The sequence below is a fragment of the Schistocerca nitens genome, chromosome 1, assembly GCF_023898315.1.
Source record: "Schistocerca nitens isolate TAMUIC-IGC-003100 chromosome 1, iqSchNite1.1, whole genome shotgun sequence".
In the NCBI taxonomy this organism is placed as follows: domain Eukaryota; kingdom Metazoa; phylum Arthropoda; class Insecta; order Orthoptera; family Acrididae; genus Schistocerca; species Schistocerca nitens.
Genome location: NC_064614.1, coordinates 1,153,023,810 through 1,153,167,988, shown reverse-complemented (window position 1 = coordinate 1,153,167,988; position 144,179 = coordinate 1,153,023,810).

Here is a 144,179-nt window from a genome sequence, read left to right as displayed (position 1 = left end):
AGAAAAGTCACCTTGTAAGTTAAGGATTTTTATGCAATCTGATGGAAAATTATAAAGTCATAACATAAAAGAAACTTAAGTCAATCTTCACGGCAATTTTACTGCAAAAAGTACGATATTTCACACAATAATGCAAAAAATACTTAGGAAGCATATGACCTCAGCCACCAACGCCATGGTTCACATGTTGGATAATGTGTGAGGAAATAATATTGTTCAATCTCAATACTTTAAATATGATTGGTTATCTGATTTATATTATTATCCTCACATGCAGAAGCAAGTTATTAATATCGTTATTTATATTGGCGACTGCATGTTAGGACCCTGTTATTATGTATTATACCAACTGTTCTCTTTTCCACGACAATGAACACCAACTGGAGCGACAATTACTAAGCATTATTTGGAAAACTATCAAGACCTGGGCAAAACTGTAATCTATGGAACCAAATTCCAGATTACAGTAAGACACAGCATATTCGTATTTGCATTTAAGTTACAGTGTGCACAATCAGTCTTTAAATTCAGTGTATAACTCATTCAAAATTCAGCTTCGTTTCATTTTAATTCATTTGCTGACAATGCGTGAGTGCATCGAAAGTATGACAATAGTTATCAGCTTAAACAACAGGTTTTTTTCAATACATAAAATGGCTGTATTCCATTTCATTGCATATAACATGGCGAAAAGATTGAAATTTTGCTGCAAAGATTTGATTTCATTTATTCATATTAACAGGATCAGTGACTTTATTATAGAAATTACACACATGTTTTTCACACTTACGAATGTAGTTATTTTCTTTCACATTTTTCATTATGGTCAAAACCAGAAAACAATCCAACATGGATCAACAATAAGATAATGTGTGTATTGATAAACATACACCAACACTGACACGTGTGACAACACCATGAATAACCAAATACAAAATCAAATTCTGACAGGAAATAATTTCATTTCCTTGCTGTCAACTTCCGAGAGATCAAATTCCGAATCAAATTTGCGTTTGCACCAATCAGCTAATAACACAGTGGGGGCAGCGACATTGTCTAACACAAATTTTATTGCGATATTGAACACAATCATCAAAGGAATTTCTATCCTAAATGAAAAACAGAGAAAGAATGACGAACACATTTCTCTGTGAAAGAGAATGCAAACCATCTGACAAAGACCAAAGATTGACTGACGCGATTACTTGACAACATGAACACTCGTTTGACAAAGCAAGTTAACTACTTATTGCAGCATGATCAGACTGTATCACATGTCAGTGTAGTCAAACTTCACATAAGAGACCTAGTCACAGTCTGTGAAAATACAGTTGCTCAGATTAAGACTAATACTTGTACAAATGAAGAAATACTCACCAGAGTGCAGCATGTTGAATGTTAACTCAATGGGGTGCACTCACTTATACATGACACTGTACACAAAGAAACTGACACACAATTCACAAACTACAGTGAACAATTTCAGTCTTGGACAGCAAAGAAAAATAAAAATTTCGATACATGTTTGAATGAGAAATTGCCAGCCATAGTGCAAGACACAGTGATTGATTATATGTCGAAAACAGGTGATCGATCACACAATACAATATACCACATCTGAACAGATACACACATACAATCCTTCACCTACACAACAGTATGATACACGAAAACACAAGACTTAGTAGTGAACAATTTTATCGTCATGAATCACAGCACACAGGTGCACCAAATATGAACAGTGACACGAACTGACACATGACACCAGAATAAAATTACAATTACTGCTCAGAAGAGATATATTCACTACACCCACAAGAACACTACACATTCTCAGATCGCAGTAGAGCCAATGCCTATAAGGAAGAAGCAAGCCTGTTTAAACACACAAAGTTTCAAGCCTTTATTCCAGGAAAGAATACCATACACCCTGTGATAATCCTCAAAGCATTCAAAACCGCCCTTCCTCGTTCTTGGAGCGATAGGACGACAATCTCCCACATCGTTGATTACATTCAGAGCGAATCTGCCGTCTGGGTATACAAGGAGTGACAAATGTAACACATATGAGCAATTCGAAAATGCATTCCTGAATAGATGTTGGTCAGAGACTGTTCAGGAGAGCATTAGGAAACAAGTAATGGAACCTGAGCACTTCAACCCAAAAACCGGAAACCTGAGACGATACTTCGGGAAATATCTCAACTGATCCACATCCTCAACAAATCAGTCACACCTTGTGACATAACCTGTAAACTTAAATCCAAATTGCCATTTCACATAAAAGATAAATTAGTCCATCTCCCTGATGAGAAGCAGAATACTTTTTAGAAAGACTTGAAACTGTTTTTTACTCTACGAAGAGAACCAACAACGCCAGTCTCAGAACAGAAATCATAATATTTACATTGCGACTATGCCTAACTTGCATGATAGCCAACCCTACTCAGGCACGAAGTCAAACGTTTATTTTGTGCAGCCACAAAATACACAGAATAATTTCCAAAAGTCACCACCACAATACAATGCAAATAACTACAGTCACCAAAACAACTTTACACAAAGGGGCAATCCCTACAAAAGACGAAAATTTAATAGGTTCAATCCGAGAACAAATCATAGCCAATACAGACAAAATGCTAACGACTTCTGTAATGGACAATCTTCAAACAGGTGTCTGCCTCCTTAGCTGGGTGGTAACATGCTTACATCCTGTGCAAACGGGCACGGGTTCGATTTCTGGTCGGGTTGGAGATTCTCCACTTGTGGACTGGGTGTTGTGTGGTCCTCATCATCATTTCATCCTCAACACCGATGCACAAGTCGCCCAAAGTGGCGTCGACTGAAATAAGACATGCACTTGGCCGCCAAACTTCCCTGCCTCATGGCCAACGATGCCATATGCTCATTTCATTTTTCAAACAGGAAATTACGAACCACACAGCACCACAAAACCACATGCAAAACCAAAACTTTTATTCACAAGAGCAATTTCATTACACTCAACACTGGCAGTCACCGCCACAGCCAATACAACAGAACAGTTATGCAAACAAAACAACATGCAAACACCATCTCATATACAACAGCAACACCAAAATCAACCCAGAGAACAGCGACGCCAGTACTCACAGGTATATATAATTGAAATGCAAAGCGAAATGCCACCTCCAGCTAATATTGACAAAAAGAATTTAACACCCCGAGAGTTTAATTAGATGCAGTCATTACTGTGCCCCAGGGCATGACTGAGGAATATTTGGGGGGCAGCTTCGACACACAATTACTATTTGACACACCAAAGACTAACACACCACCCAGTAATACGATCAGATTCACACCACATAAATCACACATACTGTTCTTGAGGTACAACGAACAAGGAAACTTGGCTGATGACCTAATGAGTGATAACTCACAGTGTCGATCCAAGAAGAAACAAATTGTGCTATCATCCACTACAGGTAAAGTAGGAGGGCTGATTACCCACTACTGCTGTCATTGAAGCAGGTGCTGCAGTCAGCGTAGTACCACAGAACTTTTATGTAAAGATGGACGAAGTGAGCAAAGTTAGAAAAATTTCCTGTTCAGAACTGTCAGATACTCACTGCATTAGATAATAAGTCTAGGGTAAGTAAACAAGTGTTTGTGAAGTTGGCCATAGGTAATGGGACTACACAATGGCCATTCCTTGTCATTCCACACTTATCTACAAATTGTATTTTAGGTATACATTTTTTGTGTGAGAGGGACTTCACTATAGATTTCTCCAAAGATATATGTAATTTTTACGTGAAGACTGTGAGACCTGAGTGAAATTAGACACGAGAACAGCTGAACATGACAAACACTGCACTGGATACAAACTACAGATGATACACGAGACTGATCAACACAGCACACCTACACCTTCATCATGACAGAGTATAAATGTGGAGATGAATTAACACAAATTAATTCTAAGCTTTCAGAATGCAAAGCGATCGATGAAAAGTAACCGATAAAGGATATTCTAGTGATAAATATGAATGTATTCACAGAAAGACCCGGTGTGATCAAAACTTACACATACACCACCGAAGTGAAGCCTCACCAAATATGTTTCCATAAGTCTTATAACATACCTATATCTCTATGATCTGCAGTTTGGAACGAGTTAAAGCAAATGCTAACATGGAGAATTACAGAGCCATCCACTAGACCCCATTCTTGTCTGTTACACATAGTGAGAAAACCTAATGGAAACATACATCTTGTACTTGATGCCAGAGCTATTAACCAGACAACATTACGAGTCAGAACAGAACCTGATATTTTAGAGGAACACCTACAACGATTTTTGTGCAAAACTTGACAAATTCGTTTTGGCAGGTACCTCTCACACCTGACTCCAAGAAGTATACCACTTTTATGTTTGGTAGTAGTACTTTTGAGAAGAAATGCCAAGTGGCATCCTATGTTTGAAGGTCCATACACAATGACTGATATATCTCATCCAGGGGCTTATTTGTTAGACAATCCGAGAACCAACAGAACTTTAGCCTTACACCCTCATAAAGATCTCAAAGTATTTTATGCCAAACAGTAAAGCAGCTACCAGCAAGCAGGTAAGTGCTTGAAGACGATCAAAAGAAGAAGAGAAACCTTAGTTTTAAGGATTTTTAACATTTCAGCAGCAACTGAGAACATCTGCAGCAGAAATAGAAGAAAGAAGGGGATACATTTTCCAAAATGCTCTGTACATCATGCACCATGCTTAGCATAACCACGGATTATGAGACTGAGAGAAGAAGAGAGAGAAAACGTATTTAGACTTAGCGAGAGACTGATAGTCATCTGTATAATCTTACAAATATTCACAAATTACGTTAGACACAAACCACAGTACAAAAACAACACAGTCCAAGTAGGCACTCATTTTCACAACACTCTTCATAATAGAATCATTGAAGTTTGTGATATGCTACCGTTTTTCATTGAGATATTTCGTGTTTTCATTTTGTAAATGTGCACTTGGAACTGAATGTAGATGTTACATTTGATGTCGTGTCTAACCAGCCATTGAATTTTTCAGACCAGTGCATCTCCCTGATATAATCCATTTAAATATTACAAATCCTTTTATTTCCAGAAAGCAAAATATTACATGGAGTGAAGTAGGAGACAAAGGTATCAATATGTAACTATTTTGTTAATATAAACTATAGCCTCATGAAAGGAAACGTAAATAAAACACTGCTTGTGGCAGTAATGAAAATGTTTATATTTATGTAGTGTTCTTTACTTTTTTAACATTTTATAACATTGTGTGCTCTATTATTTCTTCTATTCTTTATCCATATATTTATGTAGTGTATGTATGTATTTATATATCTATGTTATTATCCTGTCATTGCTATGCAAATCCATGTCTATGACATGAAGAACGTACCTGAGCATAACTAGCTACCAGAATTTGACTAATGTGGATAATACAGCTGAACTAGTGGACAATATGAATATTTTGTGTTTATGAATGTTTTTCTATTTATGAAATTTTTCTCTGCTATTGCAAAAAAGACTTAATATTTATAATGAAAACACAGCAAGTGCTGTCTCTCTTGGAACATTTTGCACTATATTTATGTATCACTGCAAGTGAATCAAATCTATGAACTACTATGCATAAAATTATTGTAAAACGACGTTGTATACAGAAGGGTAACTTGGAGAATCGTACAACAGAGGAGGAAGCAGCTGGACTAAAGGTACACTATACCACACCAGCCCTTTACTTAGATACCACCTGAAGAAGGACATGGTCATCAGTAATGCTGCCATGGAGATTCCATTATATGTCCACACTTCCCACATCAGCAGATATATGGAAATTCCCATCCACTCGCTTCAGGGCCAATCTTGGTCCCAAAAGTATCTACAAAAAGTGCAAGTGGTATTAAGATATATGTGCTAACAGATATGTGAAAATACGCTCTAGTAGTGCAAATCCACGACAAAATAAGCAACGAATATATTAGTGATTAATTTTTTTAACAAAACTGACCTATTATTTCTTATGTTGAAAACTGTAATATTTGTGAACACGACTATGGGTCTTCACATTGAACTGTGCATATTTTGATGGAAACAATCATTCATAAGAAAGAGAAGCATGTAAAGAATTGCACAAATGAACTGTGATCTCTGATCCTTTCATTTTTCATATATTAGATTTCACATGTAATGGAACCTTGTAACACATATGCTTGTTCATGAAAGCCCATTTAATGTGAACCGAAATAGCTCAGTAGTTGCCTCATTGGTACACATGTGGATATCAGATTATCAACTGGAGATGGACCAGGCAGAAAAATGCTCAAATAACAAGAACTTCAGCAAACAATGTACCGAATAACATTTTCTTCAGACCAGAAGAAAGTTACTACCCTCAGGCAAAAAATAGCTCTGTGATTTGGTTAATGGGGAAATAAACAAGTTACATTTTTAACAAGACTGGGAGTGATGAACATATTGAACACAAGATGTATATGGAAAATGACTTCGAGAAAACACTTAAGTAACAGAATCAAAGTAATAAATATGGTAACATGCTCTGAATTGTCTTCAACAGAAGGGATATAGGTTAGCAACACATGGATTCCTCGTGAAGAGGGGATGGGTTGGGCCACAAAGTACTAGCTGTGTCGCAGAGAGGCCCCACTGCTTCTGCAGCAGTTTCCCAACCCTAGCCTCACCTGCAAGTAACAAATGAAAAATGAATCAGTACTACATCAGATACAGGAATATGACAGCAAAGGAAGATCTTGAACTCCATAAGGATGTGTTTAGTAGGCTAAAACTGACAAAAAATAACAAGCCAGTGAAGGACTTGCTGTTAGTGATTGCTCTTCTGTCAACGTAATTTACTCTGGAAGATACTTAGTGAGCCGTGGCGCGGCTCTCGGGCGCAAGATGCTATCGATTACTCCTCTGGTTGTGGTTGGCACTATGTGCGATCGCGAGCGCCCCCTGTTGGAGCGGGTCCTAACGAGGGAGTGAGTGCGAGTACGGGAGTCTGGGGCGGACAGCGGTGGAGAACGGACATTGCGGCCGCACTCTTAGGCGACAAGAGAAGAGTAGTTGTGCACGGCCGAGAAGAGAGCATTGAGCAAGGTGGCAGTCAGCATCGCTTTCCGGGGGACAGAGAGTTGCGGCAGTCCAGCGAGCAGACACCAGCTCCGGGAGCAGTGCTCCGGTTTGTGGACCTGACGTGGGTCGTATTTTGGCGCAGTATAGTGTGCTTGGTACGCATTTGCTGCTCCCTTTATGCCCACGTGTGTTGTTCTGTCCATATGTGCATTGGAAAGGTTACGCTCCGGCTGGAACAGTGGCTTGTGCTTCACGTTCATGCACCCTGACTCATTTGTTTTGCTGCAGGCAGCTGTAATTTCAGTGTTTTTTCTTTCGTCGCGATTGTCTTAGGCCGGTTGTGCCTAGTATCAGAGAACAAGACAGCTGACGTGTGAAATGCTCAAATGTGTGTGAAATCTTATGAGACTTAACTGCTAAGGTCATCAGTCCCTAAGCTTACACACTACTTAACCTAAATTATCTTAAGGACAAACACACACACCCATGCCCAAGGGAGGACTCGAACCTCCACCGGGACCAGCCGTACAGTCCATGACTGCAGCGCCTTAGACCGCTCGGCTAATACCGTGCGGCAGCTGACGTGTGACCTGTTGTTTTGTGTTTTGGAGTCCTGTTTGGGCAACCTAGTTATCACGCACACAAATGTATTGCTGCCGAGTGAGGTTAGTCCTAATCTTGTGGAACTGAGCTTTCAGTAACTGGCTCGTCTGCAAATTAATTAATTTAACCTTTGTGGTGTGTTGTTTTTTTGCTTTCAATGGTGAATTTCTTGTCATTCATTTGTGTATGTTTCGCTGTTAATGATAACTGTGAGTAAGATAGCAAGGTCTTGAAGGGCTTGCGTATCGTGACTGTATTTTTGGCGACTGTTTAATTTGATTTCTTGTTTATCGGTCTGGTGAAAACTTATGCCAAATTTACTAATTTCCGCCTGTGATCTGGAAGTTGGTTTGAAGGTAAATCCGTTGCTAAATCTTTACCGGACCTAACTGTTAACTGATCTTGCGTTGAACTAATGCCATTATTAAATCGTTTCTTGTGTGGTATAAATTGTATTACCATAGACAAGGAGACAGGGCACATTCTGTGGTCGAGGGGTAGGCACGGTTGCTGCATTGCGCGTGGCGTCTCGACGCTCGCTATCATTTCCCGCGTTAGTACGGGCGGCGTGAGATTTGTTTGCTCGCGGTTGTAGGGCCGCTAGTCAGCTGTGCCTGCTCCCGCTTCAGGGTGTGCCGTGTTTCGTAAGGCATACGCCGACTTTCACGTCACTGTTACTCCTGTGTTGCTGTCGGTCGCTTACCGAAACGTTAGTCTGTTTTAGCACGGTGGCCACTGGGCCGTGACGATGTCGGTTGATGACCAGCGTTGGGGCGGTCGTCCGCTCTGAGTGGCTTCAGTCGCTTGGACGTGGCAGTTACCTTCTGGTTAAACAGATCAAACTTGTTTATTTGCTGTAAATTCCTAAGTAGTTTGTGAGAAAAGTTATAACTCAGCTTTTCATGATTTTACACAATTCAAGCATTTTGGTAAGGGATTTTCCTATCTATGTTTTATTTAAATGTGAATTCTTTATTGGGGTTATTCACCTGTTGATGCTTAACATAAAATTTGTAACTTAGCTTTCATGATTTTACTTAATTTAAGCATTCTTGTAAAGCAATCCTTTATCTACGTTTTATTGATTGGTAATTCTTTATTGGGGTTATTCACTGGTTGAAGATTAACATATGTTTGTAACCAAGTTTATGTCCTTGCTTAATTGAGATTTGTTAAGAGCCTTTATTGCTGGAAGATCATTAAAGCTTGGGTGCTTGTAATTGTGAATACTGTTGTCTATGTTGTGTGATACCCTTCCACTTCCACAGCCAAGCTGCCCTATCTACCAGTACACTTAGGAACACACATCAAGGATTTACTGAATGATTAATTGGGGTCTGGGAAATGATGATGAGGATCCTCAGGCTGCAGAAAAAGAAAATGAGCATGCTGAACTGCCACCAGTTCAAGGTGAAAATAAAGACATTAAATGTGTGCTGCTGCTAAAGACTGGATGTCATTCCCCATTTAGTGAATGCTGTAATTTATGACTGCAATTACCTGTCACCTTATTTATGTCATTTCATTTTAAGCTAGCTATTTTTGTTACTGTTTTTGTGGAATAATAATTTTAAAGACAGTAGAGTGATTGACTGTCATGCCAAACGACTTAGGCTCTATACCAAGTGAAGGCAAATATTTTTATTTCTTATTGATATCAAATGATCACAATGACTTAGACACAAGACAATTTAATAGATTTTCTCATTTTTTTGTAATATTTATTTATATTTTTCTATGTTTTCCATGTGATGTTTCACATTTAAACAAACCTCATTTTGTACATTTTACCATGTCTATTTCACAGGAATGACGATTGACAGTAAATTTCATTCAGTAAATTGCTCGCCTGCAGATTGAGTACCTCAGCCTCACAATTTAGGTGGCAATTTAAAGGGTGATCTGCACGCGAAAGCGATAATACAATTTTTTTGTGCTGTCAAAGACAGGATATGAAGCGTTAACGATAAACAACATGTAGCTGCGATGGAGAAACAGTAAATGCTTTAATATCGTACTTCAGCTCTTTCTCTTCTCGCCCTACTAAGAGTGGTGAGATAATCTGTTTCTGTACCAACACATTTTGTCATTGCTCCGTATGTCCAGACATTTTGTTACGTACTGAACACAGGCAAATTTAAAGAGGTGCATCAACATACTCATTTATATTAATATACTGCGAAGCAACAATTATTGTTTGTATGTAAGTATCTATTCATAATTTATGTATTTATGTGATTTTTTGAATATATATTTTATTGATCTCTATGACTTCTTTTCATTTTAGTTATGTAGCAATGATGTAAGTGGCTGCGACATGGCAGAGGTTTGTGTGCAACCTGATGGGAACTTATAAAGTCGTAACATAAAAGAACCATAAGTCAATCTTCACAGCAATTTTACTGCAAGAAATCCGATATTTCACACAGTAATGCAGAAAATACTTAGCAAATGCGTGACCTCAGCCACCAATTTCATTTTTCACATACCAAACAATGTGTGAGGAAATAATATCGTTTAATCTTAATACTTTGAAATATTATTGATTATCTGATCTGTATTCTCATCCTCACATGCAGAAGCAAATTATTAATATTATTATTAATAATGTTTATCGAGTAATGAAGGATGAAAAAATATTGTTTGTGGCTGTGCTACTGTTCCCTTGTACCTTGGTTGAAAAAAAGCACTGTTTGCATCAGATTGTATGAAATCGGGAGGACTTCCAACATCCATTTTCTTGCACAATCATACACGAAATTAATATTGAAGTCACCACAATAACTAATTTTTGGTATTTTTTATAAACTGAACAAAGAGTGGTCTCTAGCTTGAGCAGAAATGCTCTGAAGCTGGTGTTAGGGGACCTATAAAAAACAACAGTTAGAAGTTTAGTTTCATTAAATTCGACTGCCTCTGCACAGCATTCAAATACCTGTTCAGTGTTGTTATGTGATAGGTCCATGGACTCAAATGAAATACTGTTTTCTATACAAGTGGCTACTCTCCCTCTCAACAAGGAACTCCTTGAAAAACAGCCAGCTAATCTGTATCCTGATAAAGGACGCCCCTGAACTGTCTAATTATTAAGTGGTGCTCCAGTATACCAATAACGTCAGAGTCAACATCTATAAGCAGTTCACTAACTGTATCTCCAATACCTCATTCAAATATGTAACCATGTCAATATGGAGATAATTAATTTTTGAAATTTACTAGGAGCTGTTTTTAATCCAACTGGTGTTCGTTTGTATTTATAGTGCCCATATGACATACTGAAGGCTGTTTTTTCTCTCTCGTTTTCACCTAGGGGCACCTGATTGTATCTCTTTGTTAAGTTAAGTGTTGAAAAGTACTTCGCTTTACCTAATCCATGTAAGATTTCGTCTATGCATGGTAAATTATACACAAAATTGCGCGAAACAGGGTATTGGGCTAGTGTTCCCACTATTGAATGCAGCTGAATGCTCAGATACGCCTGAAACGCGATCTGCATCTGCAAAGTAATTAGTCCTTGGAATGTAAATATCTTCTGTATGTCTACTGTTTCCTAATTCCTTTTCCAACTCAGACGCATTTGGTGACATCTGTCTGCCAACACGGTAACTCAGTCTCCAATTTACCTCCGATCTGATATCTTTCACTGATCATAGAATCAGTATTTTTATTATTCCTGAAGATTGTTTCACTGTAGGCTTTCTGTACCAGACTGTCAACATATTCAGCTATTTCAGTATCTTCATTTTTAACTGTTGATCCACTTCTTCCTCCACCTTTTTTACCTGATCAGCAAGTCTCTCTGAGCCACTAGATATGCACTGCACTTCGTCTTTCATCACATCACGTGAAGACTGCAATGTCTGAATTCGATTGGCTATTTTATGAACCACATCTAGTATACCCTCACATGCTTTCTTCATCTTCTGTATTTTTCTCAATTCTCCTTTTATTTTCAAAAGCTTTGTCACATTCAGCTAATTTTTACTCTAATTGACGATTGTTGTATTCTCTTAGCCGCTTTTATGTCGTCTCGATGTCTTAGTGGAACTGTACCATGGGTAACAAGGAGGGGATGTTGATTGGTGGGCGGTATCATGGTTCTATAACACAAACTGCACGCAGTTAATAACTGGGATCTAAATTCATAAACAAAGAGCCCCTTAACTTAAAGTTTCCATTTACTGTGGTACAACCTCTCTTCTTCATGTAGCCTCAATGCTGTTTAAGTATATGTCCGCTATGATCAGTATAATTTACTATGTGTTGTCTGTCTCTGTGCCAGAGGCTAAGTCTGTAGCTCCATCTTAGTGACATGCTGGAACTCCAAGGCTTACAGACTCGAACTAACTGGCTAAACGGACTCTCCAGCCTGCGGCGACGATCGTAAATACTGGTGGCTGAGACGGCGTTGGTGGCGTGTTTGTAGCGAGTCGTGTCACTGGCCTCGATCGATCTCTCATAACCTCTATGCTGCATGGTGTGCTGGCGCCAGCGTACGCCAGCACATTTTTACCCGCCGAAATGCCGCACCGTTGTTTTGTAATGAGGCTGCAAAAGACAGTGGGGAGGGAGGCAGGACGCTGGATGTCGTGATAGGCTGGCAGCTGTGACTGGACAACCGTGGACTCCCGACAGTACTCCGCCATCAGGCTTGTGAAGCAACAGAAACGTCCTCTGGAAACATGCTGCCATGGCACACGTCCATGCCAGAGGGTGTGTGCTGGGGTGATGTCAGCCGACGGTGACGGTGATGGTGGGTCCAGGTCCATAAGGTTGGCGAGGGGACGAGGGTGGCGAGTGTGCGTTGTCCATCTGCTCCTTCTGGGGTGCCTTGGAGGAACCAGCAGCCAGCTGCGAAGGCCTCGTGGTCTTGTGAAGCCATGAATCTGGGGGAAGAAAAGCAGTAGAATCACGGGGCAAATGACATGAGCGATTTGGTCCTGATGGCGGCACTGAAAATCGTCAGCTACAATTAAGTACATATAAGAGACAATGAGCTCCTGGATTTCGACTCTTTCCCAGCGCCCACAGTTGCCATAAACCCTGATAAGAACAAGATTGCGCGGCACAAAGCAATACTTGCAGACCATTGGTGGTGCCGGATGCTGCGATAGGTATAGCAGCGTCTGATGGCGCTGGCCATGCACATGTTTCGCCAACGATGGTCCGTCTTGTGGGTGGGAGCGTTAGCAGGCGAGAAAGAGTTGCAGCGTCTGTTCCCGTGACTGGGTGGTGCGAAGCTTGGCCATCTGTTACTTGGAAGTGTGTACGAAGCATTCTGCTTGTCTGTTGGACTGTGGGTGAAACGGAGCACATGTTAGATGACAAATGCCGTTGCGCTCACAAAACTAAAACTGCCCCCCCCCACAATGTACATCTTGTGAATTACTTCCTTCAGGATAACGACATCGCTAGACTAGAGGGGTCAGCATGTTGTCCAGACATGAACACTATCGAACAAGCCTGGGATAGATTGAGAACGGCTGTTTATGGACAATGCTACCCCCAACCACTCTGAGAGATCTACGGCGAATAGCCGTTGAGGAGTTGGACAATCAGGACCAACTGTACCTTGATGAACTTGTGGATAGTATTCCACGACGAATACAGGCATGCGTCAGTGCAAGAGGACGTGCTACTGGGTATTAGAGGTACCGTTGTGTACAGCAATCTGGACCACCATCTCTGAAGGTCTCGCTGTATGGTGGTACAACATGCCATGTGTGGTTTTCATGAGCAAAAAAGAAAGGGCGGAAATGATGTTTATGTCAATCTCTATTCCAGTTTTCTGCACAGGTTCCGGAACTCTCGGAATCGTGGTGATGCAAAACTTTTATTTTTATGTGTGTAGAACTTGCAACCGTTCAAATGGTGATGGAATTTTGTCACACCGTACACAATAGCAAGAGCTTTTACAATTGGAGAATAATTGCACTGTATTTGAGGTAACAACATTGAGGAAAAACCAGTAGGTCCGTCTTGTGCACCAATTCTGTATGATAGCACAGCGCTATTTCTGTAGGAAGAAGCGTCAACTTGCAAAAGTATTGACTTGGCAGGGTCACAATGCACTAAACATCTGTCACTAAGCGAGACCATGCAAATGGCACATTTTTGCGTCGCAAGCGATGCAATGGAGCCGCAATCTGAGCTGTATTCGGTATGAATCGAATGTAGTGCGTCATCTTGCCTAGTACTGACTGCATTTCAGACACAATGCGAGGAATAGTCAACTGACGGACTGAGAGTAAATGGGATTGGAGGGGGTGCACATCCTGACTGTTTATCACAAGACCTAAATACAGTAGTTCAGTTTGAGAAAAGTCATACTTTTCGAGACGACGCTTGAGTCCAGATTCTGACAACACTCTAAAAAGGGCAGGAAAATTGGCAATGAGTTCCTCTGGAGTACGACCTGATACGGCAATATCGTCAAGGTAGTTTGAACAAAACTGCACTTTTGCAACGTTGAAAAAATGGCGGGTGCGAAAGCACTGCCGAAAGGCAAACGCAGATTCTTGAACAGTCTTAAGTGTGTATTTACAACAAACACTTTTTGAGATCCTTCGTCCAATGGAATTTGGACATAGGCATCGCGCAGATCTATCTTAGAGAAGCAATGCCTATCCACGAGTTCCTCCGGACGAGGTAACGGATGTCAGCTACTATCTGTGAGTTGACTGTAGACTTTAAGTCAAAACAAAAGCGAATGCGACCAGAAGGTTTAGGCAACAAAACTAGTGGACTGGCCATCTTACTAGCTTAAATGGGAGTAATTACATCATTATCTTGCAATTCTTTCAGTTCACTGGCTACTTTGTCTCTTAATGCAATTGGAACGGGGCGAGCCCGTAAAAAGTTAGGCTGTGCATTGTGTCTCGATGTAACATGCACTACAAAGTTATTAGCTTTTCCCATGTCTTCCGAAAATAGTTCAGGAAATTCTTTGAGTAAGCTAGCGACACTGTATATTAGATCACAAGTCGATATGGAAAGTATGTTGTCTTGGATGCTAAGGCCAAACAAATCAAAGGCATCTAAATCGAAAATGGTCTCACTGTCCCTTAATCTCAACACCCTTAAATTCACTCTCCTAGTGTGAAATTTGTACCCTACTGACCATTAAAATTGCTACACCACGAAGATGTGCTACAGACGCGAAATTTAACATACAGGAAGAAGATGCTATGATATGCAAATGATTAGCTTGTCACAGCATTCACACAAGGTTGGCGCCGGTGGCGACGCCTACAACGTGCTGACATGAGGAAAGTTTCCAAACGATTTCTCATACACAAACAGCAGTTGACTGGCGTTGCCTGGTGAAACGTTGCTGAGATGCCTCGTGTAAGGAGAAGAAATGCGTACCATCACGTTTCCGACTTTGATAAAGGTCGGATTGTAGCCTATTGCGATTGCGGTTTATCGTATCACGACATTGCTGCTCGCATTGGTCGAGATCCAATGACTGTTAGCAGAATATGGAATCGGTGTGTTCAGGAGGGTAATACGGAACGCCGTGCTGGTTCCCAACGGCGTCGTATGACTAGCAGTCGAGATGACAGGCATCTTATCCGCATGGCTGTAACGGATCGTGCAGCCACGTCTCGATCCCTGAGTCAACAGATGGGGACGCTTGCAAGACAACAACCATCTGCACGAACAGTTCGACGACGTTTGCAGCAGCATGGACTATCAGCTCGGAGACCATGGCTGCGGTTACCCTTGACGCTGCATCACAGACAGGAGCGCCTGCGATTGTGTACTCAACGACGAACCTGGGTGCACGAATGGCAAAACGTCATTTTTTCGAATGAATCCAGGTTCTGTTTACAGCGTCATGATGGTCGCATCGGTGTTTGGCGACATCGTGGGGAACGCACATTGGAAGCGTGTATTCGTCACCGCCATACTGGCGTATCACCTGGCATGATGGTATGGGGTGCCACTGGTTACACATCTCGGTCACCTCTCGCTCGCATTGACGGCACTTTGAACAGTGGACGTTACATTTCAGATGTATTACGACCTGTGGCTCTACCCTTCATTCAATCCCTGCGAAACCCTACATTTCAGCAGGATAATGCACGGCCGTATGTTGCAGGTCCTGTACGGGCCTTTCTGGATACAGAAAATGTTCGACTGCTGCCCTGGCCAGCACGTTCTCCAGATCTCTCACCAATTGAAAACGTCTGGTCAATGGAGGCCGAGCAACTGGCTCGTCACAATATGCCAGTCACTACTCTTGATGAGCTGTGGTATCGTGTTGAAGCTGCATGGGCAGTTGCACCTGTACATGCCATCCAATGGCAATGCCCAGGCGTATCAAGGCCGTTGTTACGGCCAGAGGTGGTTGTTCTGGGTACTGATTTCTCAGGATCTATGCTCCCAAATGGCGTGAAAATGTAATCACATGTCAGTTGTGGTATAATATATTTGTCCAATGAATACCCGTTTATCATCTGCATTTCTTCTTGGTGCAGCAGTTTTAATGGCCAGTAGTGTATAAAGGCGTGGTGAGCCTAAATGTTCATACGTGACACGATTATCCAAGGTTATTGAAGCACCTCTGTCTGACTTAAAGTTCACACGATAGCCAGCAATGCGTAATGAGATAAACACTTTAATAGAACGTCGTTGCACAGCACTAGGGCGGGAAGGAGGCACAACCTTAATCTTACTTTTGTCAGAACCTGTTGTAGCTTTGGAAAACAACGTTCACTGCCCAGTGCACTAGCCGGTTTTTTCTGGGAGCGGGTAACATTGGCGTTTTTGTTCCATTGCAAACAAACTGCTTGGACATGGCCCTTTTGTCCACACGTGTAGCGCTTTCCGTTACGTGACGGGCATTCCTGTCTTTTATGGCAGGGGCAAGACTTCACTATATTCACAGGTTTGTTTATGTGATTACGTGCGGTCCGTGCGGCTGTGCGCGCACGCTGTTGTGGCTGCTTGGGGCGGCCGCGAGCAAGGGGCGACTCGACCAGACAAATCGGGGTCTGGTCAAACTTATCAGCCACTGTGACACCCGAATGATATTGATCTAAGATTTGCAAAATTTGAGGAAGTGAAGGATCGGAGTACTTTAGGATCTGTTCCCGTATTCTACCATTGGGGACATCCAACGTTATAGCGTCTCGAATCATGAGGTCTCCGTAAAAGTTGCTACAGCTACATTTAAATTTGCACTTCCTAGTAATGCCCGTCAATTCTGTATAACACTGACGGTACGTCTCTCCCGGCTTTTCCTGCAAACGAAAAAGCTAATATCTGGCTGCAGCTACTTGAACTTGCTAATCGTAGTACTTGGTTAATGCAGGCATTATTTCGTGATAACGGAGTTTGTTGGGAGACGCATTTGGAAATAGTTTTTGTATTAACTTGAACACTGGGGACGGCGCAATCGAAAGGAAGTATTGTAGCTTCACAGTACCTCGAAGGCAATGAACTGCACAATGAGCTTGGAACTGTGTCAGGTATTCGTGTCATTTCTCTTCCGTGTCCTTAAATTGCCGGAAAGTACGAGGGTAATCCCAAAAGTAAGGTCTGCTATATTTTTATAAGTACATAGACCTGTTTGTTTCTACAATGTTTTGTATCAGTTTACAGCTTGAACATTTAGCTATTTTTGGACGTAACCACCATTTCTGTCGATGCATTTTTGTAGAAACTGCGGCGGTTTTTGTATGCCCATGTGATACCAGCACGCCGCCATGCTGTTTAAAAGTTATGAACCTCTTCTTTCACCTCGTCGTCGGAGCTGAATCTCTAGGATCACAATTAACGCTGACAGATACTGCGAGACTCTGAAAAAACTCAAACGGGCAATTCAGATCCGGAGAAGAGGGATGCTGAGCAATTGCGTACACATTTTCAATGACAGCGCTCGTCCACAAATCGTTCGGCAAACCGTTGCTCTCCTGCAACAGTTTCAGTGGAACATAATCACCCACCCACGCTGCAGTCCTGACTTGGCGCCCAGTGACTATCACCTGTTCCCCAAGTTAAAAGAACATATGGCCGGAAAGCGATTCAGCTCCGACGACGAGGTGAAAGAAGAGGTTCATAACTTTCTGAACAGCATGGCGGCGGGCTGGTATGACATGGGCATACAAAAACTGCCACAGCGTCTACAAAAACGCATCGACAGAAGTGGTGATTATGTCGAAAAATAGCTAAATGTTCAAGCTGTAAACTGATGTAAACCATTCTAGAAATAAACAGGTATATGTACTTATAAAAAAAAAATTGGAGACCTTACTTTTGGACCGGCCAGAGTGGCCGAGCGGTTCTAGGCGCTACAGTCTGGAACCGCGCCCGCTACGGTCGCAGGTTCGAATCCTGTCTGGGGCATGGATGTGTGTGATGTCCTTAGGTTAGTTAGGCTTAAGTAGTTCTAAGTTCTAGGAGACTGATGACCTCAGAAGTTAAGTCCCATAGTGCTCAGAGCCATTTGAGCCATTTGAACCTTACTTTTGGCGTTACCCTCGTAGGTATGCTGGACTGGGGCACTTGGGCATGTCGGTCGGTCTGTTGTGCGGTTTCCGTTGCTTGTGCAGCCGGAAGTTGTTGTACCGTCACCAGCAACCCAGCAGTTTGTTTTTTCTGAAACTGAAAAGCTTGTGTTAGTCATGGCTTATACAAACACGTTCTCTGAAAAGAGAAATTTGATTGGTTCTGCGTCTCCCCTCATGGAATACATGCAAGTACACAACAACAAATTTTCAATCAGAAACCCCTGCAATCTGAAACACAAGACAAACAAGCAAATTCCTTCTTCATTGTCTTCATTGATGGATTATCGTCGCCACTGTTGTATTCTCTTAGCCGCTTTTATGTCGCCTCGCTGTCTCTGTAGATCTGTACCGTGGGAATCAAAGAGGTGATGTTGGTTGGTGGCTGGTATTCTCATTCTTTAACACAAATTGCGTGCAATTAATAACTGCATTATATATTCATGAACAAAGAGCTACTTCACTGTAAGTATCTATTTGCTGTTGTACAAGCTCTCTTCTGTATAGTACATGTAGCCTCAATGCTGTTGAAGCAGAAGTCCGCTACTTTCACTATAAGGTTACTATGTGCTGTATGTTTCTGTGTTAGAGGCTAAGTGTGGAACTCCATGGCTCGAATGAACTGGCTAAACTGGCCCTCCAGTCCTTGGCGGAGAACCTAAATACTGGCGGCTGAGAGGGAATTGACGGTACTTTTGTAGCGAGACTTGTCATTGGCCTCGACCGATCTCTCATAACCTCTATGCTATATGGTGTCCTGGCACTAGCATATGCCAGCACAACTATCTCGTTCTTTATCACATGTAATCAACTATTGTCCTAATTGACGATCTCGTTCTTTATCGTGTGCTTCTAGTTTATGGAAAAACTCCTCAAAAGGATCAGGAATAGGTAAACAGATAGGTACCTTCTCTACACCGTCAACATGTGAATCTACTTCCACTGTAGTGGGTGCTATCTGAGCTGCACTTCCCATTTTCTGGCTGTCAGGTACATGTCTTTCTACTATACTCATGGCTCCTGCATCCAGTTGTACATATTCCAAAGCAGTGGCTAGTGCATTTTTGTCGCTATCTACATTGTGAATATTCCCTTGCAGTAATATACCTGAGCTAGCTGCAGATTGTACCTTTCTACTAAGTTTCACCATATCGATTTATAGACTATTACACTCCTATCCAGTCATTGCACTCGACGTAAAATTGAACATGAAACACACTGTGACAATACACAAAATACAGGAAGGCCCTTGAATTCACATAATAAAATATTTTACAAAGTTATTGTGCATCATAAGTTCCAAAATTCCATGTGAAAACATGAGTTGTGCACTGTGGTCCTTCCTTTTTTTGTTACAATTTGTTTTCTTATGTTCACTTATTATTTATTTCACAAAATATTTATGCCAGTCTTCTCAGAGTTCTTATTTAAGAAACTTTTCCTTACTACACTAACCCTCATAGGATACATGTAAAAGAAAAATTAAGTCACAGTTAATACATGAAATACACATATATACACACAAACATAAATTTATAAATTACATTATTTTCATGAAAAACAATTACTCCTACTCCATGTAATTTTGTGACAGTTTATATTGTCTCTCCTGTTTCTGGATATATTTAATTTTTGGTTTATTTGAAAAATAATTTTTAAACTTAATTAAAATGAATATTAGTATTATCTCTTCTGTATGGGATTAATTCTTGAAATGAAAAGAAAGTCTTTCCTTTGTAGAGGGAGATTATTTTTTATGTGCTGCACAAATTATACACATTGGAGAAGAATATAAAGCTTCTACTATAACTGTAAATGAATAATTGTTGTTACTCTGGTTAAATAAGATCAAAATAATAAAGTCTGATGTTACTAATCTAGTTTCCTTATGTAAATGCTTTTAACTGAGAAACACCTTCAAATTCTCCAGGCAAGATTCCTTGCTCCTATATAAGTTCAGGACAAGGCCTATCTGTACTATCTTAATCAGTCAACTGAAAAAAATAGAAAAGATAATATTCTCGTCTGCTACAGTACTGGAAGATAAAAACATTTAAATTACTCCAAGTTGTGTCTCTTTCATGTAGCTGAAATAATTCCAAATGTACTGCGAAATGGTGGAAACTGCAGTTAGCCAACAGTGTTTCTTCTGTTGCTGAAAACAGAGATAAATTCTGAAAATGGGTGGATTATTTGACGTGGAATGTTATCAATATACATTAAGTAATTTCAACACATATTTTTAATTCATACATTAAAGTACTGGCAACTCTTACACACCTTTTATTCTACAACAACCTTTACTAATTATACATTTGACTGATCATAGAGGCAGCTACTAACAGCAGAGTGGTGTTTTTTAATGTTGCTATTAACAATATGAATAGTATGGAGATATCAGATAATAATAACTAATTGTTTTTCTGCAATTAACATAACAGCTGTACATGCTTTATTCTCTGGTACATCATATAGCAATGATAATCATTTTCGCGCAAAAGCATCTCTCATATTACAAATATCACATAATTTTAATCATACATAACACACTGTACACATATACATATCATAAATATTCTTGTTATGGTTTTTTACACAGTTTCACTTCCCTTTTGTATGAGGGCTCTTCACTTGTCTTCATCAACAAATGGCTAACCTGGTAAAATGCACAATATTCTTATGAGTACCTCACACACACACACACACACACACACACACACACACACACACAGGCATGTGACTTGCGTTTGCATAAGTGTGTTTGTGAGTGAGTGTGTGTGAGTGTGTGTGTGTGTGTGTGTGTGTGTGTGTGTGTGTGTATGCGTGTGTGTATCTATTGTTGAGGAAGGCCTATCGCCAAAAGCTTTAATTGTGAGTCTTTTTGTTGTGCTATCTGTGACAGCATCTCTTCTATATGCTGAGTAGCAACTTTCCTTCTCATAACACTGTTATATTAAATCCTGGATTTCCATTGTTTGAAAAACAACTTCTGAATATGCAACATAATTAGTAAATTATTAATACTAGCATTGCTGTGGTAGAAATTCGACAAATTATGTTTATAAAGCAATGAAACTCAACTTTTTTATATGATTAATTGGATCTATGCAAAAATATTCCATGCACTTTAAAGTGATACATTCCACATGAGACATAAGTCTCTATCTGAAATTTGAGCCTCAGAGCTGAACATAGCAAATGTTACCTTGTAGCTAGAAATATTACTAAAGTAATTATCTGATTTCTCTTGGACTGTCCCATCATTTGAAGTAAATTCTTAATAAAGTGTGTAGAAATATAAATCTTGTGTTAAATGTAACTGTTGTATCACATAAAGTAACATCAAATGCAAAATGTTTGCACTATAGAATCTGCACTGTCAATTCATTAAACCACAACTATAGCTCTCAAAATGATTTGGAATTACGTTCATTGCTGATTTCGATATGTCTTTCAAAACAACAATATAATTATCATTATCAATGTCCACATTATTTCTACTGATTTGACTATGCAAAAGTTGTGTCTCCATAGTTCTTCGTCTTTCAATCCAATCCATTAGTATTATTCAAGGCATAACTTAAAACGAATAGTTTCTGTATAACAGAAACATAGCTATTCAAAATGAAGAAACTGAAAATTACTAACTTAGTTCAAATCGTATGGTAAAGTGGGCAAATGAACATGAAGTTAGTTCCAGTTAACCTTACACAAATGAAAACAAAAAAGACGCCAATAAACAATTTTATTTACTGCCTTTTGCTCCCAAGAGCTTCATTACAATTATGTTTAGTTTTCCACTGCTGCCAACATAAACGATCTAGAAGTTGTTGCATTGTAGCTGCCCAATACATGTGTGTCACTTCAAACAAGCCACCTGTCATTCTCAAAATCGTTGTTACTTTTGTGTATCATTTCTAGTATAGTACTCGATCAGTTTGCCAGGTCACAGTGTGAGAGACAGAGGAAAACTTTTCTAATGTGTGTATGACCACTTCTTTTTACCTCTTTTAATAGCTATGTACATATGTGAATTTTTTGTGCACATCTATGACATAGTACCTTTAGATTATGTAAGTTTCATTGGCTCCTTGAATAATCGCTATAAAAACTGGACATTCAATTTTAGATATTCACTTATTAATACTATGATGTGGTTTCTGAAAATGAGCTATATTTTTAATACTATTCCACAAAATTTAAGAAACGCAAAACCAACTACTCCTTTAAACTTGCCATGACTAACAACTGGAGACGATCATGGTTTGAGCAGATACCACACTTGGTTTCAGACACAACAGAGAATCTAATTGTTTTCCAAACCTATGACGCTTTCAAGTGTCACAATGTTATTTTCAGGTCTAATATGTCTGCATAAATATGTCAGCAATGCAGAAAATACAATGTCTGTCTCAAGTATTGGTATGTTGTTTTCCACATACAGACATATCTGTCTAACTACAGCTTTAAACTTAATTGTCAACTTTAAATTGAGTGCTAAAATTCTGTTTCAATGACTAAAAAGTTACAGATAAGATGGTAAACTAATAGTTAACATTATAAGTTAGTCCCAAAGGATCAGTGTTTTAAACTGATCTGACCAGGCTTATAACTGTAGAAAATACATGTCAGCTAAAATACTATACAAAGCAGGCAAGCACACAAACAGATGGTCTGATTTATAGGAAGGATGTAAATAATTAGGCCTACTCTTGATGTAAATCACAATACACCCTCAAATTAAATATTTCCAATTAGCAGTTGTTTTCAGACACCATTTTAGGAGTAAAAAGACAATGAATTATGTTATACGCTAGAGAAATATAATCGATGACACTGATTGGCAGTTATTGTTTTTATTGCAAATGACTCAGGCATGTAGTAAGTTATGAAGATAACAAAGGGGCGACAAAAGTGCAATATTTACCAAAGAAAACTATCATGTCAAGGTTCTTTAATAGTTTACAGACTGTAGTTACTACAACCATTTATTAAGTAAGACCAAATCTAATAAAAACACATCATGTGAAAACACACACGTACAAATGCACATACAAAGCACACCTTACATGCTTATTATAATATGCAAGTGTAGTAACATATCTCTACAGTATTGTTTGTATTACTTAATAAAATACACAAGCTTGATTATTGACACTACTTAAATGTTAAGCTCCATAACCCATGACCTATAACCTGAAACCCAAAAGTCAGCACTCATAACCCATAACTCATACCCAATAACTATTTCATTATGAGTGGTCAATGATGATCACTGGATTGGCCAGTGGCAGTCCGTGGTCAATGATAGTCAGCTGCTAATGATTGACAGTGGTCAATGATGATCACTAGACTGGTCTGTGTGTTCACTGGTCAATGATGGTAGTTAGTGGTCAAAGATGATCACTATATTGGACAATGATGGTCAGTGATCAACAATAATGATGATCAGTGGCCAGTCATGATTGGCAGATTGGTCAGTGATGGTTACTGATAAATGATCATTGGATTGGTCAATGACATGGGTGGTTGATGATTTGTGGACAATGATCAATGATGATCAGTCATCATTGCCGTCTGCAGTCCATTTAGCTTGTCTGTCTTCCTTTTATATTTTATACCCATCTGAAAGATAAAGAAAATGAATAGTATTACGGCAGTGATGCGATGAAGGTCATCACTCCAAATGAATTGTCTGATTCAGCAATTATGTAATACAAAGTAGCATTCAGCTTGATCTTGTCTAAGGCAATGAACTTTGAAATCTGTTGGTGATGGCAACATCTGAGCAGTTGTTGATTTTATTCCCCTTTTTTGAAGTTTTGCAGAATAATATTTAAAATAAAACTCATCCTCGAGATTCACATAATATTACTAATTTGTTAATTATATTACATAAGCAAACATTGGTTTTTAAATATTTATGGACAGTAGTTTTATACATGTTCTCATATTATACTAATATTGAAACACTGATTTTTAACTATTTACTAAGAACATGTTTCATACATGTTCTCCTATTCCATATGGAGTTTGCTTGCCTGTTCACCCTGTCACAGCAGGAAAACAGCAATGGGGTACTTTAGAGTTCACAATCATGGTTTCTACACAATTCGACATAAAACTTACACTTTTTTTTAAGTCAGTGATGCATTTTTGCAGATTAGGAAAGAAGAACTCAAGCATCATAGATGTGAAATATAATTAATTTTAGGTTCTGTTGTATGTTACACTACAGTACTCATATCAAACATAGAACATTTTACCAGATCAGCTATTTGTTGATGGGGACAAGGAACTTTATCAACAATAGCTTAAACCAGTAATTGGTTTTATTATGTGTTTTTGAAGCCTTGTGGCATAGTATTTAAATGAAAATCCTGTTTAACAGCCAAATGTTACTAACTTGTTAATTAAGTTGAACATACTAATGATTTTTAAATATTTATGGTTTTCCATGAAGAATGACATATGGATTCCAATGAATTTCTTAATCACCGGTTAATTTATCTTGCTGATTTGTTGTTACTTCAGGTCACTATGCTGTTGAAATTAACAGGCCTGAGTCATTTGCAATAAAAATGGTAACTGGCAATCAATATTACTGATTATATTTTTCTAGTGTCTAACATAACACATTGTCTTTGTTCCCCTAAAATGGTGTCTGACAACAACTGATATGTGGAAATATTTAATATGAGGGTGTATTGTGACTTATATCAAGAGTAGGTCTAATTAATTGCATCTTTGCAATAAATCAGACCATCTGTTTGTGTGCTTGCATGCTTACCACCCACATTCAGACAGTTACTACACTTTCCCAAATCAGAGATCAGCTGTTCGCTAGACATATTTTAGGGCACACTTCAGTTGCTTTGTTTCATTATTACACTGCAATATGCTCATGTTTGTTTATGCACTTATAAATGTAGATACTGCGCAATCCACCTGCTTCATTAGAAGCTGTCTATCATCAGACCTTCTTGTCATTTCTTTCATAAAATTTCTATACATACACACAGATACATTTTTTAAAGACTACTGCCCCCAAACCATCCACAGAATCAGCTCAGTGTGGTGAAAACAGGAACGTTTACTTCTCATTAATTCTTCTACTTGATTAGTTTCGTGTACCTTTCCTTGCAACCATACACCAAACTGCTCATCATAAACCTAAAAAATGAGTAGGAAAGTGGAGAGAAACAAAAGTGCTGAATCCAATATAACAACATTCTCAGCTAACTGTACCAAGCTTATTTTTCTCTGACTACATGACGGATTATCTTAATGGTTAAACTGTCAATTTAAAATTCCAGTACCCTTTATCAGAGTAAATACGTCTTTCATATGCAAAGTGGGAGCACTGTATCTAGTTAATGTTACGCTAATATCAAAAAATGTTTCGTTCTTGACTGAAGTTGTACTTATAGTAAACCAGGGTTACTTTGGATCACTCTTTACTTTTCGATGGGTAGGTGAACCTCCTCCATCCTCATTATTATCGCTTTCTGTAAGGACCGCACCGTGGCCTCATTTGTTAGGATCATGAATTGTATGTTGACACCATTTTGTCAAAAAGTTTTATGTCCCATCTGAGTCTGAGGCGAGCTACCTGCTCCCCGATAGGTTTCAGTCGACGCAGATCAAGCGTGATGTTTACTAAACAGGCCACGAGCTCGGACAGATCTTACAAAATGTAGCAGTATCATTAAACCTAGGTTATGTAAAAGTGGAAAATCGTTACTGAACTAACTTTAGCGTATAACCAACACTAGAGGCTGCATCGCCTACGCAGGTGATCTGCAAATTATAATACCTGCTAACACAAGGGTAAACTTAGAGGAAAAAAGTAGGGTAACTCTTTGAAAGACTAAGCAACTGGAATATAGAAAATAAACTAACGAGAGATTGGCACAAAACAGTTGATATGTTACTCAAAGAGACGTTTTAAAGAATGAGAAATCCCACAATCAGAATAAATGACCAACCCCTGAAAAGAAAAGAGGTACACAGGTATCTTGGAATTGAAATCAATGAAAAGAAAAATTTTGATACACGTGTAGAAATAATCTCCAGAGAGGCTTTAAATATTAAATAAAATAGCAACAATTGGCCAAAGAAGTTTTCAGCTGCCACTGCGTGCAGTAAGAACGTACCACAACGTAATCTTACTCATTATTGTGCGCTATGGGTCGAGTGTTTGGGCTCACACAGTCAGAAAGGTAAGGACAGTACAGGCTCCAAGGCATACGCAGGGGAGAGTGCTCCTGCACTCGACAGGTGCGTAGAGCGACAATGGCTGCTAGTGATAGTACGTTTGCAGTAAGTAATAGAGGTGCACAATATTGGCTAAAACGTGCGAATATGACAAGGTGAAGCAGATATTGCACACAAGAGACGTCATAAGCGAGTGACTGCGTGTGAGATCGCTCACCAACTTTCTATATATTTTTTCGGTTTCAGATACTTTTTCAACGGTTTTTGTGATAATATTTACTATATAAGTGACTTATTAGTGGTTTCTTGATTCACCTCTGCCTTCCTTGTGTTGTGACCTGATATTTGTGAGTGTTTCGTATCGAGCAACGTAACCTCTTACCTGTGTTTACATTCTGCGCTGACCAGTTGCAGCTGTAGCGGCGCATCGAAAGCTAAGTACTAATTAATTGTTTGTGTATAGTTGTTTATTTAGGTACTTTAGTAGTCTTGAACCGGAGTTTTTTGTGTTTTCTGGTGAAATAATTTTAGAAGAACCTTTCGGGAACTGTTTTCAGCTCCGTTACTGTGTCATTAGACGTTTGATTCTCTTTCTGTATTAGTCTTTTGTTATATTCACATTTGTTGTTTATTAATACTGTTAATAATAGTAGTTACTTCCCTTGTAGAGTAAGTTTGTGATTATTGTAGTCAGGTTTTCAACATCTTCTTATTGTAGTAGCGGAACTTAGAAAAAGTAAAATTTTACCATGAGTGAGAAGTGTGGGCTTTGCCGTAGGTTCGTGAGTAGTGGATTGCGGTGTGAGACTTGTTCGAAGTATTTTCACTGTGGGGAATGCAGTGGGGAAGCCAGTGGGCATTCTATTGAGATCCTCTCCTGGAACTGTAGCAAGAGTAAGTTGATAGAGGAGCAGGAGCGTAAGATCTGTGTCCTTCAGGTGCAGTTGAAAAACGCACAGGAGGAGCTAGATAGGATGAGGAGGGGGAAGGGGGTTGGGGAATGGGAGCTGGCCGTTGGCAAGAGATCTGCTAGGAGAAGAAGATTTTCAGATAGTTTTACTATTGGTGTTTACAATAGATATGACCAACTGTCAGAGTCTAGTGGAGAGGAATCTCTAGTAGCTGTAGATGTAGGAAGTATGCAGCAGACCTCAGTAGTTACGGTGGCTAGAACAGTTGCAAAGTCGAAGAGGAAGAAGAAAGTTATGCTGTTAGGTAGTTCTCATGGCAGAGGTGAAGACCAGCAGTTGCAGGAAGTTCTGGGGAGTGAGTACCAGGTCACCAGCATTGTGAAGCCTAATGCAGGATTGGCTCAGGTGACTGTTAACATAGGGGGGTTGTGTAGGGATTTTACTAAAGAGGATCAGGTAGTGATTGTGGGTGGGACTGGTAATAGTATTGATAGGGATGGGGAGTATGACATAGAGGGTGACCTGGAAAAGATAGCCACTCAGACTGGCAACACGAATGTTCATTTCGTGGAACTGTTTCAGCGTCACGATCGGCCTCATCTTAATACAGCCGTCAGGCGTAATAACATGAGACTTGGGGGTGCGCTGATGACAGAAAGCATGGGTCACATTTCAGTGGTGTCGGTGGAGTCTATCAGCAGGACGGGTTTCACTAGACATGGTCTACTCCTCAACAGGTATGGGAAGGGGAGGTTGGCAAAGCTTATAGGTGACAGTATAGGTGGGGTTGGTGGAATCACTCATGGGAAAATTCCTGCACTAGTGGGTGTTAGAGCTGCACCTTTTTAAGACTGAAGTCAACTGATAGGTATTCCTGCTTAAGGGAAGTCTCTCTAACAGAGGAAACACTTTTGACAAAGCTTAGGTATTCGAGTAATGAGGGAATTAGTATATTTCATCAAAATATACAAGGTATTAGAGATAAAGTTAGTGAGCTGCTTATAGATGTTGACTCTAAAATTATTGGTATATCTGAACACTTCTTAAATAAGGAGATAATTCAGAGGCTTCCTTTACCAGGATACAGGTTGGCGGGCAGCTTTTCGACGAGCTCTTTGCGGTGTGGGGGAGTGGCCATGTATTTGAAAAACGGCATCCCATTTGAGTCAATTGATGTTTCAAAGTACTGCACTGAAAAGGTGTTTGAATGTTGTGCAGGTGTGGTTAAATTTAACGGAGCTAAACTTCTAACTGTTGTTATTTATAGATCCCCAGACTCCGATTTCACAACATTTTTGCTAAAGCTAGAGGAGGTTCTTGGTTCACTTTATAGGAAATACAAAAAGTTAGTTATATGTGGTGACTTCAATATTAATTGTATAAGTGATTGTGCAAGGAAGAGGATGCTGGTAGACCTCCTTAATTCATATAATCTTATGCAAACAGTATTCTTTCCAACGAGAGTGCAAGGGAACAGTAGAACAACCATAGACAACATTTTTGTTCATTCCTCATTACTAGAAGGGCATTCTGTTAGTAAAAAGGTGAATGGCCTTTCAGATCATGATGCACAAATTTTAACTCTAAAAGATTTTTGTGCTGCAACACGTGTTAAATATAGTCATCAGCTATTTAGGAAAGCTGATCCACTTGCTGTAGAGACCTTTGTAAACCTTATCAAGGAACAAGAGTGGCAAGATGTTTATAGCGCTGATACAGTAGACGATAAATATAATGCTTTTCTCAAGACTTTTCTCGTGCTCTTTGAAAGTTGCTTTCCGTTAGAACGTTCAAAACAGGGTACTAGCACAAACAGGCAGCCTGGGTGGCTGACTAGAGGGGTAAGAATATCTTGTAGAACAAAGTGGCAATTATATCAAAACGTTAGAAGCAGTCAAAATCTAAATGCAGCTGCCCATTACAAACAGTATTGTAAAGTGCTTAAAAATGTTATTAGGAAGGCAAAAAGTATGTGGTATGCAGATAGAATAACTAAGTCTCAGGATAAAATTAAAACCATATGGTCAGTCGTAAAGGAAGTGGCTGGTCTGCAGAGACAGGTCGAGGATATAGAATCAGTGCGTAGTGGGAATGTCCGTGTTACTGATAAGTTGCATATATGTACAGTATTTAATAATCACTTTCTGAATATAGCAGGTGAACTAAATAGAAACCTAGTCCCAACAGGGAATCATATAGCGCACTTAGAAAAAAGTGTTCCGAGACTGTTACCTGAAATGCTCCTCCATGATACTGACAAGAGGGAGATTGAGTTAATAATTAAATCGCTAAAGACCAAGAACTCTCATGGATATGACGGGGTATCTAGCAGAATACTGAAGTATTGTTCTATATATGTTAGCCCAGTACTTAGCCATATATGTAACTTTTCCTTTAGGAGTGGTCGGTTTCCTGACCGATTAAAGTACTCAGTAGTGAAGCCACTTTATAAAAAGGGAGATATTGATAATGTTGACAATTTTAGACCTATTTCTATGCCATCGGTGTTTGCTAATGTTATCGAGAAGGTTGTATATACAAGGTTACTGGAGCATTTAAATTCACATAATTTGCTGTCAAATGTTCAGTTTGGTTTTAGAAATGGTTTAAAAACTGAAAATGCTATATTCTCTTTTCTCTGTGAGGTTTTGGACGGATTAAATAAAAGGTTGCGAACGCTAGGTGTTTTCTTTGATTTAACGGAGGCTTTTGACTGTGCTGACCACAAAATATTACTGCAGAAGTTGGACCATTATGGAGTAAGGGGAGTAGCTTACAATTGGTTCGCCTCTTGCTTTAAGAACAGAAAGCAGAAGGTAATTCTCCGCAATATTGAGAGTGGTAGTGATGTTCAGTCCCAATGGGGCACTGTTAAGTGGGGCATTCCCCAAGAGTCGGTGCTGGGGTCACTGCTGTTTCTTATTTATATAAATGATATGCCTTCTAGTATTACAGGTGATTCAAAAATATTTCTGTTTGCTGATGACACCAGCTTGATAGTGAAGGATCTTGTGTAATATTGAAACAGTATCAAATAATGTAGTTCATGAAATAAGTTCGTGGCTTGTGGAAAATAATTTGATGCTAAATCACAGTAAGACTCAGTTTTTACAGTTTCTAACTCACAATTCAACAAGAACCGATATTCTGATCAGACAAAATGGGCACATTATAAGCGAGACGAAACAGTTCAAGTTCCTAGGCGTTCGGATAGATAGTAAGCTGTTGTGGAAAGCCCATGTCCGGGATCTTGTTCTGAAACTAAATGCTGCTTTATTTACCATTAGAACAGTATCTTAAATAAGTGACACTTCAGCACGAAAAGTAGTCTACTTCGCATATTTTCATACGCTTATGTCGTATGGTATTATTTTTTGGGGTAATTCTTCTGATTCAAAAAGGGTATTTTTGGCTCAAAAACGGGCTGTTCGAGCTATATGTGGTGTAAGTTCGAGAACCTCTTGTCGATCCCTATTCAATAGTCTGGGAATTCTGACATTGCCCTCACAGTACATATTTTCTTTAATGTCGTTTGTTGTTAGCAATATTAGCCTATTCCCAAGAGTTAGCAGCTTTCACTCAGTTAATACTAGGGAGAAATCCAATCTGTATGTGGAATGCACTTCCTTGACTCTTGTGCAGAAAGGAGTGCAGTATTCTGCTACACCCATTTTCAATAAGCTACCACAAAAACTCAAAAATCTTAGCAGTAGCCCAAACTCTTTTAAGTCTAAACCGAAGAGTTTCCTCATGGCTCACTCCTTCTATTCTGTCGAGGAGCTCCTGGAAGAACGAAAAAATTAAGCAAATTCCAGTGTTACACTGTTGATTTTCTTTGTTTAATCTTATGACTTGTCACCTGAATATGTTTTTTTTATATATCATTTTATCTGTTTCTAATATCGTGTTATAATTTCATGTATTGACTCGTTCCATGACCATGGAGACTTCTCCTTAATTTGGTCCCACGGAACAATAAATAAATAAATAAATAAAAAGAGCCGTATCGGATAAGCAAAAAAAGGCAATGGCAAGAAATCTGGAACAGGGCAGAAAAGGGGAGGGGAACCTGCTAGTTCCTTCCTAACGTAAAAGTAAAAACAAGAATGACATAATTCCTTCCGACCAAGGGGGCTATACACTGCCAATCGGGAAATGGTCCGTATCCCAGCTACTTGTCAGAAATATGACATCGCATGAGAGACACCTGTGAATTTAGAGCAATCGGCACCCTGGATAACATCGCCTAGGAATGTGCCATTCGACAAGATGTTACAGAGTAGGTCAGGAATACATTTGGAAATGCAACAGTCTATAATACTCGTATAATAAAGAATGAGGAACTGTGGAATGAGTTGAACTCGACGACAGCTAAGATATCAGCTTATGAAATGCAAGCCTACATAGCTAAGAGACAACCAAGAAGAGGTCATAACGTAATGATAACGAGACGCGCCACGGAAGAACATCCACCTTCAACAACTTTCTGGAAGCAATGAGGAGATGAACTTCGAAAAGGACTAGGAAAGATTTCTGGGACCCTAACAGTCATCTCCCAATCTCTACTGCTAGGAAGTTCATGACTACAACATTAGGGCTAAGTCGAAGTTAGACATACCTAGGCATAGGTAAGCAATGACTGGAAATTCTCACAAAGTAAACCCACTCAGAATTTTCAATAAGTTACCAGTCTTTGCTCGGACCATGGATATAATTAGTTTTAAACATAAGTGGCACAACTGGTTAACAGATCACCCTTTTTATAATATTAAAGAATACTTTGATTTACCAGATTATTATATTAACTTTTAAAAACTGTTACTTTTAATTGTGTAATTATGTACTGCATAAACTTTGTAGAACTAATATTTAATGTTACATATTGTACTACTGTGCATTGTATACAGGGTGAGTCGCGTAAGACGTAACACCCCCATTATTCCGGGGGCGATTCCACGTATCGACAAGCGTTGTTCGGCGAATCATAGCCGACTATGGGCCACATACTTTGGTACATGCACAATAATCACAATGTTTATATTGACCGAGATAATGAGGCAAGTACATGTTTTTTAAATGGGACGCTATACTTTTTTTACCATCATTCGAACACTCTGGAAAAGACGCGTATAGTGATGTAACGCATGTTGCTAATGTGATTCAAGTTTCGCTTAAAACACGCTGGGAAATATTGTACGATGGAAGGTCGACGCGGTCGGAAGCGGCTGCAGACTGTAAACACGTCTCGCGCGACCCGCAGGCCGAGTTGCCGTGCTCGGCCGAGTTGCCGTGCTCTATGCAGCATGCACGGCCTACGTTACGTAGGTAAATCCTCGTCCGCCCTCTTTTAAGCAAAGTTTGGATAACAATAGCAACATGCGTTACACCACTATACGCGTCTTTTCCAGAGCGTTCGAATGATGGTAAAAAAAGTATAGCGTCCCATTTAAAAAACATATACTTGCCTCATTATCTCTGTCAAAATAGCCCGTATCTCGTGGTCGTGCGGTAGCGTTCTCGCTTCCCACGCCCGGGTTCCCGGGTTCGATTCCCGGCGGGGTCAGGGATTTTCTCTGCCTCGTGATGGCTGGGTGTTGTGTGCTGTCCTTAGGTTAGTTAGGTTTAAGTAGTTCTAAGTTCTAGGGGACTGATGACCATAGATGTTAAGTCCCATAGTGCTCAGAGCCATTTTTTTTCTGTCAAAATAAACGTTGTGATTATTGTGCATGTAGCAACGTATGTGCCCCATAGTCCGCTATGATTCGCCGAAAACCGCATGCTGATACGTGCAATCGCCCCCGGAATAAAGGGTGTGTTACGTCTTACGCGACTCACCCTGTATACTTTATCTTCTATCAAATTGACGAAACCCATATCGTTGTGAAATGATTTATGGTGAATAAATATTCTTGATTAGCATGATTCATGGCTTTCTGGATGTCATTTGAGAAAAGCTCGAGTTACTTTTCACGTTATGTTTAAGTTCAGAACATGTTACAAGATTCTGCACTAGATGGATGTCAAAATAGTGGACGGTAGTTTTGAGGATCACGTCCGCTATGCTTCTTGTAGGAGAGTGTAATCTGTGCTATCTACGGACAACTGGGCAAAGTTTTTCATGGTTCTTTTTTCTTTTTGTGGCATCTGCGGTATGTTATGAGTAGAAAAGTGGACCACTCAACCACACAGTCTATGTGGAATCTTATGGGGATTCAATCGTCTTCTGGCAAAAATTTTTGCAAAAAGAAAAGAAATATCCATCCGGGTTCTGGAGTTTCACTAAATTTTTACCGAGTTTATCTGTTCTTCAACGCAACTGACACTATTTATGACTCATATTTGCCGTAGAGGGACATTTAAACTGGGTCATTGCTTATGGATATTGCACTATGAAGGAATATTTGGAAATAATCTCAGCATTTTTGCCTTTGCTTTGCTTGTATCAGTTTCAGTTCCTGCGCTGTCCATGAGTGTCTGGACACTAACTTCCGTACCACTGACAGCCCTTAGTATCGATAGTACAGAGAAGGCCTACGTTCGAGCGACAGAAGCAGCTTTGATCGTATCGGCTGTGGTGCTGGATCCCCCGAGTTTTTTGCCCAGCCTCGCGGGTGCCTGGCTACCTAGCATCTGCGCTAATTACTGCCGCTGACAATGCAGTGTCGATGCCGCTCGTTTGGACTCCATTGAATGCTCCCCGACAGGCGCGCGCCTCCGCCACTGAATTGAATAAAACGATAATGTATGGTCGACTGGCTGACAGTGAAGAAGTGAGTGTTATCCCTAATTACCTGCGTACCATCAGATCGGACTGCATGTTGTCACAGTATTGTGAAAGTTCCAGTGACAGATACCACTTATTATACTTCACGCTGTACCAGATTCCTATGACACATGTCTGCCGTTTGCTGTTGCCTGTTTTCAGAAATTACGTTTTTCCTCTGTTGTAGTGCCATATCTCGATGCGGAATTTGAAACGTTCTACTCAGAACAAGAGTATCTATAGGAACTGTGGCTCAACTAAAAAGAATACTTCATCAAGCAATGGCTAGATATGTGGCCACGGTACAGATCATGTGCAGGCGGGCTGTGAGCTGTGACGTAACAGTGAACCCTCTCTCCACGTCGCACTGCACTGGATGTTATAGGCACACGTCGCACACATGTATAACTCATATGCAGCTATGTATGTAATCGGGATTCCCAGGTTTTAGTGTATACTTATTATTGTTATTGCTCTTGGTATTAAGCTTTATATTAGTTACACTATTTTTTTCTCTGGTCGGTAAAATGCTAGTGTAAGGCCTTGTTATTTTATTTGTTGTGGTGTTTTATGTTGTGTTGGAATACTGTAGGGACGAGGTTTTGGTTTGTACTGTTGACTTTCAAGCGATGTACTCTTAACTAAACTCGTTGTTTACGTAATATGTTGAGAACGCGATCTTCGTAAAGTGCTGATAATGGTATTGTATTGTATTTAGGGTTGCCATAAGTCGCGGATTTCGCGGACAGTCCTCGATTTTATGCTCGAAGACGGGTGTCCTGGACGAAGAGGAAAATGTCCGCGAAAAAAGCGGCTAGTAAGAAAAAAAAATTTTAACGCAAGTTTTGTCACTGGCCACCGTTCGAGTGTTTCATAACTCCTGCAAACTTGACGATAGCCGTTGAAACCTCTGCTGATATTCCGTGTCACTTCAGAATCGCTCGGCTATTTTCAGAACAGACTGTGGAAGCAGTGCAATAATCGATTCTTTGCGATTGTTTCAGTTTTCCGCTGTTGGTTTACGTCTCTGCTGTCGGTATCTGATATTCTTTGGTCGTGTAAAGGTAACATTCAGCTGTGCGAAGTGTACTTCTGATGTTGTTATTGCACAGAATTTGAAATTTAAAATGTCGAAACGAAAAGTGCATTTCCGAGAAGAATATATTGATGCGTTTCCAACTATTAAACGTGGAAGAAACGAACATGACGCAATTTGCAAAATGTGTGGATAAGTACAATGCATTATAGGTACGTAACAGTAAACAATGCCTATCATTTGTAGAAAGTATACAAATGAGTACCGAAGATAAAGATTCATCTGAAATGTAAACCAATGGTGACTTGCACAACAAATCAGTCGGTGTGTCAACCACATCTTTATAATCACCGAATTTTGTCCTTGATTTTAGTCCTTGGATTATGGCAACCCTAATTGTATTGTAATTTCACCGGAGGCTTAGAAACGACGGAGAGGTTCCGTCCCCGCCGCAACCGCAGTGATCCACAACCCCACGACGTCTACCGCAGTCGACTTCATCCGTCCGCCGCCCCACACCGAAGTACTCTTTCAGGATTAAAAACGGTATTTAATTGCGAGTTCTTGGGTCTATAAAGAATCGCCGTGTGACTGCAGCTTCGTTCGCCACGTCTCCAGCGTCTCTCCCAATGCATGCCAATGTAAATATCTGGAACTCTAGACATTTATGTGAATTCGATGGTAGAGGAGTAATTAGTTTCGAGTCTCACTCGTTAATCAGTTGAGATGAGCGCTTTTATTTATTCTGATGCAGTTCAATATATCTATAGATCTGTAGTAGTTTCAAGATAATCTTAACGGGAATAATACTCAGAAGAACAATAGCTATACTACGAACAATAGTTCGTATTTCTCAGCAAGATTACAGCGTCTTTGATTCCTGCATACTTCGCACAGTGTCAAACAGCCATTTCAGTAATAAAATTGTTCATATTAAATTGTGACATTACAGTCTCCGAACTGCGTCTTTTACTAATTTCGTTAATGATTTTGGGTGTTCAAAACACTAAAGCTGAGACTATAAAACTTGGTGGTCTTCTTTTTAAAAGCGACTTCACTAGCAATAGAATATTTCAACGCGTCTCTGAGAAAAGATAATACTTCATAAGATGGGCAATGTAAAGTCGCCGCCTTCGCTCTATCTTCAGATGGCCACTTAGTACAACACCCTTTCATAACCACTCATTGTTAATAACCAGAAAAAGAGATCTGAATCAGTTTTTGAACATGTTTTAGTTTAATGTAACTCAGCGCTTCATCGAGATCCTGTCAACCTGCATTCTTCTGCCGAAGGTCTTTTACTTCTACTTTCATGATTTTTAACTGTTGACGTAAGCGTGCATTGTCGCATGCAGTGTTTATTTTCATGGTTAATGTTTTGTCTAGTAGTTATTTCTTCGTCAGTTGGTAATATACTTACCCGTAAAATATCTTCGTCTTCTTCCTTCTTGCTTCGTTTTTATGCCCTTATATTTCTCTCATAATTAGGCTCATTGCTAAGCTTAAATAAGCACCAGAGGCAGATTTAGAGTTGGAACTGCGTCTGTTTTCAACTTGCGTTTCGTAGGAATACCGGTACTCAACAGTTCACTTTTAAAATCTCTTTCGTAATCCAAATCAGTAAAACGTGCTGAGCAGACGCGAGTATTTTCAACCGAAAACGAATATGCACGTATACAAGATTTAATATTAGCGTTTCGTCTCATTGTCTTTGGAAAATACATGGAACTTAATTCCTAGGTCTCTTAAAACAGAAACTCCCTATCACACTCTTCAGATTTAGTGGTAAGAGTCCCCGTGGATAGCTCGTCAAAAACTGAACATAGATCAAGCATGAAAGAAGGAAGAAGGGGTACTGAACTGTGAAAAAAGGAGGAAAATTGGCCGGCCGCGGTGGCCATGCGGTTCTAGGCACTTCAGTCCGGAACTGCGTGACTGCTACGGTCGCAGGTTCGAATCCTGCCTCGGGCATGGATGTGTGTGTTGTCATTAGGTTAGTTCGGTTTAAGTAGTTCTAAGTTCTAGGAGACTGATGACCTCAGATGTTGAGTCCCATAGTGCTCTGAGCCATTTGAACCATTTTTGAGGAAAATTGAAACAGTGAACGGTTCAAGGCTAAGATGTGCAACATCGAGCGAATATCAAGCATCATGGCGTTGTGGCTATGTGGTCACGGTATGGCAGATCTGTGTTCGAGTCACCCTGGTAGTACGTATTCTTTTCACAATATTATAAACCATCCGTCCGGTTATTGACGTGCCCGTTCGCTGTATTTAAATTTTTTTCTGTGTAATGCTGCAACGTCCATTTGCAACAGCGAAGTGTAAGGAAGGGACCTCCGGACGTACGTACCTGCTCTTTGTTCTATATAAGTACCACATTTTTATGTACTCTTGCATTCCGTTTTGGAAGTTTTGACTCTTGAATTCCTTTGTTGTAACATATTTCACACCTGTTTATTTGCCTTTTTCATTTCTGTGAGAGGTCTATGCGGCCTCTCACTTCATTTCATTAATTATAACATTTAATAGCGACTGTAATATATTCATTGCACATCACTCATATTCTATAACCAATGTACAGTATGACAACTGCCAGACTACATAAGAACAGACATGTCAAAGGCCATACGGAAAGTTCATAATTTTGTGGAAAAAAAGAGGCATGAGAGAAATTTGAACAGAGGTCTCCTGCTTTGTAGTTCAACACCGTGACCACATAACCAAGAGGTCGTGATGCCGAACACTCGCTCGATGTTGCACATCTTGACCTTAAGACCGTTCAGTGTTTTTATTTGACTTCTTTTTAGACAATTCAGTACACCTTCTTCCTGTTTTCAAGCCTGAATGGGTTCAGTTTTTGACGGACTGGGCCATTTCACCACTAAATCTGAGGGGGATGGGATGCGGAGTTTCCCATGTTAGTTGTATTCTGTGGTTGGTGCAACCGTCGATCGCACAGTAAACCATAACTTTTCATTTGAAAACTTTAACAAAATATGACGCTGCTGTTAACAACTTTGATTTCAGTCGTAAACGAAATTACAACACAATAAGTTATAGTAATTGTGGGCTGCAATCTGACGTCAGGGGTGCGTCTTGTTATCTCGCATACGCCTCGTGATCCCTACCGTATATTCTTGTATTCGTTTATGTGCCTAGTAGAACTATGCACATCATGTCATTATAAAGAAGCTTCTAAAAATCAGAGAGTATCACATGAAAGATGTATAACAAAGCATACGAGGGGCGTTTGAAAAGTCCGTGCAAAGTCCGAGAGATGGCACCACCGGTGCATATCGAGGTCATGTTTAGATAGTAGCATCTTTGGAAAGAACGCACACCAAGTTTCAGTCATATTGGTCTATTTGTTTGTGTTTGGCATTCGTGTGAATCAAGGAAGTAGAGTGATTGTCAAAAAATGGACGAAAAAGAATTTCGTGTGATGATTAAACATTATTTTATGAAAGGCAAAACGCCTCAGGAGACTAAAGAGAAGCTTGATAAACATTACGGTGACTCTGAACCTTCGATTAGAACAGTTTATAAGTGGTTACAAAATTTTCGGAGTGGCCACATGGGCCCAAGTGATGCTGAATGTTCTGGCGTCCTATGGACGTTATGATTCCAAAATCATTGATAAAATCCATGATGGTGATGGATGACAGAAGAGTTAAGGTGTGTGAGATTGCTAGTGCTGTGGGCATCTCGAATGAACGGGTACAATATATTTTGCATAAACATTTGGACATGAGAAAGCTATCCGCAATATGGGTTCCGCGATTGCTCACGCTTGACCAAAAACGGAATCGTGTGAAGTGTTGTAACGATGTTTTGCAGCTGTTCAGAAAGAATCCGCAGGTCTTTAAGCGTCGTTTCGTCACTGTGGATGAAACATGGATACATTACTATACTCCAGAGACCAAACAACAATCTAAACAACGGGTTACCAAGGGAGAATCTGCACCAAAAAAGGCGAAGACCATTCCTTCGGCCGGAAAGGTTATGGCGACTGTCTGTTGGGATTCGCAAGGGATAATCCTCATCGACTATCTGGAAAAGGGTAAAACTACTACCGGTCAATATTATTCATCGTTATTAGACAGTTTGAAAACCGAGCTGCAAGAAAAACGCGATTGGGCCGCAAAAATTTCCTTTTCCATCACGACAATGCACCAGCACACACCTCAGCAGTTGTGGTCGCAAAATTAATGGAAATAGGATTCCAACTCGTTTCACGTCCCCCCTGTTCTCCAGACTTGGCTCCCTTGGACTACTATTTGTTCCCCAATTTGAAGAAATGGCTGGAGAGACAACGATTTTATTCAGAGGAGGAGGTGATTGCACCAACTAAAAGCTATTTTTCAGACTTGGACGATTCCTATTATTCGGAAGGGATCAACAAATTAGAACAGCAGTGCATGAAGTATATAAGTCTAAAAGGAGACTATGTCGAAAAATAAAAAAGGTTTACCCCAGACACGTAAGTAATATTTATATTCGCACGGACTTTTCTAACTCCCCTCATAGAGCTACAAATAGAGAAACTCTGAATGAAAAGTGTTACTTAAATCCCATAGAGCAAGTGTGGGATGCGTTAGGGAGACGCATTGTAGCACGTCCACATGCACCAACGACCATCCATCATGTGTCAACTGTATTGGTGAAGGAATGGAACGCCGTACCTCAAGAAGTGCTTACCAACCTTGTGGGCAGCCTGGGAGCACGTTGCAGAGCTTGCATTGCCGTCCGTGGTGATCACAACCGCCGTTAAAAATCAAATCGTGCCTTTTGTGATTTTCAGGATATAATTATGGAAATGGAAGAGCACGTAGGTAAATATGAAACGGGAGATATGATACTGTATGAAGACCTAAGTCGAAACTAGGCCCCGGGAATAGACAACATTCCATCAGAACTACTGGTAGCCTTGGGAGAGCCAGCCCTGACAAGCCTCTGCCATCTGGTGAGCAAGATGTATGAGACAGGCAAAATACCCTCAGACTTCAAGAAGAATGTAATGATTCCAATCCCAAAGAAAGCAGGTGTTGACAGTTGTGAAAATTACCAACTATCGGTTTAATAAGTCACAGGTGCAAAATACTAACACGAATTTTTTACAGACTAATGGAAAAACTGGTAGAAGCCGACCTTAGGGAATATCAGTTTGGATTTCGTAGAAATGTTAGAACACGTGGGACAATACTGACCTTATTACTTATCTTACAAGATAGATTAAGGAAATGCAAACCTACGTTTCTAGCATTTGTAGACTTAGAGAAAAATTTGGCAATGTTGATTGGGATACCCTGTTTCAAATTATGAATGTGGCAGGGGTAAAATACAGGGAGAGAAAGCTATTTACAATTTGTACAGAAACCAGATGGCAGTTAGAAGAGTCGAGGGACATGAAAGGGAAGCAGTGGTTGGGAAGTGAGTGAGACAGGGTAGTAGGCTATCCCCGATGTCATTCAATCTACATCTTGAGCAAGCAGTAAAGGAAACAAAAGAAAAATTTGGGGTAGTCATTAAAATCCATGTAGAAGAAATAAAAACTTTGAGGTTTGCCCATGACATTGTAATTCTGTCAGACACAGCAAAGGACCTGGAAGACCAGTTGAATGGAATGGACAGTGTCTTGAAAGGATAATGGAATGCAGTATAATTAAATAAGGTGATGCTGAGGGAATTAGATTAGGAAATCAGACACTTCAAGTAGTAGATGAGTTTTGCTATTTAGGGAGCAAAATAACTGATGATGGTCGAAGTAGAAAGGATGTAAAATGTAGTCTGACCATGGCAAGAAAAGCGTTTCTGAAGAAGAGATATTGGTTAACATCGAGTATAGATTTAAGTGTCAGGAAGTCTTTTCTGAAAGTATTTGTATGGGGTGTAGTCATGTATGGATGTGAAACATGGACGATAAATAGTTTAGACAAGAAGAGAATAGGAGCTTTCGAAATGTGGTGCTACAGAAGAAAGCTGAAGATTAGATGGGTAGATCACATAACTAATGAGGAGGTATTGAATAGGATTGGGGAGAAGAGAAGTTTGTGGCACAACTTGAATAGAAGAAGGGGTCGATTGGTAGGACATGTTCTGAGGCATCAAGGGATCACCAAGTTAGTACTGGAGGGCAGCGTGGAGGGTAAAAAATTGTAGAGGAAGACCAAGAGATGAATATAATGGAATGCAGTATAATTAAATAAGGTGATGCTGAGGGAATTAGATTAGGAAATCAGACACTTCAAGTAGTAGATGAGTTTTGCTATTTAGGGAGCAAAATAACTGATGATGGTCGAAGTAGAAAGGATGTAAAATGTAGACTGACCATGGCAAGAAAAGCGTTTCTGAAGAAGAGATATTGGTTAACATCGAGTATAGATTTAAGTGTCAGGAAGTCTTTTCTGAAAGTATTTGTATGGGGTGTAGTCATGTATGGATGTGAAACATGGACGATAAATAGTTTAGACAAGAAGAGAATAGGAGCTTTCGAAATGTGGTGCTACAGAAGAAAGCTGAAGATTAGATGGGTAGATCACATAACTAATGAGGAGGTATTGAATAGGATTGGGGAGAAGAGAAGTTTGTGGCACAACTTGAATAGAAGAAGGGGTCGATTGGTAGGACATGTTCTGAGGCATCAAGGGATCACCAAGTTAGTACTGGAGGGCAGCGTGGAGGGTAAAAAATTGTAGAGGAAGACCAAGAGATGAATATATTTAGCAGATTCAGAAGATGTAGACTGAAGTAGTTACTTCGAGATGAAGAAGCTTGCACTGGATAGAGGAGCATGGAGAGCTGCATCAAACCAGTCTCTGGACTGAAGACCACAATAACAACAACTATGAATTGCGGTGGCTTTAGTTTAATTATGTTTGAATGAAAGTGTCATTTCTGTTCGTCTCATTGCATATTTCTTTCAGTTGCCTTCTGCATTTAGCTGTAGCAGTTCTTCTTGTCCATGATGCAAGGTTCATCGAGCAAGTTACATCGCAGTGACGCATTATGCGAAATTTACTTTCGGCCTTAAGTTTTGCAGACGAATGTATGTTAGTGTTAGTGACGTTGAGAAACAGAGCAGCTTAATTGGTAGCATACTACGAGAATTCAATCAGTTTACAAACGAAATTGCTTACAAAACATGTCATCCAGCCTAGAATATTGCTCAAATTTGTAATACCTGTACCAAACAGGGCTAGCGATGGATATCGAACATATACAGACTAGGGCAACACGAACTGTTACACTTTTAAATATGTGTGATGTCTGTTCTTTCGGACATATTCGAAAGAACAGACACTATTCATGATCCAGCAGCTATGACAGGGGGCGCTACGTCAAGATGGGAATTTGGGTCGGAGTCGCGTCCCGATAGCAGAGGTGAAAGAAACTAATAGAAGAAAAAAACAGAAAAAAACCTTTCCTCCGAAAGGAGATTTAGCCAAAACTATTGGGATAGCCGTCTCTCTGGTTTCGGGCGGCTAGCGGAAATGGTGAAGACTGCGTCTTGCTTGCGAGATTAAGGCGGAGCTCACCATCTGCAGCATTGTCGGTAGGACCCACTGTGGTCCTTTGGTGCAGAGCCGAGTGGAAGGTCTGAATCAGGGGATCCAGCGGTTCTGTGGCAGTGTAGGCTGCAGATTCCTTGACTTGCGCCATCGGGTGATGGGTTTCCGGGTTCGGCTTAATAGGTCAAGAGTCCACACAGGAAGCGGTAAAGGGGTAGCGGGGGCTGTGTGAAAAGGAATGGGCGGTTTTTTAGGTTAGAGAGTCTCAGGGAACCACAGAAAGGGCGTCCGCCTAAAAGGGGGCAGGTAAAACACAGTAAGTTAGTTGTAGAAACGATCGGTATTGTAGTTGTAAATTGTCGTAGCTGTGTTAGGAAAGAACCAGAGCTCTAAGCAATAAAAGAAAGCACTGAAGCTCTAATAGTTACAGGTACAGAAAGCTGGCTAAAGCCCGAAATAAGTTCAGCCGAAATTTTTTCAAACGATCTTACAGTGTTCGGAAAGGATAGATTAAATACAGTTGGTGGTGGAATATTTATTTCTGTCAGAAGTAATTTGCCTTGTAGTGAAATTGAAGTAACAGTTCTTGCGAAATAGTATGGGTAGAGGTTATACTTGACAATCGAACTTAACTATTAACTGGATCGTTTTACCGACCCGCCGATTCAGAAGATAAAGTTGCTGAACAGTTCGAAGAAAACTTGAGTCTCATTTAAAATAGGTACTCCACTCATGCAGTTAAATATACCCTCGATATGCTGGAAAAATTATACGTTTACAGCCGGCGGCAGGCATAAAACGTCATACGTAATTGTACTGAATGATTTCTCAAAAAATTATTTTGAACAATTAGTCCATGAACCCACTCGTAGCGTAAATGGTTGCGAAAGCATACTTGAGCACTTAGCAACAAATAATCATGGACAAATAGTGAGTATCGTGACGAATACAGGAATTATCGACCACAAGGCAGTTGCTGTTAGGCTTAATTCTGTAACACCTACAACCTTCAAAAAGAAACGCAAAGTATATCTATGTAAAAAAGCTGATAAAATGCGTTTAACGCTATTTTAAGAGGCAGTCTTTACTCCTTCCGATCTCATCATGCAAGGGCAGAAAAGTTGTGGATTAATTTCAAAGAGATATTATCGACACCAATTGAGAGATTTATACCACATACATTAATAAGTGATGGTACTGATCTCCCATGGTTCACAAAACGGGACAGATCGCTGTTGCAGAAGCAGCGAAGAAAGCATGCCAAATTTAAGAGAACGCAAAATCCCCAAGACTTGAAAAGTTTTACAGAAGTTCAAAATATAGCACGAAGTTCAATGCGAGATGCTTTTAATAATTTACATAACGAAACTCCGTCTAGAAATCTGGCAGAAAACCCAAAAAGATTCTGGTCATACATAAAGCACACCTGTGGCAAGACGCTATCAATACCTTCACTGCGCGATACCAACGTCGAAGCCACTGATGACAGTGCCACTAAAGCAGAGTTATGAAACACGGTTTTCCGAAACACCTTCACCAAAGAAGACGAAGTAAATATTCGTGAATTCCAATCAAGAACAACTGCAAAGATGAGGAATATAGAAGTAGATATCCTCGGCGTCCCAAAGCAGCTTAAGTCACTTAATAAAGGCAAGGCTTCTGGTCCAGACTGTATACCAGTCAGGTTCCTCTCAGAGTATGCTGATACAATAGCTGCATATTTAGCAATTATATGCAACCGCTCGCTCACAGGAAGATCCGTACCTAAAGACTGGAAAATTGCTCATGTCACATCAATACCCAAAAAGGGAAGTGTCGATTTTCGGTAGGGTTTTGGAACATATACTGTATTCGAACATTATGAAGTAACCGTGCGACTGCTACGGTCGCAGGTTCGAATCCTGCCTCGGGCATGGATGTGTGTGATGTCCTTAGGTTAGTTAGGTTCAATTTCAATTGGCTCTGAGCACTATGGGACTCAACTGCTGAGGTCATTAGTCCCCTAGAACTTAGAACTAGTTAAACCGAACTAACCTAAGGACATCACAAACATCCATGCCCGAGGCAGGATTCGAACCTGCGACCGTAGCGGTCCTGCGGTTCCAGACTTCAGCGCCTTTAACCGCACGGCCACTTCGGCCGGCCGGTTAGTTAGGTTTAAGTAGTTCTAAGTTCTAGGGGACTGATGACCACAGCAGTTGAGTCCCATAGTGCTCAGAGCCATTATGAAGTACCTCGAAGAAACCGATTTATTGACACATAGTCAGCACGCATTCAGAAAATATCGTTCTTGCGAAACACAACTAACTCTTTATACTCATGAAGTAACGAGTGCTATTGACAGTGGATGTCAATTTGACTCCATATTTTTAGATTTCCAGAAGGCTTTCGACACCGTTCCTTACAAGTGTCTTCTAACCAAACTGCGTGACTATGGAATATCGCCTCAGTTGTGCGACTGGATTCGTGATTTCCTGTCAGAAAGGTTCGTAGTAACAGACGAAAAGTCATCGAGTAAAACAGAAGTAATATCCTGCGTTCCCCAAGGTAGTTTTATAGGCCCTCTATTGTTCCTGAACTATATTAACGACATAGGAAGCAATCTTAGTAGCCGTCTTAGATTGTTTGCAGATCATGCTCTCATTTACCGTTTTGTAAAGTTATCAGATGACCAAAATCAACCGCAAAATGATTTAGATAAGATATCTGTATGGAGCGAAAAACGGCATTGACCCTGAATAAAGAAAAGTGTGAAATTATTCACATGAGTACTAAAAGAAATCCACTAAATTTCGATTACGGGATAAGTCACACAAATCTAAAGGCTGTAAATTCAACTAATTACTTAGAGATTACAACTACAAATAACCTAAATTGGAACGGTCACATAGATAATGTTGTGGGTAGAGCAAACCAAAGACTGCGATTCATTGGCAGGGTCAACAGGTCTATTAAAGAGTGCTGACACCACGCTTGTCCGCCCTATCCTGGAGTATTGCTGTGCGGTGTGGGATCCGCATCAGGTGGGACTGACGGATGTCATGGAAAAAATACAAGGAAGGGCGGCTCGTTTTGTATTATCGCGAAATAGGGAAGATAGTGCCACAGATATGGTACGTGAATTGGAGTGTCAATCATGAAAACAAAGGTGTTTTTCGTTGCGACGGGATCTTTTCATGAAATATCAATCACCAGTTTCCTCCTCCGATTGCGAAAACATTCTGTTGGCACCCACCTACACAGGGAGAAATGATCACTTTATTGAGAATAGCAGAGTAATCACGTAGCTGTAGATGTAGTTAGGGGCCAACGCCTGAAGTGGTGCAGATATTATTTTTTTTAGCGTCAAAGTGGTGGTTCCTTCAAAGTCAGGAAGAAAGAAGAACGTATATAGAAAAGCGCTAAAAGTGTTGTAGAGAAAGGAGCAAATAGCTCATCTGTCTTGAGGGGAGAAGAGGCGGTGATAATAGCAGTGGAGAAGAATATATTACATGGAAGAGGGAAATACGGATTCGAGTCCCAATCCGGCATAAAATTTCGCTTGTCGCCATTGAAATTATTTCAGTGCCTCAGAGCGTAGTTGCAGCCGAGTCAGAATTTATTTCATTCATTTTATTATATGTCACAGATTTGTTTGGCCATGGAAGGGTGTGAAGGATTTGCTGGAATAATTGCACCGACAGACGCTCGAAAATAAACGCAAATTATCCAGTGAAAGCCTACTTACAAATTTTCATAAACTTATGGTAAGTGATGAACCTAGGAATACATATCGCTCCCGTTGTGGACGCGAAGATATAATGATATTAGTTACAGAGCGGATAGAAGCGCTTAAGCGATCATTCTGCCCGCGCTCCACACGTGAATTGAACTATAATGGAACCCAATAAATAGTACAATAGGAAATACCACCTGCAGTGCACTACACAATGCATTGTGGAATGTAGATGTACGGCCGCTCGGAGTGGCCGTGCGGTCAGAGGCACCATGTCATGAATTGCGCGGCATCTCCCACCGAAGGTTCGAGTCGTCCCTCGGTCATGGGTGTGTGTGTTGTCCTTAGTGTAAGTTAATTTAAACAGTGTGTATGTCTAGGGACCGATGACCTCTGCAATTTGGTCCCTTAGGAATCAACACACACATCTGAACATTTTGCAGATGTAGATTCAGATGTGGATGTACCCTTGTTCTGCTGGACAATACTTGGACGGCCTCTTTTTTATATTGTATGCTAGCTGACAAACCCAACATTGCTGTGGTATTCATTTTGCCAATTTTCTATTCGAAACGCAAACAAAAATGAACTGCTTTTAATACCGAAAAATTTCATTTCCATGCATTCGTGAAAACACCTTTGAAATTACCTAGTAGACTCGGTGGGAGATGATCCTGAACAGTTCTGTACGTTCGGCGCAAATGCTTCGCGAGTCTATAACGCGTTTTTGTAAATGTCTCTATGGAAACACCTCGTCACAGTTCTAATGCAGCTGTTTATTTATTTATTTAAACGTGTCTGAGCTACATATGTAATTCATTAATAGGCTATATATACTAGGTTACGAATACAACTAAATAATACTACCTTTCCTTGACGTCTTGGTCAAGAGAAGGCCTGACGGCACCCTAGGCCATGGGGTGTATCGGAAGACAACGCACACTGATCTGTATTTGCACGCAGACAGCTGCCACCACCCTTCACAGAGGAATGGGGTGCTTAAAACTCTAGTACATAGGGCGCAGAGAGTCTACCCCAGGAATTGGAACATCTGAGAACTGTATTTCGAAAAAATGGGTACTCAGAGTGGCAGATTCAACGTGCTCTCCGCCCACCCACTACAGCACAACCTGTGGAGATGGATGAAATCACGAGGGAGGAGGTAGGCACTGCGTTTATCCCATATACAGGCGCACTCTCGGGGAAAATCGCCCGCATTTTGAAGAAACACCGGGTCGGAACTGTGTTTTGTCCTCCGAATAAAACTCGTGCACTGGTGGGGAGCGCCAAAGATGACCTCGGTTTGAGGAAGGCCGGCGTGTACCAGATTCCGTGTCAATGTGGCAAGTCGTATATTGGTCAGACGATGCGTACCGTCGAGGATCGATGCCGTGAACACCAGAGGCACACTCGACTGATGTATCGGAGCAAGTCGGCGGTCGCTGAACATTGTTTGTCGGAAAATCACGCTATGGAGTATGAACGCACGAGGATTCTGGTACAGACGTCGAGATACTGGGACAGCGTTGTTAGAGAGGCCATCGAAATTCGCACCAATGACGACCACATAAACGGTGACTGTGGCTATAATCTTAGCAAGGCTTGGGAACCAGCGATTGGGTTAATCAAGAGTAAATAGAGCAAATGTATAGTTATGACGACCACGGCGGACAGAGCCATCACACCGACGTCATCTCAGACGCCGTCGCAATCTGTTCCACCGCGCGACCGTGGCGCGGGGCGCGGACGGCGGAGTGAGCGCGCCGCGGACGGAGGGTATTTAAATCGGCCGCCGCCGCGACCGAACCCAGTTCCCCCTGAGCAGCCATAGTGTACGGATCTCCGTGCCGGCACGTTCACAGGAGCTCAGTCCGTCAGTTCACCTGATGATGGCGACATGTATGATCGCCGAAATATTGTGCCCGTTGGACACTGTAGACCGACAGTACATCCGTGGATATTTTGATTAACTAAATAATAGTTATACATTCATATATACGAGTACATTCATGATCTTCAGATATCTTAAGTCGTAATTATTGTCTATAGCAAGGTTCATATCTCTCTCCAGTGTTAGGCACGCTTCACTGCAGTGTCGTTGGCCAACCACAGGTCTTGGAACGTGCATGGGGTCAGCAAGGTCAACATGCATGCGATTGCAGTCTTTCTCGGCGTATTCCAGTGATGAACTCTTCTCGGGTTATCAGCCCAGTGGTGGCGTCGCCTTGTCGCAACGTTTCGATGAGTTTAGAACCCATCATCTTCTGGCCAGAAGAACGTTGCGACAAGACGAAGCCACCACTCGGCTGATAACCCGAGAAGAATTCATCACAGGTCAACATGTGTGTCATCGTTTGTTTTCCTCTACATTGGCAGGGTTCTTCTTCGGTGTATCCCCACTTGAACAGGTTATCCTTTGATTTTCCCATTTGATACCTAAGTTTATTTAGGCTCTTCCAGACTCTCCATTCCAAATGTGATCCATCAGGAAGTTTTTCTTTAATGTTCCAACTTTTCAGGCTGCCTTTATCCAATTTCTGTTTCCACATTGATTTTCTGGTTGTAGACTGACTTTCATTTAGTGGACATTCTACTTTTATGAAATCTTTCTTACATTTAAGTCATGCCTCCGCTGACTGATGTGCGTACAGGGGATGTCTTCTATCTTCGCACTACCTGCTTTGTTCGGCCATCGCCAACGTTTGCCGTCTGATCTGTGGAAGGTAGGGGGTGGGGACTATTCCTCAACACATATAAAGGAGATCACGGTTTGTAGGCTTCAGGCATCCCGTAATCAATCGACATGAGTCACTCAGTGCTGCATCTAGCTTCTGGACATGTGTCTGTCTTCTCCATACGGAGCATGCATATTCAGCTGGAGCAAAGCGCAATGCCAGGGATAATGCACGTAGAATTTCAGAATTTGCTCCCCAGTGTGAGTTGGTAAGTTTTCGAATTATACCGTTCCCTGTGTTGACTTTCGCTCAAGTTTTTTCTGCGTATTTCTTTTAACACAATGTTCGATCTAACGTGACTCCAAGATAAGCTGGGTTTGGGCAATATTTAAGTTTAACTGAGTTCCATTCCAATTGCAAATTCCCTGTTTGCTTCCTTATTGTTTAGACGAAATAAACAAGTCTGCTTCTTTGCTGGATTCGGTCGGAGCTGGTTCCCGTTGTAATATTCAGTTAGTACTTCTAAGGCATCTGATAAGTTTCTCTCAATCTGTTTGGCTGATCTGGATTGGCAGGCAATGGCTACATCATTAGCATAGATAAAACTTCTTGTCGTTGTTCCAGCTGGTTGGTCATTTGTATACAGATTGAAAAGTAGAGGGGACAAAAAACTACATTGTGGGAGCTCAAACCTCTGGTTCCTCCAGCGACTTCTTTGCTCTTGAAATTCCACATAGTATCTTCTGTTGGGGATCACTGATCTCACAACTTCATTAAGATGGTAGATTCCCGTCATTTTGAAAATTATTCCCAGGAGGATTTTATGATTTATCGTGTCGTATGCTGCTCGTAAGTCGACAAACACCACACCAGTTTTTTCTCCCTTCTCAAAACCGTCCTTTTGTATTGTGTTAGGCAGAGGACCTGGCCAGTGCAAGACTTAGGGTCTGAATCCTGCTTGTTGTGGAATGATTTGGCTTTCTAGTTGTGGTCCTATTTTATTCAAGATAAGACGTTCATATAGTTTGAAAGGGCAACACTGCAACGATATTGGACAATTGTACTTGGCATCATCTCTTGATTTATTTGGCTGTGGGATACCCAGTAAGTTGCGCTTCAACCATAGCTTAGGTACTGTCTTGTTAGACCATCAGAAGTTATAGAGTCGTAAGAGTCATTCTTTAGCTATGGGCCATACGTTCTGTATAAATTCATTAATGACGTCATTGGGCCCCGCGGCGTTCTTGGGTTTCAAGAAACTGATAGCAGCTTCCAATTCTGTTGGAGTGAAGTATGGTTCAGGTGGTATTTAAACCACTTGTGGCCTCTTATATGAGATGGTAATCTTGCTGTTCCTGGTTGGTTTATCATTCAAAAGGAGCTGAAGTGCGATTTGATTAGATGTCACGGAAACCTGATCCTTGGGTTCTATAGGGCCGCTACACAGGACTATTGTCGGTCTTTGCTTATAGTTTCAATCAGTTGATTCCCAAGTTTTATGGTTTCTTCACTGAAAGGGTTCTGGCTATACTGCTCCAGGTATTCGTTATGTACTTGTTTCATGTCGTTGGAAACTCCAGGAATGTAGAGTGTTCTGCAGCCTCTGGGTATGCTGAGTCTTGCTGATCTTTTAACAACTGTAAGTAGGCTGTTTAGGTTTTTTTATTGGTAACGCCACCTCAGTATGAAAATCACCGGCTGTGCCGTGTGCAGTCTGTGGCTGCTTTGCATTGTTGTAATACTCAACCATTGTAGTGTTAGGCAGCTGGCTGTGAACAGCGCGTAACGTTGCGCAGTTGGAGGTGAGCCGCCAGCAGTGGTGGATGTGGGGAGAGAGATGGCGGAGTTTTGGAAGTTGTCATGAACTGCTCTATATATATATATATATATATATATATATATATATATATATGATATAAAGGTAAATACATTCTTTGTTCTCTATTTGCATTGATAATATGTTATTTACTTTGTAAAGGTGTTAGACATTAGTAATTCTGTTCTATTTTAATGCTCATGTGTAAAGTTGATGTTTCAAAAGCTATTCTGATCTTTTATGTATGCACTTATGTCATTATTTTTGTAACACTAATGTATATGTTTATTTCTATTCTTTTGTAAAGCCTGTTTTACTACAAATGTTATCTGTATTGTTATGTTCTTTACTAATGTATTTTGTACCTTTGTAATTGTATTCTCATGTTATAATATTGTAATTGACACCAGGTCTTCAAATTAAGTATATTTTGACTGCACTCGTTTCTGTTGGTCATAGCATATGCACAATATGTGAGAAGTAGGGAGTGGTAGTGTTTGCACATGTTTTAATGATTCAGCAAGGGACTGGATAACAGCATTGCTGGTTCTGAGGACTATTCCAAAAACTTTGTGAGTGCACAAGTGGTGGTTATGGACTTGCTAAATTATCCGCAAGACTCTTCAATGGTGATTGTGCACCTGCACAGTCACAACAGATGGCTGCTGGCCATCTCTACAAGGACTACAGTGGGTCTGCACCTCTGGTGGCCCACCAGTACCGTCATTTCTACCAGGACTACAGTGGGTCTGCTCTGTGATGACCTACCCACCAATACTCTTCAAAACTTCGATTGACTCCGCTGTGGGTTTGCTCTGTTGTGGCCCATTACCTGCCTGCATGTCAAGAGTCAGCACTGTCTTTCCGTTGGAAGGACAACGATACTTCTTCAAGACTGCATGGAAATCCACTACTTCCGTGTGCATTTTCTTTTACTGCTCAGACTTTGAGAAAAACACTGCAATGTGATGAATGATCAGGACTGTCTTTATGGACTGTGAGAAAATTTTAGCTTTTGACCAACATTGTATCAATAAGTGTGTGCATTTGATTTCTTTGTTATTGTAATTACGATTATGAAAAATTTTAACAAATATGTATTGGCCAGTGCCCAACAAAATTTGTAAAATTTTTTGTGGGGAGCATGGGGGCTATGTAAGTAGGCTGTTTAGGTTTTTTTATTGGTAACGCCACCTCAGTATGAAAATCACCGGCTGTGCCGTGTGCAGTCTGTGGCTGCTTTGCATTGTTGTAATACTCAACCATTGTAGTGTTAGGCAGCTGGCTGTGAACAGCGCGTAACGTTGCGCAGTTGGAGGTGAGCCGCCAGCAGTGGTGGATGTGGGGAGAGAGATGGCGGAGTTTTGGAAGTTGTCATGAACTGCTCTATATATATATATATATATATATATATATATATATATATATATATATATATATATATATATGATGATATAAAGGTAAATACATTCTTTGTTCTCTATTAATATCTTTCATTTGCTAACTATCCCTATCAGTAGTTAGTGCCTTCCATAGTTTGAATCTTTTATTTAGCTGGCAGTAGTGGCGCTCGCTGTATTGCAGTAGCTTGAGCAGCGAAGATTTTTGTGAGGTGAGTGATTTGCGAAAGGTATAGTTTAATGTTAGTCAGGGCCATTCTCTTGTAGAGATTATTGAAAGTCAGATTGCGTGGCGCTAACAAAATATTGTGTGTTGAAAGTCAGATCGCGTTGCGCTAAAAAAATATTGTGTGTCAGGTTAAGCACAGTCGTGTAAAATTGTTCAAAGGGGAAGTTTCACAACTTGGACGAACTTTCCGTAGTTTTCAATTTTTGATGGTAAATTTACGATTTCCATATCTAAGGTGTCCCTTTCGAAGTTAAAACGTCTTTAAAGGGTATTTTTTGTGGCACTATTACTGGTCTGAACTTTACCATGATTGGTCTATGTTGGGTGTTTGGGATAGGGCTGAGAACGAATTTATTGCATGACCCAACCAAGGTCTTGGAAACAAATATGAGGTCTCGGTTATACCCTCTCTTCCATCTTGCACTGTTGAATGGCGCAGGCTGTTTCTGATCATAGACGAGATAAGCTCGTGTTCTTCTGTCCAGCTTTCCAGTAATTCTCTGTCCTCATTTGAGTCTTGGTAGCCCCACACTCTATTGTGACAGTTAAAGTCTCCCATTATTAGCTGTAGGTGAAAAACATATTGGCTGAAGGCAAACCTTTCCCCAGGTTGTTTATATATTGATGACACGGTAATGCTTTCTTTAGTAACAGAAATGATTTCCGTGTTGTCAGCGATGTTAACTTATATGTTGGATACTTTGATTCTAGGCCGAATAAATAGAGCACTTCCATATTCGTCGTGAGGGCACTCCTTCACCAAGGTAATCCCAGAAATATTTGGACGGCGTTGTGATGGCCCTCTTGAAGGCACCGGACGTCGCAGGAATGAAGTTTACATGTGTTGGATATAATTTCTTCTTTTTCAGTTGACATACCCTCAATGTTGTGAGTTATGACTGTCAAACATGGCTCTGAAATGGGACTTTTCTTCATTTTGGATTCTGAATACATGTCGTTTTAGACCTAGCTCAGTGTGTGGAAGGATCTGCCGGTATTTACCGTTTCCCAGGGGAAGCCCGACTGTGCATGTACAATATTCTGGGAGGTTCCTTCCTTGTCCCCCTAAGACGGCTGTTGTTTTCGCCTACAGCTGCTACAGTCGTCTGCACTTCTTAGTTGAAGGCCGTCATGGATTTCCTTGCGTTGCTTCGAATGTGGGAGTATTTGTAGCAAAGAACAGATGTATTAAGAATTCGTGCATGATGCGGCATTTTTCACACATCTTCGAGTTTATGACGGCATGTCTCGTGATCTATGTGTCACACGATGACATAATTTTGCAGGTACGCTCGGTATCATATGTGAATACTGTCTGCAAAACGTGTTGCAAATAAAGTCTGTTCAAATGATTCCAATGGCTCTGAGCACTATGGGACTTAACATCTGAGGTCATCAGTCCCGTAGAACTTAGAACTACTTAAACCTAACTAACCTAAGGGCATCACACACATCCATGCCCGAGGCAGGATTCGAACCTGCGACCGTAGCGGTCACGCGGTTCCAGGCTGTAGCGCCTAGAACTGCTCGGCTACACCGATAGTCTTCTAACTGCATTTAACAGCATGTGTGGTTATTGTCTGCGAGATTTATTGAGAATAGAATTAGTGGCACAGAAGTATTAAATTTAAACGCCAATCATGATGCGGCAGCTTTTCATGCATCTCATTGCTTATGACGTCAGTCTCATGAATGAGGGCAGGTAGGTAGTTCTTATGCCAACAGCGATTATTGCCTGACAGTAAGGTATGTATGTATCACATGTGGTTGAAATCGGTCCAGTGGTTTAGGAGGAGATGTGGAACATACACACGTACACAAATGTACATGATTCCGTTTTTATAATAGATATGGATTAATGGCAGAAAAGTGCATCTGCATATCTCTTCAAGTCACACTACCTCCCCCCTCCCTACCCCCCACTCCTTCCATCCTTTGCCTTTCCCAACTACTTCGTTTGAGAGCACATAATTTGAATGGACTTTTAACAATGTAATATCTTGTAGCGAGACCTAATAGTGTAAATATTAGCAGTACTTGTTGACTTAGTATTGCAGTTTTGGGGCATTTATATCTACATTTATTCTCCGTTAACTTCTGTGAAGTGCACGGAACAGAGTACTTCCCATTGTACCACGTGTTAGGGTTTTTTTTTTTTTTTAAGTCTTTCCACTGATGTACGGAACGCGGAAAGAATGAATACAGTAATGCCTCTGTGTCTGTTGTGATTATTCTAACCCTAGTCTCGTGGTACCTATTGGAGCGATACACACGGGGCTGTATGATGTCACTAGATTCTTCAATTAATATTGATTCTTGAAACTGTAAGCAAACTTATGCGGTATGATTGTCATCTACCTTTAAGCGATTTGTTGCAGCAACTCCAGGATCTCCCAAGGGATCAACAGACCTTCGACCATTCGCATTGTCCTTCTTTGTATGTGTTCAGTATTCACTGTTAGTCTTCTCCGGTATGCGTCCCACACATAAACATTATTCTAGGATGAGTCGTACAAGCGTTTTTAAGTAACCTCTTTTATAAACAAAAATAGTAATAGTAGTGATATTACTGGTACAGTAAGTAATTGAAGCGTTTAATTTTTTGTAATGACGCATACAGAATCAGATGAGCAAACTGAATACGGAAGAAGCAAGAACAGACAGAAAATAATGAAAATCTATATTTCGTTTCCTTTCACAGGAAAAGGACACTGGAAATCGATAAAGTTGTCACAAAAGAAGATGCATTTCAATCCCCGTCACTGTCTCTTTACTGGATGTACAGTGATAACCGCTACAAGTCACAACAAAAGGTGATTATATTTAAGACACGACAAACTTTTATGTGACAGCTGCCCACAATTCTACATAGGCTAGACAGGGAGCAGTTTCACTGTAAGATTCCTGGAACCCAAGGATGCCTTTTGCAACACATCTGAAAGAACGTGGCCTCTCAGTCACATCCATTAAGGACAAACTGCAGACACTACACACTGTCAGCAAAGAAAAGAAAAGAAATCTCTTTGAAGAGCTCGAAAGTTACTCCATAGCTCCAAATCACCACAACTAACCATCAATGAACGAGGAGACGATGCAAAGAAGACATTTCCACATACCTTTAATGAAATATTTTATAAATCAAAAACCATAGCCCTCTCACAAGTAACAATTTAAAAAAAAACGAGGACAATATATTTTAACCTTGTATAATTTGCCAGCAAACATTCTATACTATACAAATGACAGTGTGGCTCCACAATCATGTAACAATTTCATTTTCATAATTTGTAATATCTGTTATGTATTTACATGTGTAACATCACTGTACTTCCTTGCCCTAAGCTCGTTGACCATAATGTCTGTTTTCCAATGTAATCGTGTTGCATGTAGTAAGTGCATGTGCTTCTGAAATTATTAACATCCAAAGTGTCATTCCTTTATCAAAGACACAATATGGAAGCACCAATAATTAGTGTGGTGACTAATATACAGTTAACATGTAAAATAGGAAATATTTTGTACACAAATGCGATAAATGTAATGTAGAAATGAAATGGATATGCCAGCTATATGAAAGCACTATAATAATATTTTACAGCACATGTCGCTTAGCCATTTCCTAATGTTGCCTTTGTGTCTATTTAGTCAATATCACATTATTTGTTTTTGATTTAAGCATGATCTCCAACACTGAGTATGGAAACATGTACATGAATGTAAACCACCTGAAGATGGGATGAGCCCAAAACTGTCGTGTGATAAGTGCACCCTATCAAGGAACAGTCATTCAGTTCAACTGCATCCATTATGGATGAAATACATGTAATGTAGCCTAGCCAGGTTTCACGAACTATCAGTGCAATTCAGAACATGTGAAATGAAAATGATGATGACCATTCAAGCAACCAAGTTTAACAAAAATGGCCATTTGTCCAAAGTAATACCTAAAGACATTAACAGTAACGTAAGGAACTACACTAAGTCAACCAAAGCTGGAAAGTGTGAAAATATCTGGTTAATATCTGAAATCAGGTCCAGTAACTCCTCAACTCCCAAGAAGTCCACGCACATCTTAGATAAAATTAGTGACCAAGTCAGCAAAGATCAATTACTTGTGTCAACTAGACATAACCACAAATTGCTTGCTCTCAGTTGTGACAAAAGACAACAACTAGAATCTCCTCCCACATCAGAACAAATGTTTTATGACATGGTGATAATCTCCAGCACTATCACATATGGCAAAGGTGAAACTGAGTTATTTGAGAAAGACCTCAAACATAATATTCCACCATTGCCCATTAATAACAATATCAAGGATTTAATTGTCTTCTCTTAAATGTCATGTGATTTAGTTAAAACTGACAGTAATGAACAGATTAATTTTCAGCTAGAAGTTAAGAATATCATACACAAAAACTAACAGCACCAAAAAATACACAATTATACAAATACTGACTCCAAACTGCTTAGAAATATTGATAGAAAACTATCTGAAAACAGTTACAGCAGTGAAATCTGTCAACAGAAACTCAGCTGTTGTTATGTATGAACCTGAATACTTCAACAAACTGTTGGACGTTTTTCATAGCAACATACAGAGTGACCCCATCCTCAAATTTCAAGTCCAGCTAAGGAAACTACTGAAATCTTCTAATTTTCTGTTATCTGACTCTGGTATCATAAAACACCTTGTCATGAATATGTCAGCACCAAAGCTATGTTCACAACCAAAGATTCATAAGCGTAATTCTCCTACACATCATATAACAGGAACAGTCAAATATATTTTATCAGCATGAAGCTAAAAGACATTATCACCAATTTTTATACTATTGAAAAGAATATCTCAATTACGAATAGCTATGATCTTATAGATGAGACATATCAGTACCACAGGGTGCCAAATTTATGTCAATCGTCATAGTGAACCATTACACCAACTAAATGATTCATGTCACAATCCAAATAATTAAACATAAGCTATTAAAACACAAACGTTGCCCAAGGCTCAGATATATGAACTGACTGAACTGCTAGAACTAATTCTGTCATAAAATTAATTCACTTTTAGCAATGAAATTTACAACCATGATGGTCTTGCAATGGGCAGCAGTTTGGCAGGAATCCTTGCATACATTTACATTAATCACATGTAAAATCAGTTCTTCAGATCAAAATGATTATTTAAAGATAAAATAATTTATTACAAAAGGTATGTTGATGATACCATTATCCTGCACAATGGTACAACTGAAGGGATTGAAAAACTTGCATATGGTCAAAGTAGCATGCACAACAACATTAATTTACTGTAGAGCATCAAGTAGATAATGGAATCAGTTTTCTTGCTCTTGCAATCTCTAATGTAAATAAGAAACTTGCCTCTCAAATTTAGCAAAAATCCACCACCAGTGATGTTGCAATAAACAACTCCTCCTGTTACACTATACAACACATAATGGTGTTCTTCAGATCTATACTTAATCGTATACACAAAAGTTCACTCAGTCTTCTTGCTAAAGAAAAAGAAATTAACATTACCAAAGGAATTGTACAAAGGAATGGATACAACCCAGTTACAAATCGTAAACTTCACAATGAAATCAAAAAGAAACAATGCACACCTCCTAAATTAATTCATAAGAATAATTCACACATTTGCTCACATCCCATTCACAGGAAAAATTTCGTACCAAGTAGCTAACCTTTTTCGTAACATTGGTATTCAAATACCCTTCAACACTGACAATAAGCTATAACGAGCACATCATTCATTGCAACAAGACAAATAGCCAGTGCAATACCAAACAGAGTACTCACAAACGTTTATATGATAATTGCCCACAATTTTACATAGGCCAGACAGGAATAAATTTTACTGTATGATACCAAGAGCACCTGGATGCCTTCTGGCTAAACAGTTTTAATAAATCCACTTCGCTATACACCTGAATGAATGACCATTCAGCCACAGTCACTACAGACAACTTGCAGTAAAGGAGAGAAAATGAGACTTCTTGGAGAACTCTAAATTTACATCCATAGCTCCATATTACCACAACTAACTTTAATGAACAATAAGACCCTGCATACAAGTCATTTCTGCATTAATGAAATATTTTAAAAGTCAAACACTGTAACTCATGGCACTCTCCACTCACAACTATCAATTTCTTGAAAAAAAAAAGAAAAGAAAAAAGCGCACTACATATTTAACTTCACAATTTGCCAGCAACCATTATATATATTACAAATGACAGTGTGGTTCCACAATCATGTAACAATTTCATTTTCATAATTTGAAATACCTATTATGTATCTGTGTATGTAATATCTCTGTACTTCTTTGATGTAAGCACTTTCACAATAATCTCTGTTTTCCAATGTAAGAAACAAGTTGCATGTTGTGAGTGCAGAGGCTTATGAAGTTACTAAAATCTAAAGAGCCACTACTTTATCAAAGACAAAATATGAAAGCACCAATAATTGGCATGGTGAGTAACATAGAGTCAACGTGTAACAAAGGAGATATTTTGTAAAAAATGTAATAAATATAATGTGCAAATGATATGGATACACCAGCCATATGCATGTACTATAATATTTTACAAAACATGTCGCTTAGCCACTTCCAACTGTTGCTTTCAAGTCAATTTAGTCATCATCAAATAATTGTTTTTGATTTAAACTGTGATCTCCAGCAGTGAGTATGAAAACATGTATATGAATGTAAATTACCTGAAGATGGGTACAAGCCCAAAATTGGTCGTGTGTTAAAAAAATCACCTTCCATTGTGACAGGTAGCAGTTATTGTTCTACACGCTACAGAGGAAACATACTGTTAAACAAGGTAGCGTTAAAGTGATAGTTGTAGAAGAATTCTAGGTTAAATTGCGATTTAATGTAGCACACCAAAGGGCACACAGAAAGTGGAAATTCATAACTTAAGTAATTATAAGCTGAATTATAACGGTCCAATTATGTACTCAATAAATGTGACGATAATGACTTTGACCGCTGTCCATTCCCATGGGGAAGGAGGAAGAATAGTTATAGCGGTTAGATAGGACATCGGTTTGGTGAATCTAGCGAACAGGTTTATATGAAGATAATGTTATCTTTCCTCCAGTTTTACCATCCCACCAATATGCCTCAGAATTTCTTGAATGCCTGTGGTCAGGCTTCCTTGGTAAGGCTCACAGAATTTGAGGCTTTACTCTAGAACTGCTAACACCAGCGTCTCGTATTGAGGTCTTACCAGTAACGCTGCACTTTCCAAAAAGTTTTCCAACAAATAAACGTCTTTTTTCTTCTTGCCTACAATAGATTGTAAATTGTGTGGCCGTTCCATATTGCTATTTACACTCACGATGTGACAACACCAAAATTTTTCGTCGTCAGTTTTTTTATGGTGCCGGTGTATGTGCAGTGGTTTGAACACTGGTGCTGCAGTTTGTGAGTCCAGGTCACCAAGCCAGGCTCGGCATGACTTGTTGGAGACTTCCACCATTGATAAGACCGCCGTTTCATTCGAAATGGTAATATGCTTCTGTTCCATCGAACACCTGTACGTAGCCGGCTATCGTTTTGGGAATGCAAAAATATAATCAATGTTACTGTACTTCATGTGTGTTTTCAGTTATGTAGCCCATTGCTATGTATATAATATGCACTCCGGTAAATTACTTCCATTAGGTTTACTTGATGAGGACCATAGGCACTGAGACATTACTCTAGTTTTCCCACACCTGAGTCTTGAACGTAGTTTTCTTACCGACAGTGCAGCACTTTTCAAAAAGCCTCCCAACAAATAAAAGGCCTTCATTGTCTTGCATACCATCGATTACAAATAATCGTGTCATTCCATTAAGATCACGACATGATAGCACCAGAATGTTACCATCAATAGTGTAACCAAAAACTGTTCGTTTCCTTTTCTAGTTTATGACGATTAAACACCATACAATGACTGCTGTCGTTCAGTACAACAGGAGCACATAATACCCAAGAAATTCCATCCTGAGAATATACTTCTCTGTAGACAACAGCATTGTAAGCGAACAATGCAGAACAATGGCAACCATATCAGAGATATCATTTACATAAATTAAGAGCCCTATTCCCCTTCTTGGGGTACACTCGGTGTAACTACAGGTTCTGTTAAACATTCAATGTTGAGTGCACAAGTAACCTAATAGTAATGGCTATTAACTTGCTAGGCAGTATGTCGCAGTAATAAAGGAAAAAAAAAGAGCAGATGGAGCAAATCTGCACATTTGCGCTATCATACATCCCACACATTACGATCCTAATCCAAACAAAACTGTTTTGTTAACACGACCCTGTATTATGTTTTTGGCACAGATATTTTTAATGGTGTCAGACGCGGTGGTACCTAGAGGAAAGAAATTGTTCTGTTACATAGTATGTAAATGGGATACCTGGTAAGCGAGATTTAAATTCTACAGATACTTGTTCAGAAACAGAAATTATAGCTTGAGCCATCCATTGCATCATGTTTCTTATTCGTATTATTATTCTGCACGACCACAATAGAAGAACGGTTATAACATACAATAATTAAAACAATTTTGAGTACTCTGTGGAAATATGACGAGCCGTTTTAACATCTGTTTGAGAAGACGCTCCAACAATGCAATATCGTCCGGGCCGACGAATGCTGTTGCCTAGCATTATTTTGATGTTGTATCCGCATCGTTTGTGACTGACCACCATGTACCCCGTTATGTGGAAGAAGGAAAAGGAAGCTCGAGACCAACTCAAGGTTTTAAAGGTCCTGTACGAGCATTGTAGGCTGTACGAAGAAGCGGAATTTGAAATTTTCGAGGGAGAAATCTTTGTCGGGTAAAGTAAGTGACGAGTAAAACATTCATGATATTTCTGCACACTGGTTGCCATCCAAACGTGTTCTGTTGTGTACACTATATAAACTAATACCTCCAGTCGCATAAAGCGAAGTTTCTCGTTGCTGTAGCCATGACTTCTGTTCTGCAACATGTAACCTCAGCCAACTGTTAGCTTAAAATATTTACATTTTAATGGGAACGTGGAAGCCGGGAATCCAGTACCTTTTGCTGTTGTGTATTGATGAAATATGTACAGAATTTGCTCATGCATGTTTACGTTACGGAAATAATACTCATCTGTTTCGAAAGAACCATGTAATATATTTAAGGTTATTCTGATTGTGCTGTGTCCATATCTGTGTTACATTCTAACGTAAGATCCATTTTGAATTTCTGTCTCTTTTATCTACCTCTTTTAGCTGCCGTGTCTGTTTCGCAGCAGTGTTTGGCAGTGGTGGAAAGTAGTTTCTTCCTCCGTCATTTTCAGTTAGTGTATCAAGCGGGCTGCCCAGTGCAAACATAGATCGGCACACTGCTTCAGGATATCTACCCGTTTGCATTAAACGGTTAGCTTCAGCAGCTGCTCTTGTAACTGACAAATATATCTCTTGGTCAAGGAGTTACATTCAGATTCTCTAGCCACCATGGATGTTGCCCTCTGCAGTGGTGTGCTCGCTGTACTGAAAATACTTGGAGTTTAAAAATTTGGGCTTTGCCGCGACTTCGGCCATGTTGTGTGCGTTTCATGGGGCACGCACTAACTGCTGATCAATCCGCGCCCGCCTCACGACTCGATTAAAAGCTGCAGTTGGTCGGTTGCTCACGGTGCATTTCATGTGCCGTTGCACAGTGAAATATCATTCTGGGGAATCCTCTGCGCTATGGGTTTCCCATTCTGTTCATCATCACGTGCGTGACAACACGGCAAGGTGTGCAGCGGAGACCATCTGAAGTTTTAAAAAGCAGAATCAATGGCAGATTCAGCTTTGTGAAGTTGCGGCTTTGGTGCTCTGAACACTTGAATTTCGTTGACAGGAGAGTCTTGCACTACGGATAGATATCAAGTCCTGTACACAGTTGTAGTATGTCTGACAGTTTCAGGTTTGTTACCTGTATTTTCAAAGGTGTACCAGTTCAAAGGTCTACCAGTTCTGGTCATATGTTAGCGGCAAGAAACAATCAATGCATTCTCTGCGCAATAGCAATGGAGATACTATCGCATACAGTGCTGCCAAAGCAGAGTCACTAAACACAGCTTTCCGAAATGCCTTCACAAAAGAAGACGAAGTAAATATTCCAGAATTCGAATCGAGAACGGCTGCCAACATGAGTAACGTGGAAGTAAATATCCTCGTAGTAGTGAAGCAACTTAAATCACTTAACAAAAACAAGTCTTCTGGTACAGACTGTATACCAGTTAGGTTCCTTTCGAAGTATGCTGATGCATTAGCTCCATACTTAACAATCATATACAACCGTTCCTTGGACGAAAGATCCGTACCCAAAGACAGGAAAGTTGCACAGGTCACACTAATATTCCAGAAAGGTAGTAGGAGTAATTTACTTAATTACAGGCCCATATCGTTAACGTCGATATGTAGCAGGATTTTGGAACATGTATTGCGTTCGAACATTATGAATTACCTCGAAGAAAACGGTCTATTGACACAAGTCAACATGGGTTTAGAAAACATCGTTCCTGTGAAAAACAACTAGCTCTTTATTCACATGAAGTGTTGAGTGCTATTGACAAGGGATATCAGATCGATTCCGTATTTCTGGATTTCCGGAAGCCTTTTAACACTGTACCACACAAGCGGCTCGTAGTGAAATTGCGTGCTTATGGAATATCGTCTCAGTTATGTGACTGGATTTGTGATTTCCTGTCAGAGAGGTCACAATTCGTAGTAATTGACGGAAGGTCATCGAGTTAAACAGAAGTGATTTCTGGCGTTCCCCAAGGTAGTGTTTTAGACCCTTTGCTACCCCTTATGTATATAAACAATTTGGGAGACAATCTCTGCAGCCGTCTTTGGTTATTTGCAGATGACGGTGTCGTTGATCGACTAATAAAGTCATCAGAAGATCAAAACAAACTGCAAAACGACTTAGAAAAGATATCTGAATGGTGTGAAAAGTGGCAGTTGACCCTAAATAACGAAAAGTGTGAGGTCATCCGCATGAGTGCTAAAAGGAACTCGTTAAAATTCGGTTACACGATAAATCAGTCAAATCTAAAAGCCGTAAATTCAACTAAACACCCAGGTATTACAATTACAAACAACTTAAATTGGAAGAAACACATAGAAAATGTTGTGGGGAAGGCTAACCAAAGACTGAGTTTTGTTGGCAGGACACTTAGATAATGTAACAGACCTACTATGGAGACTGCCTACACTACACTTGTCCGTCCGCTTTTAGAGTACTGCTGCGCAGTGTGGGATCCTTACCAGATAGGACTGACGGAGTACATCGAAAAAGTTCAGAGAAGGTCGGCACGTTTGTATTATCGCGAAATATGGGAGAGAGTGTCACAGAAATGATGCAGGATTTGGGCTGGACATCATTAAAAGAAAGGCGTTTTTCGTTGCGACGAAATCACTCGAAATTCCAATCACCAACTTTCTCCTCCGAATGCGAAAATATTTTGTTGACACCGACCGACATAGGGAGGAACGATCACCACGATAAAATAAGGGATATCAGAGCTCGTACGGAAAGATATAGGTGTTCATTCTTACCGCGCGCTATACGAGATTGGAATAATTGAGAATTGTGAAGGTGGTTCGATGAACCCTCTGCCTGGCACTTAAATGTGATTTGCAGAGTGTCCCTGTAGATGTAGATGTAGATAGATATAGATGTTATTGACTATGTGCAAGATTCGTGAAATGAGAATACATTTCTGCATCCAAAAACACAGCTGATTGCTCTATTATATTTATTGAGGGTTTGTGATCGTCGTAGGGCTGTGGCCAGGAAGCATTCTCATGCCTGTAATGACTGACCGAGATGGTGTAGTGATAACGATTCTACCCTGAAACCCCGTTGAGACGGTCAACGGTTCATATACCCTTCCGGCAATCAGATTTAGAGTTTCTGTGATTTCGCTAAATTCTTGAAGTCAGATGCCAGTGTGGTTCCTTTGAAGAGATTACAGCGAATTTCCTTTCCGTGTTAGAGCTGTGCCTCTACTACCCTCGTCGTCGAGGGATGTTATAAATGGTTCAAATGGCTCTGAGCACTATGGGACTCAACTGCTGTGGTCATAAGTCCCCTAGAACTTAGAACTACTTAAACCTAACTAACCTAAGGACATCACACACATCCATGCCCGAGGCAGGATTCGAACCTGCGACCGTAGCAGTCGCAAGGTTCCGGACTGCGCGCCTAGAACAGGGATGTTATACTCTAGCTTTCTTTCTTCTCTTTCATTTGAGAGTCTGCCCCTTCGGAAACTGTTGGTCTGCTACGAAGAGAAATTCATACCCGAAACTCCTTCAGAGTTAAGTTATTTTGTTGTCGTTTAAAATGTTCAAATGTGTGTGAAATCTTCTGGGAGTTAACTGCTAAGATCATCAGTCCGTAAGCTTACACACTACTTAACCTAAATTATCCTAAGAACAAACACACACACCCATGCCCGATGGAGGACTCGAACCTCCGCCGGGACCAGCCGCACAGTCCACGACTGCAGCGCCCCAGACCGCTCGGCTAATCCAATGCGGCTGTTGTCATTTACACGGGGAATATGCTGTGAGCTAATATTGACTGAAAAACCTCTTGGGAGTTCACTAGCCTAATCGTAAAGGTTTTCATGTTTTCCTCTCACTGTCCATCTTTCCTTATCAAACGTTATAACTGAGCCTTGACGGTCACATTATCGTGTAGGTGACACTCCTAAGTTTAAAAAAAAAAAAAAAAAAAAAAAAAAAAAAAAAAAAAAAAAAAAAAAAGTTGTGTTACCGCTGTTACTGACGACGATAGAAAAAAGAGTATGCGAAATCTGGTGAAGACCCGAAGGACGGATCGCCGTTACAGTGCCACATTCCCTCCACCCCTGAGACACCACGAAGACTTCGCAAGCTGCCCGCCTTTATTTCTCCATGTTCCCTGATAATAGCCCTAAAACGGGCACGGGCATGTGGTGTGTGCCACTCAATCATGTACACTGGCACCCCAAGACCAAACTATTTTTTGTAAATTATTTCATTCAGAGTAATACTCGGTTTATTATATATTCGCTGTTCAAGCAATAAAACTGCAGCATCAAGCAGGAATTTCAATTTATTACTTCTTTACTACTAACGCTATTCGCAACACCTTTTGTAACATAATCTTATGTAAATGTGTACTGCGACGTTTAATTCACACAAATTAAATTTTATAATGTTTATCCTTTAAGTTTGAGGACAATAAAACTGTGGCATGAAATCTAAGATATGGAAGTAGAGTTAAAATAGTTTTCCACAAAGATGGGGTGAATTACTATTTCTTCACGAGACACAGTTATACCTTTGTGACAAATTTAACGTTTTATGAATTTTGTTTTATCAGTATTCAGCAAACGTTTGTCACAAAGTTTGCCACTTTAGTGATATTTATTCTTCTAATTTTCTTAAAAACCAAATAATGGTACATCTGTCTTTATTGAAACAAATTAATAATAAACAAAACTGCATAAGGTAGTTAAGCAAAACTTTTACACAGTTATGCGATTTTCAGTGGAGCCATATGAGATAAAACAGGTTACAAAACATTTAACACAGTGTCCTCTAAGCAAGGTAAGTAGTTAAACACTTGCTAACAAGTTTAGCGGTATGAGATGAAACGATGTCTTCTTTACTAAATCACTCAAAAACGTCCCTTACGTCGTTAATGGGACTTGTTTCCTATAATTTCAATTGTTGCAGTTGTTTCCTCAGGTATGAATGTTGTCACAAAATTACCATTATAATCTACGGAAATAACTTTTCTTTGCTTTTGAGTAGATGAAGAAAATTTTTTGTAATATTTAACTCTTATACAAAGTGGACAGCACATATATCTTATTTATATCAACTCACCTTTAGTTAATCAGCTCTTCAGATTTGTCGATAGTAGCAGAAAATTTCTAAGAAATCAACAAAAGCGGTTTTCCACTTCGAAACAAAATGGCTTTGTGACCAGCTCAAGTGGGATGGACGTGATGTCACCTTCCGTCACTAACGAGAACTCTATGCAAGAAGACGCTGCAGCTGAAGTATACGTGGAAAGTTGAGCCGAGTACAGTGTTTAAAAAAAAAAAAAAAAAAAAAAAAAAAACTGGAGCCGCTGTTGTCACAAAGTAACAAAATTGCCCAGTGTTGCTGTGCACTGAACACACTATCAAGATTAAGGATGAAGCTCATACTAGCTTTAACGAACACCAAGTTACAAATATTATAATAAAATAAGCTGACTGGTTTGCTAGTTTAGGCTCAAAAAATTGCACAACGCGTTCATCTGCATCTTTGTTCTGTGACAGTTGCCTCCACTCGTCGTAAAATTTTAGGGAAGTGTGGTTCACCTGTAAAGAAGAGCGCATGTGGGATGCTAGTGCGACGCATTCTTTAGTAATGCTCTAGTGTTTGAGATCTGCACCAGGTTGAACTGAAGGAGGACATCGAAGCAATTCAGAGGCGAGCTTCTAGATTTGTTACCGGAAGGTTCGATCAGCCCGCAAGTAATGCGGAGATGCTTCGGGAACTCAAATGGGAATCCCTGCAGGGAAGGCGATTGTTTCTGCGAGGAACAAAAATAACAAAATTTAAAGAGAACCGGGATTTGAAGCTGACTGCAGAATAATTCTCCTGCCGCCAACGCACATTTCGCATAAGGTCTGTGAAGATAAGATACGAGAAATTAGGGGTCGTACGGAGACATTTGGACAGTCGTTTCTCTCTCGCTCCATTTGCGAGTGGAACAGGAAAGGAAATGGCTAGTAGTCTCAGAGGACAATCTTCGCCATGCAGCATATGGTGACTCACGGAGTATTTACGTAGACTCAGATGTAGATGTAGATCACTGTTGCTAAATGGGTAACCCGGGTCATTCCCCCAGTTGCAGCTTGACGACTTAATGCCTTCGGGGACAACAAAAAAACTCATGCAGTTATTGATTGAATTTAAAAATTTGAAATGCTGTCATAACCTACTCATTCACAGCTGTAATCATATATTAAAGGTTTAACACAATAAGTCCAGTATTACTGTTAGAAACTATGCACGTATGTGTCTTTCGGCAGCATAACGCTCGGCGCGCAAATTGCCCAGACACTATTCAAATAGTATTTGAGAATGACAGAACTTCACATATTATATGGGACTTTCATGAAATTTTTTCTCTTTGATACAGATCCCTCACGAAACGATGAAAAGAAAAAAGTATGGCTTATTATATATTCGCTGTTCAAGCAATAAAACTGCAGCATCAAAGAGGAATTTCAATTTATTACTTCTTTACTACTAACGTTATTCGCAACACATTTTGCAGACAATTACAGGTACGTATACCACTGAATGTACCAGCAAAATCAGATAATTCTAGGACACATAGTTGTTAGTTGATGTGCATGTTATAACAATCACAAATATGGCAGTAAGTTAAAGAAAAGTTACGAAATAATGGATGTATAAGCGTCGAAAATTTGGAAAGACAGTTTCCTCTGCTCACTGTCATGCGAAAACGTATTACTTTCGGTGATATATTTTCAATTAAAAGCGTGATACACTAATAAAAACTGATTAAAAAGTGTTTGAGAAACATGTGGTCAGTTACCCGGCAAGGCACTTTAACCAGACATACAAGTGTTCACCGAACTATGTCGTTAACCATGATGTGTTGCGGCTAACACAATGTAACAAACATTATACGTACCCTCCTTGCGACGAGCCTGATCGAAAGATCACAACGGAGCATGTAAGCCAAAGAATTCTTTGGTATATACAGGGTGTCCCAGGACTAATGGCCAGTATTCAGGGACATGACAGTAACGATCATTCGAAGAAAAAGAGTCTAGTAAAAGTGGGCTCTAAAATACGTACCTTACGAGGCATGAGAACATCTTCACCTTCAGTACTATGGATCAAATCTCTTCTACTGTAAGCTCTTTGATTTACATATTTTGGGACTACGTAGCATGAATCGACACGCGAAAAAACTATTTTGTGCGTATGGGCTCTAAAATGCATGCCTTAGTGAAGATGAACGAGTGTTCATAGCTCTTTAAAGCTCATCTTTACTGGACATTTTTTTCTTGTTTTGGTCCATATTACTTCCTCCAAAAATATGGAAAGCAAAGAGCTTGCAGTGGAAGAGATCTTTTTCGCAGTAAAGGAATGCTCATAGCTCTGAAGGAATGCAGTTTAGAGCACATGTTTGCCGTACTTTTTTTGCTTCGAATGATCTTTCCTGTCATATCACTGAATATTGAGCATTCTTTCTGGGATACTATGTGTGCATATAACGGAAGTCTGCTCCAGGAAGGCAGAGTAACAAAGATATGTACATATGTGCAGCAGAAACGCGAATAATCGTCTACTGCACAGCAGCTTTAGACGACTACTTTTTGCGATAGTGAAAGATTACCGATGAAATAGTCACCTTTCAACTTACGAGACTGAACTCTTGACAGTGTCGCAACGCCTGGCGCCGAGCGAGGTGGCGTTGTGATTGAGGTACTGGAATCACATTCGGAAGTGAGGTTCAGTTCCCTACCTGCCCATCCACATTTGTCTTTTCCGTGATTTCAGTAAATCGACTAACACGAATGCCGTGGAGAATTTTTAGCCTTGAAATGAAAATGACTTAACGAAGAACCGAGTACAAAACCAGAAAAACGCATTCGTACAGAAACATGAATTCAAAATTCTTTCAAAATGGTTCAAATGGCTCTAAGCACTATGGGACTTAACATCTGAGATCATCAGGCTCCTAGACGTAGAACTACTTAAACGTAACTAACCTAAGGACGTCACACACATCCGTGCCCTGGGCTGGATTCGAACCTGCGACCGTAGCAGCAGCGCGGTTCCGGACTGAAGCGCCTAGAACCCCTCGGCCACAGCGGACGGCTCAAAATTCTTTCTCAATATTAGAGCACAGTTACAAATTCTTTTCACGCTTCCACTTTCAACAGCAACGCCAGGAAGGACATTTTCGACTTTTAAATCTTGAAAAACCTACCTAACAGTATAGATCAAAACAGACTTAGCGGTCTTGCTCTCCTCTATGTGCATCACAGCGTTCCACTTGATCCAGAGGAGACAGTAAACTACTTTTCCAAACTGTCACGATGGGTAAATATTTGCTAAAGGTGTTTGCAGCTACTCGCATTCGACTGTTAGATTGAGATGGATAAATTTTTGTGCTTATATTAAGTACTGAATATTGTGTAGCCACGCGGGGTAGCCGCGCGGTCTAGGGGGTCTTGTCACGGTTCTCGCGGCTGCCCCCGTCGGAGGTTCGAGTCCTCCCTCGGGCATGGGTGTGTGTGTCGTCCTTAGCGTAAGTTAGTTTAAGTTAGATTAAGTAGTGTGTAAGCCTAGGGACCGATGACCTGAGCAGTTTGGTCCCATAAGACCTTACAACAAATTTCCTATACTGTGTTATAATAAAATGAAAATGTAGACGCAACCCCTTGCCTCCTCCCTTCCTCAAGTAACCTAAACACTACCATGTGCCACCGCCTGCATTGTGCACCCAGTTGCCACTGGCCATGTTTGAGCGCATGCGCTGTCCTGGAAGTTAGTGCGCTGTTGCGAACACCTTCTGAGGCGGAAGTTCGTTTCATCGATATCAGATCGATCATCTTCAAGCAGTAAAATCATGTAACAAAACAGGCTACGCAGAACACGTGTTTTACTACGACAGGATTCCATGCAGTATCTAACTGGTAAACTTCGTCTCGGTTCAGGCAGTGTGATTTCCCCTGCTTAGTTGACAGTGTAGTTTCAGAAGTTTGAAGTATAGGTAAAACTTTTCTTTTATTGTATTTAATAGGATTACCAGAAAAAATACAGTGTTCGGCGACAGTGCACTAGCGGGCTTGGAGGAGGCGAGTATGTCGTTGGTGTTCCGCAATGCGGTCCCAAGTAGTGCGTGTCGTACGTCCTTTGTAAGGTTTGGTGCTCTCGCCAGAATCTTGCCTGTCTTTCACAGCTTCAATTCGCTTTTGATCGATTCCAGAAACGCTGAGATTTTCTATGGAGGAGGAGAGATCACTTTGACCTTATTTGTTGTTAGTACTCTGCCTACATTCGCGCAAACATTTGCAATATATGGAAGGTACGCTGTCGTCTTAAAGGCCTCATCATCTTACTTATTCTGCCGGTTCTACGTATGCAGCGCTCTCATTATCTGATGAGATGTACGACGTATATTTATTTTGCAGAATATCCAACTAGTGGCCGGCCGGAGTGGCCATGCGGTTCTAGGCGCTGCAGTCTGGAACCGAGCGACCGCTACGGTCGCAGGTTCGAATCCTTCTTCGGGCATGGATGTGTGTGATGTCCTTAGGTTAGTTAGGTTTAATTAGTTCTAAGTTCTAGGCGACTGATGACCTCAGAAGTTAAGTCGCATAGTGTTCAGAGCCATTTTTTTATCCAACTAGTGAACTGTAAATACAGGGATGGAAAAGTGAGCTTTCAAAATACCGAGTGTCCAAGTATACCATCGCAGGTGTTAGAACGCCTAATAAACTGCAAACAACCTTCTTTCTCCTTCTCCATACGACATTCTGTGTTCCCATATACGGAGTTAGTATGTTGTAAGACATCTCAGAGATTGTTCAAACCAGATGTCGTCAAACAATTTTCTTAAAGGGACAATACTGACATTGGCGGGCAGCACATCGGCCGGATATGTACTGATCTTATTTTTAATTGGTCACGAACACAAATTACTGTGTTATGAGTCTCCAATAGATTATCTGTGGTAACAGCGAAGTAAGTTAGCCACCGGCCCCCAAGTTTCGATCGTTAAAAGTCGTCGTCATTCGTAACACTTCGTGTCGATTGTTCTATTATACCGGGTGATCAAAAAGCCAAAGCCAGTATAAATTTAAAAACTTAATCAACCACGGAATAATGTACATAGGGAGGTAAAAATTGACACACATGCTTGGAATGACATGGGGTTTTATTAGAACAAAAAAAAAAAAAAAAAAACAAAGTATTGCTAGACGCGTGAAATATCTCTTGCGCGCGTCGTTTGGTGATGATCGTGTGCTCAGTCGCACTTTCGTCATGCTTGGCTTCCCAGGTCCCCAGACCTCAGTCCGTGCGATTATTGGCTTTGGGGTTACCTGAAGTCGCAAGTGTATCGTGATCGACCGACATCTCTAGGGGTGCTGAAAGACAACATCGGACGCCAATGCCTCACCATAACTCCGGACATGCTCTACAGTGCTATTCACAACATTATTCCTCGACTACAGCTCTTGTTGAAAAATGATGGTGGACATATTGAGCATTTCCTGTAAAGAACATCATCTTTGCTTTGTCTTACTTTGTTATGTTAATTATTGCTATTCTGATCAGATGAAGCGCCATTTGCCGGACATTTTTTGAACATTTATATTTTTTGGTTCTAATGAAACCCCATGTCATACCAAGCATGTGTGTCAATTTGTACCTCTCTATCTACATTATTCCATGATTCATTCAGTTTTCAAATTTATACTGACTTTTTGATCACCCGGTAGATTCCTTCCACACTCAGCGACCTCAAAATCGTCAAGCTATAAGAGCCTGACGAAGTGTTGTGCTGTCTGTGCGAGCGAATGACTAATTCATTAATAACAGTACATATATTTAAATTCGTTATTCAGTACGATAGACAATAACAAGTGATTACTAAATGTTTTGTATGTCAAGTTTCTTCTTCTTATTACGTCGTATTACAACAGCCTTAATTTAATTACGGTAAATGTATCATTCCGAGTTAAGGGACCCTGATCTGGAAAGGAGAGAGTTGAAATTTATAAGCGAAAATAGAACTACTTAAACCTAACTAACCTAAGGACATCACACACATCCATGCTCGAGGCAGGATTCGAACCTACGACCGTAGCAACGGTGCGGTTTCGGACTGGAGAGCCTAGAACCGCTCGGCCACAGCGGCCGGAATGGAGCAAAAGAAGGAAAAATATCCAGTAAACATGGTTTCTAAAGTGCATACCTTACGAGCTGTGACCACTTGTTCATCTTCGCTTCTGCAACACATCTCTTCTCCTGAACAATTGCCCACTGCTCTTGGGGTATACGTTTTAAAATCCATATTTACTGGACAATGTATTTCTTGGTTTGGCCTATACTATGTCCTCGAAAAATATGGAGACCAAAGATCTTACAGTAGAACAGATGTTATCGAAAATGAACAACAAGTGCTCGTAGCTTTTAAGCCATGCGTTTTAGGACCCATGTTTACAGGACATTTTTTTCTTGTTTTGGTCCTACTACCACCTATATACCAGTACGAGTTTTCTACTGTCATAAGAATTATAACGATGTTTGCTGACAGCTTTCGTGTCAGTCGTTGCCAGACTGGGGTCCCTTACCTCACACTGATACAATTACACTTCTCCAATATCCCTGGAAGTTCGTAAGATCATCACGGAATCACCTTGTATGTACCACATCTGAAGATGACCGTCTCTGTAATCTGCACTCACGAATCCACGTAATTTCAGTTTGAAATTTATACTGTAGCAGCTTACGCCCGTGTGTGTTTGGTACTGGAAGACAAAGTACGAAACATTCCCCCCTCTCACGTTCTCTAACACGCTGTGGCCACGCTACTTACCCCTATGCTCCCGAAGTAAACGGCAGAATTCATCATCGTCAAGCAAAATTAAGCACATCTTAAAATATTTATATATCTTTAAATTTTGTTGTTATTACTGATCAGGAAAACTATACTTTTAAAAAGCTCAAAATGACAGTTGATGTCTTCGAATTCGGCTGTCGGTTGCTAGGTGTACAAAGAGGTGACAAAAGTCATGAATTAGCGATATGGTCGTACGCAGATGGTAGTATCACGTACGCAAGGTATAAAAGGGCAGTGCATTGGCGGAGCTGTCATCTCTACTGAGGAGAGTCAATATGGGAATTCTGAACGCGGAATGCTAGTTCGAGTTAGACGCATGGGACATTCCTTTTCGGAAATCTGTAGTGAATTCAATATTCCGAGATCCACAGTATCAAGAGTGTGCCGAGAATACAGAATTTCAGGCAATGGCTGACGGCCTTCACTTAACGACCGAGAGCAGCAGCCTTTTCGTAGAGTGGTCAGCGCTAACCGCAGCAATCAGTATGGGACGTACGACGAACGAATCCTTTATGCCACTGTAGCGAAATTTGGCGTTGATGAGCTATGACAGTAGACCACCGACGTGAGTGCCATCGGTAACAGTGCGACGTCGCCTGCATCACTTCTCCTGAGCTCGTGACCATAACGATTGGACTCTAGACGACTGGAAAATCGTGGGCGGGTCAGACGAGTCCAGATTTCAGTTGCTAAGAGCTAACGGTAAGATTTGAGTGTGGCTCACACCTCCTGAAACCACTTGAATCTGGCCGCATGCGGACCGCAGTTTAACGACTACTGGCCTAAAAATTGAGACCAACCATCAAAGTATTATCAACATATCACCAAGTACTGTTTGGTTTGAAAACACTGAGCTGAGTGCTCACTCCTCAAAATCTTACAGCTAGTTACTCACACCAACGAGTTCATCCGGAATTTCGTGGAACGGTATACAGGATGGTCCATTGATAGTGACCGGGCGAAATATCTCACGAAATAAGCATCAAACGAAAAAACTACAAAGAACGAAACTCGTCTAGCTTGAAGGGGGAAACCAGATGGCGCTATGGTTGCCCCGGTAGATGGCGCTGCTATAGGTCAAACGGATATCAACTGCGCTTTTTTAATTAGGAACCCCCATTTTTTTATTACATATTCGTGAAGTACGTAAAGAAATATGAATGTTTTAGTTGGACCACTTTTTTCGCTTTGTGATAGATGGCGCTGTAATAGTCACAAACGTATAAGTACGTCGTATCACGTAACATTCCGCCAGTGCGGACGGTATATGCGTCGTGATACATTACCCGTGTTAAAATGGTAGGTTACCAATTGCGGAAAAGGTCGATATCGTGTTGATGTATGGCTATTGAGATCAAAATGCCCAACGGGCGTGTGCTATGTATGCTGCTCGGTATCCTGGACGACATCATCCAAGTGTCCGGACCGTTCGCCGGATAGTTACGTTATTTAAGGAAACAGGAAGTGTTCAGCTACATGTGAAATGTCAACCACGACCTGCAACAAATGATGTAGGTGTTTCAGCTGCTGTCGTGGCTAATCCGTACATCAGTAGCAGACAAATTGCGCGAAAATCGGGAATCTCAAAAACGTCGGCGTTGAGAATGCTACATCAACATCGATTGCACTCGTACCATATTTTTATGCACCAGGAATTGCATGGCGCGTTCTATTTGGCGAAGCGTCATTCAGTAACAGCGGTAACGTAAACCGGCACAATATGCACTATTGGGCAACGGAAAATCCACGGTGGCTGCGAGAAGTGGAACATTAGCGACTTTGGCGGGTTAATACATGGTGTGACATTATGGGAGAAAGGATAATTGGCCCCCATTTTATCGATGGCGATCTAAATGGTGCAATGTATGCTGATTACCTACGTAATGTGCTACCGATGTTACTAGAAGATGTTTCACTGCATGACAGAATGGCGATGTACTTCCAACATGATGGATGTCCGGCACATAGCTCGCGTGCGTTTGAAGCGGTATTGAATAGGATATTTCATGACAGGTGGATTGACCTGCACGTTCACCGGATCTGACGTCCCAGGATTTCTTTCCGTAGGGAAAGTTGAAGGATATTTGCTATCGTGCTCCACCGACAACGCCTGACAACATGCGTCAGCGCATTGTCAACGCGTGTGCGAACATTATGGAAGGAGAACTACTCGCTGTTGAGAGGAATGTCGTTACACTTATTGCCAAATGCATTGAGGCTGACGGACACCATTTGGAGCATCTATTGCATTAATGTGGTATTTACAGATAATCACGCTGTAACAGCATGCGTTCTCAGAAATGACAAGTTCACAAAGGTACATGTATCACATTGGAACAACCGAAATAAAATATTCAAACGTAACTACGTTCTATTTTAATTTAAAAAACCTACCTGTTACCACCTGTTCGTCTAAACTTGTGAGCCATATGTTTGTGACTATTACAGCGCCATCTATCACAAAGCGAAAAAAGTGGTCTAACTGAAACATTCATATTTGTTTACGTACTACACGAATATGTAATAAAAATGGGGTCCCTATTTAAAAAAAAAACCAGTTGATATCCGTTTGATCTATGACAGCGCCATCTAGCGGGCCAACCATATCCCCATCTGGTTTCCCCCTTCAAGCTAGACAAGTTTCGTTCTTTGTAGTTTTTTCGTTTGACGCTTATTTCGTGAGATATTTCGCCCGGTCACGATCAATGGACCACCCTGTATAAGCAGGGAAAGTTTTAGATTTTACACTAAATGGAATACTTTACGCACACAATGGTTTCTGGAATATGGGAGGAGAGAGGTGAGAGCTCCGTTGGTCCAGTTTGGAGGAGGAGACGGACGTGGTCAGCTGTTGGGTCCAGACGGGTGTGTTAACAGGCGCGCAGCACCGGGAGAACACCACCTGGCCCTCTGTCACAGATCCCCTGATTTATGCCCCTGGCTGGCGGCGCCGGGACCGCCACTTATATTCTGATGACCGGCCACTGCGTAAAGACTGTAATTCCCGACTCGGGGGTCCGAACCGAGCCAAATCACTCGCGGGCGGAAAGGCGGCCATCTGGTGAGCGGTTCTGACGTCTCCACTTGTTGCCGCGTGTTCTTCGCACTGCCGTTTCCAAGGACAGCGCCTGAATACTGAATAGTTTCCGTAACCCCAAAAAAATATTCCTACTGCCTTTAAAGTAACTGAAGCTGGCTGGGATCAAACATTTGAAAGTCAAATAATGCACTGAGCTTTATAACGACATTGAATTACGTTGATATAATGCTGTGATAAAATTTCTCGAAGTTATCCAGTTAAATATCAGTATCTGCAAAAAGTGAAGTGGTGAGGGGCCCTGTTGAACAAATACTTAGCTTGAGTAATCTGTGTCGAAAAGACGATATGCTGCTGTTGCTGTAGAAAATGAAAGTAAAGAATCCGACTATAACAACAACTAACCAGAGTGAGCAATTTACTCACATTAATTATTAATTAGTGCCACACGTATTTTTGTATTTTGAGGTAATGTATTTCCGTTTTGAAGTCATACAGATATCGATAAAGCAATAGTTGAATTTAGCTGAATTGGTACAGTGGGTGCCTTGAGGAATCGTTACGTTTACAAATCAGACCGGTACAGTGGCCACGTCGAAAGTTCGTGCAAAGGTGGCACACAACATCGGGCCCGCATGAGCGTTACACACATTTAGCTACAATATCGGTGACTATTAAAACCAGAAAATTAACTAAATGCAAATGGAATTCGACATATACCCGAGCGGAAAATGACATAGTATGGATTATAAAGGAAAATGTCATTAGGCAGTAAATGAATCTTGGTACAGAACAGTTTCATTCATAATGAAAATAGATATGCATATATGACAATTCACATTACATTTTAATGGATTGTTACGAAAAATACCGAATATAATTTCTTCGTAGCATTTTCCCTAGATCAGGAGAAATATACTTCATTTCAGTAATAACAGTTTTTCGGAAAACGTTCTGGAGGTTCCTTAAAGTAGTTTGTTTAGGTTTTGTAACTAGCTTTTTTGTTAACAACACAGTGATTACATTTTACGCACAGAGGAGAATGCTTCGCACGTACCTAGTAAAACTCGTATTATGATTTAATTGGGCTCTTTAGTTACAAATAATATCGGATTTAAAATATGTGTCGCAGACAAAGTTCATAACAGTCTTTTACTGACTGTAAGTAAATAGTATGGTTTCACACATTGCTACGAATTACAGTGTCTGCCTGAAGCATAAGGAATACACTGTACACGTTTATTTAATCATACCAGATCCAAAAGGACGGTATTACGTATATTGCCCATACTTGTGTATGCTTAGGATTACTTTTGACATGTTATTAGCTTGTCAATCAACCAAATGTGATCGAGAAACTGGTGGTAAAAAACTTTAAAGAAGTGGAAAAAGTCCTAGCTGTTACATTTCAATGCCTCAACTTCGTCTTCGCGAGAGACAGGGCGAGTATTGGAGCATCTGATACAAATGAGTGTTTTCGTATTACGTTAACTCATCAAAAGTATCCGGACACCACTGTACAATGCGGAATGGGCCACGAGGTGTCACAAGAGGCGGACACACCAATTTAACGGGAGCAGTAAGGGTGTGAGCCATAGGGCAAGGAATTGGGAGGAGGGGTGGAATAAGGACAGAAAAGACAATCTCAAGTGCTGGAATACCACTATGGGCGGGGTAGGAAGGTTAGTGGGGAAGTTAATGCTTATTTCAGGGTACGACAAGAGTTAGTCAAAAGTGCTGTGGAGAATGTGACTCAGTTACTCAAGTCCTGGGTCATACTGAGTCACAAGAGGGTGCTCCTTTCTGGATGTGCAGTGTGAGATGCGGGGGATGATATGTAACTGGGGAGACAAAAGCACAGATGATCTGTTTCTGGACGAGGTAGGGAGGATCATTTCAGTCTGTGAAGTCCTTAGTAAGATCCTTAGCATATTTGGAAGATGACTGATTGTCACTACAGATATAATGACCACAGGTGGCTAGGCTGTATGGAAGGAACTTCTTGGTGTTTAATGGATGGCAGCTGTTGAAGTGAAGGTATTGTTGGTGGTTGGTATGACTGATGGGGAAACAGGTAACGATGTAGCCATCCTTGAGGTTGTGGTCGACTTTGAGGAAGGCAGCTTGTTGCGCTGAAGAGAACTGGGTGAAGTAAAAGGTAGAGAAGGTGTTGATATTCAGCAGGAATTTAGATATGGTGTCTTTACCTTTGGTCTAGATAATGAAGATGTCGCCAATGGATCTGAACCATGTTAGGGGTTTGGGATTTCTGGATGGTTAGGTTGCCATAGAATGGTGCCGTGTGGATGCCCATTGATGTGCCACAGGTTTGTTGTCAGGAGCAAAGCAGTAACAGCAGGAGAGCTCAGTGACTTCGAACGTGCAACTAGTCATTGGATATCGCCTTCTAAAGATGCCCAAGGCCACTGTTGGTGACTGTAAAGTGTAAACGCGAAGGAACAGAGAGTTAAACCGAGACCACCTAGAGCTCATTTTGAAACAATGTCTTTACTTATTTTTATCATTAAAACACTGACCTACAGAATTTTCCCTGACAAAGACAACTGAAACTTAACTTGTTCATTTATTACCCACAATATAGAAGCCCAACTCAATCTGACTGCTGTACAGTGACAACATGACTTCCAATAATGAACACAAAAGAATGGTCCTGAATTGCAAGAAATGCTAACAATAATAAACGTCCAAAAATATGAAATTAAAGAAATATAAAACTACCTCCAACTCTGTTAACTGCCTAAATTAATTTCAATCACGAAACCCTATTTGTTTTTAGAAGTCACTTACCTCACAGAAAATCTTCATAACACTAACTACTATAGATTCTAACTACTAGGAGGCATATGGTTAGCAAAAGAAAGATTTTGTTGAAGAGCAAACAACGTATTTAGAAAATTTTACCTTGTTCATGTGACATCCAGTTTCAAAATTTATATAGTTGTCAATAATTCCACTACCCAAACATTACCAACAACATACATCCGCATTTTCTTGCATCTCACATTCCAATGCATGTCCTGCCAACACGGAGTCTCCACTAAGAAAAACATGTCCATACACTTCTCTATCCACTCACTAACTGCTAGTCCGTCCAACCACAGAGTCTCCTGCCGAGGGCGCAGAACGCTGTCAGCGATATTAACACAGTCTACAGCGCTGCCAACGTACAAACAGGCTACTTACAGGGTGTTAAAAAATGACCGGTATATTTGAAACGGCAATAAAAACTAAACGAGCAGCGATAGAAATACACCGTTTGTTGCAATATGCTTGGGACAACAGTACATTTTCAGGCAGACAAACTTTCGAAATTACAGTAGTTACAATTTTCAACAACAGATGGCGCTGCGGTCTGGGAAACTCTATAGTACGATATTTTCCACATATCCACCATGCGTAGCAATAATATGGCGTAGTCTCTGAATGAAATTACCCGAAACCTTTGACAACGTGTCTGGCGGAATGCCTTCACATGCAGATGAGATGTACTGCTTCAGCTGTTCAATTGTTTCTGGATTCTGGCGGTACACCTGGTCTTTCAAGTGTCCCCACAGAAAGAAGTCACAGGGGTTCATATTTGGCGAATAGGGAGGCCAATCCACGCCGCCTCCTGTATGTTTCGGATAGCCCAAAGCAATCACACGATCATCGAAATGTTCATTCAGGTAATTAAAGACGTCGGCCGTGCGATGTGGCCGGGCACCATCTTGCATAAACCACGAGGTGTTCGCAGTGTCGTCTAAGGCAGTTTGTACCGCCACAAATTCACGAAGAATGTCCAGATAGCGTGATGCAGTAATCGTTTCGGATCTGAAAAATGGGCCAATGATTCCTTTGGAAGACATGGCGGACCAGACCAGTACTTTTTGAGGATGCAGGGACGATGGGACTGCAACATGGGGCTTTTCAGTTCCCCATATGCGCCAGTTCTGTTTATTGACGAAGCCGTTCAGGTAAAAATAAGCTTCGTCAGTTAACCAAATGCTGCCCACATGCATATCGCCGTCATCAATCCTGTGCACTATATCGTTAGCGAATGTCTCTCGTGCAGCAATGGTAGCGGCGCTGAGGGGTTGCCGCGTTTGAATTTTGTATGGATAGAGGTGTAAACTCTGGCGCATGAGACGATACGTGGACGTTGGCGTCATTTGGACCGCAGCTGCAACACGGCGAACGGAAACCCGAGGCCACTGTTGGATCACCTGCTACACTAGCTGCGCGTTGCCCTCTGTGGTTGCCGTACACGGTCGCCCTACCTTTCCAGCACGTTCATCCGTCACGTTCCCAGTCCGTTGAAATTTTTCAAACAGATCCTTTATTGTATCGCTTTTCGGTCCTTTGGTTACATTAAACCTCCGTTGAAAACTTCGTCTTGTTGCAACAACACTGTGTTCTAGGCGGTGGAATTCCAACACCAGAAAAATCCTCTGTTCTAAGGAATAAACCATGTTGTCTACAGCACACTTGCACGTTGTGAACAGCACACGCTTACAGCAGAAAGATGACGTACAGAATGGCGCACCCACAGACTGCGTTGTCTTCTACACTCCTGGAAATTGAAATAAGAACACCGTGAATTCATTGTCCCAGGAAGGGGAAACTTTATTGACACATTCCTGGGGTCAGATACATCACATGATCACACTGACAGAACCACAGGCACATAGACACAGGCAACAGAGCATGCACAATGTCGGCACTAGTACAGTGTATATCCACCTTTCGCAGCAATGCAGGCTGCTATTCTCCCATGGAGACGATCGTAGAGATGCTGGATGTAGTCCTGTGGAACGGCTTGCCATGCCATTTCCACCTGGCGCCTCAGTTGGACCAGCTTTCGTGCTGGACGTGCAGACCGCGTGAGACGATGCTTCATCCAGTCCCAAACATGCTCAATGGGGGACAGATCCGGAGATCTTGCTGGTCAGGGTAGTTGACTTACACCTTCTAGAGCACGTTGGGTGGCACGGGATACATGCGGACGTGCATTGTCCTGTTGGAACAGCAAGTTCCCTTGCTGGTCTAGGAATGGTAGAACGATGGGTTCGATGACGGTTTGGATGTACCGTGCACTATTCAGTGTCCCCTCGACGATCACCAGTGGTGTACGGCCAGTGTAGGAGATCGCTCCCCACACCATGATGCCGGGTGTTGGCCCTGTGTGCCTCGGTCGTATGCAGTCCTGATTGTGGCACTCACCTGCACGGCGCCAAACACGCATACGACCATCATTGGCACCAAGGCAGAAGCGACTCTCATCGCTGAAGACGACACGTCTCCATTCGTCCCTCCATTCACGCCTGTCGCGACACCACTGGAGGCGGGCTGCACGATGTTGGGGCGTGAGCGGACGACGGCCTAACGGTGTGCGGGACCGTAGCCCAGCTTCATGGAGACGGTTGCGAATGGTCCTCGCCGATACCCCAGGAGCAACAGTGTCCCTAATTTGCTGGGAAGTGGCGGTGCGGTCCCCTACGGCACTGCGTAGGATCCTACGGTCTTGGCGTGCATCCGTGCGTCACTGCGGTCCGGTCCCAGGTCGACGGGCACGTGCACCTTCCACCGACCACTGGCGACAACATCGATGTACTGTGGAGAGCTCACGCCCCACGTGTTGAGCAATTCGGCGGTACGTCCACCCGGCCTCCCGCATGCCCACTATACGCCCTCGCTCAAAGTCCGTCAACTGCACATGCGGTTCACGTCCACGCTGTCGCGGCATGCTACCAGTGTTAAAGACTGCGATGGAGCTCCGTATGCCACGGCAAACTGGCTGACACTGACGGCGGCGGTGCACAAATGCTGCGCAGCTAGCGCCATTCGACGGCCAACACCGCGGTTCCTGGTGTGTCCGCTGTGCCGTGCGTGTGATCATTGCTTGTACAGCCCTCTCGCAGTGTCCGGAGCAAGTATGGTGGGTCTGACACACCGGTGTCAATGTGTTCTTTTTTCCATTTCCAGGAGTGTATATCTTTCACATCACTTGCAGCGCCATCTTTTGTTGAAAATTGTAACTACTGTAATTTCGAAAGTTTGTCCGCCTGAAAATGTACTGTTGTCCCAAGCATATTGCAACAAACGGTGTATTTCTATCGCTGCTCGTTTAGTTTTTACTGCCGTTTCAAATATACCGGTCATTTTTGAAACACCCTGTACAATTTACTGAAGCAGAGGGACCGTAGAACAAATTGCCAAAGTTGGCTGTTAAAAAGAGCATTAAATCAACTGGAGGAGTCACTCCTGAGTTCCAAGGAGCTGCCAGTAATCCAGCCAGCACAGTGGTCGAGCAGCTCCTCATAAGCCACACATTTCTGTTATCAGTGCCAAGCAATGCCTGAGGTAACGTAAGGAGCGACGCCACTGGACCGGGATGACTGGAAACGACTGATATGGAGTGATGAATGACGACATATTTTGCAGCAACCCGATGAATCAGTTTAGGTTTGTGGAAAGCCTGCTATCATGTCTAGTGCCAATTTTTCTTGGTTAGGGTGTTTCAGAGAACGAAAAACGCGGTAGGATGTGAACACACTGACAGCAATGTGTATGGTATACTGTAGTGCAATGTTTCATAGCCTTTTTCAGGCCATTACCCCTGAGTGCAGTCAGATATTACCTTATGCCCATCACCACTAACGTCGTCAACATCAGTGCCTAACTTTGGAAAGAAAGAAAGTCTGTTTCAACACTTTTATTTTTAGAATGACGAAAGTTTCTGTAGGTGTTTTATTATATCATGAACTAATGATTCTGCTTATTTCTAACAAACTTTTTTATAGAATGATGAAACGCTTACCAGTGCACCGCGAGTGCTACCAATATCTCCTCTTCAGAAGAGAAAGCTGACTATGCACATTGACGATGGACACTTGTTACATAATATGCTTCCTCTGCATCACTCCCTTCCCTACAGAGTCTTGCTTCAGACACACCCTAAACCACCATTCAAAAGGAACCGAATTAAAATACATGCAATACACTTACTCTTTGTAAAGTACTTCATTGCTGGACTCCTTACTTCTGGACTGGTAGAAACTGGAAGGCCTTAGGCTGCCAAAGCTTCACGTCTGACAACAAGTACTAATAATAACACTCTGTGAAGGCCCTGCAACATTTTGCTAACCATTACGTTGTTACTGTTGGGCCGTGTCGCCAATTGGCTGGATTATCTGTTCCCAAATGAATAATAAAGTACTTTGTGGTCCATTGTGGGAACTACCTACAACTCAGATGTATGCTTCTCAATTTTACTGTTATAGATGCACGGAACAATGTAAAAAGTATGTGCGTAAAAAGTGGACTATGTGAGTAAAGGATGTTCATACGTTCGTGTCATAAGCTTTAATCTCGACCAAATTGTGTCACGTGTTGATGGTCGTATTTGCAAAAAGATAATAACTGATAACCTAGTAATCAGTATTGTAATCTTACGAAATAATAAAACTAAAACCAAACTAAACTCCGCCCGAACGCGCCATGAACACCCAACGGTACCGACCGGTCACCGTGTCACCCTCAGCCCACAGGCGTCACCGGATGCGGATATGGAGGGGCATGTGGTCAGCATACGTTACGAAATAATGATAAGAACAATGATATTTAAAAAAGATAATTTACTTTTGTAACCATAAAGCAATCGAATTCTTTTGTTTTTACCCCTAAGAAAATTTCGTTTTATCCCTCAGGGGGTAATTACCCCCAGGCTGGAAACCACTGCTGTAGAAGAACAGTCCGCATACGACGATTGTTTATGGCAGCACGACAATTTACCCTAACAAAGCAGTATCCGTGAGGCAATGCTTCGTGGACATTAACATTCCCAAAATGAACTGGCATGCAGAGTCCTGAACACAATGTAGCATCTTTGGCATGAGTTAGAACGTCGAGAACTCAGAGGGCCATAGACACGGGTTCCCTCGTAGATGCCGTGTTTCTTGACTTCCGCAAGGCGTTTGATACAGTTCCCCACAGTTGATTAATAAGCAAAGTAAGAACATATGGACTATCAGACCAATTGTGTGATTGGTTTGAAGAGTTACTAGATAACAGAACGGAGCATGTCATTCTCAATGGAGAGAAATCTTCCGAAGTAAGAGTGATTTCAGGTGTGCCGCAGGGGAGTGTCGTAGGACCGTTGCTATTCACAACATACACTCCTGGAAATTAAAATAAGAACACCGTGAATTCATTGTCCCAGGAAGGGGAAACTTTATTGCCACATTCCTGGGGTCAGATACATCACATGATCACACTGACAGAACCACAGGCACATAGACACAGGCAACAGAGCATGCACAATGTCGGCACTAGTACAGTGTATATCCACCTTTCGCAGCAATGCAGGCTGCTATTCTCCCATGGAGACGATCGTAGAGATGCTGGATGTAGTCCTGTGGAACGGCTTGCCATGCCATTTCCACCTGACGCCTCAGTTGGACCAGCGTTCGTGCTGGACGTGCAGACCGCGTGAGACGACGCTTCATCCAGTCCCAAACATGCTCAATGGGGGACAGATCCGGAGATCTTGCTGGCCAGGGTAGTTGACGTACACCTTCTAGAGCACGTTGGGTGGCACGGGATACATGCGGATGTGCATTGTCCTGTTGGAACAGCAAGTTCCCTTGCTGGTCTAGGAATGGTAGAACGATGGGTTCGATGACGGTTTGGATGTACCGTGCACTATTCAGTGTCCCCTCGACGATCACCAGTGGTGTACGGCCAGTGTAGGAGATCGCTCCCCACACCATGATGCCGGGTGTTGGCCCTGTGTGCCTCGGTCGTATGCAGTCCTGATTGTGGCGCTCACCTGCACGGCGCCAAACACGCATACGACCATCATTGGCACCAAGGCAGAAGCGACTCTCATCGCTGAAGACGACACGTCTCCATTCGTCCCTCCATTCACGCCTGTCGCGACACCACTGGAGGCGGGCTGCACGATGTTGGGGCGTGAGCGGAAGACGGCCTAACGGTGTGCGGGACCGTAGCCCAGCTTCATGGAGACGGTTGCGAATGGTCCTCGCCGATACCCCAGGAGCAACAGTGTCCCTAATTTGCTGGGAAGTGGCGGTGCGGTCCCCTACGGCACTGCGTAGGATCCTACGGTCTTGGCGTGCATCCGTGCGTCACTGCGGTCCGGTCCCAGGTCGACGGGCACGTGCACCTTCCGCCGACCACTGGCGACAACATCGATGTACTGTGGAGACCTCACGCTCCACGTGTTGAGCAATTCGGCGGTACGTCCACCCGGCCTCCCGCATGCCCACTATACGCCCTCGCTCAAAGTCCGTCAACTGCACATACGGTTCACGTCCACGCTGTCGCGGCATGCTACCAGTGTTAAAGACTGCGATGGAGCTCCGTATGCCACGGCAAACTGGCTGACACTGACGGCGGCGGTGCACAAATGCTGCGCAGATAGCGCCATTCGACGGCCAACACCGCGGTTCCTGGTGTGTCCGCTGTGCCGTGCGTGTGATCATTGCTTGTACAGCCCTCTCGCAGTGTCCGGAGCAAGTATGATGGGTCTGACACACCGGTGTCAATGTGTTCTTTTTTCCATTTCCAGGAGTGTATATAAATGACGTTGTGGATAACATCGGAAGTTCACTGAGGCTTTTTGCGGATGATGCTGTAGTATATCGAGAGGTTGTAACAATGGGAACTTGTACTGAAATGCAGGGGGATCTGCAACGAATTGACGCATGTTGGAGGGAATGGCAATTGAATCTCAATGTAGAAAAGTGTAATGTGCTGCGAATACATAGAAAGAAAGATCCTTTATCATTTAGCTACAATACAGCAGGTCAGCAACTGGAAGCAGTTAATTCCATAAATTATCTGGGAATAGGCATAAGGAGTGATTTAAAATGGAAGGACCATATAAAATTAATCGTCGGTAAAGCAGAGGCCAGACTGAGATTCATTGGAAAAATCCTAAGGAAATGCAGTCCGAAAACAAAGGAGGTAGGTTACAGTACACTTGTTCGCCCACTGCTTGAATACTTCTCACCGATGTGGGATACATACCAGATAGGATTGATAGAAGAGATAGAGAAGATCCAACGGAGAGCAGCGCGCTTCGTTACATGATCATTTATTAATCGCGAAAGTGTTACGGAGATGATAGATAGACTCCAGTGGAAGACTCTGCAAGAGAGACGCTCAGTAGCTCGGTACGGGTTTTTATTGAAGTTTCGAGAACATACCTTCACCGAGGAGTCAAGCAATATATTGCTCCCTCCTACGTATATCTCGCGAAGAGACCATGAGGATAAAATCAGAGAGGTTAGAGCCCACACAGAGGCGTAGCGACAATCTTTCTTTCGACGAACAGTACGAGACTAGAACAGAAGGGAGAACCGATAGAGGTACTCAAGGCACCCTCCGCCACACACCGTCAGGTAGCTTTCGGAGTATAGATGTAGATGTAGATGCAAATTTTCCTCCAGATTCCAGCGTCCCACATCACTACCTTCTTTTACTTCGGCTCTTGAGGAAGAATGCGCTTCCACTCCTCTACAGATATTCAGACACTTCCTTGAAAGAGTTCCCAGCAGAGTTCAAGCCGTCTGAAAGGTGAAGGGTCGACACAACTCACATTAATGTTAACTAATAGATGTCCGGATACTATTGAAAAGATATTTATTTCTTGCCTAATCTATATATCTCAGAGCTCCCTGTCTCTTGCAGCTAGTTCATTTATGTTTAGTATTTTGAAAGACGCTTTTTTAATCTTAAAGATCATTACTATGCTACCATATGTTTTCACAACATGCTACATGTTATTATCAACCATAGTAATCACCAAAGACTGTGAAACCTCTAAGTTGAGAAGCTTATCCTCAGTAGATTTATGTTTATATTACATAATAGTTACATGATAATGTGAGTGACTTATCTTGGCCAAAAGCTCATCCCTGTTCATGATGTTTGCTCGTATCGAAGTGCAGATGTTTTTTATTTCAACCTTTGCACATTATGTATTCAATAAGAAGTTCCTCCAAGTTAGGTAAAGCAGCAATATTTAGGTGATCCAACAATAGTCACGATTCAACTTGTACATAATAATATTTATTTAATTGTTTGGGTTCGAAACCGATTGAGTCGTGAATGAAAACATTTTTAGCCCCAAATTTCGTGATTCAAATCATATTAAATTTTTTTTAGATACAGAGATAAAGATTCATAGATAATTCAGTCATAAAATAATTCATTCGTAGATACTCAGTCCTACAGACAACTCGAGGTCTAGTAACAAAGAAAACACTTGTTATTTACTTGGGAAGAGTTTATTTCTTTTCGACTTAAATCTTTCACAAGTCTGCGCTAAACTGTCTTACGCTACGTCTAACGCAGAAATGTAAGGTGCATCACTTCTAGTGACATTTTCGAGACACAAATCAGGTTGAACAATATGTGAGATAAATCTCCAAACTGATCTCGGGATCTCGAAAGAGAAATATTGTCGCTTCGAAAGAAAAGCTGAGGAATTTTAAAGAGTGCAGTGCCCCGCCGACATCAAGGTCGTTAGAGACAGTAGACTGGCTCAGATTGCTCAAAGAAGGAGATGGAATTTGGTCGTACCCTGAACCACTGCAGCAATCGACTGCCATGGAAACCAAAACCCCGATGGCCCGATGGGTTTCTGGATTTTGATCCTCTGTGTAGAGTTTTATACACAGGACTACTTCATTCAGTTTAAAAATTAGAGTATCCTGGTCGGATTATGTCTTGTTCTGCCAGTGAGATCCACTCTCTCCCTTCTCCCTTTCCTTCATCAACTATACAACACGACGGTGCATTGTGTACGCATTCTTCACTGTCATATACACTAATACTTAAGACGTAACATTCATACTTTACGATCCAAAAATGTCTAGGTGTGCAACGGAGTGACATAAGGTCACATTAGGTATCATTATCTCCTAGTTACCTGTTCTGTACAGATTTTATCAGATCTTCCTTACATCAAACAAGTAATATAAATTCACCATGCTGTTTACGTGTGAGCCCCTAACTCTGTCCCTACTCCAATCCCTGATTCCTTGAAGAATATAACTCCACTATACAGGGTTGTCGGAAATTACCGTTACAGACTTCTAGGACTTGTAGAGGGGAGTGAGTACGTCGTATTTTGAATAGGAACCTATGTCCGGAAACGTCATCCAACGAGACTACAGAGCGTCAAAGTTGTAGGCGCGGGCGTCTGTAAATTTACGTATACACGAGGTGATTACGTGATGATGTTACAGACTTTCTAGGATGATGGAGAACGATAAATGTATTAATTTGAAGTAAGGATCCGTGGTACCGGAAACGAACGAGTCGAAAGTTATAAACGAAAACCGTTCTGATAACTCTGACAGTTGAATACATGTACCGGTTCATGTGTTGCGAAGAGTGTAGGGCTGGTAACTTTCAGTGGGGAGTGTTGGCAAAAACGAGAAAAAATGTCCAAATAAACGTCGGCTCTAAAGTGCGTATCTTAAGGTATGTATAATCTGTCATCAAGAGCACCATGCATTGTCCTTCCTCTGGCAGCGAGGTCAGCCTTGATCACGTCCATTCAACAGATTCTGGGTCTTCCTATAGTACGTGTTTCTTTTACTTTCCAAATTTACTCCGATTGTTCTTATAGGTTCCAGTGTCATTCAATACCCGTACCACCATAGTCTGGATGTGCTGATTCAGTCTAAAAGGGATGTCTTGATTCCAGGTCTCATCTTCACCTCCTCATTTCTTAACTCGTCCGTCTTGGTTTTTTTGAATGTTGGATCCAAGGAATTCATTACTAACGCCTGGATTTCAATGACTCTCTCTTTGTGGGGATGCATGCTTCTATACCATACCTTGTGGTATCATGTATCGCTACAAAGCGGCTGGTCCCGGCGGAGGTTCGAGTCCTCCCTCGGGCATGGATGTGTGTGTTTGTCCTTAGGGTAATTTAGGTTAAGTAGTGTGTAAGCTTAGGGACTGATGACCTTAGCAGTTAAGTCCCATAAGATTTCACATACGTTTGAACATTTTGTACATCGCTACAAACCCATGGCATATCGAGGATGGCAACTGAACTGTAAGTTCCTGTGATACATCGATAGTAGTCATGGGAGATCTGGCGGACCAAATGATGCACATCTCCACTGGCTCGGAACCATGAGCGCCCTGTGTCGCTGCAATGTAGGATGTCCAGCAGCAGCGACTCACCCCAGTCGTGCTCGGAGCCACATAGCTACAAAAAGCTATGCAGACACTGCCTAGTCACGGCTCCATCACCGTTGTTGCTGTTGTTGTAATAGCTGGACGCTACTTGTTGTTGCATCACTTGTAATGAGCCTTTTGATGTTTGGAGAAATACAGTTTAAGTAAATCTTTTGTTTCCTATGTATTTGTTCACTATTTTTGCTCCATTCTGGAGCCCGTCTCTCCTTACCGTTGTGTACAAAGTTGTATTCAACATATATGAATACTGGTATGAAGTAACTGTTGAATACCACTGATTTTGCTTTTTCTGGAATCGTGTACTGTAAAAACTTTGTAGAATTCAGTACCATTTTACATTACGTTGGTAATCTCCTGTCAAATCAAGTCATTCCTGGAGATTATGCTTCTGAGATATGGAAAACTGACCACACACCTACTTGGTGATCTCCTAGTTTCACTGTTGGCAGGATGCCCATCTCTGTTGACGGCCATCACCACTGTTTTGGTCTCGCTTATGTGGATGGAGGTAGTATTCCTGGAATTGATATTTCTATACGTTGAGTCCTGTCTAAACTTCCTCTTCTGCTTCATCCCAGATCATGACATCATCAGCAAACGCAACTGCATTACGTTCACCGCAACTACAAAACTACTGCACTACGAATTAGGTTATGAAGGCTGTTTTACAATTCCTATTACAGAACACTCAGGATGCCAGTAGGTCGTTTCTTCTAGAAAACAGTCTGGCTGTGAAACGACTGCTATCGCCAAATTTCCTATTAGATTAAAACTGCGAGCCAGACTCGGTCTCAAACCTCGAACCTTGCCTTTTGAAGAGCGAAAGAGTCGTTCTGGAAATAAACATGTAGGCATTGGCCTAGTCCAACAGTTGTCGTGCAGTGAAGTAAGTAAGCAAATGAGATTCGGCCAGGAGTAAGAAGTAGGAGAGAGCAACTGGAAGAACTGAAGCTGTGACGGAGGGCCTTGTATAGAGCAAGGAGAGCTCTGTCGGTAAGCACACCGCCCGCGGCCGGCGTTGTGCCGGTTTCGAGTCCTAGCCCGATGTACAGATTTAATCTGCCAGGAAGTCTCAAAACACTCCAGTGCAGAATAAAAGATTCGTTTTGGAAACTGCTGTTGTCGTTAATACTTTGCGTACTGGGATTCTCGTGAGTACAGCGCTGTTTGAAGTTGCAGCTGCAATAAGTCGCATGAGAAGGGGGCGGGGGAATGCAAAACAATTGATAATCCAGAATCAACGCATGATCAGCAAAAGAGAGCTTACATGCCCTCCGAAGCTTAAGGTAAAATTTTGTAAGTAAACTGAAACTCGCTCAATTCTTAATGGAAAGAGCCTGCACACACTGAGGTGACAAAAGTCATGGGATAGCAATATGCGCCGGCCGAAGTGGCCGAGCGGTTCTAGGCGCTACAGTCCGGAGCCGCGCGACCGCTACGGTCGCAGGATCGAATCCTGCCTCGGGCATGGATGTGTGTGATGTCCTTAGGTTTAGTTAGGTTTAAGTAGTTCTAAGTTTTAGGGGACTGATGACTTCAGAAGTTAAGTCCCATAGTGCTCAGAGCCATTTGAACCATTTTTATAGCAATATGCACATACAGCATGACAATTATTGAACTACACTCCTGGAAATGGAAAAAAGAACACATTGACACCGGTGTGTCAGACCCACCATACTTGCTCCGGACACTGCGAGAGGGCTGTACAAGCAATGATCACACGCACGGCACAGCGGACACACCAGGAACCGCGGTGTTGGCCGTCGAATGGCGCTAGCTGCGCAGCATTTGTGCACCGCCGCCGTCAGTGTCAGCCAGTTTGCCGTGGCATACGGAGCTCCATCGCAGTCTTTAACACTGGTAGCATGCCGCGACAGCGTGGACGTGAACCGTATGTGCAGTTGACGGACTTTGAGCGAGGGCGTATAGTGGGCATGCGGGAGGCCGGGTGGACGTACCGCCGAATTGCTCAACACGTGGGGAGTGAGGTCTCCACAGTACATCGATGTTGTCGCCAGTGGTCGGCGGAAGGTGCACGTGCCCGTCGACCTGGAACCGGACCGCAGCGACGCACGGATGCACGCCAAGACCGTAGGATCCTACGCAGTGCCGTAGGGGACCGCACCGCCACTTCCCAGCAAATTAGGGACACTGTTGCTCCTGGGGTATCGGCGAGGACCATTCGCAACCGTCTCCATGAAGCTGGGCTACGGTCCCGCACACCGTTAGGCCGTCTTCCGCTCACGCCCCAACATCGTGCAGCCCGCCTCCAGTGGTGTCGCGACAGGCGTGAATGGAGGGACGAATGGAGACGTGTCGTCTTCAGCGATGAGAGTCGCTTCTGCCTTGGTGCCAATGATGGTCGTATGCGTGTTTGGCGCCGTGCAGGTGAGCGCCACAATCAGGACTGCATACGACCGAGGCACACAGGGCCAACACCCGGCATCATGGTGTGGGGAGCGATCTCCTACACTGGCCGTACACCACTGGTGATCGTCGAGGGGACACTGAATAGTGCACGGTACATCCAAACCGTCATCGATCCCATCGTTCTACCATTCCTAGACCAGCAAGGGAACTTGCTGTTCCAACAGGACAATGCACGTCCGCATGTATCCCGTGCCACCCAACGTGCTCTAGAAGGTGTAAGTCAACTACCCTGGCCAGCAAGATCTCCGGATCTGTCCCCCATTGAGCATGTTTGGGACTGGATGAAGCGTCGTCTCACGCGGTCTGCACGTCCAGCACGAACGCTGGTCCAACTGAGGCGCCAGGTGGAAATGGCATGGCAAGCCGTTCCACAGGACTACATCCAGCATCTCTACGATCGTCTCCATGGGAGAATAGCAGCCTGCATTGCTGCGAAAGGTGGATATACACTGTACTAGTGCCGACATTGTGCATGCTCTGTTGCCTGTGTCTATGTGCCTGTGGTTCTGTCAGTGTGATCATGTGATGTATCTGACCCCAGGAATGTGTCAATAAAGTTTCCCCTTCCTGGGACAATGAATTCACGGTGTTCTTATTTCAATTTCCAGGAGTGTATATGAAATAAAATCGTCATAACTTCTGAACGGTTTGCGTTAGGACGTTCAAACAGCTCGGTTGGCCGCGGGGATTGATGGGAGTCACGGTATTATGCGCTGTGTGGTTTAGTTTAGCGACGAAGTCCACTTTCATTTGGATGGGTTCGTCAATAAGCAAACTTGGCGCATTTGGGGGACTGAGAATCTACATTTCACGATCAAGAAGTCTCTTCTCCCTCATCAATTGACTGTGTGGTGTGCAATGCCCAGTCACGGAATAATCAGTGAGATATTCTTTTTGTAAACCCTGGTCGCCAGTTTTGTAAAGGTCTCGTCGCTACTGCTGTGGAGGCCGAGTTTCCACTGCTGTTACGGTAGGCCGAGTTTGTGAGTTCGTGAAACGGCTTCTGGTGCAGTACACCGCTTAGACAATATCTCCCTGCCACTATTACACAGCTATGCCCCAGGGTCAGGTAACAGGATAGGGGATCGAAGATTGTACAACATTCCAACAAACTAGCAACGAAGTCACATGAATGAGTCAAAAAGGGTTACCTATCTTTGTGACTTGTCGAATAATGAAGGCTACAACAGTGCATGTAATATAACACGAAACAGGTCCTCAATGTCTAAATGCGAATGATCGTAGGTAAATTTCACAGTATATAGCAAATGCAATTTATAACAACTGTCTGTTCACTTCTAAGAGTTCATTAAACGACGTTCCCTCTCTAAGCCAGCCCTAGAAGATGATCTATAACAAAGTGGGCGAGAGCCGCTCTTCTATCTTCCGAGTAGGCTTCTGTCCGTTGTCGTCCGGTCATTGCCAGATTATATTCGGCCGGGAATTGGCCGAGGCGAGATCGACATCTTCATCCACAGCGCCGCCTTTCCAAAGGAACCCTGATTTCGAAAAGATGTGGTTCATGCAAGACGGAGCTCGACCCCGTAGAAGCAGGAGAGTGTTTGATGTCCTGGAGGAGCACTTTGGAACGTCATTCTGGCTCTGGGATACGCAGAGGCCCCTGAGATGGGCCTCAAATGGCTGCCATATTCCCTTGATCTGAACCTATGTGACTCCTTTTTGTGGAGCTATATCAAGGTGTACAGCAATAACCCCAAAGCCATTGCTGAGCTGAAAACAGCCATTCAGGAGGTCATCGACAGCATCGATGTTCCGACACTTCAGCGGATCATGCAGAATTTTGCTATTCGTCTGCGACACATCATCGCCAATTTTGTGGTAAGTTCCTAAGGGACCAAAGTGCTGAGGCCATCGGTCCCTAGGCTTACACACTACTTAATCTGACTTAAAGTAACTTACGCTAAGGACAACACACAGACCCATGCCGGAGGGAGGACTCGAACCTCGCCAGCCCAATGTGGCCGAGCGGTTCTAGGCGCTCCAGTCTGGAACCGCGCGACCCTTACGGTCGCAGGTTCGAATCCTGCCTCGGGCATGGATGTGTGTGACGTCCTTAAGTTAGTTAGGTTTACGTAGTTCTAATTTCTAGGGGACTGATGACCTCAGAAGTTAAGTCCCATAGTGCTCGAGCCATTACAACCATTTTCAACTCAAACCTCCAACGGGAGGAGCCGCGCGAACAGTGGCAAGCCGCTCTAGACCGCGCGGCTACCCTGCGCAGCTAGTCGCTTATGATGGCAGGCATATCGTACATGTCATAACCTAAATCTGAATATCTGTTGTGACGTTTACATTTTGAATAAAGCGTGTGCACGCCGTAGATTGTAATTAATTTATGTTTTTTTCATATAATCCAATAAATGTCACCCTGTAGACAGACGGCGGCAGTATCGCGTGCGCAACATACAAAAGGGCAGCGTATTGGTGGAGCTTTCATTTGAACCCAATTGATTCACGTAAAAAGATTTCAGAAGTGATTATGGTCGCAAGACGAGAATTAACAGATTTTGGTAATTGGGGCTAGACGCATGGGGCATTCCAGTTTTGAAATCGATAGGAAATTCGACATGCTAAGATATACAGCGTCAAGAATGTGCCGAGATTACCATGTTCCAGGCAACATCTCTCACAACGGACAAACCAGTGACCGACGGCCTTCACTTGTCCACTGAGAGCAGCGGCGATCACGTAAAGTTGTCAGTCGTAACAGACAAGCAACACTGCGTGAAGTAACAGCAGAAATCAATGTGGGACATGCGACGAACGTGTCCGTTAGGACAGTGTGGAGAAATTTGGCTATTGGTGCAGACGACCGACGCGATTACCTTTGCCAACAGCAAGAACATTATCTGCAGTGCATCTGCTGGGCTCGTGACGAAATTTATTGGACATTAGACAACTGCAAAACCCAGGCCTTGTCAGAAGAATCCCGATTTCAGTTGGTAAGAGCTGACGGCAGGATTCAAGTGTGGCGTAGACCGCCTGAAGCCATGGACACAAGTTGCCAACAAGGCACTGTGCAGGCAGGTTGTGGCTCCATAATAGCGTGGGCCGTGTTGATTTTGGAATGGATTGGGTCCTCTGGTCCAACTTAAACTAACTCCTGGAAATGGTTATTTTCGGATACTTGAAGACATCTACAGCCATTCATTGACCTCGTGTTCCCAGACATCGATGGAAGCGTTACGGATGACAATGCGCCATGTCACAGGGTCACAATTGTTCGCAAATGGTTTCAAAAACATTCTGGACCATTCAAGTGAATGATTTGGCTACTCAGATTGCCCGACATGAATCCGAGAGGTCAATTTGTGCACAAAATCCTGCACCGACAACACTTACGCAATTATGGATGGGTATAGAGGCAACGTGGCTCAGTATTTCTGCAGTGGACTTCCAACGACTTCTTGAGTCCATGTCACATCGAATGGCTGCACTACGCCGGCAGCGGCAGGAGGAGGTCTGACACGATATTAGGAGGTATCCCATACCATGTGTCACCTCAGTATATCTCCCAAAGTGTAACATAAAAAGATCAGTTCTTAATGCATAAAGTATAAGTGAGCGTAACTGGTACTGAACGACGTTTTCGGTATCATTCGGCATCAATTTCGAATATACATCCAGCGTGATGTGAAACTCGAACTATGTAAGACGTACAACGACACTGCGACAAAGAGCTCGTTAGAAGCACAACTACACATCTAGAAGAGCACTTCCTGACATTTCTTCAGAAAAATAATCTTTTGTAATGCCGCTGCACGACGAAACAGCCGACTCTCGGAAAAATCTCTCACCACGGAAGATTAATTCGAATAGTATGGAAATCGGTAGATATGATGTACATGCACAGGCAAACAAACGTTCACAATTTCAGTAAAATTGGAAGATTTATTTAAGAGAAAGAGCTTCTCAAATTGAGCAAGTAAGTTACGCTTTGGTCCACCTCTGGCACTTATGCAAGCAGTTATTGGGCTTGGCATTAGTGACAGAATGTTCTCCCCAGGGAGAGCCAAATTCTGTCCAATTGGCGGGGTAGAGTCCGGAGATGGTTGGAGGGCCCTGCCCAAAACGCTCCAAGCTTTCTCAGTTCGGGAGCGATCCGGCGGCCTTGCTGGCCAACGTAGGGTTTGGCAATCACGAAGGAAAGTAGTAGAAACTTTTGCCGTGTGCGGGCGAGAGTTATCTTGCTGAAGCGTAAGGTCATGGCTCAAATGGTTCAAATGGCTCTGAGCACTATGGGACTCAACTGCTGTGGTCATAAGTCCCCTAGAACTTAGAACTACTTAAACCTAACTAACCTAAGGACATCACACACATCCATGCCCGAGGCAGGATTCGAACCTGCGACCGTAGTGGTCGTGCGGTTCCAGACTGTAGCGCCTTTAACTGCTCGTCCACTCCGGACGACGTTGTAAGGTCATGAAGGGCAACAATATGGAGCATAGAATAACGTCGACGTACTGCTGTGCTGTATGGGTGCTGCAGACGACAACCAAAGGGGTTCTGATATGGAAAGAAATGGCACCCCAGACCACCACTCCTGTGTGTTGGGCCGTATGGAGGGCGACAGACAGATTGGTATCCCACCGCTGTCTGGGAAGTCACCATACACATCATCGCTAGTGATCAGGACTCATTTCGAAGCGGTGCTCATCACTGAAGGCAGTTATCCTCCGGTCAATGAGATTCCAGGCTGAAGACGAGTTTGGAAGCGCCCTGGACAGTGGTGGGATACCAATCTGGCTGTCGCCCACTATAAGGCCCGACATCCAGGACTGTTGGTCTGGGGTGCCATTTCTTTCAATAGCAGGGGCCCATTGGATTTCATCGGCAGCATACTTACACAACAGAGGTACGTCGACGATATTCTATGCTCCGTTTTGGTGCCCTCCGTCGTAAGCCATTCTGGGCTTACATTTCAGCAAGACAATGCCACCCAACACAGTGAGAATTTCTGCTGCTTATCTTAGTGCTTGCCAAGTCCCACCTTGGCCAGCAAGGGATGCCGGCCGCGGTGGCCGTGCGGTTCTGGCGCTGCAGTCCGGAACCGCGGGACTGCTACGGTCGCAGGTTTGAATCCTGCCTCGGGCATGGGTGTGTGTGATGTCCTTAGGTTAGTTAGGTTTAAGTAGTTCTAAGTTCTAGGGGACTTATGACCTAAGATGTTGAGTCCCACAGTGCTCAGAGCCATTTTTTGAACCAGCAAGGGAATTTCTTCCCAACTGAGAACGTTTGGAGCATTATGGGCAGGGCCCTCAACCAACTTTGACTTTTGGCTCTCTAATGCGTCAAATTGACAGAATTTGGCACGATATCCCCCAGGAGGTCATCCATCAATACTACAGTCAATGCCAAACCCAATAACTGCTTACATAATAACCAGAGGTGAACCAGCGCGTTATTGATTTGTTCAATTTGTGAAGCAAATCATACAATTTCTCTAAAATTGTATTCGTTTGTTTGCCTGAGCATGTACGTCACATCTACCAATCTCCGTTCCATTCGAATAATTCCTTCATGATGCGTAGTTTTTTTTAAGACTGTTTTTAAACAGAAACTGTTATATTTATTAAGTTTCTAAACTCTGCAGATGACCTAAAAGAGTTTTCAGTCTTTTTAATTTGCAACACGAGCGTGTAAAACTCGGTTACGCGGCAGCTAAAAGTTGAGGTCGCGGAGCAGTCATCCTGAAACTATGTTCTGTATTGGATAGGCACCTGACTATTCGTGACACTTGGAAGAAAGCTCACGATGGTAAACCTGTTTAGAACTTCAAGACGGTACGTACATCCCAATAATTACTTTGTTAGCGCAGTATGAGTGTCTCCTGGCTGAGGTGGTCTCATGTAAATTTTATATTTTTCTTTCTTTTTGGGAAAAAAGAGAAGAAGATTAGTTTAACTTCTAGAATCAGATTTCTAACTGGATGCCCCAAAATGTACCGTCGCCTCACAATGATTTAGCGAAGAATGAGAAATCCTGTTCCATGGAATCTCATCACGTCTCTTTTTCCAGTGTTTATTCATCATGGGGGAGTCTGCTGTCTCCATGATTTAGTAAATTTATTTTAACATTGTGGCCGTACGCCCTCCCTGTTGCCACAGACTCAGTTAACCTAAGGAATGGGAATTATGCTGCGATAAGTCTCTGTGAATTGTGTAATCTTTGTCTTATATGTTGTCATATTTCAGCTGTTACTGTAACGTACTTTCTGAAGAGTTTCGGGACCTGCCCTGCATTTGCCTAAACGAGCGTGGAAAACCTCTTGGCCGATGTATCAGGCGAACGGCCAGTAATGTCAATGAGCGTTTTGAACTGGTCAGGCCCACCTCCCTGTCTCTAAGTTATCGGGCTGCTAACAAAAGGATGACAGCATGTCGATGTAATCCTGATGTGTGTTGTAAGACCATAACTACTCTCATGGTTACATCCAGAGAGAACCAACCGACGTTGGTAAATAATAACGGATAAGCCAGGCATTTGAGTAAATCACCTATCTCATCCTCTACAGCTCCAGACAAGCCTACTTGAAATCCAATTTTTATTTGTGTACTGCAATAAAAGTTACAGTTAAAATGACAAACTGTAATAATTTTTCCTCGTTGGACACCCTACGACCTTTACCTGCCTGGATGACTTTGCCACCACCCGCATAGTTCTCTTGGGTGCAACTTCTTTGAGTAGTCACTGTACTTGCAACTCAGTTTTGTTTTGTTTTGATCACCAGTTTTCAGACTAGATTTATACGTTTCATCGTGACTTCCTCTGCTGCGCTAACCTCTTGGTACGAGAGTAGCACTTACACTCAACGTCCTCGATTATTTGTTGGATATATTCCATTCTTTGTTCCCTGCAACAGTTTTTGCTCTTTATGCCTCCTTCCAGTAACACTGAAGTTATTCCTTGATGTCCTAACACAAGTCCTATGAACTGCCCTTCTGGGCAGTGTTTTCCCAATTTTTTCTTTTCTTTCCAAGTCTGCTGAAGACCTCCTTATTTCGTAACTTCTCATGTTGTTACTAAATAAAATATACCATTTTGACAACAACAAGAGCCTCAAAAACTCCAAAGAATTAGTAGATGATTTTGAGAACGTAGACATCCCAGACGAGGCAACCCTCACATGATTTGACAGTACATCTACACTGCTTGATATTTCCTGAGGAACAGAGACATTATTGGACAGGAATAACCATAAGCACGACATAAAACACACTACATACGTAATGGAGGTGGAGTGGTATATTTATAACGAAAAATGGTACAGATTTCACCTGATGGGAAAGCGGGATAACAGACACAAATGATGTCCATATTTGACACATGTCAGACTCCCAACATACAGGTCGATACCGGACTCTCAGTAAGGAGTATGTCCTCCTCGAGCACTAATGTACGCTTTGCGCCTGTTACTCATGCTGGCTATCAAACTGTTGAGGAGCCCTTTGCGGGTATTTCCCCACTCCTCTATCAAGCCGATTTTCAGTTCTTGCAGAATTTGTTGACAGGGTGTTGCCTGAGAAAAACGTCTGCCAAGAATATCCTAGGGACGTTCTATAGTGTTTAGGTCCGGGGAGTACGCAGCCCCTTCTATACGTTCAATATCTTCACTTTTCAGTATGTCCAACGCATCTCGATCCTGTGTTGGCGGGCATTGGCGTCCACAAACAGAAAGTAGGGACCTACCGCATCACCCTTAAAGGGACGGACGTGATCCAGAACAATCTTCGTGCAGTACTGCTGTGCTGAACGGTACCTCGCACAAAGATGTGCATCGATGTTCGGCCATTGTGCATAACGCCTGCCCACATCATAATGTGTAGGCCATACTGATGACGTTCATGAATATTCTGTGGTGTGTAGCGCCTTCTCCTCTCTCTCCCACAGTAACTGGTGGCCAGAATCACTTGTCACACTGAAGCGGAGTACCGAGTGATCAAAAAGTCGTATAAATTTGAAAACTGAATAAATCACGGAGTAATGTAGATAGAGAGGTACAAATTGACACACGTGCTTGAAACGACATGGGGTTTTATTAGAACCAAAAAAATACAAAAGTTCAAAAAATGTCCCACAGATGGCGCTTCATCTGATCAGAATAGCAATAACACAGCTCTACAAAATAAAAGGTGAGTATTCATTTCACACAAAACAATTAATGATGTTTGTTGGATGTGATTGACATGCAAATACAAGAAAGTTCTGCAAATATGTAGTATTTGTGCAATTTTGTTTTAGGAAAACATGAGTTCTTCACGCCGTCTTTGCGTGAACCATCCAGATGAGTTCTGCTACATTTGTGGTGAATACGTTCTTCAAAAGAACAGGAAGAATATCACTCCTTTTGTGAAGGAAGCGTATCTGGCATATTTCGGAATTAAACTTGGAGATCAAGACAAGGCGTGGGCACCCCATAAAGTTTGTAAATGCTGTGTGGAGTGCTTACGGCAGTGGACAAAACGAAAAAGGAAAAGCTTAAACTTCGGAGTGCCTATGGTATGGCGAGAGCAGAAGAACCATACAGATGATTGCTATTTTTGCATTGTTAATGTGAAAGGTTTTAATAGGTTCAAAAAACGAAAGTGGGAATATCCCAATTTGGAGTCAGCAAGAAGACCGGTGGTGCACAGCAACGATGTTCCTGTACCAACCTTCACAACATTACCCACGCTAACATCATCAGATGACGATGTGCACGGCGAGGAATGTACAAGTAGTGGTTCGGAATACGAAGGACGTGAGACACAACCCCAGCAGTTCGACCAGAAGGAGCTCAGTGACTTGATACGAGAACTCAATCTTTCAAAGCAAGCATCAGAACTCTTAGCATCCAGGCTTAAGGAAAAGAACTGTCTTCATCCAAGTGTTAAAATAACAGCTTACCGGACGAGAGAAGAAAACCTTCTTCCATACTTCAACCAAGAAGAGGTTATAGTGTATTGCAGCAATATACCTGGACTTTTACTTGAATTGGGGCTGCCGGAATATAGACCAGAGGACTGGCGTCTCTTCATAGACAGTTCCACTAGAAGTTTAAAATGTGTTCTCCTACACAATGGCAATCGTTACGCATCTATTCCAATTGCCCACTCAACAAAACTTTGTGAAGCATATGCTAACATCAAGATGGTTCTGCAGAAAATTCAGTATATGCAGCACCAGTGGTTGATTTGTGTTGATTTGAAAATGGTGAACTTCTTGCTTGGACAACAAAGTGGATACACAAAGCACCCATGTTTTATCTGCATGTGGGATAGTAGGGCAAAGCACGAACATTGGAAGCAGAAGACATGGCCTCCAAGGGAACATATGGCTGTTGGTGAAGTAAACATCATTAATGAACCTCTGGTTAGTAGGGACAAGATTGTTCTTCCACCATTACAAATTAAGTTAGGACTAATGAAGCAATTCACCAAAGCTTTAGACAGAAATGGTAATTGCTTCACATACATCTGCAATACGTTCCCTGGACTCAGTAGTGAAAAACTTAAGGCAGGAATATTTGATGGTCCTCAAATTCGCAGGCTCATCAACGATACCAATTTTACAAGTGTCATGACCGTCACTGAAGCATCGGCCTGGAACAGTTTTGTCGCTGTTGTAAAATGTTTTTTGGGCAATCATAAAGCTCCCAATTACGAGGAACTGGTCAAAAACATGCTCACTGACTTTCAAAACTTAGGAGCTAACATGAGCATAAAATTGCACTTCCTTCACAGACACTTGGATCGATTTCCTCGTAATCTAGGTGATTACAGTGAGGAACAAGGAGAGCGGTTCCATCAAGATATGAAAGGAATAGAGGAAAGATATAAAGGAAGATGGGACAGGCATATGATGGCAGATTATTGCTGGATTCTGCAACGTGACTGTTCTGAAGAGACCTATAAAAGGAAAGCGTGCAGGAAGCGGTTCGTCATGGACGGAAAATGATATACTTATAGAGAAACTTTTCAATTATGTTTTATACGTGGACAAATGCCTATCAGGTTTTCATAGAAGCTATTTATAAACATTATTTTCTTTTTTCATTGTATTTTGTAGCGCTCGAGTTCAGTATTAGTAATTTTTTCTAATTTTTTGAATAAATCATGCATTATCTCAAAAACTAGAGCCAAACTGCATAAATGGTTGCTATATTCGTCCTCAGCACCACTAACCCATCCTAAAGCCACTCAAATATCCTTGGCAAGAAAATGAGTGTTGACCAGTGTAATTAGCATAACAAAGTAAGACAAAGCAAAGATTATGTTCTTTACAGCAAATGCACAATATGTCCACCATGATTCCTCAACAACAGCTGTAGTCGAGGAATAATGTTGTGAACAGCATTGTAAAGCATGTCCGGAGTTATGGTGAGGCATTGTCGTCCGATGTTGTCTTTCAGCATCCCTAGAGACGTCGGTCGATCACGATACATTTGCGACTTCAGGTAACCCCAAAGCCAATAATCGCACGGACTGAGGTCTGGGGACCTGGGAAGCCAAGCATGACGAGAGTGGCGGCTGAGCACACGATCATCACCAAACAACACGCGCAAGAAATACACTCCTGGAAATGGAAAAAAGAACACATTGACACCGGTGTGTCAGACCCACCATACTTGCTCCGGACACTGCGAGAGGGCTGTACAAGCAATGATCACACGCACGGCACAGCGGACACACCAGGAACCGCGCTGTTGGCCGTCGAATGGCGCTAGCTGCGCAGCATTTGTGCACCGCCGCCGTCAGTGTCAGCCAGTTTGCCGTGGCACACGGCGCTCCATCGCAAACACTGGTAGCATGCCGCGACAGCGTGGACGTGAACCGTATGTGCAGTTGACGGACTTTGAGCGAGGGCGTATAGTGGGCATGCGGGAGACCGGGTGGACGTACCGCCGAATTGCTCAACACGTGGGGCGTGAGGTCTCCACAGTACATCGATGTTGTCGCCAGTGGTCGGCGGAAGGTGCACGTGCCCGTCGACCTGGGACCGGACCGCAGCGACGCACGGATGCATGCCAAGACCGTAGGATCCTACGCAGTGCCGTAGGGGACCGCACCGCCACTTCCCAGGAAATTAGGGACACTGTTGCTCCTGGGGTATCGGCGAGGACCATTCGCAACCGTCTCCATGAAGCTGGGCTACGGTCCCGCACACCGTTAGGCCGTCTTCCGCTCACGCCCCAACATCGTGCAGCCCGCCTCCAGTGGTGTCGCGACAGGCGTGAATGGAGGGACGAATGGAGACGTGTCGTCTTCAGCGATGAGAGTCGCTTCTGCCTTGGTGCCAATGATGGTCGTATGCGTGTTTGGCGCCGTGCAGGTGAGCGCCACAATCAGGACTGCATACGACCGAGGCACACAGGGCCAACACCCGGCATCATGGTGTGGGGAGCGATCTCCTACACTGGCCGTACACCACTGGTGATCGTCGAGGGGACACTGAATAGTGCACGGTACATCCAAACCGTCATCGAACCCATCGTTCTACCATTCCTAGACCAGCAAGGGAACTTGCTGTTCCAACAGGACAATGCACGTCCGCATGTATCCCGTGCCACCCAACGTGCTCTAGAAGGTGTAAGTCAACTACCCTGGCCAGCAAGATCTCCGGATCTGTCCCCCATTGAGCATGTTTGGGACTGGATGAAGCGTCGTCTCACGCGGTCTGCACGTCCAGCACGAACGCTGGTCCAACTGAGGCGCCAGGTGGAAATGGCATGGCAAGCCGTTCCACAGGACTACATCCAGCATCTCTACGATCGTCTCCATGGGAGAATAGCAGCCTGCATTGCTGCGAAAGGTGGATATACACTGTACTAGTGTCGACATTGTGCATGCTCTGTTGCCTGTGTCTATGTGCCTGTGGTTCTGTCAGTGTGATCATGTGATGTATCTGACCCCAGGAATGTGTCAATAAAGTTTCCCCTTCCTGGGACAATGAATTCACGGTGTTCTTATTTCAATTTCCAGGAGTGTATTTCACGCGTCTAGCAATACTTCGTGTTTTTTTCCGGTTCTAATAAAACCGTATGTCATTCCTAGCATGTGTGTCAATTTTTACCTCTCTATCTACATTATTCCGTGGTTTATTAAGTTTTCAAATTTATACTGACTTTTTGGTCACCCGGTACACCACTATGGACCACGGTTGCTGACCCGAACTAATTCTTCCTCGACGATGGCGTGGTGAAAGCAGGATTCATTTAACAGGCTTCTGAGCATACAGACCAGTGTAATTTAATCGTCGCAAAATGGTAGTGGCAGAGTCACGAGTAGCTGTAGCGGTTGGAGAGTCTCTAACAATCTGCCTAGAAGTAAGACGTCTATTCCTTTTCGCCACTAGAGCTATGTATCGATCCTCTTGCCATGTATTGGTCGATATACCACCACCAACATGCTTTCGCCTAACATTTTCACCTTCAGCGTCCTTTTTTAATCGCGAGGTGACACTTTTGGACACACCTATTACTATGGCAACAGTGGTTATTAAACTTTCGCTAACTTCGTGCCGTCCAGCTGCTCGTCCACGATCGTAAGTACTTAAATGATGTCTTGTAGACACGTTACCGTACCATACTGAATTTCGCACTAATCAGTTCCACAGTAGCTTTCGTCAAATACCGTATTGCATGAACTGTCGAAAGCATACACAGCCTTCGGGCACAGGCTTTGCTGCAGTTAACACGTCTAGCCCTCTACATTACCTTTCATTATCATTGGTCGGGTGTCCCGTAGCAATTGTCGGCTGTTCTGCAGAAATTAATAGTTGTTCCTTAGCGAGTGCCAGGTGTTCCTTGAATAGATGAAACAACGAGTATTATTAAAACAGACAACAAAACGAGTCAAGGCACATACAAACTGAAGAAATAGCGACAAGTCAGGACTATAGCTGAACGAAATTACTTTCGTACCCTACAAAGAATTTAACATAGAACATGAAGTACTGTCAAAGGGATGACCATTTTCTTTGTTTGTTTGGTTTCATGCGACGCATCACGACCTCCTCTAATACAGGGTGATTCAAAAAGAATACCACAACTTTAAAAATGTGTATTTAATGAAAGAAACATAATATAACCTTCTGTTATACATCATTACAAAGAGTATTTAAAAAGGTTTTTTTCACTCAAAAACAAGTTCACAGATGTTCAATATGGCCCCCTCCAGACACTCGAGCAATATCAACCCGATACTCCAACTCGTTCCACACTCTCTGTAGCATATCAGGCGTAACAGTTTGGATAGCTGCTGTTATTTCTCGTTTCAAATCATCAATGGTGGCTGGGAGAGGTGGCCGAAACACCATATCCTTAACATACCCCCATAAGAAAAAATCGCAGGGGGTAAGATCAGGGCTTCTTGGAGGCCAGTGATGAAGTGCTCTGTCACGGGCTGCCTGGCGGCCGATCCATCGCCTCGGGTAGTTGACATTCAGGTAGTTACGGACAGATAAGTGCCAATGTGGTGGCGCTCCATCCTGATGAAATATGAATTGTTGTGCTTCTTGTTCGAGCTGAGGGAACAGCCAATTCTCTAACATCTCCAGATACTGTAGTCCAGTTACAGTAGCACCTTTGAAGAAAAAGGGACCAAAAACTTTATTGGCTGAAATGGCACAGAAACGTTCACCTTAGGCGAGTCACGTTCATACTGAGTTGTTTCCCGCTGATTCTCAGTGCCCCATATACAGACATTGTGACGGTTGACTTTCCCGATAGTGTGGAAAGTTGCTTCATCACTAAACATAATCTTTGAAACGAAAGATTCATCTGATGCCTAGTCAACAGCGCCTCAAGCGAACAAATGTACAACTAAATGAAACTTTATAGCTCCCTTAATTCGCCGACAGATAGTGCTTAGCTCTGCCTTTTGTCGTTGCAGAGTTTTAAATTCCTAAAGTTGTGGTATTCTTTTTGAATCACCCTGTATACCAACTTCTTCAGGTGAGAGGAGCACTTGCACCCCAATTGTTTGTTGGATATTCCTATTACTTTAACAATATATCACCTAACACTGCCACTACTACCATGGAAGTTATTTTGTGATGTCTTAATAAGTGTCCTCTCATCCTGTCCCCTCTTCTAGTCAGTGTTCTCCATGTCATCATTTCACCGCCGATTTTGCGGAGAACCTCTTTATTTCTCATCTTATTAGTCTAATTACCTTCAGTATCCTTTTGTACCACATGTCAGACATCTCGGGTTGTCCACCTTGGTAGCAGCGCAGTAGATTGCTAAGCGAAGGGGACCGGGTTCAATTCCTGGCCAAGTCGGAGACGGGACGTTGTGTAGTCCTTACTTTCGTATCGTCGTAATTGACATTACTGTTGAGATGGCTAAATGGACACAGTCCGAAAGCCAATCATAATAAAAAAACACACACACACTTCGGTTCTCCCCGTAGACCCTAATCACTTCGTTGAAGTGCTGGGCCCTGGGCTCCGCTCCTAGAATTTCTTCATCAAATTAAGGGCTATATTTGATGCTAAGACACTTATTTTAACGAGGAAGCTCTCTTTGTCTCTGATTGTCTTCTTCTTATACCACTTTGCTTCTTCCGTCATGCGTTATTTTGCTCACAGGAAACCAGCGTGCCGGAGTGGCCGAGCGGTTCTATGCGCTACAGTCTGGAACCGCGCGACCGCTACGGTCGCAGGTTCGAATCCTGCCTCGGGCATGGATGTGTGTGATGTCCTTAGGTTAGTTAGGTTTAAGTAGTTCTAAGTTCTAGGGGACTGATGACCTCAGAAGTTAAGTCCCATAGTGCTCAGAGCCATTTGAACCATTTTTGAAAGCAGCGTTTCTTCACTTCATCTACTACGTGGTCCTCAATAATGATGTCGAGCTTAATGCTAATCTCGTTTCTGCTACTTGCTTTGGTTTTCTCTTAGTTCATATTACGTGTTCTGCAGACTTTTCATTTCACTCAGCAGGTCCTGTAGTTCTCCCTCATCCTCACTGAGGATATATTCCTAACTTACGTCCTTGTTACGAAGCGGCACAATTTCTAATTCAGTTCTCTCCGGAGCGGTGTTTCGAGCGGCTACAGAATCGTGGAAAGCGGGAGTAGGCTGTCAGCTGTAACGCAATACGCGTCGTTAGTGCCGCGAATCTAACGACTGATCTAATTCCGTAATAACTCTTTTATTACTCGGCGTGGGTCATTTGGGACTAAGGACGGCGAAGAGGCCGCGCCAGACGCATGTCCGTGTGAGCCACGCGGCAATCTGCCCACGAAAGCACTGCTATTACCGCTCATAGCACACCTATAGTGGTCTCCGCGCGTACACGGCTGTTTGGAAGTGGCGGGCGGCGATTGTCAGTGGGGGGGCGGGAGAGGGTGGAATGGGAGGGGAGGGGGCGTCGGCCGCCAGTAGCCGCCGTAATAAGAGCGCGTCTCGCGGGATCGCCTATTGAGAGGCGAAATCACCGGTGATTTATTTGACATAAATTACGTGTTCCGAGACGCGCAAAGATAACAGGGCCGCGGCCGTCCGGGCAGGCGTTATTAGCGGCGGGTGTGTAATTTGCCTGCGGTGTGTATAAATCTGGCCGAGGAGGAAGAACGGCCCGGGAAAATGACCGCAGCAGCGCGCCGAGGCGAGGTGAAGCCCGCCTGTTCCAGGGAACAGGTGTCGGCTCCGGCTGCGACCGCCCGCGGCCAACAGCCAGCCGACCAGCCGCCGAGGCTGCCGGCACTTATACTCCGCCCTCGAGCGGTTTTACTCCGACGCCTCGTGTGAAGAGTTTATGCGGTGTGAAGACTCCCCTCGCTTTCAATGCTCTCTTTCATCTGCGTGTGGGATGAGTACGAATACACCGTCCATCCAAAACCATGTTGTTGTGGTCTTCAGTCCTGAGACTGGTTTGATGCAACTCTCCATGCTACTCTATCCTGTGCAAGCTCCTTCATCTCCCAGTACCTACTGCAATCTACATCCTTCTGAATCTGTTTAGTGTATTCCTCTCTTGGTCTCCCTCTGCGATTTTTACCCTCCACGCTGCCCTCCAGTACAAAATTGGTGATCCCTTGATGCCTCAGAACATTTCCCACCAACCGATCCCTTCTTCTAGTCAAGTTGTGCCACAAACTCCTCTTCTCCCCAATTCTATTCAATACCTCCTTATTAGTTATGTGATGTACCCATCTAATCTTCAGCATTCTTCTGTAGCACCGCATTTCGAAAGCTTCTATTCTTTTCTTGTCCAAACTATTTATCATCCACGTTTCACTTCCATACATGGCGACACTCCATACAAATACTTTCACAAACGACTTCCTGACTTTTAAATCTATACTCGATGTTAACAAATTTCTCTTCTTCAGAAACGCTTTCCTTGCCATTGCCAGTCTACATTTTATATCCTCTCTAATTCGACCATTATCAGTTATTTTTCTCCCCAAATAGCAAAACTCCTTTACTACTTTAAGTGTCTCATTTCCTAATCTAATTCCCTCAGCATCACCCGACTTAATTCGACTACATTCCATTATCCTCAAATTCAAATGGTTCAGATGGCTCTGAGCACTATGGGACTTAACTTCTGAGGTCATCAGTCCCCTAGAACTTAGAACTACTTAAACCTAACTAACCTAAGGACATCACACACATCCATGCCCGAGGCAGAATTAGAACCTGCGACCGTAGCGGTCACGCGGTTCCAGACTGTAGCGCCTAGAACCGCACGGCCACTCCCGCCGGCCCATTATCCTCGTTATGGTCAAATGGTTCAAATGGCTCTGAGCACTATGGGACTCAACTGCTGAGGTCATTAGTCCCCTAGAACTTAGAACTAGTTAAACCTAACTAACCTAAGGACATCACAAACATCCATGCCCGAGGCAGGATTCGAACCTGCGACCGTAGCGGTCTTGCGGTTCCAGACTGCAGCGCCTTTAACCGCACGGCCACTTCGGCCGGCCCTCGTTATGCTTTTGTTGATGTTCATCTTATATCCTCCTTTCAAGACACTGTCCATTCCGTTCAACTGCTCTTCCAGGTCCTTTGCTGTCTCTGACAGAATTAAAATATCATCGGCGAACCTCAAAGTTTTTGTTTTTTCTCCGTGTATTTTAATTCCTTCTCCAAATTTTTCTTTTGCTTCCTTTACTGCTTGCTCAATATTCAGATTGAATAACATCGGGGAGAGGCTACAACCCTGTCTCACTCCCTTCCCAACCACTGCTTCCCTTTCATGTCCCTCGACTCTTATAACTGCCATCTGGTTTCTGTACAAACTGTAAATAGCCTTTCGCCCCCGGTATTTTACCCCTGCCACCTTCAGAATTTGAAAGAGAGTATTCCAGTCAACATTGTCAAAAGCTTTCTCTAAGACTACAAATGCTAGAAACGTAGGTTTGCCTTTTCTTAATCTATGTTCTAAGATAAACCGTAGGGTCAGTATTGCTTCAAGTGTTCCAACATTTCTAAGGAATCCAAACTGATCTTCCCCGAGGTCGGCTTCTACCAGTTTTTCCATTCGTCTGTAAAGAATTCACGTTAGTATTTTGCAGCCGTGGCTTATTAAACTGATAGTTCGGTAATTTCACATCTGTCAACACCTGCTTTCTTTGGGATTGGAATTATTATATTCTTCTTGAAGTCTAAGGGTATTTCACCTGTCTCATACATTTTGCTCACCAGATGGTAGAGTTTTGTCAGGACTGGATCTCCGAAGGCTGTCAGTAGTTCTAATGGAATGTTGTCTACTCCCGGGGCCTTCTTTCGACTTAGGTCTTTCAGTGCTCTGTCAAACTTTTCCCGCGGTATCATATCTCCCATTTCATCTTCATCTACATCCTCTTCCATTCCCATAATATTGTCCTCAAGTACATCGCCCGTGTATAGACCCTCTATATACTCCTTCCACCTTTCTGCATTCCCTTCTTTGCTTAGAACTGGATTTCCATCTGAGCTCTTGACATTCATGCAAGTGGTTCTCGTTTCTCCAAAGGTCTCTTTAATTTTCCTGTAGGCTGCCCACATGAGTGCTTAAAGGAACTCGTTAAACTTCGCTTACACAATAAATCAGTCTAATCTAAATGCCGTAAATTCAACTAAATACCTAGATATTACAATTACGAACAACTTAAATTGGAAGAAACACATAGAAAATGTTGTGGGGAAGGCTAACCAAAAACTGCGTTTTATTGGCAGGACACTTAGAAACCATAACAGGAGAAAAAGGCAACCGACGCTTACGGAGGTGGGCGTCAGATAGCTTGAAACGGGATTGGATTGCAGTGATAAGCGGCAGGGAGTTTATACCATACTAGCGTTGTCGAGGTACGTATTTATTCCAGTCTTCTATTAGTGCTTCTCCTCCCTCCCCTCTCTCTGTCCATTTCCTCTTCTTGCCCTTCTCTCTTTCCTCCTCCTCCTCTCTGTTTATCTCCTACTCCCCCGTCTCCCCACTTTTCTCTTCCTCCCCCTGTCTCTGTCCATCTCATCCTATTATTGAACATATTGCGCAGTCCTTACCGTAAAGGAATGTAAACTAAAAGCAGTTATAGTGCGTTGATTTAAATCTCCTCAGTATCAGTTTTTTTACGGAAGGCTTTTGTCACTGTACCACACAAGCGGCTCGTAGTGAAATTGCGTGCTTATGGAATATCGTCTCGGTTATCTGACTAGATTTGTGATTTCCTATCAGAGAGGTCACAGTTAGTAGTAATTGACGGAAAGTCATCGAGTAAAACAGAAGTGATTTCTGGCGTTCCCCAAGGTAGAATTACAGGCCCTTTGCTTTTCCTTATCTATATAAACGATTTGGGAGACAATCTGAGCAGCCGTCTTCGGTTGTTTGCAGATGACGCTGTCGTTTATCGACTGATAAAGTCATCATAAGATCAAAACAAACTGCAAAACGATTTAGAAAAGATATCTGGATGGTGCGATAAATGGCAGTTGGCTCTAAATAACGAAAAGTGTGAAGTCATCCACATGAGTGCTTGAAGTAACTCGTTAAACTTCGGTTACACGATAAATCAGTTTAATCTAAAAGCCGCAAATTCAGGTAAATACCTAGGTATTACAATTACGAACAATTTAAATTGCAAGGAACGCACAGAAAATGTTGTGGGGAAGGCTAACCAAAGACTGTGTTTTGTTGACAGGACACTTAGAAAATGTAGCAGACCTACTAAAGAGACTGCCTACACTACGCTTGTGCGTCCTCTTTTAGAATACTGCTGCGCCGTGTGGGATCCCTACCATCTAGGACTGACGGTGTACATAAAAAAAGTTCAAAGAAAGGCAGCACGTTTTGTATTGTCGTGAAATATGGGAGAGAGTGTCACAGAAATGATACAAGATTTGGGCTGCGAATCGTTAAAAGAAAGGCGTTTTTCGTTGCGACGGAATCTTCTCACGGAATTCCGATCACCAACTTTCTCCTCCGAATGCGAAAATATTTTGTTGACACTGGCCTCCATAGGGAGGAACGATCACCACGATAAAATAAGGGAACTCAGAGCTCGTACGGAAAGATATAGGCGTTCATTCTTTCCGCGCGCTAAACGAGATTGGAATAATAGAGAATTATGAAGGTGGTTCGACGAACCCTCTGCCAGGCACTTAAATGTGATTTGCAGAGTATCCCTGTAAATGTAGATATAGATAGGTTATCTTACCAAGTCAATTTCCTCCTCTCCTCTCTTTCCGTCTATCTCGTCCTACCTCTATCCGTGTCCATCTCGTCCTTCCCCCTCAATATCTATCCATCTTCTCCTCCCCCTCCTCTCTCCATGTTATCATGCTCATTCCAATAGAAGGCTGCTCGTTCTTACCCTCACAGTATTTCTTTTCAGACTGTAACTAATATATGTACCAAATCTGGTTGACATCGTTCCAGGGGTTTAGGATGAGATTTTTACCGTTGGCTTTGCCTGCGCACCCACATGTCAAACATATGTAACGTATTATACACATATTTCACCTGCATCTCTAGCGAATTTCGCCCTCGAGTTTCATTTTCATGCAGCTTAATGTTTATGGCGTCGTTCTCCTGAACTATGTGCTGTACAATCATATAACTTTGCAGGTACATCCACTGGTATATGTGGCTACTGTCTGCGAAATGTATTGTGAATAGAATTAGTAGTAAATAAGTAATACAATGTCATGCATGATGCGGCACTTTTCCACGCATCTCACTGTTTGTGACATCATAGCTTCTGATATATGTGTTGTACAATGGTATATTTTTGCAAGTACATTCAACGGCATATGTGGATACAGTCTGCGAAATGTGTTCTGAATAGAGTCAGTAGTGAAGAAGCTCGCAACATATTTCACAGACAGCATCCACATATGCCGTTGAATATAGTAGTAAAAAAGTTGTCTGCACCCGGGGTCTAGGAGAAGAGTCTTTAATTAGTAGTTAAAGCGTACTTAGTCCCAAGTTCGAAGCACGTTAGCGCTTAATTTTTGAAAAAAAAATCATCAACAGTGGCGACCGAAGACTTCGGGCGTAAGAACACACCTTACCAAACAGGGTGGAGGAGTGGACAGGCGAGCAGGGCCTCTCTTGCCATTGGGGAGGGAAACTGCACCTGAAAGGCGGAAGAATCAGCAACCATCAACGGCATGAGGATGCAGAAGGCAATGGAAATCGTTGTATTAAAGACGCATAGTGTGTATCCATAGGATAGGTGGCCTGTAATTGAAAAAGTGTCTTGATTTCATCACTGACGAAAGATTCTGGACTAGTCCCCATTCGGATCTCCGGGAGAGAACTGCCAAGGGGGAGGTGACCATGAGACAAATATTGAATAACCAACGAAAGAACAACGTTCTACGAGTCGTGGCGTGGACTGCAGAAGTTTGAACATGGTACGTAAGCTAGAAAATATGAAAAGGAAATGCAAGGCCAAATTTAGATATAGAGTAAGTCAATGAACGGAAATGGAAAGAAGACAACGATTTCTAGTCCGATGAATGTAGGGTAATATCAAAAGCAGCAGAAAATGGTATAACGGGAGTAGGATTCGTTATGAATGAAAGGTAAGGCAAAGAGTGTGATACAGTGAACAGTTCAGTGGAAGGATTATTCTCATCAAAATTTGCAGCAAACCAACACCGACGATAGTTCAGGTATATATGCCGACGTCCAAAGCCGAAGATGAAGAGATACAGAAATTCAGTACGTAAAGACAGATGAAAATCTAGTAGTAATGGGAAATTGGAAAGCCATTGTAGGAGCAGGAGTAGAAGAAAGGCTTACGGGAGTATATGGGCTTGATAGTAGGGATGAGAGAGAAGCAAGATTAATTGACTTCTGCAATAAAATTTAAATAGTAATAGCGAATACTCTGTTCAATAACCACAAGTGGAGGAAGTACAATTGGAAAAGTCCGGGAGATACGGAGAGATTTTAATTAGATTACATCATGGTCAGGTAGAGATTCCGAAATCTGGTTCTCAGTATAAGGTGTATCAGGGAGCAGGTCACTATTTATTAGTGATAAAGAGTATTTTAAGAGACTAATCAGGAAGAATCGAACCGCAAAGAAATGGAATACGGAAATACTAAAGAATGAAGAGATAAGCTCGAAGTTCTCTGAGGCTATAAATACAGCAATAATGAATAGCTCGGTAGAGAGTCCCTTGAAGAGGAATGGACATATCTAAAAACAGCAATTACGGAAGTTGGGAAGAAAAACATAGGTACAAAGAAGGTAATTGCGAAGAAATCATGGATAACAGCAGAAATACTTCAGATATCTATGAAAAAAGGAAGTGCAAAATTGTTTAGGGAAATTCAGAAGAGAGAAATACAAGTCATTTAGGAATGAAATAAAGAGGATGTGCAGGGAAGCTAGGTGAAATGGCCGCATGAAAAAGTGAAGAAATCGAAAAAGTGGATAAAATTTGATCTCGTTCTGGGGTAATCGCCCCAGAAAGATCGGGAACTACTATTGTAGATAATATAGAGAGTAACATGAATCAAAGCACATCACATTAAGGACACTGATTCCTTCCAAAACACATGAAATTGCAACGTAAGCGGCTGTCTTGTTGTAGATGAAAAGACAAAATTATTGTCAATTAAAAGAATTGTTCCGCAAAGAGGACCTACGAATTTAATTATAAGTTGTACCTGCTACCGACAGCGTTTTTAACCGGTCAAGAAACTAAAGAAAGAATAGGTTACCGTGAAGAATAGAAGTGCTCCACTGTAAGGATAAAAAAATTATAGGTAAGCGTTGAAGACTTCACTCCCTCTCTGTTTGATTTGAAATTTACTGTTCGTACGAAGAGTGAAGAAAACTTCTTTCTCGATTGTGATAGCATTTCTTCGACCTGTTTTAGTAAGACATGACTCGCGAGGCTTCAAACACCTGTTAGGATATGTTACATTCATCTGCAAAATCATCTGCTCTTCTTTGGGTAACACCGCAGTAAAATCACATTTTTTGCAAATTCCTCAGCTACACAAACTGGGTAATATATCACCCCATCTGAGTGTTTGTCAACAATATTAGAGCAAGAAATTATGTTTTCCTTTCTTTTGGAGCAAATATTCCCCTTAATTTATCCACTTTAGTGGTGGTTGAGTTCCGAGAACATGGACTGAATTACTTTACGAAATACAGTAATCTGCCCATTTTCCTATAGCTTTATGTTGGGCCTATACGGATTATAGGCTGCCGTCCCTCTTCAGTTGACGCCATACCTTTATACCTTCGTCATTACAACCTTTTATCGACTGCATTTTGAATGCTGCAGCTGCCTGTCTTTGAACTTTTTCGATGTCTTCCGCCATCTGCTGCCTTCAGTTGATAAAAGCGTTATAGTGACAAAGATATAGAAGTGTAACACTATTTGAAAATGGATAAAAGCCTCAACAGCGTCTAGGTATAAAGGAAGCTGTACAGATGAGGTCTGGCTACTGTACTTTGTAAAGTACGAGGACCTTCAATAAGTAATGCAACATTTATTTTCTGAAAGCAGCTTCGTTTCATTCAAGATTCCAATACACCATATTATTTCCCACTCGATCGGCTACAAAACCCTATTTTTCAGCATAACATCTGATCAATGCGACGGCCTTACGTCACCCTACTGGGAGGGCATAGAGTCACTCTACTGGTCCACGTCGTAGCTAACGTCTTGCTGCATCAACAATTTCCTCGTCATTTGCGTTATGCTTCTCCCGGTGTGCATCTTTCATAGGGCCAAACAGATGGAAGTCGGAAGATGCAAGATCCGTGCTACAGGGTGAATGAGGAAGAACAGTCCAATGAAGTTTTGTGGACTCCTCTCGGGTCCACAGATATGTGTCAGCACTACCAGCAGAGACGCCCAGTTGTGCAGTGAGGTATTTCATTGTGATCCGTCTGTCACTTCGACTGACAGTGTCCGCACGTTCCAACAGATAGGAGTCAAAGCTGCGTTCGGCCACGCGGCACGCGGGAGATCAGATAGGTTTGCGACCTTGTTGCGATGATAAGAGAGGCCTCGCCCAACGACTCACCGTGCTTTTCTTCTCTACCAGGTCGCCGTACATTCTGAAGCGCCTGAGAATATCTGCGGTGCTCTGGTTTTCCGTGAAAAGGAACTCAGTGACAGATCTCTGCTTGCAACGCACCACCGTTACTAACGTCATTTCGAAGGCTACTTATTGCGCCGCCACCTGTCGGAATTTCATGAAACTAGAGAAGCTGAAGCGGGAATATTCTACGATGTCACACAATAAGTACGGCATTTTCTACAATCAAAATCGGCCGAGAAAAAAATGTGTTGCATTGCTTATTGAACACCCTTCGTAATTCAAAAATTTCCTCTTATAACGATGTAATGCAAACTTTAGCAGCTATGACACATTTAAAATTTCTCGAAATAAACACGAAAACCAATGAATTATATTTCAAAGGAAAAAGTTTTGTCCGCCTTTGGTGTTTAAAGAATAGAGCTAGATGAGATGCACTAAAGCGGACTTTCAGAGAAAGGGAGTGTTGTCGCGCGGGATTAGCCGAGCGGTCTGAGGCGCTGCAGTCATGGACTGTGCGGCTGGTCCCGGCGGAGGTTCGAGCCCTCCCTCGGGCGTGGGTGTGTGTGTTTGTCCTTAGGATAATGTAGGTTAAGTAGTGTGTAAGCTTAGTGACTGATGACCTTAGCAGTTAAGTCCCATATGATTTCACACACATTTGAATCTGATAGAAACCAATTATTTCAGCGAAACAGGAGATTCTCTGCTCGGTCTCATTTGCGAGGACTTAATTGAAATATTACCCATCAGAATACTGCTGCCCAACCTTAACTCTATATTAAAGCACAGCTTAATGTAGTGATTCGCAATAACCGAAAACAGCGGATCACTACACTGTCCATCCAGACCATCCAGATTTATACCAACATCTTTTACTATTTTTCGCTAGGGTACCCTAGCCGCTACGATAAAGGAGAACGAGAGGAACTGGTTCACGATTACGCCCTCTTTTAATCATAGGCAGCACACTTGGCGTATGGTTCTGTAAAGTCCTTCCTGGTCGATACAACTGGAGACATAACCAATACTGTGCTTGTTATCGTCAAAAGTTCACTGCGCCGCACCAAAATTAGCGACACACATTTGAACATTTTTTGAAAGGGAGTTTTGTCAACATTATAAAGTGTGTATGAAGCTCATTGTATTTCTATTCGCTGACTTAAGGAAAAACTGTAATTGTGTATTATACATAGGCTGCTCGGTTGCATCTCTTGTTATTAAAGTCAAATTTTTATTTTGATTATGTCATTGTAGTAATTCTTTAAAGGAATGCTGGACCCTGTCAGGGTTTCTCTACGTGGAATAACAGTAAGAGACGTTACAAACCGTAGTCGCTGTAAGCACTTGAAGCTAGAAAGGCTGAGGCGGTTGCCTGGAGACGTAGCAGGTCGCTGACCAGTGGGGGCTCATTGCCAGGAATGGTCTTCCTTCCTACTCTATGTACGTCGATCTCAGTTGAACAGAATCAGTGAACGGAAGTGGCTGAGCATTTTTGGCGCCTCTAAAACTTCATCGTTTCGTGAGTTTCGCGTGGAGCTTTGTTCTTGTTGAAAAAATATGCCTCTGTGACCTAAAATGAACTGAAGGCAGCTTTTTCTGTGTTTTGTATCTCCTGCCGAGCCCGCTTTCGCTGACACTAGGGATTTTATGATGGCCAAGAATGTAGTACAGAATGGGAGATTTGAAAGTAATCTGATATTCACATTTATTTTAATATCCATACGCTACATTTGCAGAGCTGGGTTGCTTACTAAAAACCAAGACTTCTCTACAACCCCCAGAAGTCTGTAACAGCAATTGTGAAACATCCTGCATAAGAAAATCAGCACCTCATATACGCTCACAGGGCAAAGAATTAGTCATCCTAGAGAGCACGCACAGATGAATCCTTCAGCCTTTATGGATGACATAGCGATCGAGGCAGATGTTCAATTGCGTGCGCTCCGTCTCTACGTGAGCATAAAACAAAAGCGATCAGTGAGACATATACACGGTGATTTTTTCCTCTGCCACGTAAAGCTCCGCGTTTTCATTGAACTGGAATTTATCGAACATGGACACTAGCTAACTGGCGGGACGTAATGTGGTCTGACGAATCACATTTTCCCCTGTATTCAAATGACGTTTGTGTCAAGTGCACCGAAGGTCAAATGAAGCATTTCATTCTGAATGTGTGCAAGGTCAGCTTCAAGCTATATTTGTTGGGCCCGTTCGCTGAAGTGACTACTAACATGAACCAATATGTTTACTTAAACATTATGAACGATCAGGTGTTGCCTTTCAGTCAACATCAACCTTAAGGGTATGCTACTGATACCTCTATTTTTCAAGGCGACGACAGCAAAATTAATTGGGCTGGATGAATATGTGACTGGTTTTCTCAACACTCCCCCATCCTATTATTGACAACTCATTTGGCCAGCAAATTAATCTGACTTGAACCCGTAGAGAAGGTGTGGGTCAAATACTGGAATAGCGGTCAGGATCCCCGCAATTTGGCTAAACTGTGCCATCAAATTCTCAGCGAGTGGCTTAATCTGGATGCGACGTAACTGCCCAACCTTATGGACTCGTTGAACAAGCCGAACTCAGGCGGTTATCAAGTGCAGGGGCGGAATTGCACGGTAATAATTGATGCTTGTAATGTTTCCTGCACGGGTGACTAATTTTTTGTCTGATAAAGTTATGTAAACGGAGGGAATGAACAGCACTTTTAACGTTTTTGGCTGTGGTCGACAGGATACGTATTCTAGAATTAATTTGCACTCTGTGGCGGAGTATGCGCTGATTTGAAACTTCCTCGTAGATTAAAACTGTGTGCGTGACCTGTACTCGAACTAGTTTCCATTCGCGGATACTAATTCTACTACCACAGCTTTCCAAGCGCGACTCACGAGCTGCTCTCGAAGCTTCACTTCCGCCAGTACATTTCACACTCCACAGAAGATCTCCTGCATGCCTTGTTTGACTAGCACTCCTGGAAGAAAGGAAGGTCGGTTGTAATCTGACAGGAGGTCTCAGGATACCCATTGTTTGGCAACACACATATTGCCGATTATTTTCTTTCGTAATACTAGGAGGCTGGTGACATTCTCCAATTTCCTCGGAAGACCGTGTCGTAACTAGTCACATAACTAAAGTGCTTCTTGCCAGGGCCGCGCCTACGGTTCGCTTTGCCAAGTAATACACACAGAGGTGACGAAAATCATGGGGTACGTCTTAATACCGTGTTGGACGTACTTTTTCCCGGCGTAGTGCAGCAACTCGACGCGGACTGCAAAAATCGTGAGCAACCATAACTGGCGAAAGTGTTGCCAGTGTGGACGGCCGGGTGGCCGAGCGAATCTAGGCGCTACGGTCTGGAACCGCGTGACCGCTATGGTCGCAGGTTCGAATCCTGCCTCGGGCATGGATGTGTGTGATCTCCTTAGGTTGGTTAGGTTTAAGTAGTTCTAAGTTCTAGGGGACTGATGACCTCAGCAGTTAAGTCCCATAGTGCTCAGAGCCATTTGAACCATTTTGTTGCCGGGGTGAGGTTTTGTGCATGAACTGACCTCTAGGTGTGTCCCGTGATTGTTTGATGGGATTCACGTCGGGGGATCTGGGTGGCCAAGTCATTCGCTCGAACTGTCCAGAATGTTCTTGAAACCAACTGCGGCGAATTGTAGCCTGGTGACGACTTTAGGTACATGAGATTTATGAATGGCTGCAAATAGTCTCCAGGCAACCGAAAATAACCATTTTCTGTCAATGATCGGTTCAGTTAGACCAAAGGACTCAGTCCACACCATTTTGGAGCCACCGTCAACTTACATAGCGGCTTGTTAGCTGCTTGGATCCATGACTTAGTGGTGTCTGCTCCACACTACAACCCTCTTACCAACTAAAATCGGGACTCATCTGATCACGCCACGGTTTTCTAGCTGTCTAGGGTCTAACCGATATGGTCACGATCCCATGAGAGGCACCGCAGGCGATGTCGTCTGCTGCCATAGCCAGTCTTTGGCAAATTTCGCTGCACCGTGCTAACGGATACGTTCGTCTTACGCTCTACATTCATTTCTGCGGTTATTTCACGCATTGTTGCTTGTCTGTTAGCCCTGACAACTCTATGCATACGCTGCTGCTGTCGGTCGTTAAGTGGAGGCCGTCGGCCGCTGCGTTGTCTGTTGTGAGAGGTAATGCCTGCAATTTGGCATTCTGTGCACACTGTTTACACTGTGGATCTCGGAATATTGAATTTCCTAACGAGTTCCGAAACTGCACGTCTCGTGCGTCTAGTTCCAGCATTGCACGTTCAGAGTCTGTTGATTACCGTCGTGCGGACATAATCACGTCGGAAACATTTACACGTGAATCATCGGAGTACATATGACACCTCTGCCGGTGCACTGTACTTTACACCTTGCATACACCTCCATCTGTATATGTGCATATCGCTACCTCATTACTTTTGTCACCTTAGTGTACTATTGACCGTGAAGAGGCCGTACCTCCGTCTGCGACACAGCCCATGACCATTTCGCAACAGTTGAAGCTTGATGATGTTGTCCTCAGAGGGCCGCGGTATCAGAAGCATGCTTAAATTATCCAGAGTTTCATGAGGCACGCATTACGAGAAGCGCCTCGAGAAGCTCTCTAGTAACTTGAGACATCCGCTTTCATTCGCCACCGCTAGCTCTCACCGTCTCCTCCTTGAGGTTCCCAAGATGGCAGCGGCTGGCCGACGTTTTCCCGGTAGCGGCCGCTCCCCTGAAGGAAGCCCTTCAAACGGAGGCGGCTGGCTTCGGCTCCGGCGTGGCACGCTCGATTAGTTGCAGACAACCGGAATAAACAAACAGCGCGTGGCGGGCTTCCCGGACGGCTGACCTGGCCTAGCCTGTGAGAAAAGCGGCTGATGAACGCACAGCAGGCACCCGTAGCTGCCTCTGAACGACGGTAACGACCGCAAAGTTGTCGAATGCTGCTTCAATGGAGAGCTGTAGAGATCAATAACGTCCATCACACGTTTCGTGACAACCGCCTCAAACGATATGACTTAAAAAAATGGTTCAAATGGCTCTGAGCACTATGGGACTTAACATCTGAGGTCATCAGTGGCCTAGAACTTAGAACTACTTAAACCTGACTAACCTAAGGACATCACACACATCCATGCCCGAGGCAGGATTCGAACCTGCGACTGTAGCGGTAGCGCGGTTCCGGACTGAAGCGCCTAGAACTGCTCGGCCACAGCGGCCGGCTGATATTTCGAAGGAAACGATACGCTGTTATGCCATTAACGTCTTAAGCTTAATCATTTGTGTCTTTAGGTAATTAAGGAGATTTTGAATGCAGTTGACGAAAGGAGAAAATATAAAACTCAAGCATTTGTAATGAGACTGACAGAAAGCGTAAAAAACGAAGAGCGTTCAGTGAGTAATGCAACACTTTTTTTTCTGAAGGCAGATTGGTTGTGTTTAGGATTCCAATACACTATAATATTTCCCACTATTTTGGCTACGAAACACTGTTCTTCAACATAATCTCCATTATGCGACGGTCTTACGCCACCTTACTGGGAAGGCCTGTATGCCCACGTGGTAGCACTCTACCGGCGACATCGAGCCAAAGTCTTGCTGCATCAGTAACTTCCACATCATCCACGTACTCTTTCTCATGGGGTGCATCCTTCATTGGGCCAAACAGATGGAAGTGGATGCACAGACTTGTGTCAGCACTACCCGTCGATCACCTCGAATGAGGGTGTCCGCACATTCCAACACTGTAGAAGTCACGCCTATGCGCGGCCGGCCGGCACGCGGGAAATCAGACAGATTTGCGCTACTTCGTTGCGATGATGACAGATTCCTTGCTCAACGGCTCACCGTGTTTTTGTTCACTGCCAGGTCTCCCTAGACATTATGATGATTAAATGGCTCTGAGCACTATGGGACTCAACTGCTGTGGTTATCAGTCCCCTAGAACTTAGAACTACTTAAACCTAACTAACCTAAGGACATCACACACATCCATGCCCGAGGCAGGATTCGAACCTGCGACCGTAGCAGTCCCACGGTTCCGGACTGCGCGCCTAGAACCGCGAGACCGCCGCGGCCGGCACCTAGACATTATGAAGCGCCTATAAATATTTGCGATTCTCTGCTTTCCGCTAAAAGAAACGCAATCACACCTCTCTGCTTGAATCGTACCTCCGTTACAGACGCCATTTTTAAGGCTAGCTGCCGGCCGAGGTGGTCGAGCGGTTCTAGGCGCTATAGTGTGGAGCCGCGCGAGCGCTACGGTCGCAAGTCCGAATCCTGCCTCGGGCATGGATGTGTGTGGTGTCCTTAGGTTAGTTAGGTTTAAGTAGTTCTAAGTTCTAGGGGACTGATGACCTCAGAAGTTAAGTCCCATAGTGCTCAGAGCCATTTGAACCATTTTTTAAGGCTAGCACCGCCACATGTCGGAACTTAACGGGACTATAGGGGCTGAAATGGGTATATTCCACGACGTTCCACAACAAATTCTGCATTTTTCAACCGAAATTGCCCCTGAAAAGAAACGTGTTGCATTACTTATTGACCGCCCCTCGTATCTAACCAGCCATAGCGTGAGAACAAATGCAAGGATGTAAAAGCGTGCATCACCAGAGGGAAGATGAATGCAACCAACAGGAAATTTAAAGAGACCTTTGGTGAAAAGAGAAACAGCTGGATCAACATCAAGTTCTCGGATTGCAAGCCAGTACTAAACAAAGAAGGGAAATCTGATGGGTTAAAACAACATATAGAAGTGCCAACCAAGCGAAACGAACTTGAAGACAAAATGGTTCAAATGGCTCTAAGCACTATGGGATTTAATATCTGAGGTCATCAGTCCTCTGGACTTAGAACAACTTAAACCTAACTAACCTGACATCACACACATCCATGACCGAGGTACGATTCGAACCTGCGTCCGTAGCAGCAGCGCGGTTCCGGACTGAAGGGCCTAGAGCCGCTCGGCCACATCGGCTGGCAAACTTGAAGACAATATTATAAAAAAAAGAGGAAGTGGACGAAAATAAAATGGAGATATGATACTGCGGTAAGAAATGACAGACCTAAGTCGAATGTAGGTCCCTAGCGTAGAAATTATTCCCTCTGAAGTTTTGAGATCTTTGAGAGTCCATATCCATACCACGACAAAACAATGCCTCTCGTGTGCAAGCTATATGAGACAACTGAAATACCCCGGACTTCAAAAAATACGTAACAATTCCAGCTCCGACAAGACAGGTGCTGGAAGGTGTAAATATTGTCGAACTATCATTTTTACTAAATAGTGAAGCGAATTAGGTGCAGAAGAATGCAAAATCTGGTAGAAGTCGACCTCAGGGTAATCAGCCAGCTTATCTTTGAAGATAGATTCGGTAGATGCCATGCTACACCTTTACCGCATTTGTATATCTAGAAATGCAGAAGGAAGGAAGCATAAAAACAGGGAACGAAATGTTATCTACATGTTACAAAGAAACAAGGCTACAGTTATAAAAGTCAAAGGATATGGGATGGAAGCAGTAGTTGCGAATGGAGTAAGACAAGGTTGTAGCCTATCCCTGCTGTTATTCAATCTCTACACTGGGAAATCAGCGAAGGAAACCAAGGACAATTCAGAAATTTTGAAAGGGATTTAATGATCAGGGAGAAGTAATAAAATATTTGGGATTTGCTGGTGATATTCTAATTCTCCCAGAGACGAAAAAGGACCTGGAAGAGCAATTGAACGGAAAGGACCATGTCTTGAAATTATAATACGAACATTGACAAAAGTAAAATAAGGGTAATGGTACGCAATAATAGAGTACTTCTGCGGTCGGGCCCAGTGGATCACACAATTCCCACCGCTCGCAGTGTCGTCAGCTACCACATGCCATCATCTGGCCGCTGTATGAAGGACTATGGGTCAACACACCGCTCTCCTAGCCGTTTTCAGCTTTCCATATAAAACCGGAACGTATAGTGTTACGACCAGACGAAACTACAATCCTCCAGCCACGACTGTGACTTGTTTGATTGCTCTCGAAATGCCAAATCGGAACTACAAGAGATGAGTTATTAGTTCACTTTATTACATGAAGGATAAAAAGATTTTATTAACTTGATGCAATCCTTTGCCACAGTAGTGCTTGATAAAAAGTATCATTTAACCATTTACCCTAGCGAAAAATAGTAAAAGATGTTGGTATAAATGTCGATGGTCAGAGTAGTAATCCGCTGTTTTCGGTTGTTGCGAATCACTACATTAAGTTGTGCTTTAATGTAGAGTTAAGGGTGGGCAGCAGTATTCTGATGGGTAATATTACAGTAAAGTCCTCGGAAATGAGACCGAGCAGAGAATCTCCCGTTTCACTGAAATACTTCGTTTCTATTACGTGAATTAATTAGAGGAAGTTCAGAGGTGAAATATCTTCTACACATTATGATCATCACACTTCTATTCAAGTAATAATTTACAGGGATATATAGCCCTTCTAGCTTTAGACTAACTGTAGTATGAAGGGCAAGTCACGTAATACCTAACATCCCTTTTATTCGTGAACGGTTCCAGTTATGGAAACGAGGTTTCCCACGATTGACAGTATTCTCAGGGAAACATAACGTTTTTTAGTCTCTGTATAACGTTCTGGAGTTTGGCACCAACCGAGATATTGAAAAAGGAAGGTTTTTTTATGGAACCGCATACTTGTCGTAGCTGCGTTGAATAGCTATTGGAAAGATAACTGCAGTGATTTAGAGCTTGTAATTATTAACTCTGGAATCTTTCGCAAAATAATCCGAGAAATGTACCAAAATTGTAAATCAATGCGGCCAGTGTCGGCGGCTACTGCGGTGTAAACGTACCCAAGCAGAGCTCTCATGTCAGGCTCTGTCGTTAAGTGCAAAAGGAATACGCAAGTAAGACAACATAGGTAAGGGTTCAGCTATGATTTTTGCATGTGGAACTACGGCATGTGCTAGCTTCTGCAGCATCAGAAGGGGCTTAGAAAAATGTGTATGCGTGAATTCCTAAGGGACCAACCTGCTTAGGGCATCGCTCGCTAGATTTACACACTACGTAAACCAACTTAAACTAACTTATGCTAAAAACAACATACACACCCATGCCCGAGGGAGGACTCGAACCTTCAGCGGGAGGGGCCGAACAATTCGTGACATGGCGCCTCTAACCGCAGGGCCACTTCCCGCGGCAAGGGGCCTTGGAAAGCTATTTCCAATGTGTGTACGTTTTCAGGTTTTTGTGGAAACTACTACAGTGACATTAGGCAGTTTTCAATTTGAACCCTCCCTTTTGTTGCTTACTTGTCAAACTGGAAACAGGAACGTCGGTCGCTCATACTTCATAATGATGAAGAGTCTTATTTACGGACAAAAGGAAACTGTGGCATTAACTTTCTTAAAAAAAGAAAATAATACCTGATCTGTCTTTACCTGAAGGCGTCTGATTGCTTCTTAAAGATAAAACACCCGCTATCGAAAAAAATACGTCTGTAGATTCCACTCGAAATTGTAACTGGAAGAAATGCACTTAAATAAACGAAACATTTTATTCAGAATAACTGACGATATGTCACCCAAAGAATAAATACTTCTCTTAAGTAAACGTAGTTGTACACTTACTTACGCATGTGATCAAACTGTTCATCATCGACTGCAAGACACATTTGCAGTCACCGTTCGAGATGTAGATGAACAGATGAAACCGCATTGGATGATATGGTGTTGCATGCTTTGGCGGCCCGATGGCACATATCATCTAATGTAGTTGGTGCTTCAGGGTAGACTGATCTCTCAAGTGCTGCCCATAGAAGGAAATCATGAAGATTCAAATCACGGGACCTCGTCCTATCCAGTGTTCAGGAAACTTTCCATTCAGAATATGGGTTGCAGCGAGGTAAGAGTGAGCGGGTCATCCGTGGTGTTGGAACCACATACACTGTCGCTTATGTAAGGTACCTCTTCTAGAGTAAGAAAGTGTGCATATATACACTACTGGCCATTAAAATTGCTACACTACGAAGATGACGTGCTACAGATGCGAAATTTAACCGACAGGAAGAAGATGCTGTGATATGCAAATGATTAGCTTTTCAGAGCATTCACACAGTTGGCGCCGGTGGCGACACCTACAACGTGCTGACATGAAGAAAGTTTCCAACCGATTTCTCATACTCAAACAGCAGTTGACCGGCGTTGCCTTGTGAAACGTTGTTGTGATGCCTCGTGTAAGGAGGAGAAATGCGTACCATCACGTTTCCGACTTTGATAAAGGTCGGATTGTAGCCTAACGCGATTGCGGTTTACCGCATCGCGACATTGCTGCTCGCGTTGGTCGAGATCCAATGACTGTTAGCAGAATATGGAATCGGCGGGTTCAGGAGGGTAATACGGAACGCCGTGCAGGATCCCAACGGCCTCGTATCACTAGCACTCGAGATGACAGGCATCTTATCCGCATGGCTGTAACGGATCGTGCAGCCACGTCTCGATCCCTGAGTCAACAGATGGGGACGTTTGCAAGACAACAACCCTCTGCACGAACAGTTCGACGACTTTTGCAACAGCATGGACTATCAGCTAGGAGTCCATGGCTGAGGTTACCCTTGACGCTGCATCGGAGACAGGAGCGCCTGCGATGTTGTACTCAGCGACGAACCTGGGTGCACGAATGGTAAAACGACATTTTTTCGGATGAATCCAGGTTCTATTTAATCATGATGGTCACATCCGTGTTTGGCGACATCGCGGTGAACGCACATTGGAAGCGTGTATTCGTCATCGCCATACTGGTGTATCACCCGGCGTGATAGTATGGGGTGCCATTGGTTACACGTCTCGGTCACCTCTTGTTCGCATTGACAGCACTTTGAACAGTGGACGTTACATTTCAGATGTGTTACGACCCGTGTCTCTACCTTCATTCGATCCCTGCGAACCCCAACATTTCAGCAGGATAATGCACGACCACACGTTGCAGGTCATGTACGGGCCTCACTGGATATAGAAGATGTTCGACAGCTGCCCTGGCCGGCACATTCTCAAGATCTCTCACCAATTGAAAACGTCTGGTCAATGGTGGCCAAGCTACTGGCTTGTCACAATACGCCAGTCACTACTCATGATGAACTGTGGTATCGTGTTGAAGCTGCACGTGCAGCTGTACCTGTACACGCCATCCAAGCTCTGACTCAATGCCCAGGCGTAACAAGGGAGTTATTACGGCCAGAGGTGGTTGTTCTGTGTACTGATTTCTCAGGATCTATGCACCCAAATTGCGTGAAAATGTAATCACATGTCAGTTCTAGTATAATATATTTGTCCAATGAATACCCGTTTATCATCTGCATTTCCTCTTGGTGTAGCAATTTTAATGGCCAGTGGTGTATTGTAGTTTAACGCCCTTTGGGTGAAGTAAGGGCCGACAGTGAGATTTCCTATGATGCCGCATCATAACGCTTACGCTCTGCAGTTACTGTTGTAGTATCTGTAGAAGCCAGCGCCGATTTTTGGCATGTTAAGCAAATTCGCATTACTGTGGTTCATAAATGTTTCTTTATCGGTAAAGAGCACTTGCTGGAAAAACGTACTGTCATCTCCCAGGCGGTGCACAACTGACTGACAGAATTTTATAAGAGGTTCGAAATTACGTCCTCCAAGTGCCTGACGTAGCTACAGATGATAAGGGTGGAATTTATGTCGATGCCTGGTGTTAGTGACACTTGTCTGGCTGATCCCACATTCCCTGGCAATACGTCTCGTGCCACAATGCGGATTGCCAAGCGTCGTAGTCAGAGCAGCCTCTTCATGTCATCTGTCAGTTGTAGTCTTCATCCTCGTCCTCTGTTTGACGCTGAAGCTGCCTGTTCCCAACAGTGACCTTAATGGTTCGTGAAAGTGCCTGCTGCGGCGGACAGAAATGGTCAGGGTACACATCCCTATACCGCCGATCCCTTTCAACAGTGTTTGTTTGATATTTGCCGTACAAAGGTAGCATGCCGAACCTCTCCTCGTTGGTGTACGTGTATTTGTGGAAGGAACGTTGAAGCAGAAGTGATCTGCCAGTGGACTACTCAGCTCTTGCTAGTTCTGCAGTGCAGATGAAAGAGTCGAAAGGCTTGGTACGACGATGTGGCCTGGCACGAGAGTGTTCACAACGCAATAGGCAATTCCGACCGACTCGCGGTTCAATTTTGGGACATTTCTCGGATTCTTTTGCGAAGACTTTCCACCTCAGAATTAACAAGCATAATATCACTACACTCTTCTTTTCAAGCGCTTTCGTGTGCCGTTAAAAGAGTATATCATTGTGATTAAAAAAGCAATCTTACTTCAATATCTTGATCGATACAAGAGTTAAGACGCTTCATCACATAACAAAGATACGTGTCCCTTAGCGAACTGTTACTTGCCGAAAACTTCGTTTCGATATACAGAACTGTTTACGAAATAAAACGGATGTTGCGTTTTACGTGACTCACTTCGTATATCTATTAATTCTTCAGAGGAGACGTAATCTCTTTTCCCTAGGTTAATTCCTCACTTCTCAGATAAATCAAGCTTTATTACTAAAGTATATTCTATAGAAATAGCAGAACTGCTTCTGTTCTAAGTCAAATTCTAAAAAGGGCTGGTTGCCAACTCCTTCTAAATATAACCCAGAGTGTCTCAATTTTTGCTCCGCTCTTCTACCGAATGCTAACTATTATTTAAAGTTATTCAAGCTCTAAACCGTGTGTTGGAGACTTTCACACCTATCATCTATGTGTAGCCCCAGTCCCCATCACATATCACGAATTAAGAATCAGCTGAGTTCTCGTCGTCTTCCTTCGATGGCAGCGCTGGGAACTGACAGTCTTCCTTTAAGCCACTCCAAACTTTCTGTCTGTTGCGTATCAATCTTTTCTTTTATAGAGCTATTCGGTTCCAGTTTTTAATGGTTTTGAGAGCCATGTCGTACTGCTTTTCTGGATCAGTCTAATTTTTGTAGTGGAAGTTCCGTCAAATAATTATGCCAGTATCGACTTTGATACTGTGTCACAATTCTCGTGCCAGTAGCGTGGGGGAAATTTCATGTTGGGGGGCAGCCAATTCCGGCTTTACTGAGCATTCCTTTGTCTGTAATTAAAGCTGAGTTTTCTTATCGACTCTATTTGATCTTGCTTATGGTATCAGTTATGCCGGAGTGACCGCTTGTGGTGCCGAGTAATACGTCCCCGATTGAAAGAAATCTCATTTGGCTCTTAGCAGTAATTACAGCGTCGAAATGGGAAAGAACAAACTGCCTCAGAATTCGGGGAAGCAACACGCATCCATGAAATGCAGGAAATGTCTCGCTTGCTTATATGCAACTGAAGAATTTAGAAAAATATTTCCATTTGCTACAAAGAATAGCTGGCCCAGTCATCAGTCATGTTCGATCATTGTTGGTGACGAATACTGTACTTCAGCACACACAAAAAACAAAAATCTGTAGAGGGTTCGAGCTAGCAGTAAATGTTTGTGAAAAATGTGTTTTAATATTAACGTCAATCTTCCTTATCACCAGTTATGTTGGATGAGACAGGATAGGTGACATGACTTTCGGACGCTTTATTTCCTTCATCGGGTTATCGGAATGGGCCGGAAACCTGTAGATGTGAAGTATATGTAAGGACAAACTCATGGTTGACAATTTCATAACTTCAGAAAAGGATGATTTTTTCAAGAGAAAGAGCTTCACAAATTGACATATTTAATAAGACGTTGGTTCACCTCTGGCTCTTATGCAAGCAGCTATTCGGCTTGTCATTAATTGACAGAGTTGTCAGATGTCCTTCTCCTGAGGGTTATCGTGGCAAATTGTGCTCAACTGGCGCCATAGATCGTCAAAATCTATGAGTAGATATGGTTGGAGGAGCCTGCCCATAATGCTCAAAGCATTCTCAATTGGCATCCTCGCTGGCCAAGGTAAGGTTTGGCAAACACGAAGGAAAGCAGTAGAAACACTCGCCGTGTCCAGGCGGCCATTATCTTGCTGAAGTGTAAACTTTTGCTACGAAGGGCAGCAAAACGGGGTGTAGAATATCGTCGACGTACCGCTGTGCCGTAAGGGTGCGGCGGATAGCAACCAAACGGGTCCTAGTATGAAAACAAATGGCACCCCAAATCATCATCACTCCTGCTGTCGGTCCACATGGTGGGCAACAGTCAGGTTGCTACTCCGCTGCTGTCCAGAGTGTGTCCAGACAAGTCTTTGCAGGTCGTCGCAGCTCATTTCGAAGAGGAACTCATCTACTCCACTCAGTGAGATTCCCGGCTGCAGAGGGTACGTAGACACCCCAGATAGAAATAATGTCCTAGTTAACACAAATGTATTTGAAATTTATAATTTTCGAATAAGTCCCCAACCAATTGGGCTAATATTTAATCCATGACACACCTTGACAAGAAACCTGCATTGCTAAGTGAGTAACCCATAACCCAGTTCTAGTTCCAGGTTGCCTGTCTAACGGCTTCCTGGGGAACAAAAATTTGATTTTCAATATTTAGCGTAAGTATTGATCGAATTTAAAAATTTAAAAATGCTGTCATAATCTTCTCATTAAGAGGTGTAATATTATGTTAAAAGCTTAATAATAAGATAGGTATTGCAGCTAGAAACTGTGTTTATGTATTGAGGCAGCATAAGAGACAGCGCGAAAATACCCAGTTTACATTCATCCAGTATTTGAGGATAAGACCACTTAGCGATTTAGCGGCTTCCAACAAACTTTAAACATAATTTCAAACCTTTCTAAGACTTTTCTTTCTATAGCGCCCTTAAGAAATTGTAACAAAGCTTGAAGACCTTAGTTGCAATCAGTTTTAACAAATCTTCATCACTAATACCCAAAAGTTCACTCTTACATAGTAAACCATCCAATATGTATATAAATTTCATCACATTAGTAATTGAGCTATCGCCCATGATTCATATTATTACAAACAAACTCCTGGAACGGATTTGACATCGTAGCAAAAACAGTAACCTTCCTAATCGCTTGCAGTGACGGAACTGAGCTGACTTTCGGTTCCCCTTCCTCAATTCCACTTCTACTTTCTTCACCACCTAATCCTAACCACTCCATTTAGTCACTTAAGCAATCCTTCATTTGGTCCAATGGTTGATCTGGCTTCTTGACTCCATTAGCCTCGCTTACATCTCTCAACTTATTCTGATAGTGCAATACCATGGCTTCATCCATCGCTATTGGGCTAATGATTGTGAAACATGCATTTTTTTTCAAGCTGCATTATGACTACTAGCGTCTGCAATCTTATTACTTTATTCAGGCCGTAGTCCTCCACACAGACCTCTTAGCCAGTACCAATGGCCACCACCAAGCAGCAAAATTGTGCTACGTAGTTTAGGCCACGGGTGCTGTTGCCCACGCCGCACCACGTGTAGGTGGAGTTCTTTTGTCTGCTCTTTGGTGTTATCTTTTATTTACTTATGGCTATTACACTCATTTTTTGAAGAAAAACTACAGGAATTTGGAAGTAGGAAATTAAAAATTTATAGTATAACTTGAGAAGAGAATAAAAGAAGACAGGAAAGAGCAAATATAGATATCCCTTCACCAACACCACCTGGGGAAGGGAACCTGGTATTGCACTTCAGGTCCAGCGTCCACATGTGGTGCTACCCATTTTAGTATTATTTACATGAAAATCCCTCTTTTGGAAAAGTCGATTTGTTCAGTCCATGCGGATCCAACCCATCTCGGTGTTCTTTGTTACAGTGCAAGTTACACACTGTTCCCACATAGCTGTAGGAGAAATATCAAGCCACCACTAACCTATTATTAATCTTGTAAAACCGTTTTTACTGGATAAAACTACACTTTTTTGGATGGTGGGACCATTGATTTTTGCATAGTTGCGTAATATGCGTGATCTGTTCCTGTTGTGTATTTACACTCTTTCACTTTGCTTGTTTACCTTATATTACATTCATTACATTTACAGTGATTTATTCATTTGAATTCTAAAACATGAATTCTTTAAAAATATCTATCCACAGATTTTTCTAAACACTTCTACTTTTACATAGATTCATTCATAATAAGATAACATTACAATCCTTGATTCATGTTCGCGTGAGTAGTCGCGCTCGTTTTACTTGTTTTATGGTTCAAATGGCTCTGAGCACTATGGGACTCAACTGCTGAGGTCATTAGTCCCCTAGAACTTAGAACTAGTTAAACCTAACTAACCTAAGGACATCACAAACATCCATGCCCGAGGCAGGATTCGAACCTGCGACCGTAGCGGTCTTGCGGTTCCAGACTGCAGCGCCTTTAACCGCACGGCCACTTCGGCCGGCACTTGTTTTATGTTACGCATATTTTGTGTGTCTATGTTCTGTCAGTATTGTTACTGTCACTCATTTTCTCGTCAGTACTGGAGAGATATCTATGTTGGCCTGTCTTCGTCTTCAGTGCCTTCTGTACTGATGAGTCTGTTTGTACTTGTCACGTTCTGCTTTTGAGATGTTGTTGGCGACTGCGTTCAACTGTGTCCATGCATCTGGGTTACTCACAAGGGAACCTCCCCATCGCACCCCCTCAGATTTAGTTATAAGTTGGCACAGTGGATAGGCCTTGAAAAACCGAACACAGATCAATCGAGAAAACAGGAAGAAGTTGTGTGGAACTATGAAAATAATTAGTAAAATATACAAACTGAGTAGTCCATGCTAAGATAGGCAACATCAAAGACAGTGGGAGTCAAGGAGCGCCGTGGTCCCGTGGTTAGCGTGAGTGGCTGCGGACCGAGAGGTCCTTGGTTCAAGTCTTCCGTCGACTTATAGTTTTACTTTCTTTATTTTCGCAAAGTTATGATCTGTCCGTTCGTTCATTGACGTCTCTGTTCACTGTAATAAGTTTAGTGTCTGTGTTTTGCGACCGCACCGCAAAACCGTGCGATTAGTAGACGAAAGGACGAGCCTCTCCAATGGGAACAGAAAACATTTGATCGCAAGGTCATAAGTGAACCGATTCCTCCACAGGAAAATACGTCTGATATATTCTATACGACACTGGTGACGGCATGTGCGTCACATGACAGGAATATGTTTTCGACCCACCTAACTTGTACACTTGGCGAATGGGTAAAAAGATTCTTCTACCTTGCCCGATTTAGGTTTTCTTGTGGATGTGATAATCACTCCCAAAAAAGTGATGAAAACATAAGAGTCTGACACAAACTGAAAATAAAAAATTAAAATTTTCACTTGGTGGAAGAGTTGAACCGAGGACCCCTCGTTCCGCAGCTGCTCACGCTAACCACGGGACCACGGCGCTACTGAACTCTAATTGGCCTTGATGTTGCTTATCTAGCACGTGGACTACTGAGTTTGTATATTTTGCTTATTTTTTCATAGTTCCACACAACTTCTTCCTGTTTTCTCGATTGATCTGTGTTCAGTTTTTCAAGGCCTTTCCACTGTGCCAACTTATAACTAAATCTGAGGGGGGTGCGATGGGGAGGTTCCCTCGTCAGTGCATCGCATCAAGAAGTTCTCTAAAAGGTAGCATCTCTGCGACAGCTGCTTTTATAGGCGCCAGCGTCTCACTCGCCATTCTGCTGCAGTCGGCTAGGGTCGCCGCCGGCGCACCGATGCCTCGTTTAAGCACATTAAACTGTTCTGGCACCGTAGCTTCATAATCGCATCATTGAACACGTATTTTGTACCGTAGCTCGTCCCGTCTGATTAGTTGCGGACTCCGTACACTACATACACCCAAACTGAAGGAAATCAGAACGTAACACCAACAGGTTCTAAGTTACCAGCTCAACCTTAGTTGGTACAGAAGCACAACCAAGTTCAGCTACCAGCTGAACCGATGATTCGGAGTGGAGCGCTGGGTTTTTATTAACTGCCGAGGTTGAGCTGAAAATCATTTACTGAAATATTTATTTGTGACAGCATCAGTGAGTTGACAGGCCACAGCAGAGATTCCATCGCGTCTGTGGGGCTATGATCTTGGAAGGTGACGTCGGGCACCACCCATTCCCCAGTAATGGCGACAGACCTGTATCTGAGATTGGTGTGACAACCACAACCCATCCTCAACATCTCTTACAAAGCGTTGGCAACGCAGCTGGTGAGATGAATAGGGAATGATAGGATAATTTTACGTTAAGAACATTCGGACGGAATATTGCGTTTCCAAAATCCAGATATTCTCATTTAATAATAAAAAATTAAAAACTAGTTCCAAATGCTACCACAGTCGAAATGTTAAATTTTATTCATATAATATTAACAAAATCTTATAACCTTGAAGAAACAAAATAATTTAGAAGACTCTATAAAATCCACAGATTCTCATTTAAAAAAAATTAAAAACTGAACTTACATGTTCAATGATGTGATAGTACACACTCAACTTTTGATAATTGCTCTCACTGTTTCACACATCGAACACATAGAAGAACTAATGAATCCCGTACCCTACCCAGAATCAGATAACACACGTAACACAGAACTACTTGTGTCAGGTCCACTGTCTTAGATTAATGGCGTTATACACTGCGTATTGTGTACGACAAAGCATAAGCAGTTCATTTCCCGCACAGCGGAATTTAGTTAGCTTATCGCGCCTTAACATGGATTTATTCTAAAGCAGGCCAGCATAACGGTTCTTATATTTTCATAGGCATCACTACGCTACATAGCTAATAAGTATACTAGTCTAAGAGACTGTGGTGAATCATATCTAAACTAAAAATTAGGAGACAGTCGAATTGAATTGCAAAAAAAAAAAAAATTCTTATGTTAGTGCTTGGCTCTCTGAGCACTATGAGACTTAACATCTGTGGTCATCAGTCCCCTAGAACTTAGAACTACTTAAACCTAACTAACCTAAGGACATCACAAACATCCATGCCCGAGGCAGGATTCGAACCTGCGGCCGTAGCAGTCGCGCGGTTCCGGACTGAGCGCCTAGAACCGCTAGACCACCGCGGTCGGCTGTTAGTGCTTGTAATTAAATTAAACACAATGCAAATCACCAGCACAAAAAGACCGTGAAGACTTCGCTTTATCTCAGCTTACAAAATCAGTCTTCTGCTCACACTTATTGAAGCAAAACTGTAAATACACTTCCTGGCATTCTTCAGCAGATTGCATTTTTTTAAAGGCATATAACGCTTTCACATGCACTCCTGCTAACGGGCAGGAGTGCATGTGACGCGAGATACTAAGTCTCAACAAGAATTCCAAACACAATAAGGTCTTGCAAGCTCAGCACATAGGCATAAATTCCAGAAACACATTCACACACAAGTGTGTTAAACGTCACTATGAAACACTCTCATAGCAGTCAACACAGAGGGCGAGAACAAACAACCCACAACTTGCTATAGTCTCATGCAAAACAAACAGAATAACAGCAATACCACACTACAACGCTGGAAAATCCGACGTGGGCCATACCTCGTGCAAACACTTCGCATCAACTCAGACAGCACCGACCTTCTTCCGCGCCCGTACATAGTGGTGGCATGTGCTGGCCGAATGTTTTCACGAAATTCCAGTAGTGGCTGTTGCACACGCATGACACATCTTTTCACTACAAGATTCTTTCTTTGAACCAACAGGCAACACTTGACAAAATAGCGAAACAAAGGGTTCGCGGTAACGGCAACGATGCAACAAAATCGAAACGCATGCCACTCACAATTTTGGCCACAAGAGCACAGAATCTTAATTCGGTTTTACAAAGAGTACCCTACGGGGCACTGGTCCCTTTCTGCCTTGCATTTATCGCGGATCTGTCACCCAGCGGCAAGTCCCCATTGACTGGAAAAAAGCGCAGGTACATAAGGAGGGTAAAAGAACAGACCTTGCAAAATTACAGACCAATGTCCTCAACATCGGTTTGCTGCAGAATTCCAGAATATATTCTGTGTTCGAATATATTAAATTTCCTACATACCGAAATGCCTATGCCGCGCTGTCTTGGGCGCCTTGCCACAGTTCGCGCGGCTCCCAGCGTCCGAGGTTCGAGTCCTCCCTCGGGCATGGGTGTGTGTGTCTGTTGTCCTTAGCGTAAGTTAGTGTAAGTTAGATTAAGTAGTGTGTAAGCTTGGGGACCGATGACCTCAGCAGTTTGGTCCCATAGGAACTAACAACGAAATGCTTATGTCCACGAATCAGGAGGGTTTTAAAAAACATCGCTCATGTAAATCTCAGCTTCCCCGTTCCTCACACGATATGCTGGGAACTATGGATGAAGAGCAGCAGGCAGAATCCATATTTCTAGATTCCGAAAAGCATTTGATACGGTATCCTATGGCAGACTGTTAACGAAGGTACGATGTACATCAGGTCCGATCAACGGACAGACTTCCTGGCAATTCAGAGGGGGGCTGCTATATTTGTAACTGGAGGTGGGAACTCAAATGGGAATCACTGGAGGAAGAACACTACTGAGAAAATTAATGAACAGTCACTTGAAGCTAACTGCAGAAGGACAGTACTGTCACCAACATATATTTCGTGTAAGGATCACGAAGATAAGATACGAGAAATCAGGGCTCTTACGGGGGCATCCAGAAAGTCGTTTTTATCTCGTTCTGTCTGCGAGTGGAACAGGAAAAGAAATTACTAGTGGTGGTACAGGATAACCTCCGCCATGCACTGTGGTTTGCGGAATATACTGTACATGCAAATGTAGATGAAGCATGCCAGTACCAGACGACCACCAGCAACGTCAACAACGTTAATTGAAACAATTTATGTCAAGATCAACAACGTGGCGACGGACACCAACCGTTAATTCTGCGCCCTGTAACGTCCGAGCCACACAGCTATATTTCGACGATCAAACCAGAAGGTATAACGGACACCAAGTGACAGAGCCGGCTGACTGCTCCTCACCACAGAGCATACTATTAAATAGAGTGGCCTTTCTTCCACGCGATGTGTGTCAAGCTTCCCCCTCCCTCTGGGTGCCCACAACAACTGAGGTGATGGTCGCACCAAGCAACACGTATCGCACAATGCATGGGGAGTAAAATTTCAAGTCATCCTACTTGCCTTAAAAAATTGTTTTCTGTAGATGAAGCAAAGCTACATCCATTACTATAGTTAATTTCTCACTAAAACTGCGTAAAAAAATAAAAACAACTTTTTTGGGATTGACGTGTGTTTTCTGCTATCCAGTCTTCTTCATTCGATTTTTAGGAAATTATTCGGTAAGAAAATGTTACATTTCCACATGTTATAGCCACACAGTGCAAGTTGATAATGGACTTTTCTTTTCTTTTCGTTATGTTACGTAAGTATTGAGGTACTTCAAAGTAAAGTACAACACGGAGCGTATTTTGAAAGGCTTTCAGCAAAAAATGTAGTCCGTGGTTAGTTTACGTTTGGTGGGTTTTGGGACATAGGTTGCTGCGTACGAAATGTAGCTAACCTATCAGAAGTAGTTTTCACCTCTTTCCATTCTCGAGAAAATTCGTGAGACATATCGGAGACTGTCCGCAACGAGGTTGGCAGCTATGTGCCATGCGCTGCTATTGCCGCCTGTTATAGTCTGCTTTACGGAGTATGGGGCCAGTTTGTATTCTTCTCTTACTTATACTGCTGACATAAAACAAAGCTGGAAGTAAAATAGAAACTTAATGACAGTCAACAGCTCATACACTGACTGTGTGTTTCTTAGTCTGTGCTTGGTTTCAGGAAACAATGTTACCTACTTTATTTTGTTCACAACGCTTACCAATATTATTGAATTTATTCGCTCATTTATGTATAGCTTGTTCAGTCTACAACTGATGCATCGGCTAAGCGCTCTGCGAACTGTTGACATGTTCTGCTGTTGGTTGTGTCGAATGATGCACAAGCGATATAACCATGCTTATTAAAATTGTAATACGGTTCCTGAACTGGATTTGGTAACTTTCTATAAGCGCAGAGAATAGAACACACATGCATTCTGTTAATACACATCCACAGCAAAACAATCAAAATGAACAATAGGAAAATAAAATTTGTTTTGCAGTCGAGCAATGGAGCTGTGAGTGGAGACAACGGTACTTTCGCTTTTAATATATTCTACACAAAAGCGTAGGAAATGAAAAAAAAAGTGTTATTGTCTAATACTTGAAGCAAATCTGTAATACAATTATTATTAATACGTTCATCTAGAGAAAAGTGTACGAAATTGAAATAAAGCTCTTTTTTCTTGATCTAATAACTGCAACTGGAGTTCAGATCACAGTTTTAGGTATCTCCGCTCCTTTCTCATTTTCTCTCATTCTTCTAAGAAAGGTGTATACCATGCTACAATGACCTCCCTCTCAACCACAAGTGCCCTATTTTTTCAGTTTTTAAAATGTAGCAGACCTTTCGGTTCTTCTTCTCGACAGAACTCAGCTGCATTATTTATCAACACTTTTCCATCTGAGTGTACTCTTCAAATGGTTCAAATAGCTCTGAGCACTATGGGACTCAACATCTGAAGTCATCAGTCCCCTAGAACTTAGAACTACTTAAACCTAACTAACCTAAGGACATCACATACATCCATGCCCGAGGCAGGATTCGAACCTGCGACCGTAGCGGTCGCACGGTTCCAGACTGAAGCGCCTAGAACCGGTCGGCCACAGCGGCCGGCGTGTACTCTTCGATAACATATATTTGCATGATGACCATCCATTTCAGCAAATGCTAAGAATATTCAGAAGTAGTAATGCGCTATGACTATAACGTGACTGTACTGGCACGTGCATCAGTCGTACTCTCGAATATTGTTGGACGCCTTTGGTCTCGTCTGTACATATACAAAGTTTAGTTCCTCGTTCTGCCATTGGCAATCGTAAAATGAACAACTACAGTTAACTTAAGAAGTAACAAATCTAAAACAGACCCGACAGAAAGACGAGATGAGGCAGTGAGTAAACAATGAAACGTAGAGGAAACAGCAGTGCGACTGGTGCTGAGCTAGGCGCTGTAGAAACCCAAGGGGTGGGGGGTCCGTACACACGCCCTCCGGCCGTTCGCCAAGGGAAAGGCCCCTCTAGTTACCTCTGTGCTCTGTACTCCTCACCTTCACCGTACGCCCATGTCCGCCAGAGAGGGCGCTCACGTCACAACCTAGCGGTTAGCTGCGAATCAGAGCCTCCTCCCATCCCTCCCACCCACCCACCCTTTCCAAGTCCGGCGCCAGTAAGCAGACGCAGAAATTCAAATCGCCGGCACGATGGATGTCCGGCACTGTGTCACAGACAAACGGTCGTTTACTGTCAGGATGACTCAGCGTATGCAGGCCACGAGGGATAGCTTACCAGCGCCGGCCGCTGGTGGCCGAGCCGTTCTAGGCGCTTCAGTCTGGGACCGCGCGACCACTACGGTCGCAGGTTCGAATCCTGCCTCGGGCACGGATGTGTGTGATGTCCTTAGGTTACTTAGGTTTAAGTAGTTCTAAGTTCTAGGGGACTGATGACCTGAGATGTTAAGTCCCATAGTGCTCAGAGCCATTTAAACCATGGCGTACCGGCCTCGTCCAGTATGATGGTTTCAGCGTGCGTGAAGCTGTAGCCAGGTGCGGCGGTGAATGATCCAGTGCCCGTTAGTGGATGGTGCAGCAACACGAGACAGGGCTAACTGGCCGTCGTCGAGGGTCGGGCTTAGGAAAGGTGTCGACGCCTCTGCAAGCGAATGTCCCAGTATGGGACGTCCGTTTTTATGGGCCGTCCAAGTCAAGAATGAAACCGCTTTCCCTGAATGCTAGTTGTAAGGTGCCCTCTTTCTAAAACAGTAACTGTTATTAAAATTATTTCCAGTTTTTATTTAACTGTTGTGTCTTATCACTTCCTTTCTTTACTACTTTATTGAGCTGATAACTGTCATAAGTTAAGTGTCAATCTCGCAGGAGTAGCCATAGCCGTCTGCATCGCAAATACCACGTAATATCACCAACAAAACAAGAGAAAGTCTCTGTACAGATTCGAAACAACTGTCATTGACACGAATTTATATTTTGTTCATCATCTCGGTATCAAACAAGATGGGATAAATCACCGAAGAAATGAACAAGAATGTTGGTATGCATTACCTATGGTACATATGGAGGTGAAAAACTTACATGAAAGTGCACACCTGCACTTTTGCTTGTTTTGTTTCTGCTTCATTAGTCATATGTCAGTTCTTCCCTGTGAATCGAAAATTTGCTTTATTACTCTGTTGCATCTAAGTATTAGTCTATTCTCCACAGTGGCTCCACATTTGGTAGTGTTTCTGATATCCTAGTTTTGTGTGACACTGGACTGAACGCTGATACAGTCCATTTGGGATCAACAGCGCGTAGTATCTTACCGTTTATGGACATTTTTAGACAAGGTCGGTTTGAAAACGTTTTTAGTTATGTTAAAATAAGTTTTCACCGCAAACGGAACATGATAAGTGTGCAATTCATTTGTGTTTTTCAATGGTGTAATCTACTGTCCATTTGAAATCGTTAGTGAGATCGGCGACTGATAGCGCAGCTCCGCTGAGGGCTGAACTGAGCAGGCTGTGGATAGCAGCGAAGACATTGGGGTCTGTGCATGAAGCTTTTCATATTGATAGTGCAGTTGGGACTTTGCAATATTGCTGACGATGTTTGGCACCTCGTGATGGTTCACTCACTTTCGGGATGAGTACTGAGAGATCCTGCTAAATTCTCGTAATTATCTCTTTTCGCATTGATGAAGTAAAATGAACAGTGATCGCACTTAGATGAGGTCGAGATCGTAAATAAAATTTTTCGGCCCTAGAAAGGTAATTCCACGCTTAAATTTCAACTGGTTTCGTATTTTATGTTTCGAATTGCCTTCATTAACTACCACCAGAGAGTTTCATATTTGTACTGTGGTGCCACGCTGATCTCCTGATCTAAGACAAGGGTAGTAGTTGCTGGTTCAGATCTCGTTGAACTACAGATGTGTATCGTTCATTGTTTTTTCTTTTTTGTCTTCAAATAGCCAGAACGGAATTCAGTAACGGAATGCCAAGAAAGTCTTTGCATTGCGTCAACTCAACATCATCCTTGTTTTACTTATTTTTATTTTTAACTGTCAACATTCTTTTTTAATGTGATAAACTTCATACATTATTAGTTTGTTATTATTATTATTATTATTATTGCATTGTTACTCGTTCACTCGCAAGAGCTTTCCTACACCCATTTGGTACCGATGCACGTGACAGTGAATCTGGAAGACTGGTATTCTGGGAGGGATGCCACGCAGAATACGCGACGTTAGAAAGTATCAGGAGATAACACTGCATAAAAAATCAAATGTGCTCGCAACTCCCCTATGAGCGCTCGTACAAGACTAACACAACCAAAATTTCGTTACATATCTCTCCTAATACGCACACTAAGAACTGGCAACATCGTTGCAATTATTTGGCAACGCTGTCGTAGTACACTTACTTCCGCATGTAGTCGTCCTGCTAAATTCACTTGGAATCTTTCCACCTCCAGGACTTATGCTACGTAATCCTTACGTAACATGAGACATTGAAATAGAAAATTTAATTTTTGGACTCCGCTGATGCCGTACTTCACGTAAGTAACAACTGTTCTTACCTTTAGCTTTGCGTTGTGAGGGTCAGCAACCAATATTGCCATGAGACGGAACTATTCCCAGCAGCGTCTCGTTACCTCAGTTTTTCTACGCTTGTTTTGTGATGCAATGGCGGCGTGAGTTCTTTGTTGTAATCGCAGTACAGACCAGTGTACGCCAGGTTATTATTTTCCGTTTTATTTACTGCAGCTGCAGTCTGCTAGAAGAACTTCTCTAACAAAATTTGAAGAAAAGCTTTACACATTAAATCTTCTAACATGCTCAACTCAGCAAGCTGTGTTAATGGTCATAGAGGTCTACTTTGTGAATACCAAAATTGTTCACTGTACAAACGTCTCTGAACAACTTCGACTCGACCACACACCATGGGAACTTGAGTTTTGTTCGTCACGTAGGATCAATACGACAGGGGAATTGTTAGGTCTTAAATATAGTTCCTGTGTATTAGATCTCTGAAATAACAATTAGACACCCCTGTAGACGTTTGCTGATACCGATGTTGGTAAACTCCTTTCACTCTGGCTAGCTTAAAAAAATGGGTACTTTTGTTGGTTTAAATCTGATTGCTTTCGATAAGTGTAAAGTTCTCCATGAATCTATATGTGGACCTGAAAGTCTGCAGTGTGCCTGCGCAGAGCATGCACTGCAAGATATTCACACACTTTATCATATACATTTACTGTAACAAATCAAACTTCGACAGTAAAACTCATTACTCCACAGTTACTGAATGTTGCTTGACGAAAACGTACAAATTTATGAGGAAAAAGTTGCATGATGACTCGCTTCTAAAAGGAAGAGAAACTAGGTATAAATCATTGAGAAGAACGTTGAACGCAATAAGGTAGGGTTGGGTTGGGTTGTTTGGGGGAAGAGATCAAACAGCGAGGTCATCGGTCTCATCAGATTAGGGAAGGACGGGGAAGGAAGTCGGCCGTGCCCTTTCAGAGGAACCATCCCGGCATTTGCCTGGAGCGATTTAGGGAAATCACGGAAAACCTAAATCAGGATGGCCGGACGCGGGATTGAACCGTCGTCCTCCCGAATGCGAGTCCACTGTGCAAACCACTGCGCCACCTCGCTCGGTCGCAGTAAGGCAGTCAGACTGGATCTCACACTATAAAATTAATTTTGAACCATACTCAGGTCTTGGATAATACAATCTTGGATAATACAATACTCATCGTATAAAAATTTCTCACCTGCCTCTGCATCTACGTCTACACAGATACTTCGCAAGCCACCGTTCGGTGCGATTCTGTACCGCTGCTAGTCATTTCCTTTCCTGTTTCGTCACAAATAGAGCGAGGGAAAGACGACTGTCTATATGCTTCCGTATGAGCCCTAATTTCTTGTACAAATCTTATTCTCGAAGTCCTTACGCGCAATGTACGTTGGCGGCAATAGAATCATTCGGCATTCAGCTTCAAATGTCGGTTCTCTAAATTTTCTCGATAGTGTTCCTCGAAAAGAGCGTCGCCTTCCCTCCAGGGATTTCCATTTGAGTTCCCGAAGCATCTTCGAAACATTTACATCTTGTTCGGACCTACCGGTAACAAATCTAGCATTCGGCCTCTGAAATGCTTCGACATCCTTCTTCAATCCGCCCTGGTAGGGATCCCAAGCACTCGAGCAGTATTCAAGAATAGGTCGCACCAGCGTCCTACATGCAATATCCCTTACAGATGAGCTACACTTTCCTCAAATTCTTCCAGTAAACCGACGTCGACCATTCGCCTTACCTACAGCGGTCCTCCACACTCGTTCCATTTCATATCGCTTTGCAACGTTTCGCCCTGATATATAAACGGCGTGACTGTCTCAAGCAGTACACTACAAATGCTGTATTCGAACTCTACATATATGTTTTCCCTACTCATCTATATTAATTTGCATTTTCCCACATTTAGAGCTAGCTGCCTTGATCACCCCAACTACAAATTTTGTCTAAGTCATCTTGTATCCTCCTACAGTCACTCAACTTCGACAACTTACCGTGCACCACAGCATCATCAGCAAACAACTGCAGATGGCTGCCCAGACTGTCCGCCAAATCATTTGTGTACATGGACAACAACAGCAGTCCTGTCTCTCTTCCCCAGGGCGCTCCTGACGATACCTCTGTTTCTGATGAACACTCGCCCTCGAGGACAACATACTGCGTTCTGTTACTTAAGAAGTCTTAGAGCCACTCACATATCTGTGAACTTATTCCATATGCTCGTATCTTCATTAATAACCTGCATTGGGGCACCGTGTCAAATGATTTCTGGAAATCTACGAATTTGGACTCTGCCTGTTGCCCTTCATCTATTGTTCGTAGTATATCACATGAGAAAAGAACGAGCTGAGTTTCGCGTGAGCTATGTTTTCTTAAACCATGTTGATTCTTGGTCATAAGCTTCTCAGTCTCAAGAAAATTTATTATATTTGAACTGAGAATATGTTCAAGGATTCTACAGCAAGTTAGGGATAGGGGTCTGTAATTTTGCTGGTGCTTTCTTTTACGCTTCTTGTATACAAAAGTCGCCTGCGCTTGGGACTTTCTGCTGATCGAGAGATTCACGATAAATCCAAGATAAGTAACGGGTCAATGACTCCGAAGCTATCGAGCGTGAAATACAAATTGTAGACGCTTTTGTGGAGCATCTCTCAACAACAGTAAAGCGTTTTATACACTTCAAAGCTGTGGGCGGCAGCTGATGCCGACGTGACTTCATAAGCTTCTCACCTCAGTATGACATAAGTTAATCAGCCAGTACTGCTTTTACTAAGTTGCCTATGGTGTTTGTTTCTTCTATTTTCAGTTTCTCTTCTCAGTGTCACTGATTTTTTAACTTTGTCGCTTCTTTTGCTGCTTGTGCGTCTTCGCTACTCTCGCAGCAGGTCCGGCCAGTGAGCTCGGTTTTCCAGTCCACTGACGAGTGGATTTTCGGACTCCCGCGTCGCCGCGCAGAATCTCGTTGCTGGTTTGGTATGCACTGTGTTAGCGGCAGTATTCCGGCAAGTTGGTGCAGATCCCTCGTGGGTAAATCTCGTGGCAGATGCAGTGCGAGCCTGAGGGCTTTGCTCTGCACAGTTTGGAGCAACTTCAGCGATGTTTCGGC